Source organism: Martes martes (assembly GCF_963455335.1).
Source record: "Martes martes genome assembly, chromosome: 8".
NCBI classification, from domain to species: Eukaryota; Metazoa; Chordata; class Mammalia; order Carnivora; family Mustelidae; genus Martes; species Martes martes.
This window is the reverse complement of record NC_137895.1, coordinates 67,121,625-67,265,803: the sequence shown is the minus strand read 5'-3', so window position 1 is coordinate 67,265,803 and position 144,179 is coordinate 67,121,625. Positions and strand designations below refer to the sequence as shown.

The following is a 144,179-nucleotide window of genomic DNA, read 5'->3' as shown; positions in this document are numbered from 1 at the left end:
AGAAGAGTGGTGGTGAAGGGGTCAGCTGGGCCTGGGCATGGCTGCAAGGTCACCAGCGGCCAGCGTGTCGGAGGTGCGGTATCCCTGGACCTCCCTCTCCACACAACATGGATGCGCCTTTTGGCAGGAGCTAACAGAGCGAAACACAGCACACTGACCCCTGACACCACAAAGCTCCTTCTTCCTGCGATGTCTGTCCCATACCCTCTACTGGCGTTGTGCTCACCATAATGAGGAAATGCTATAAAGAGCAATTCAGTGCAGCGCCTGGGTGGCACAGCTGGTTAAGCCTCCCACTCTTGATTTTGGCTCAGGTCATGATTTCAGGGTGGTGAGATCAAGCCCCAAGTGGGCTCCGTGCTCGGGGTGGAGCCTGCTTAATTCTCTCGCTCCCTCTCCTTCTGTCCCTCCCCCCTCCCTGTGCTTGTGTGCATGCCTTCTCTCTCTCTCTCCCTCAAAAAAACAAACAAAAAAGAACAAAAAGACCCTCTTCTCAAAAAAAAAAAAAAAAATCAATCCCTCCTCACAGAAAAGAAATAAATTGATAACTGGCACCGTGGATTATTCAACATTTTTAAAAGTGCCTGAATAGGGGCACCTGGGTGGCTCAGTGGGTTAAGGCCGCTGCCTTCGGCTCAGGTCATGGTCCTAGCGTCCTGGGATCGAGCCCCGCATCGGGCTCTCTGCTCAATGGGGAGCCTGCTTCCTCCCTTCTCTCTCTGCCTGCCTCTCTGCCTACTTGTGATCTGTCTGTCAAATAAATAAAATTTAAAAAAAAAAATCTTTAAAAGTGCCTGAATATGACTTAGCTGTTCTGAGCTGGACTGAAGTGCCAAGAGAGGATTGAGAGGGAGTAGGTGGGTGGGGGAGTGGGGTAGGTAGCTGAAGGTTGACATAGCAACCCTGGAGGAAAGTGAGAAATTTTATGTCCCAACATTTTCAGATAAAAATCCCAGAAAACAGGGAAAGACTTTGGTAAGCCAAGCCTGGGTCTCCTACCCAAATCTGGTCTTTCCCGGTGGCAAGAGGCACTAAGTATCATGACTGACCAGGCCTGAGTTATTTGCTCACCTCTTTGGCCAGAGAGATGAGTCAGTGTAATTGGCAGCTACATTAGATCATCAAAGGTAGGAGAGGAAAATTTTCCCGAAGGGAGGGAGTCATGGGCAAAAGTGGGACGGGCATGCTGGTGTCTAATACGTGGACAGATGAAAGTGGAAATAAGGCTGTCTCTGGGGAAGGCTTTCTGTTGTTGTTTTGTAATTTCTTTATGATATTATCACATTCATTCATTCTTTGAAGAGTCCCACCTTAATCTCTAGGTAGAGCTGGATGGAGGTCACAACAGCTAGCAGTACAGAGCGGATACTACGTCACAATGCACCAGTAGTGTCCCTCTCTTACTCCTTTGACAGTCACCACAGAGCAGTCGTGTTTTAAGATAGGAGATTTTTTTTTTTTTTTTTTAGATTTACTTGTTTATTTCAGAGCAAGAGAGAGCACGTGAGAGCAAGTATGGGGTGGTAGGGCAGAGGGAGGGGGAGAGAGAGAATCCCAAGCAGGCTCCCCACCCGGAGTGCAGCCTAAAGTCAGGCTCAGTCTCATGACCCTGAGATCATGACCTGAACCCAAATACAGAATCAGACGCCTAACTGACTGAGCCACCCAGGTGCCCCAGAATTTTTATTTTAATTCTCCATTAATTGATGTGAATGATATATAAAAACAAAAAGATTCTAAACCTTAACTATTGCTCTGTAGATGAAATCTATTTCCCCCTTCCCGGGAAATACTGATTGGCTGAGCTCAAATGTTGCTGCTTTTGTTTTCACTTTGAGGTTCAGTACAGTGATATCCAGTAGCCTAAATGGAGTTAACTATACCGAAGCAGTGGATACCAGTAAGAAATACATGGTAGACAAAACTGGTTCCCCTTTGTTCCTCGGTGGGATCAGAAGAGTTTCACTGATACCAGATCTTGTGCTGGTTCTGACATCTGCGTCCCTGAATATGCTGACTGTGCCTGCTCCCCCCCGAACGTGAGGAGATTTGAGTTCTTTGTGGCATGCCAGGTGTAGACGCTATTATTGGAAAATTATTCTATTATCCAATTTCTCCATATGCCTTCCAAGGGCAAATAAGTCCATTTCAGGTAAGCAGCCAAGTAGTTCTTACCTATCTGTTCAGCATTGCATCCTTATAGATACTAAAAATAAATAGGGTTAAAATTTTCTAGCTTGATCCTGTAATAGTTTATATGTAGGTGTCTCAGAGACACTAAGAAACTAGGAAAATTAAACTATTCTTTTGTTTTTAATTTTTAATTTTTTTATAAACATATAATGTATTATTAGCCCCAAGGGGTACAGGTCTGTGAATCGCCAGGTTTACACACTTCACAGCACTCACCATAGCACATACCCTCCCCAAAATTAAAGTATTCTTAAAGGCTGATAAATAACATCAACTATGAGGAAGCCAGTTTGAAAAGAAAAATAATTCAATATTCAAATTTAATAGAATAGAGCATTTTTAGACAAAAGCCTTAATTGTCAGTCATATTAACTAGTTGCTAGGTTTTGGTAAACCTTTTTTTGGTGAAATACTTAGCCAAGTATTTTAAGGAGTTTAATGACTATATTGTGATTTCTTCTCAAAGTTTGTGTTTTTCATAAGGACTTTATAGGCCTGAGATGAGGGGCACCTGGGTCGCTCAGTCGGTTGAGTGCCTTAGGCTCAGGTCATGACCTCTGGGTCCTGGGTTCAGCACCCTGTTGGACTTCCTGCTCAGCGGGGAGTCTGTTTCTCTCTCTCTCCCTCTGCTCCTCCCCACCACTCATTCTCTCTCTCTCTCCCTCTCTCTCAAATAAATAAATAAAGTCTTTAAAAAAAAAAAAAACGCCTGAGATGAAAGAATATTTATTATTAGGGCTTTTTTTAAAAACTGGATTTATGGTTAAAGTTGACAAAGACTTCAACAGAGATCTTTAACTCTTGTTATCAGTGCTCCACCACAGAGACAAAGCAAGCAATTTTAAAATTCCTTTCTTTTTTTTTTTTAAGATTTTATTTATTTAACAGACAGAGATCACAAGTAGGCAGAGTGGCAGGCAGAGAGAGAGAGAGGAAGGGAAGCAGGTTCCCTGCTGAGCAGAGAGCCCGATGCGGCGCTCGATCCCAGGACCCTGAAATAATGACCTGAGTCGAAGGCAGAGGCTTTAACCCACTGAGCCACCCAGGCGCCCCTTAAAACTCCTTTCTATAGACAATGTCATACTTTGTTTCATGTGAAATTGAGCATTACATTGTTCATAAAATCAAACTGTCAAGAGCTGGAACACAATTCTCCTACCAAGACCTTGCAAGGACTGACCTCTAAGATGAGAGAAGATTATGAAATCTTGGTGCTAATATCTGGAGATTTCTGTTTCAGCAAACACAAACAGCCTCCATCATCTTTACCCTTCACATGCTGGCCTGGAATGGAGTAAGTAAAAAAGCTTAATTGCTTCTCCAAGTGGGTAAGTGTCCTCATTAAAAATACCAAGGCAGCTCTGCGTGATGCTTAGCTTATGGGTTTGGTTGAAAGATCTAAATCTTTGCCTCAGCAGGATTTGACATAAAATTTTATATTGGGGAAAGATTGAGGAACAGAAGATCTTCACAAAAGTAGAGAAGTAGAGACATTTCACTGGGATATTAAAACTTATTGTGGAAATTCATTGAATTGGGAAAAAAACCTCTCCAAATAAGTGACATCTTGAGAACTAAATTTTTTATTTTTCATACCATTTTATTTTACACCCAGGAACCATGCATTAATTGAAAAAACTCCTTTCTCTGTTTCTCTTTCAAAAGGCAGCATCCCATATACGCATGACTTACAAGCATAGTATATGTCGGAATATGATGATAAAGGAAGGAGAGAAACTAGAGATTGGGCAACCAGAATGGGGGTAAAAAAAAAAGTGCCTTGTGAATTTTATATTGTGCTCATGTAGTATCTATGAAAAAAATAGATCAAAAGGCAGTTCTACATATTGAATATTTTTAAAATTTTCTTCAAATAACTTTCCAATATGGAAAAAACCTTGTCATTTGCTCTTCCTCTTAAACTAAAATGTCGGTTTATCTTTGCAAAGTTGCTTTTTATTTCTAAAAGGATTTTTATGCAAAACTATGAAAAGTATAGTTCAGGCCAATAATAACTAACTCCTACATAGCAACTCACAATTTATAAAGTGTTCTTGCATTTACTATTGCAACTTTTTCTCATTGTTTTGTTCACTTATTCATTCATTCATTAGATAAGAATTTTGTGAGTGCCTACTGTTTGCCAGTTTCCTGAGCTAGGAGTAGGAGATAATATAAATAAACTGCCACTAAGGAACTCAGTCTAATAGTCCAGAAGGGTATGCAGAAATGTAAAAAATAATAACTAAAAAATCACAATATAGTGCAATGAATGAAGTAACAGAACCATATGCTAGATACAGAGGTAAAATTAGTAGCTGGGAGCTTGAGTGGCTCAGTCAGTTGGGTGTCTGATTCTTGGTTTCCATTTCAGTCTTGATCTCACGGGTGATGGGCTCGAGCCCCGCCTCAGGCTCCATGGCAGGGAGTCTGCTCCAAGATTCTCTCTCTGCCCCTCCCCAACTTGTACACATGCGTGGTACACCCATGCCTCTCTCTCAAATGAATAAATAAATCGTTTTTAAAAAATTATTAGCTTAACTCAATTTGGGGGGAGGATGTTGGCAAAAACTTTTTGGATGAGTAATGTCCATGACATATTTTTGAAGTTGAAGAAGCTCGCTAGAAAAGGAGGAAAAGTCACTATAGGTGGAAGGAATGACTTGTTTAATGGTTACAAAAACCATTGGTGTGATTTACAAGTACAGACTTGTTTAATAGTTACAAATACCAATGGTTACAACAAACCTGTGTATTTGGGAAGCCACATGAAATTTGGTATTGCTAGGACACAGGGCAAGTTCGGGAGTGGCAGAAAATAAGCCTGGCTCTCGAAAAGCCTTGTGGGTTCCACAAGGAGTTACCACATTTGAAAGCCTTGGAGACAAAGGAAGAAATGCAAGCCTTAAGAATGCATCACAAGGGGCACCTGGGTGGTTCAGATGGTTAAGCATCTGCCTTTGGTTCAGGTCATGATCTCAGGGTCCTGACATCAAATCTTGCATCTGGCTCCCTGCTCAGTGGAGAATCTGCTTCTCCCTCTGCCTCTACCTCCTGCTTGTTCTCTCTCTGTCTCTTTCTCTGAAATGAATAAATAAAATTTAAAAAAGAATGCATCACAAACATAACCCACTCATTTTACCCTAAAAATAAATCATATATTCCTACTCTTAAAAGATCAGAATACTTTTTATAGTTTTATATACTCAATCTTTTGGTTTAGCATGCCTGCTCATTTCAACAGTACACTGGGGCTATTCTACCCTCAAAGTATTTGGGGATCTGTGGGAGTTATTACTTGAGTTTTCATTCAGCACAGCCAAGATCTTCTAGTCATTGGTGTCATGACTCAACTCTGAACTGAAGTCAAACCATGGACACTTTTCCTTCAAAGAGCACATTTGGTAACTTCCAAGCCAGTACTTCCATCTAAGAGGAGATCCATTGTTGTTCTAGATGCCAAAGGTGTGAGATAAAGAAGTATAACATAGCAAAGCAAAATGAAGGGAAGGATGGAAGGAAGAGAAGGATACAGGATAAAAGGAAGTATGTAAGGGGGGAAGAAGACACAAGGTAGGATGAACAGAAGGACACAAGGAGGAAAACAGGGAGGAGAAGGAGAAGAAAGCTCCTAGCAAAGTGGAAAAGGAAAGAACGAAACAGGAAATGTACAGTAGAGTGAAGGACTTATCTGTGTGCCAAGTAGCTGGCACGATGCCTTCTATCAATTAATATTCAAAATATCTCTGCAAGGTAAACATTATTTTACCTATTTTACTTTAAGAAACTAAGGTTCAGGGGCGTCTGGGTGGCTCAGTGGGTTAAAGCCTCTGCCTTCGGCTCAGGTCATGATCTCAGGGTCCTGGGATCGAGCCCCACATTGGGCTCTCTGCTCAGCGGGGAGCCTGCTTCCCCCTCTCTCTCTGCCTGCCTCTCTGTCTACTTGTGATCTCTGCCTGTCAAATAAATAAATGAAATCTTTAAAAAAAAAAAAAAGAAAAATGAAACTAAGGTTCATATCAGTTAAATAACAAAGATCATATAACTAGTCCAAGTGATAAACTGAATTGGTAAACTTTCTAACTCCAAAACCCACAACTTTTCCACTGACATCCCTACCTTCCAGTTTGAAGTCAGAACACCTGAATCAGCATCAGGCACTTACTGTGTGTCTTTGGGCATTTTATTTAGCCATTTTGAATCAGGTTCTCCAACTATAAACTAGGGATTATAATACTTGCCATTCCCTCCCTCCTCATTACTGGAGATAGCAATGAAGACGATGTTATGTGAGAATATTATATATACTCTAAAGAACTACATAAAATTAAAGGAACACTAATAAAGCAATAATCCATGCTGTGTTATTCTTTTAAATCTTCAGTGTCAGGGCTCAAGGAGGCTCAAAGGAGTTTCCATCATTTTAGCTGAAACTACTGTGAAAGCAGCTGCTGAAGTTCTTGGTGTTCAAAAGCATCTCTTTTTGGCAGACTGTTTCCACTTGGATCCTTCTTTAGTGACTATGAACCCATTCAAAAGTAAGATAAGCAAGCACCTGTGGAATCTTCCAGTCTTGGCTGAAGATCCTGGACATGTCGTTCCTTTATGAGGTCACTGTCTACAATTCTACTGGCCTATGGAGTATGAGGTTTCTGCATTACTGCCTGAGCCAGTGCAAGTTTTTCAATATCAAGCTTCTTCTGAGTTTCTTCCACAAATTTTAGGATATAATATTGAAGGTTGGAGATTACTTCAAAAATCTCAAAGAAGACCCAAACAGTTACTAAGCAAGCCTGTCTGTTTCATTACCCACCTTAGTGACTCACTGGATCCCTAAAGATGAGACATCATCAGTTCCTAGCTTATTTGCTGCCTTAAGACAGTTCGCTCCTAACCCTGATCCTGACCTTATGCCAAACATTCTAAGGCATGTGAAGATTAAAAGCCCACTACACACAGTGGTATCGCAAAATTCATTTAAGGAAGTGCCTTGACAACAAACCTAGAATACTCTTTAGCTTTTTTTCCTTTTCTTTTCTTAGATTTTATTTATTTATTTATTTATTTATTTATTTATTTATTTATTTGAAAGAGAGAGAACACAAGCAGAGGGAGTGGGAGAGGCCCGCTCCTTGCTGAGCAGGGAGCCTTACTCAGGGCTCAATCCCAGGACCCCAGGATCATGACCTGAGCCAAAGTCAGATGCTTTAACTGACTGAGCCATCCAAACGTCCCTCTTTTGCTTTCTCTGAGGGCATTCCTTCTATGGTATTAACAGCTACTTCATTCACAAATATTGTCTTCCTTCAGAATAGAACTTCTGCATCATTAATATTATTAGAAAAACCAGACTCTACAGAATGGGAAATACAGGAACACACCCTAATCCACAGAACAAAAATACAAAGACCTCCTGTTTCATCTGACCTTGTCTCAGAATCGATCAGTCAAGCTTGGCATTCACAAGCCCTCCTTGCCTTATCCAAGCACTCTCATTTTCTTGGGTCCCGTATGTCTGATGAAGTCATACAGAATATAGCCACACCTTTAGAAGGACTGTCTTCAATGACATTTCACTCTGGCACTCCAGAGCCACTGGAGTGCCTCTGTTCCAGTCTACCTGGAGAGATTTGCACAGTCATCTTACCGTTTCTTGACACCTTCAGAAGCAACAAGGGAGACATTGGCAGCCTCCCATTTTCCCCCTTGAGTTCAGCCAGTTGCACCTGTCAAGTCAGCTAAACCGAAAGCATCTTCATGAGCATAAGCATATATCTGAGACTCCTACAGTCTCTCAACAGATTCATTTATTCCTCATTTCTACAGAAACAATGTTACTTCTTGGCATGAGCATAAATACAAAATTTCTATGGGATAGGATATCTGACTCAACATGTGGTATGATTATGAAAACTCAATCTTATTCTAAGGAGACCTCATCATTTACTCAGTTAGGTGGTTTATGTGATTCCTTCCTTTCTGAGTTTCCCAAACTTGCAAATTCCTCTAGGCTACAAGGAACTATGGGAAATTCCTTTTTTTTTTTCTGACTAGTTCTGAGTCATAGGACATAAATCTTTCAGCAAATTCTTATGAACTAGCAAACCTTTGCCACACAACACAGTGTTTAATCCAGATTCTTCTGAAATGGTGATAAGTCACCCATGAAACTCCAAAAACACATTGACAAGATATAAGACTATTTATAATGTTAACAGGATATAAGAAAAGATTGTGGTAGTTGCTTACTTTTCTTTTTTAAAATTTAATTAATTAATTTATATATAATGTATTATTTATTTCAGGGGTACAAGTCTGTGATTCATCAGTCTCACACAATACACAGTGCTCATCACAACCCATACCCGCCCCAGTGTCTATCGTCCACCCCCTTCCTCTGCCCCTCTCCCCTCCAGCAAACCTCAGTTTGTTTCCTGAGATTAAGAGTCTCTTATGGTTTGTCTCCCTCTCTGGTTTCATCTTGTTTCACTTTTTTCCTTTCTTCCCCTGAGATCCTCTGCCTTGTTTCTCAAATTCCACACGTCAGTGAGATCATATGATACTTATCTTTCTCTGGTTGACTTATTTGGCTTAGCATAATAAACTCTAGTTCCATCCACATCACTGCAAATGGCAAGATTTCGTTTTTTGATGACTGCATAATATTCCATTGTATATATATACCACCTCTTCTTTATCCATTCATCTGTTGATGGACATCTAGGTTCTTTCCATAGTTTGGCTATCGTGGACATGGCTGCTATAAACACTGGGGTGCACGAGCCTCTTCAGGTTACTACATTTGTATCTTTCAGATAAATACCCAATAGTGCAATTGCTGAGTGATGGGGTAGCTCTATTTTCCTTTTTGAGGCACCGCCATCCTGTTTTCCATTGTGGGTGCCCCAGCTTGTATTCCCACCAACAGTGTAGGAGAGTTTCCTTTTCTCTGCATTTTCACCAACATCTGCTATTTCCTGACTTGTTATTTGTAGCCATTCTTACTGGTGTGAGGTGGTCTCTCATTGAGGTATTGATTTGTATTTCCCTGCTGCTGAGTAATGTTGAGCACTTGTTCATGTTCTGTTGGCCATCTGGATGTCTTCTTTGCAGAAATGTCTGTTCATGTCTTCTGCCCATTTCTTGATTGGATTATTTGTTCCTTGGGTGTTGAGTCTGATAAATTTTTTAAAATTTTGTTTACTAGTCCTTTATCTGATGTCATTTGCAAATATCTTCTTCCATTCTGTCGGTTGTCTTTTGGTTTTGTTGACTATTTCCTTTGCTGCGCAAAACCTTTTTTTTTTTAACTTGATGAAGTCCCGATAGTTCATTTTTGCCCTTTCTTCCCTTGCCCTTAGCAATGTGTCTAGGAAGAAGTTGCTGGGCTAAGGTCGAAGAGATTGCTGCCTGTGTTCTCCTCAAGGATTTTGATGAATTCCTGTCTCACACTTGGGTTTTTCATCTATTTTGAGTCTATTTTTGCGCATGGTGTAAGGAAGTGATCCAGTTTCATTCTTCTACATGTGGCGGTCCAATTTTCCCAACCCTATTTGTTGAAGAAACTGTCTTTTTTCCACTGGATATTCTTTCCTGCTTTGTTGAACATTAGTTGACCATAGAGTTGAGGGTCCATTTCTGAGTTGTCTTTTCTGTTCCACTGATCTATGTGCTTGTTTTTGTGCCAGTACCATACTGTCTTGATGATGACAGCTTTGTAATAGAGCTTGAAGTCCAGAATTGTGATGCCACCAGCTTTGCTTTCTTTTCAACATTCCTCTGGCTATTCGGGGTCTTTTCTGGTTCCATACAAATTTTAGGATTATTTGTCCCATTTCTGTGAAAAAAGTTGATGGTATTTTGATAGAGATTGCATTAAATGTGTAGATTGTTCTAGGTAGCATAGACATCTTAACAATATTTGTTCTTCCAGTCCATGAGCATGGACATTTTTCCATTTCTTTGTGTCTTCCTCAATTTCTTTCATGAGTATTCTATAGTCTTCTGAGTATAGATTCTTTGTTTCTTTGGTTAGATTTATTCTAGGTATAAATCTAGGTATGGTTTTGGGTACAATTGTAAATGGGATCAACTCCTTAATTTCTCTTTCTTCTGTCTTGTTGTTGGTGTTTAGAAATGCAACTGATTTCTGTGCATTGATTTTATACCCTGCCACTTCACTGAATTCCTATATGAGTTCTAGCAGTTTGTCCATAACATGATAAATGGTTTTCCACCCCCCTCACTTTCAATCTGGAGGTGTCTTTGGGTCTAAAATGAGTCTCTTGAAGATAGCATACCAGTGGGTCTTGCTTTTTTATCCAATCTGAGACCCTGTGTCTTGATTGGGGCATTTAGCCCATTTACATTCAGGGTAACTATTGAAAAATATGAATTTAGCGCCATTGTATTGCCTGTAAGGTAGCTGTTACTATATATTGTCTCTGTTCCTTTCTGGTCTGTGTTACTTTAGGGCTCTCTCTTTGTTTCAAGGACCACTTTCAAATATTTCTTGTAGGGATGTTTTGATGATCACAAATTCTTTTTCTCAGCTTCTTTATTCTCCATCATTTAGTCTTCTATACCACTAATTCTCTCTTCTGCCTCATTTATCCTAGCAGTTATAGCCTCCATTTTTCACTGTGCTTCATTAATAGCTTTTTTGATTTCGACTTGGTTAGAATTTATTTCTCCAGAAAGGGATACCCTAGTGCCTTCTATGCCTTTTTCAAGCCCTGCTAGTATCTTTATAATTGTTATTCTGAATTCTAGTTCTGACATCTTACTAATGTTCATATTGATTATGTCCCTGAAAGACAGTACAGCCTCTTGTTCTCTTTTTTTTTTTTTTTTTTGAGGTTAGTTTTTCTGTTTTGTCATTCTGTCCAGAGAAGAATAGATGAATGAGAGAACAAAATGCTAAAAGGGTAACAATGAGCCCAGAGAAATATACACTAAACAAATCAGAAGAGACCTGAAACCAGGGGTAAAAGGAAAATGAGAAAAAAAAAAAAAAAGAAGAAGAAGAAGAAAGAAAGAAAAAAGAATGTGATCAGGCTGGTGAATAGAACAAAGCCATACACTAGATTTCGGGTGTATTTTGGTCTGTTAGAAGAAACCGCATCCCAAGTTTTTAAGGAAAGAGAAACTTACGTATATACAAAAAAGTAAGGTTAAATACATGGGGCAGATGGCTTAGTTGGTTAAGCATCTGCCTGAGGCTCAGGTCATGATCCCAGGATCCTGGGATGGAGTCCTGAATAAGGCTCCCTGCTTAGCAGGGAGCCTGCTTCTCCCTCTGTCTCTGCTGTTCCCCCCTACTTGTGCTCTCTCACTCTCTCTTTGTCAAATAAAAAAAAAAGGTTACCCAGAGTCCAGTCTCTCATGGTTCGTCACCCTCTCCGATTTCCCCCAACTCCATTTTCATCTCCTTCTCCCAATGTCCTCTGTGTTATTTCTTATGCTCGGAGTGGGAGACGAACCATGAGAGACTGCGGACTCTGAGAAACAAACTGATTCCTATGGCGGATGCCTGCGCGATCTCTTGTACCACTCCTCCCACGGGAGGAAGGTGAGTCTCCCTGGATCTGCCGCTTATTGTGTCCCTGCCGGAAGAGCAGTGGCCCAACCGTGCCATGGATCATGGTTTAAGGTAACCTGGAGTCGAGAGCCCCTCCTTGGCTCCATCTATGCAGCAGCTTCTCTGCTCCAATACCTGGGAGCTCTGCTACACGCAGACACCCCCAGTCTTTCTGTGACCCCACGGGTCCTGACACCACATTGTCCCCACAAGGGCTCCACCCCCTGCTTAGCCACCAGAGTGATGTCCCTACCTGGAGCAAACTTCTAGAAGTTCTGATTTTGTGCTCCGCTGCTCTATCACTTGCTGGTTGCTGAATGGAATTTCCCTCCCCCGTAGTCTATCTTCCCATATATCACCTGAGATTCACTTCTCAACATCTCCTACCTGTGGAAAGTGGTCACTTTTCTGTTCATAGAGTTGCTGCTATTCTTTTCTTCAATCTCCTATTGAGTTTGTAAGGGTTCAGAATGGTTTAATACTTATCTAGCTGGATTTCTGGGACCAGATGAAATTTAGGCCTCCTGGGGCGCCTGGGTGGCTCAGTGGGTTAAAGCCTCTGCCTTCGGCTCAGGTCATGATCCCAGGGTCCTGGGATCGAGCCCCACATCGGGCTCTCTGCTCAGCAGGGAGCCTGCTTCCTCCCTCCTCTCTCTCTGCCTGCCTCTCTGCCTACTTGTGATCTCTGTCAAATAAATAAATAAAATCTTAAAGAAAAAAAAAAGAAATTTAGGCCTCCTCCACTGCCACCATCTTGGACCACCCTTGCTCAATTCTCTATTTGCTCTATTTTTCAATGAATCTTTATAGTAACGAGTGGTAACCAGCAAATGTTCATTAAAATATTAAGATTAAAATACTTTAAATGTTCAGTGTGGTGAAATTAGAGTTTTTTTATTGCCTCCTCTATACATTTTCTGTGTTTTTCAATATTTCTACAAGGAACATAGTGATTTTTTTTTAAGATTTTATTTATTTATCTGACAGAGAGAGATCACAAGCAAGCAGAGAGGCAGGCAGAGAGAGGAGGAAGCAGGCTCCCTGCTGAGCAGAGAGCCTGATGCGGGGCTCGATCGGAGAACCCTGGGATCATGACCCGAGCCGAAGGCAGAGGCTTTAACCCACTGAGCCACCCAGGGGCCCCCATAGTGATTTTTAGGAGGAAAAAATTTAAGATATACTACACAAGAAAAGTCAACAAGAAAATACAGTACCATCTTATGCCCTATACACATTAAATGCAATATTCAGATATATCAAGGTTCACAATTCTGCAAGGAACTTCGAGCTATCACTTAGAACATGCTCTGTCTAGTTACTATTATTTCTACATTATCTCAGAAAGACATTAATCATCTTTTGCACCTTTATGCTTGCTAACAAACTCAGTTTCTATTGGTAAAGTTTTTTTTTCATTTAGCTTCTGTCTCATGATAAACGATAAACACCTGCAGTATTGTGATTAAGAATTCAATATCTACAGTCACACAGAAGTTTAAAATATAGCTCTATAATATACTATGTGTGTGACCTTGGATAGTTACTTAATTTTATTATTCCACTTTCATCATGTATACATTGAGGATAACAGCGCAGTATATTTGTTGTGACGATAAAATGAAATATGCACTTAGAAGAACGCCTGGTGTGTGGTGAATGTTTATGAAATACAAGCTGTTATCCCTGCTCATCTTCTCATCTCTGAACTAGATAATTCATATCAGAGTGATTTTCTTTTCTTTTCTTTTCTTTTCTTTTTAAGATTTTATTTATTTATTTGACACAGAGAGAGAGAGATCACAAGCAGGCAGAGAGGCAGGCAGAGAGAGAGGGGGAACCAGGCTCCCCTCTGAGCAGAGAGCCTGATTCGGGGCTTGATCCCACAACCCTGGGATCATGACCTGAGCTGAAGGCAGAGGCTTTAACCCACTGAGCCACCCAGGCGCCCCCAGAGTGATTTTCTTAGAACCTGTTTCATATGGAAACATACTTGTATGGTAACTTTCATGGGAAATTTCACAGACAATTTTAATTCTGGGGGATTTCCTATGTTTGAATTCAATATCTAAATTAAATAATTGCTCACCATTCTATATAGATTCGCTACAGGTTTCTAGAAACATCACTTAGACAAGGTGCAACCAGTTTGTTTTTTAATAAATATGAATTGCTGCAAGCAAGAAAGATTGTGGCATGTGCTCTCCATTCTGAATCTCAGAAACCTGAGGACATGTCACACACAAGTAAGCTTTTCTATCACCAAGGATTGGTAAGATTAATGGAACCTGAGCCTGTCTGAAGCTCTCTCCTTAGGAGTCAGAACATATACTATTAATCAGTCTCATGAAATATGCAGCAGTGCTCAGGTCTCACTTTTAAAAGGTCTTTTTGGAGACACCTGGGTGGCTCGGCTGGTTAAGCATCCAACTCTTGATTTCAGCTCAGGTCATGATTTCAAGGTCATGAGATAAAGCCCCAAGTGGGGCTCCTTGCTGGGCATGGATCCTGCCTAAGATTCTCTCTCTCTGCCTCTCCACCCCCCACCCCCACCAGCTCACATGGACATGCATGTGTACATACACATACTTTCTCTCTCTCCAAAAAGAATTAAATAAAAAGTAAAAATAAATACAAAGGTCTTTTTGTTCATCAAGTGACTGTCCCATTCTGCCTTCTAGATTTATTGTTCTTTTTCTGGTAGTATGACCCTCATCTTGCCAACTTAGTGCTACCCATATTACCTAAAGGCCCTATGCTTGTTATGTTGCAGCATATCCCCATTTTTGTGATAATCGGTCACCTCATCTTCCTTCTCAGACAGCACCACACCATATCTATGCTGAAATTAATTCTTTGAAATTAAATTTCTTAATTGAAATTAGAGCCCCAGCTCATTTCTACATTTTTGTTCAATTATATAACTTAAATATCCTGAGCTTTAAAAACATTTCCCTGTTGAGCTTTTAAACACACACACACACACACACACACACAAACACACACACAATCAGTTTAGGATTTCAGGCCCACAACCTCCACAACTTCAGGTACCAAGTTTATTTGCAGAGCTAATTTCAAGATTTTCTTCATACTTAACTTAAAGTTGAAAAGATTAGGAAATTTGGAAACTAACAAATTCCATGAATATGTCAAAGCAGCATCAAGCCAAAATGCAAACTCTACTAACTGATTACAAGGGAAGTTTAAGAAGGGAACAAGAGGGAAGGGAAGAGGGAGAAAGAACGTGGAAGAGGAAGGGAAGGGCTTGAGATGGATGAAATGGATTCTTGAGTAGATGGAGGTAGTGTCCCAAGTCAAAGGCAAAAACAGTGAAAGAAGTCAGTCCCTTTCACTCCTCTCTGGGGCTACTATGTGGTACACATGTATCTATTGAGTATCAATAGACGTCTTCCCACTTTCCTGTGCAAAGCAGGTCAAAAAGTAAATATGGGGGAAACAAGTCAACCATCAAGACATCTTTCAGCACACAAATGAAGAGTGGAATTTGTTGAAATTTATGTCTTGTTTGCTCCTTCTAGGTCAAACCAGCATTTCCAACAGTTGTTAATCCAATTCAATTGATAACAGCAACTACGGCACAGACTTCGTTTCCCAATCCCTCATGACACATTTTATGATCAGGCAACTCAGCTCAGTTGACCCTTGAAATAAAATCAGCAAATGAATAGCCTTCAGCCCCAGAGAGCTGGCTGCAATTTAATGCAACTCATCAAATACGATATGGCGATCCCCGAGAATTCGATTTTCAGTATTCCCCTCAGGAACTTACTCTTTGTGTCTCAGATTCTGGGGGCCTAGATGTTCAGATGCTTTTGACCATTGCACTGAGGCTGTGCAGAAATACTCCTTGCCACAGTTAAATACTCTGCGCACACACACACACACACACACACACACACACACACACAAACTAGTTTCTACTCATTTGTTAAAAAAAGAGAGAGGATTGGTTCGTTTTTTGCCAAATTCACTATCTAAATTCCACTAACGCTGAACAAATTGTGTTAACTCTGAGACAGGGTCTACTATTATCTCCTGGTATCACGATGCTTTATGTGTAGTCAGTGGTAGTTCTCGAAAACTGTATCCTAACGGGAGAGTCCGGGAAGGAGGCCTGATGGAAATGTCCATCCAAACTTTGCCTATGCTGTGTTATCAGAACACAAAATTGGCACAAGTGAGAACATCACGCAGAGTGTGGCCTGCCTCGGTCTGAAGCCAGACAATGGGTCGTTAATTGAAGACAGCATTCTTGCCCCATCTAGCCTGGAAAATAGCCTCTGGATGAGAAATCTTTTTCTCACTCTGTTGGAAAGTATGTGTATATTGACTATAGTAGCGACAGCAAGTGCGGCGTACCATTTCTGTAAGAAATAGAAGACTTTTCTTAGTCCTCAGGCCCTGGTGTTTCAAGGGAGAAATTTAGTAAGTAATCGCGATTAATAAATGTATTTATTCAGGTCCTGAAACCCACCGATCCTGGAGTGTGAAGCTCTGTCTTCACCTCAGTTTTGGAGAGGGGAACCACTGTCTTCTCAGTATCAACCTTATGGAGAAAAGGGAATCCCTGCTACAGAAACAAGAGCCACCATCCTCCCAACCTCCAAAATACGAGCCCCTGTTCCATTATGAAACGGATCTCATTAACCCAAGGAAAAGTAAGTAATGCTACCAGAAATCCATGTGCATCAGTAACTGCAGAAGAAGCAGGGCTAATTGATCTAGAAATTAGGGAAAATAAACAGCTGATGAATCAAATTGTGAGAAAATAAGCAATACATAATTTATCCTCTCGGTTAATTGTATTAACACACTACCAATCAACTGTAATCACTTATTTCCCTTTGGAAGCTTGGATGGCCAATTATAAATTTCTCTCATCCAGGCCATCACTACCGTAAACAAACCATGTAATGACACATTGGTTATGGACAGAAATTGCCCCACTGGCTGCACCCCTTCCAAATGTGAAAAATGTCATAAACTGCCAAGCCAAGTTAGTCATTACAAGCTTCAGCACAAAGACACAAATAATTTAACATCAAATAATAAATTCTATAATAAGTTAAAATTCTACTATACATGAGCAAAGAATTGTTGACTCTTTACTTTTCCTTTGTATTTTTATCTTTAGATTGCTAGCAAACTCATCATACTGATTTTAAGGCCACCAAAAAAGAGCAAATTTGCCCTCAATTCTGCTCTCTCATCAAGCTACCTTAACAGGCAAGGATGCTTGTGTTACTGTACTTCCGGAACCACTGAACACATTTACATCTTCTACTTCTAACTTCATTCAAGCTGCAATGTAGTTTCTGCTCTCACCATTCCATGGAAAATGTTTTTCGGAAGCATTTATCAGTATCTTGGTTGGCATATCCTTTGGTTGGCCTTCTCTTAGACTTTACTCTTCTGAACATTTCCCCAGGTCCTATGATACTTCTTTATTTTTCTTCTCCAACTTTTCTTTTTCCTTCTCTTCTACCCCTTCATTTTATTTTTTAAAAGATTGATTGATTGATTGTTGGATTGATTGATTTGAGAGAGAGAGAACATGTGCCAGGGCATGCAGAACAAACAAGGGAAAGAATCCCAGACTCCCCACTGAGTGCCCAACTTGGGGCTCCCCTGGGGGCTCAATGTGGTATGCACAGTGAGGCTCCACAACACTTGCTCCTGTGACCCATGAGATCATGACTTGAGCTGAAACCACAAGTCTGGGATTTAACCGACTGAGCCACCAGGTTCCTTTTTTTACCCCTTTAAACGTAATCCCCAATGACTGTCCTTGAAGGTGTTAAGTATATAAAAATAATGTGACATCGTACACCTGGGTGGCTCAGTGGGTTAAAAATGATGTGACATCAGTTTTTAAATGGAACAATATTTTCTCTCTCCTTTTAATATTCTAATCTAAATAGATTTGTTGCTATCCCCATTTTTACTAAGAAAGAAATTACAGGGACATTTTAACTTAATATCACTTTTTCTCCCTTAGAGCTTTTCATTTTCAACTGATTCAGAGCAACCATGGAATTAATATAAAATGTTACAAATGGAACATTTCTCAGCAGATACTAAATTAAGTTCTCACCTTTCATAGGAAGAACTTGTTTTCATATACACAACTTCCTACATTTATAGTTTCTATTGAATATTCAGAATGAATATACTTGTGTCTTTATATTGAACCATATGAAATTGCCAATATTCAATTATGTCTTGCATATGAAGATGGCAATTTCATATGGTTCAATCAAATGTGCTGATTTTAATTATGGAAGTAGAGATCTCAATGTAATCAAAGTTGATAAGTATAAATTCAGATCACAAAGTTTCCAAATCTTTACAATAATATGGAAATTTCTAGATTTGCTTACATTCGTGGCATGTCCATAACAGAATTAGCATCTGGACAGTTTTGTCCACTCCATAGATGTAATTGCACTGGTGAATTTAATTGAAATGTGTCAGTAATATCAAAGCAGATAACTCAGTGCTTCATAAAATTATCTTGAACAAAGAACCATAGACTGTTTTGTCCTCAAATAAAGGTACCTAAGTGTACCATAAAGTCAGGAATACAAGAGCAGTATTCAAGCATTCAAACATTTGGTGATCTTCCTCCAAAATTAAGGTGTGTATTGAGCAGGCTGATTCCTAATACTTAGGAATGTCAGTGTCAATCAATCCACATATTTAAAAAGTCTATGCTACATTAAGTTATAATGATGTTTGCACATGTCCCTATAATGATTCTGAACAAGATTAAAATAAAATGGAACTTTGTGGAGTAAAATCTCACAGCATTTATGACTGTAATTTTTTGTCAAACATATCAGGTGATAAGAGGATTGTGAGTATTTTGTCTTACACTGTGATTACATAAATAAAGGAGATTTAAGTAGGTAGAATCTTTTTTCTACCTTTATTGAAATATAACTGACATACAACATTGGGTGAGTTTGAGGCATACACTTGATTTAATGCACACATCTATTGCAAAATGATTATCACCCTAACATTAGCTCTCACCTCTACCACATCACATAATTATCAATTTACTTTTGTGGTAAGAACATTTAATTTCTACTCTTGTAGCAACTTTCAAGTATATAATACAGCTTTACTAATTAATAATCACAATGCTGTGCATTAGATCCCTAGAACTTACTCCAGTCTTACAATGTGTCTATCCTTTGACCAGCATTTCCCCATTTCCCCCAACCCCCAGCCCTTGGTAACCATTGTTCCACACTCAATGAGTTTGGATATTTTTAGATCTCACATGTAAGACATATCATACAGCATTTATCATTCTCTGCCCTACTTATTTCACTTAGCATAAGGCCCACAAGTTCCATCCATATTATCCCAAATGGCAGGATTTCCTTCATTCCCACGATAATATTCCATTTATATAAATAACATATCTACTTTATCCATTCATCCATTGATGAACACTAGGTTGCTTCCCTATCTTTGCTATTGTGGATAATGCTGTGGTGAACATGGGAGTGCAGATATCTATTCAAGATCATGTTTTTATTTCCTTTGGATATATACCCAGAATTGGGATTGCTGGATGAGATGGTAGTTCTATTTTTATTGTTTTGGAACCTCCATATTGTTTTCTACAGTGGCTACACCGGTTCACATTCTTACCAACAGAGTAAGGGGTTCTGTTTTCTCCACATCCTCCTCAATGTTTATCTTTAATCTCTTTGATGATAGCCATTCTAACAGTTGTGAGGCAGTATCTTATTGAAGTTTTGATATGCATTTCCCTGGTGATTAGTGATGTTGAACACCTTTCCATGTACTGTTGGCCATATATACATCTTTTGTGGAAAAATGTCTGTTCAGTCCCTATTTGCTATTGAGCTTATAAGGTCTTTATATTTTTTCTATGTCAAATCTATGATTTGCAACTATTTTTTTTCCATTCCATAGGTTGCCTTTACATTTTATTAAATGTTTCTTTCGCTGTGTAGGAGCTTCTCAGTTTGATATAATCCCACTTATTTATTTTTATTTTTGGGGCTTGTGCTTTGTGGGAATTTTCCAAAAAACCATTGCTAAGACCAACATCAAGGAATTTTCTCTCCTTTTTTGTGTCTTTCAGGTTTCAGGTTTATGTTTTAAGTCTTTAATCCATTTCAAGTTAGTTTTTGTGAGGTAGAAGGTTAATGTCATTCTTCTGCTTGTGGTTATCCAGTTTTTCTAAACACCATTTATTAGAGACTAGCCTTTCCCCACTGAGTACTCTTGGTTTCTTGTTCCAATATTAGTTGACTGTATCTGTGAGAGTTTATTTCTGAGCTCTCAGTTGTGTTCTGTTGGTCTATGTGTCAATTTCTATGGCAACACTATACTGTTTAAATTAGTTTTGTAGTGTAGTTGTGAGGTCTCCAGTTTTGTTCCTTCTCAAGATTGCTTTGGCTACTCAGGATCTTTTATGGTTCTGTGCAAATTTTAGGATAGTTTTATTTCTGTGAAAAATGCCATTGGAATTTTCATAGGGATTGCTTTGAATCCACAGATGGCTTTAGGTATTATGGACATTTTAACATGTTAATTCTTCCGATCCGTGAACATGAGATATCTTTACTTTTTTGTGTGTCTTTTTCAATGTGTTTCATCAATGTCTTACAGTTTTCAGTGTACAGATCTTTCACCTCCTTGGTTAAATTTATTCCTGAGTATTGTATTCTTTTGATGCTCCTGTAAATTGGGATATTTTATTTCTTTTTCAGACATTTCATTGTTAGTGTACAGAAATGTAACTGAATTCTGTATGTTGATATTCTATCCTGCACTTTATTGAATTCTTGATTGGTTCCAGTAAGTTCTTGTTGTAATCTTTAGGATTTTCTATGTATAAGATAATCTCAACTACAAAGACAATTTCCCTTCTTCCTTTCTGATTTGGATGCAATTTATCTCTTCTTCTCGCTTGATTCCTCTGGCTAGGACTACCACTACCACATGCCAAATGAGTGGTGAGTGTGGGCACCCTTATCTTGGTTCTGATCTTAAAGGAAAAGCTCTTGACCTTTCACCATTGAGTATAATGTTAGTTGATGGGCTTATCATATATAGCATTATGTAGAGATACATTCCTTCTGTACACAATTTTTTGAGCATTTTTATCATGAAAGGATGTTTGATTTTGTCAAATTATTTTTGCATCTATTGAGGTGATTTTTATCTTTTATTCTATTAACGTCACATGTCACATTTACTGATTTACATATATTGGACCATTTTTGCATCCCAGGGATAAATCTGACTTGACCATGGTGTATGAATAATCTTTTTCTGAATGTACTGTTGAATTTGGTTTGCTAGTATTGTGTTAATATTTTGTTGAGAATTTCTATCTGTATTCATCAGATGTAGTTTTTTGGTAATGTTTTTATCTGGCTTTAACATAAGGATAATGGGGTTTCATAGAATGAGTTTTGGAGTATTCTGTCTTCCTCAATTTTTTGGCATTACTTCTTTAAATCTTGGATAGAATTAACCAATGAAACCATCTTGTTCTGGGCTTTTCTTTGTTGGGAGTTTATTTATTATTGATTCAATTTCCTTATTCATTATTGGTCTGCTCAGATTTTCTATTTCTTCATGACTCAGTCTTGGTAAGTTATATGGTTCTAGGAATTTACCCATCTCTTCTAGATCATACAATTTGTTGGCACATAATTGTTTATAGTAATCTCTTTTATTCTTTGTATTTCTGTAGTACCAGCTGTAATATCTTCTCTTTCATTTATAATTTTATTTATCTGAGTCTTCTCATTTTCTTAGTTTAGCTAAAGATTTTTTCTTTTTGCTTTTACTAAACCAGCTTTTAATTTTGTTGATCTATTCAATTTTTTTCTGACCTCTGTTTATCTCTGCTCTGATCTTTCTGCTAACTTTGGGCTACGTTTGTTCTTTTTCTAGTTCCACGAAGTGTAGTTAGATTGTTTATTTGAGATATTTTTTCTTAACGTAGATGTTTATCACTACAAACTTCCTTCTTTTGCAGAATAGTATAGGTTTTGGTATGCTGTGTTTCCATTTTCATTTGTTTCAAGATATTTTTTAAATTTCTCCTCTGACTTCTTCTTTTCAGGGGTGTGTTGTTTAATTTCCACATATTTGTGATTTTTCCAGTATTCCTTTTGTTATTAACTTCAGTTTCATATCATTGTGGTCAGAATGTATGTTGTATGATTTCCATCTTCTTAAATTTATTAAGATTTGTTTTGTGACCTACTGTGTGATCTACCCCAGAGACTGTTCCATGTGTGCTTGAGAAGAATGTATTTTGTGCTGCTTTTGGATGGAATGTTCTATATATGTCTGTTGGTGCATTTGGTTTAAAATATGGTTCCAGCCAAATATTTCCTTTCCATCTGGAGTTTGTCCATTGTTGAAATTGGGTAGTTGAAATCTCCTATTATTGTGTTGTCTATTTCTTCTTTCAGATCACTTAGTATACACAATATATTTAGGTGGTCTGATTTGAGGTGCATGTATATTTATGATTGCTCTATATTCTTATTGAATTGACCCCTTTATCATTATGCAATAAATTTCTCTGTCTCTTGGTACTGTTTTTGGCTTAGTCTATTTTGTCTGATATAAGTATATCTACCCTACTCTTTTTTGGTTTCTATTTGCATGGAATATCTTTTTCCATCCTTTCAACTTGAGCTTATGTGTATCCTTAAAACTGAAGTAAGTCTCTGGTAAGCAACATAGAGCTAGGTCTTGCTTTTTAATTCATCTAGCCACTCCATGTCTTTTAATTGAAGAATTCAATCCATTTACATTTAGAGTACTGATAGGTAAGGAGTTACTAATGTTATCTTACTGTTTGCGGGCTGTTTTGTAGTTCTCTTGTTCCCTTCTTCCTCTCTTGCTCAAGCTTTCCTTTGTGAAATGATGATTTTCTATTGTGATTTGTTTTTATTCCCTTCTCTTCTCTTTTGTGAATGTACTGTAGGTTTTTGCTTTGTGGTTATTATGAGGTTTACAGAAAATATCTTATATCAGTATATTTTACACTGATAACAACTTCAAGCATGTACAAAATCTCTATGCTTTTACTCCTTCCCTTCCCCATTTTTTTTTAAAGATTTTATTTATTTATTTGACAGACAGAGATCACAAGTAGGCAGAGAGGCAGGCAGAGAGAGAGGGGGAAGGAGGCTCCCTGCTGAGCAGAGAGCCGGATGTGGGGCTCCATCCCAGGACTCTGGGATCATGACCTGAGCTGAAGGCAGGGTCTTAATCCACTGAGCCACCCAGGCGCCGCCCCCTTCCCCATTTTTTGATGACACGCTTCACTTTTTTTTATTTTGTGCTCATTAACAAATTATTATAACTGTAGTTTTTAAAAAATATTTGTCCTTTAAATCTTGTCCTAGAGTTAAGTGGATAGCACTTCATCACAGTGTAGTATTAGAGCATTCTGAATTTGACTTTATACTTACTGTTCCAGTGTGTTATATATTTTTATATTTTCATGTTATTATTTAGCGTCCTTTCACTTCAATTTGAAGAACTCCCTTTAGCATTTCTCATAAGGCAAGTCTAGTGGTGATGAATTCCCTCAGCTTTTGTCTGGGAAAATTCTTTACCTCACCTTCATTTCTGAAGGACAGCTTAGTCACAAAGTATTCCTGTTTGGCAAGTTTTGGGGTTTTTTTTTTGTCTTATTTTGTTTTCTTTCAGCACTCCTGCTAGATCTCACTCTCTTCTGGCCTGTAAGGTTTCCGCTGAAAAATCTGCTAATAGCTTTACAGGGATTAACTTGAAAGTTAAAAGCCTTTTTTTCTCTTGCTGCTTCTAAGTTTCCCTGTTTTTTATTTTTTATTTTTTTAGCATTTTAGTATAACGTATCTTGAAGAGGATTTCTTTAAAGTTAATTTTGCTTGATGACTTATGAGCTTCATAAATTTGTATATCCAAATTTTCCACCAGGTTGGAGAAGTTCTCAGTCATTATTTCTTTAAATAAGCTTTCTGCTCCTTTGTGCCCCTTCTCCTACTCTTGTCTTTCTGGAATTCCAGTAATTCACCAATTGGTTCTTTAGATGCCATTCCATAGAACACCTAGGCTTTCTTCACTCTTTCATTCTTTTTCTGTTCTCCTCTGACTGGATAATTTCAAAGTCCCTGTCCTCTATCTCAGAGATTCTTTCTTCTGATTGATCCCTACTGCTGATGCTCTCTGTTGCATTTTCCTTTTCATCCACTGTATTCTTCATCTCCAGAATTTTTCATTATTAATTTTCTGTTCTACTTTTCATTTTGCTCATGTATTGTTTTTCAGATATTGTTGAATTATCTTTCTGTGTTTTCTTATATCTCATGGGAAGTCTCCTAAAACAGCTAATTCCAATTCTTTATTGGGTAGATCATAGGTCTCCATGTCTTTGGGATCAGTTACAGAAAGCCTGTGATCCCTTGGTGAGATCATTACTTCAATTTTTCACGTGCCTTCCTAGGTTTTGCGTAGCTGACTTTGCTCTCCAAGTAGCAGTCAACTCTTCCAATCTTTATTAACTGCCTTTGGGAGTGATAGATATTATTAGCCCTCCTGGATTCTAAGGCTATCTCGGACCATCTCTGGTTATATCTGTTCCACACTTCTTGCTCCCCCTTGTGGCAACATTTTTTACTTTGTACACCTTCTCTGGATCCTGCAGTGCACCAGGCAGGGCAGAACACTGTCAACCTCTCTTATTTCCCCAAATGTGGCACTCAAGTTTGTGATCTCTCTTCAGCCTGCAAATTTGAGCCAGCTTTCTGCATAAGTCCACCAACTATCTATCAGGTTTCTCACCACTGCCAGCAGGAGTGTGCACAGCAAGGTGGCCAGAGTGGTGGGGGTATGACTGAGGCATGCGGAGTGCTGGGGGGTGCCCATGGGCCAGCTGTGGGAAGGTATGGGTGAGACATTCCCAACAGCTTGTGGATGTGTTTCTTTCAAGAGTCTGAATGCAGTCAGTAGGATTCACATACCTTCAATGCCCTCTAAGAGTTCTGTCACTCTCCCAGCCTTTTTCTGCCTCCCAGTCATGTCACTCATGATTCACTACTCTGGATGGGTAAAGGAGACCTGTTGGTAGTGTCCTGTACAGCTGGGAAAACCAGGTGCACGCTCACACATTCTCCCTTTCACCTGTGGGACAGATAACGGGCTGAGGTCTCTCTCAGCCTTAGGCTGTGCTGCCTTGGAGGAAGGGTGATGCAGGTAAAGTCAAGCCATTTCTTGTACCCACTTCAATGTGTCCAGATTTGTATTTTTGTTTGTTTGGTTGTTTTTTTGCTCCAGTGGTGTGTTAAAACTTCTCTAGAAATCTGGACTTCCACAAAGGCTCTTTTCTTCATGGGTAATTGTTTCAGGTAATATATTCTAGGGGCTCCTGGACCATGGCTGAGAGGGACTGGATCCAATTCACAAACTGGTGCACAGTCCATAGCTGGGACCAAGATCTGTCTACCTATTACCTGATACACAGGTAAGTGAGATTCTTCCTAGGTTCTTTGGCATCCGACGCTGGATCCCACAGTTCCCTCAAAGGTACTTTTGTCTTGGGTGAACGCCAAATTTTTGTTTTGGGGGTTGGGAAGAGATAAAAACAAGGCACGTCTTTTGCTACCATAATGCTATTGTCAGAATCTTTTAATTAGAAGTGCACTTGTTCTCTCTAGAGTAACTTTGATTCCTGCAATCATTAAGTCTGGACTTAAGCTTAGATTCCAGTTTTGAATGAGTAACTTTTAAAATTTAAATTCTATTTCTCTTGACCAATAAGTCCTTAATATAGTTCCTGTTTCAAAAGAACCAACAACTAACAGTCATTCTTCTATGTTTGTCCCAAAATGGTCACTTTCATCAAAAGGCTGGAGTATGTATCTCAAGATAAGGCCAAGTATAGCCTGACACTCTGTGGGGGTGGTGAACTGGGAGATGCTCAAAAGACAGTCATGCGGTTGAATGAGTCAGCTGGGTAATGCTGACAACCAACAACGTGGAATAATACAGAAGGCTACTGGCACAGCAGTTCTAAATGCAGCCATAGAAATATCTCCCCTCCCCCTTGGTAGAGTATAACAACAACAGTTCATAAGTAGTACCTAAAAATGGAGACTGCAGTTTAGATAAGACAAGACTTGTCAACAGGTAGCATGGTCCCAGCACATTGGAAAGGGAGAAGCATAAGTCAAGAGTACAAACGGATCCCAGCTTTTGAAGACGCCCTGCAAAGGAAAGATTTCGGACGAAGAAATAAACCAGGGACTCCAAGTGGGCACAAGTTGAAAACTGGGTATCAAGAACAAGACAGAAGATCAGAAGATCAGAACACAAACAGAATTATATATGATGCAATAATTCAAGATGGGATTATAGCTCCTTAAATCTTCAAGGCACTAACCAGGCCTGCTCATTCCTGTGTGTAGGTGTATATTTACACACAGTGGCGAAGATAAAAACGGCTATAGCTTAGAGGAGCGGACAGATGCAAGGGCTGGGACCAAGACAGGAGTTGATAAGAGAGCAATGTAAATTTCACTGGCTTGACAAGGGAGCCCACCAAACCCTTGTTTAAACTGCAGTAGTTTAAATAGAAAATACTGAATCTCTATGTTTAAGCAAAGCTTTGTCTCCTCTACTAAACACTCAAGGAAAAATGACAAGCCTAGAATTAGCTGAAACACTGAAACATGTTTCTTGTAGCATGTTATGAGCCTCTAGAAGAAGCAAAAGAAGTCTCACCAAACATATACCATGTAACCATGACATCTGACAGATAAGGAGACCAAGATTCTATTCTGGGCTAAAAGCAAACAACCTAGTAACTTCCTTTCTTCTAAGTCTATGAAGTAATCTTTATAATTCTTTTTAATATGAGAAGTCAATGGACAGTACATTTTTAGCAGGAAAAAAATGCAACATTATTCAAATGGATAAATATAAATTCTGCTTTTAAATGGCTAACACCTACACCACCTACACAAAATAAAATATAAAATAAACAAAAACAACATTCTTATTTGGAAAAGCACTGTATATATGCTCCAGACTAAGAGAAAATATTTTATATTAAGTATTACAAGGGGCGCCTGGGTGGCTCAGTGGGTTAAAGCCTCTGCCTTCGGCTCAGGTCACGATCTCAGGGTCCTGGGATCGAGCCCCACATCGGGCTCTCTGCTCAGCGGGGAGCCTGCTTCCCTCTCTCTCTGCCTGCCTCTCTGCCTACTTGTGATCTCTCTCTGTTGAATAAATAAATAAAATCTTTAAAAAAAAAAAGTATTACAAATCTCATCTAAATCCTGATAGTTTTTTTAATTTCTAAAAATGACAGTCATCAAATAAATTACCTGTCTTCTAAAAGAATACTCCAATATTTTGCACTTCAGAAATTTTAATAGTTTTTATTTGGCAAAGAGAAGCCTAAGAATTTTTTAAAAAACATTTCCAGAGGGAACATCCTTTTACCATAAAATAAATTTGTGTGATTTGGGAGGACAAATTTCAAATGTATATTTTTTGATATATGTGCCAATTTTACAATTAATACAAAAAAGATAAAGTTAGTTGAAATATTTTAAAAATGTAAAAACCAGTCCAGGCAACATAACTATACAATCTTGCTGTAAAAGTACTTATATCAAATTCTGCCCAAAATATGTATGCAATATAGTAAATTTTAGTTCCTCAAGTCATTCTTCACTGCCGGCTGGCTTTGCCATTTTCTGTCGTCTCCATTCTGAAAAACAGAAGGAAAAAATTAGTGGTAAAACAAAACATTCAGTAACTACCCATATTTTTTCTCCAACTTTCACACGAAATTAAACTTTCTATATATATTCATAGGACAAAAGAACATCTGTCCTTTAGAAAAGGACTACAGTTAGGGTCACTCTGTTTACTCTACCTTCCTTGTTTCACAGATAGAACAAAAACTGAAGCTCAGAGAAATAAAGTCACTTTCCCAAGGTTTCATTTCAAAAGTCACTTTTTTCATGATACCCACTCACGCTTAATACTAAGGAAAAAAACCTCTACCATTTACTCAAAAATTTATTTCCTTTTCTACTAAAGAAACTCCTTTACCAATACATTTTCAAAAGGTCTTCCAAAAAGGATATTAAAATAATCAGACCTGAGATTTATTTAATTAAAATCAACATTCCTAATACTGTAGTACTTAATAGAAATGTATTTCTCTCCCATTTTTTGTAAGAGTCAGTATTGTATATTAAGTGTTCCCCGATTTTTCCCTCTATGATGTTTACTGAGCAATGAAATCCTCTAAGGAGTAAATACTTCCAGAGTTACAATCAATATAATCAAGTCTTTTATAAGTACCAAGAATCAAAGCAGTTAATTTTTTCTCTTTATAGGTGACATGTATCAACTCATTATATTAGCAATAAAAAAATGCTGAACACAACAAATAAGCAGTGTTTATTACTTTAACTTGTAATAAAGCAATTAAGAAAACCAATTTCTACAATAAATAATACAGACCCATTTTCCTCTTTAAGATGCTGATATAATTCAGCTCTGTTATTAACAGAGTTCAAACGTCCAGCAAACTCCTGATGTTTTCTGGAATTGGCAGTATTGATTCTATTACTCCACAGGGATAATAAGGACACTGGCCCTGGTGTTACATATGAAAGAAGAGAAACAAGGTAGAACTCGTTACTTAAAATTTTTCAAATTTAAAAAATTCACCTTTAATTCCATTGTTCATTTTATAAAATTAAAGCAATATCATCTTTCCCATATTCTAAATGTCCAGGGGTCCCCAAAACCAGTTACTAATTTGATGATTTGCTGGAAGGATTAAAGTAACTAAACATAAAGTTACAGTCTGGGCTAAGAACCACTGCAGCAACAGAGTAAGGATACACAGCCAGATCAATAAGAGCAAGAGATACACCAAGCAAAGGACAGAAGAATCCACTTGCAAGCTTTCCATGCTCTCTTCCTACAGTGAGGGTTCGCGCCAAGTGCACAGTCCCTCCAGCAGCAAAAGTGCAGCTGTGTGTGTAGAAAATTTCTGCCCTGAAAGCCCGTGTAAGACTCAGAACCCTGGGTTTTTATTAAGAGCTGGACACAAAAGCATTCTCTGCCAAACTACAATTACCAAAGTCTAGACTCTCAGGTGGAAGGCAAGTGTTCAGTTCAGATGTAAGACAAAATAACTTCAACATTTATGGAATGTGTTAGAAGCCAAGTTCCTAGATGCCAACCAATGGCCAAACTTAATGATAATAGTTTCAAGCTTGCTATGTTATCTCTTTCCTACACAATACAAGAAAAAGGCAAAGCACTAGTACAGCCAAAACAATTTTGAAAAGTAGAAAAAAGTTAGAAGACTCACTACCTGATTTTAAGACTCTGCTTATAGTGATCATAACAGTGTTTTATTAGCAAAAGAATAGACACATGGACCAATGGAACAGAAAAGAAAACCCAGAAGCAGACTTCCACATATAAAATTAATTGATATCTGATAAAGGTACAAAGGCAATTCAATGAAGAAAAAAACAGCCTTTTCAACAAATGGTGCTGCAACAATTGGGACATTACATAAAAAAGAAAAAGAAAAAAGAACACTGACTCATATCTTACACCATATGGAAAAAATTTTTTAAAAAACCTCAAAATGGATCATGGCCTAAATGTAAAATCTAGAAGTATAGAACTTCTAAAAAAGTATGTAGGAATACTCTGTGACTTTGGGCAATGCATAGATTTCTTATTGATAACACCAAAAGAATAACCATAAAATTTTTTTTTGATATACTAGACTTCATCAAAATTAGAAACTTTTGCTCCAAAAAAGTCAGTTAAGGAGAAAGACAAACCAGACTGGGAGAAAATATTTGCAAATCACATATCGAGTGAGGCATTTGTATCCAGAAAAAACAAAAAATTCTCAAAATGCAACAAAAAACTCTCAAACAACCCAATTTAAATGTAACCACAATATCTGAATGAGCCCTTTATTAAAGAAATATATACAGATGGAAAATAAGCAAATGAAAAGAGGCTCACCATCATCAGTTACGAGGGAAACGGAAATGAAAACCACAATGAAATACTACTACATACCGATCAGAGGAGAAACAAAAGAAATCCAGCAATGACTCTGGAGGATGCAGAAGGACCAGAACTCTCACTAACTGCTGGTGGGAACGCACAATGACACACCCAGTTTGAAAAAAAATGAGTTGGCAGATTCTAATAAAACTAGTTATCTATAATGGGTTTAAAAAAACCACTGACAAACACACAACACAGAATCTCAAATGCATTATGCTATATCAAATAAGCCAACCTCAAAAGGGTGCATACTTTATGATTTATATGGCACTCTGAAAAAGGCACAATTATAAGAAAAGAAAATGTGTCAATGATTATGCAGGACTGAGAGTAAGAGGAGTGTAGGATGATTACAAAGGCACAGTCCTAGAGAATCATCTGGGTGATGGAACTGTTTAACTCACAGAAATGCACATCAAAACAAGAGCTAACGAGATTTTCACCAAATCTAGAGGGTCTGTTTGGAATAGCCTAACCTTACATGCAGAGTCTATGTCTGGCACAAAATTTACTTTTGGACAGTCCCGGGAAGTCATTTTTCAAACCAGATGAAACTGAAGTATATAATAAAAGACCCGCAGAAGTTGCTAATCAGAAGAGACATATGACTTAGGTTGTAAAAGAGAACAGAAAAAAACCCCGAATTTCAAGTATCAGCCTTGAAAGGAAAGTTACAAGAGTTGAAGAGAGTGATTTGCAACCAAGTCGCTTCTCATATGGGCCACTCTATTTAGTGCTTCCAGTGTGTGAAGCATCAGGGATCTACTTAATTTAGAGTGACAAGGAAAAAAATAAAGTGACCAGCAGATGTGTGTGTGTATACAAACTTCTTTTTAAAAATAAAATGGAGGGTGCCTGGGTGGCTCAGTGGGTTAAGCCTCTGCCGTCAGCTCAGGTCATGATCTCAGGGTCCTGGGATCGAGGCCCGCATCAGGTTCTCTGCTCAGCAGGGAGCCTGCTTCCCCCCCTCTGTCTACTTGTAACCTCTCTCTCTCTGTCAAATAAATAAATTAAATCTTAAAAATAAATAAATAAATAAAATGGAGGTCATGATATATGTGGTTCTGTAGCCTGCTTTTTTCCCCTCTACCTTATATTTTCATTCACTCACTCATTCAACAAGTAATAGTTTAACTTCTATGCACTAGGAAATTGAGTGGTGTGATATAACAGTAAATTTTATTATTTTTCTTATTTTTTTTTAAAGATTTGATCTATTTATTGTTCAGAGAGAGAGAGACAGAGGGAGCACAAGCAGTAGGAGTGACAGACTGAGGGAGAAGCAGGCTCCCCACTGAGCAGGGAGCTCAATGAGGGACTCGCTCCCAGGACTCTGGGATCATGATCCAAGCGGAAGGCAGATGCTTAACCAGTTAAGCCACACAGGTGTCCCACAACAGTAAATTTTAAAAAGCCCTAGCATTTTGGGCACCTGGCTGGCTCAGTTGGTACAGCGTGAGACTCTGAGTCCCCAGGCCATGAGCGAGCCCCAAATTGGGGATGGAGCCTTCTTAAAAATAAAAAGGCCAATATTTTAAAATGTTTCAGATTAGTAGTAGAGGCAGGATGTCCTTAAGCAATGTCAATGCAAGACTCTAAGTGCTACCTAGTGTAATCCTGGGATGCAATGGAAGCATCTAACTTAATTATAAATGGAGGTCAGGGAAGTTCCTTCTGAAAAAGGATTCGCTTAAGTTGAAATATGAATGATACACATTACCAAAAGGGAACAGTAATCACTATTCTTGGGCTATATAAATTCCACCCTATGGACACACTTTTATTTAGTTATTTTTTACTAATAGGGTTTTGGTTTCTTTTAACTCTGCCACTAATAAATAATTTTTAGAGTTCTATTTTCCAAGGAACATAGAAACATTGTTTATATTAAACCTAAATTTCTCACCCTAATCAACTGGCAAATTTTGGCCTGTGAAAAATCGAGTAATTTATCAGACATTTATTTATTTCCCAAGCACTCTGGCAAATGCCTGAAGGGCAAATATGGTAAGATCACCCTTATCTCTGACTTCAAAGAAATCAGTAAATGAGGAAAGTATTTACACGTATCACATTATATATACACATTGGAAGTATATAAAAAACAAACAAGGCTTCGCCCTAGGATCAGCTGCCAAAAGTCATAACACATCCAGCCCCAAGTCTTACTGCCTTAGGGAAGGCATAGTAGTAAGAAACCAGACAGTCCTTGTTACACCATTTATCATTTATCCTAAAAGGACTAAATCTAATTTATCTTCAAGACAAGTAAAGCCTATAGTTTCAGGAGCTCCCAAGCCCAATTCATATCTCTGACAGCCAGAATTCCTTCAAGAAGAAATTAAGCATTTCAGTCTATAAGTAAGAGATAAAATGAAATTAAAACATTGTGGGTTTGTTTGTTTGTTTTTAACAATGGAAACATTACTTATAATACCTTTACTGAAACTCATTCACACCAAATTGTGGACAGGTAAATTAGATCTTTCCCTAAGTTCGGTACGAGTTTAAGGAAGTGTTTGTGTTCAGTAAACCTAGCATACCTAATACAGAGTCAAGAATATAAATGAATTCAAGTTCACATAATTAAAATTTCTTAAAACACAGACTTTATAACAAAAGTGTTTATTTTCCAAAGGCTTCGATAATGAAGGTATGACACTACTTTTCCTTTAATACCAACAAATTCATTTTCTGCCTTTGTTTTCCAAGACTGTAAGGAGAATTTCCCAAACAACATCCAGGAACAGTTAGTAGCTCTTCCTCATATATGCAACAATATTAAATGACACTGCAGAAAAACTAAATTGGAAAACTTTTTTACAAACACAGTTGTCACCACAGTTCCTACTCTACCTTTTGATTTCTCTACTGGTGGAGTTTCATCCATTTCAACCAGGGGCTTTTTGTTTGGAGGTTCTGGGGAATCAGGTGAATCTTTTATAATCTCAGCTTCAGCCAACTCTTCTTTTCCACGTTCTAAGATTCCTTTTAATCTTTCAGAGGGACAAAAAATAAAATTGAAAGTGTTAAATCTAACTGGTTCAATAATTAAACTAGACTTTGCAAATTGGTTTTAATAAAAGATAGCTGCTCTCACAGAGGAAACCTAGAAACTAATCAAAAGATCAACCTCCTCCTAAAATCAGGTAAGAGAACTTAATGAATTAAACACAAGTCTGCCTTCTCCTTCATCATAATAATGTAACAATTCAGTAATGTAGTTCACTGTAAAATAAGAAAACATGGGAGGAAAATTTAAGAAGTTAAATTTTAAAATGTCAGAAATGTGATCTTTGGAAGAAATGTCACAATTTTAATTTTTACAAATACGGACAAAATACTATTTCAAATTACACTGAAGATTAAGAAATCTACTAACATTTGTGGCCCAGTTTACAAGCTGTGGAAATGTATTTACAGTTCACAAATTAAGAACTAAACTCTCATCTCATTTTGAGTTTCATCAGAGAACAGAAACATCTCAAAATATATAAACATCAGTGGTGTCTGAATGAAAATACCTTTTCCCACTCTTCTTAAAGTGAGCTAATTGTGTTCCAGAAATTCAGTAGCCCTAAGAAAGAAATGAACTTCTACGGTCAAAGAGAAAAAAATGTTCTACTTATTTTTGGATATAATTATATGATTTCTAGAATTAGCTTCAAAATATTCCCATGTGGGAGGAAAAGTGGTGGTGGTGGTGAGGTGAGTGGCTGTGGATATATGTGAAATGAGATCTGCCATGAATTGTTAAAAATAAATGAGTAACTATCTGTTCTGTTGTTACAGATGTTTGAAATTTTCCATAGTAGGTTCTGTTTTGTTTTTAAGGGACTTACTAACATGGCCATTACAATATTTACCTGATTCTTTTTCTGATTTCTGGCAAGGAGGTAGAAGCCAAAGCCAGCTGAAATGTTGATACTTTTATTTAGAAGTATTTACTACTTTTTAGGGTTTTTTTTTTTTAATTTAACCTTGATGTTACTGTCTAAATCACAAACTAAGGAAAAAGAGTGTATTACTGAGGAAGGTTTTCAGAAGTAAGACTATGCTCTTCCTCTATGCTCCCAAGGACATCCTGTGCCTATTTTTACAACTGCATCTTCCACACTTTGCTGTAATCAATGACTTACATGTCTATCTCTACCACAACATTGTACATTTTTCCAGGGCAAGAATCTTACACCAAATTCATGATACAAACAAGGCATTTAGTATTTACTGAACAAAGAAATAAAATCATTTTTTGATATTCATAATACATAAAGCAAAAACTGATATCAAACATGGTATATTATGATTTTTAGAAGTTCATTAGGAAAAAATTGAACACTACTTTGTCCCAACAGTAAAAAAAAAATTACAACTCTTTTTTTTTGAGAGAGAGAGAGCATGCACAAGTATGCATACACACAGGGGTAGCATGGTAGGGGTATAGGGAGAGGGAGAGAATTTTAAGCAGACTCCCCCTTCTAGTGAGGAGCCAGAGTTGGGGCTCTATCTGACAACCCTGAGACCAAGACCTGAAGCGAAACTAAGTCAGATGCTTAAGTAACTGAGCCACCCAGGTGTCCCTACAACTCAACCCCACAAGACATCTTAGATTTTTAAAATTATAAAATCATAGTTATAAAATGAAATAAACACGTATTAAATGAATGTATGAATGTGCTACATGCAGCATGTGATACACCAAAATGCACCATGGTACCATATTGTCAACAAGGCACCTCTTGGGACTCCTGGGTGGCTCAGTTGATTAAGAGTATGCCTTCAGCTCAGGTCATGATCCCAGGATCCTGGGATCAAGCCCCACATCAGGCTCCTTCCTTAGCGGGGAACCTGCTTCTCTCTCTGGCTGCCACTCCCCCCGATTGTGCTCGCTCTTTCTCACTCTCTCTCTCTGACACATAAATAAATAAATAAATAAATAAATGAATGAATGAATGAATGAAATCTTAAAAAAAAAAAAGTCACCTCTCTGAATCTTGCCAAGATTTCTCCTGTTCATAATCTTTCACTGCCTTCTCTGATTTGTCCTCTTTGTCCTCCCTCTTTCGTCCTCGTTTCTTTCGTTCTTCCTCTTCTGGGGGTTTGCTCCTACATGCCATCAGACATTCCAAGACTCTTTGATGTTTTTCTGAGTTGTTGATATGAGCTCTGACAAGGGTTTCTAATTCATTCCACATGATACGGTATTGTTCATCTCTGAAGTAAAGATTTAAAATAAGGTTCTTAAGAAATACTCTTTAAATAATATTGAAGTGTCATTTGCTACTGGTAAAATAAAGTAAAAGGAATCATTAAACACGGACTTTTTCTTCCTAGACAGTTCATGGTGTAACTCTAAGTTATAATATCCAATTCTGATACTCTGTATTTTGTATCATTTCATCTCAATCATACCTCTAACCATATAATTTACATATGAAATAAGTTAGCTTAAAAACAGTAATGTATCAAGTAATGTGATATACAGAGAAAGTAAGAAAAAAACTACCTCTTAGGGCCTTTTCCTCTTGTACCAACTGTGGAAATAGGCAGAGGATCATTTTTCCTTTCCATATCAACTAAGTTGTATATTGTTTTTTGACAGTTTAACACATCTTCTTCTGTCAAAGATTCTTTCACAATAACACTGGCTAATGGAACTACCTGTTAGAATTTTTTTAAGAAATAAAAAGAAAATCTGTCTTGAAAAACAAATACCAAAAGCATCTAGGGAGAACTTCAATTGATTTTAAACATCACCATGGTGAGATAACCTATAACCATTATTTCAATTTTCTATTAGTAATCCTTTATCTACAGCAAACTCATATATTTGATTCTTTGCTTGAGAAATGGTATCTGTAAAGAATACATAACTAATCTAGAAGAAAGATTGAAAACTATTTAATACTTACCGCTTGCATGTTAAAAATGGTGGTTTGTGAAATAATCATAGGCCAGTAACGGGTGTGTTTTTCTAACTGATCTTTTGCTCGTTCCAAAGGGATCTCAAGACTTCCATCGATTTTGTATCTGGGGTCTAGAAAAGGAGTTAATCTGTTTTCCCTCATAAATTCACCAAAATCCTAATGATAACCAAATAAAATAAAATTAGAAACTATTTTCTAATGTTTCAGTATGGATTACATGTAATAGTCTGTTTCCCTGATGTCTTCTGTCCTGTGATATGCAACAAAGTATTTCCTGTAACAGTCCCCTTACTAATTTTTTCCTTTCTTTTTAACATGAAACCTATCAGCCTTTATTACAGTGGAGATGAAGAAAGCCTCAAACATAAATGCATTCATGGTTCTACTTTTTAAAAACCAAGGAACACTCATTTTTCTTCACTTCTATAATTTAACTCTTTTATATCATACACAGATAAAGGGATTAATCATATTAGAATACCAATGCTTACTTAAAAAACTACCTTGACATAATAACAAAATGTTAACAGTGGTTATCTTTGAATGACAGAATTATAGGTAATTTATAGTCTTTGTTTTTTATTTTAAAAAAAGATATCTATATTCCCTAAGTTTTCTACGATGAAAGTTTATTAGTTTTCTCCTTATTAAAGAAGATAAAAAAATAATAAAGAAAAGCCTAATCAAAAATAATTACCTGCAGTATGTAACACTTTTTGATTTACAAAGTATATTTCTATACATTAATCACATTTAATTTTCACCACCACCTCAAAGTAAACAACTCTGAAGTACCAAATGTAAAAGAGGGGAGGGGGATTGAAAAAATTAAAATCAGAACAGAACTTCTACCCAAAATAGACACCTCCTTACATATACCTTTAAATAACAAAAATTTAGTGTTTTTCCAAAGTAGCAGTGGCCAAATATTGAAAGGTTTTTATTTGCCATTAAGTAATAACTTAAAATAAAACAAACTTCCACCTGAAATACTAGTTCAAATCAATTTCCATTCCTTCCTACAATTTCAGGGGTCACTGCTACCCATATACTTCTAGATATACCCTGAATATATAAGAAAGAGTATATAGTGATAAAGAGCTCTTTTGACAGAAAAGTCACCTAATCAGAAGAATAATATATCATCAACTTCTCCAAACCCCATTTGTCACAGATCTTAGCATGTAACAGGCATTCAGTAACTACCTGCTGAATGGTGACAGAGTCAAAACATAAAATTTATAAATACTGGAATCTTACCGTGATCCGGTAGTCTGTAACTCTGCCTCCGCATCCTTCACTAATTGAAGGCGGATCTTCTAGAATGGATCGAGAACTGCTAAGGACATGTAAAAAAATCTCTCCTCCGTGGCTACTAAGCATATGACTAATGACTTTGGAACCTGACTTTCGTGGTTGTTCCAATAAAACAGAACGACCTGTCAAAAGCAAGATTATTCTATCAGTGATGAAGTTCAAAGAGGCTCTTATTTTTTCCCTTAAAATTTATGTCTAGATTTTTCATTTCATTAAGCCTCAAATTTTAAGCAGCATTGGCTAATTCAGTATATCTGCATTTCAAGTCCTAAGAGCCTGAATTCTAGCCTCAGTTTTCTCTTGGTCATGCCAAGCTTACATAGTTATGCAGTTTTCCAAAATAAGTATAGTAGTCTCTGGTATAATATTTGGTTACAAAATTTATACATTACAAGTACATAAGATTTTCCTCCTGGACATCAAGAAGAAAATGGAGACAACTGTTGGATAACTCTTCAATTATCAAAGTTACACAATATTTGGGGGAGAAAGCAAAAAGTCTCCATTCACTTCCACAATACCTCCTATATATCAGCATGGTTATTGTAACTCCTTTTTTATTTCACACAACCAAAGGTTATTTAATCTGGACTTTATAGAGGCTGATAATCAAATTTAGCTTAATTTTGACCCATCACATCAGTGCTTTCAAATCTGAGTTGTGATCACTGGAGAAGCTATTAAGAATTTAAATCCAGTAAACGGACTCTAATAATTTTTTTTCAATTTTCACACAAGGAAACCATGGATTTAAAGTCATGTGTTAAGAATCATATGGTATAATATTGAAAATATAGTGTTTATCTATGGTTAAGGTAAACTGTGCAAAAAAGAAATCCATATATACTTGCAATTTAAAATTCAATAGGCCAAAACAAATAGTCTGTATTATTCTACCAAAAAGATCAACTTAGACTCGAACAACAAAATCTTTAAATTAAAAATACTTTAAAAATATATTAAATTAAAAAATATATATATATTAAATAACACTTTTTTTAGATACAACAATCTGAAAGGCATAAACTCATCTTATTTTTAAACAGTAAAACTGCTAAAAGGGTACTTACAACTACATAACTTTAGAAGAGTTTTGGGAGATAAAATATGTTCAGACTATATTAAAGAGAGCTTTCTAGAATTCAGATTTTCACATTTCTTACTAATAATTTCACTTGTAATATTCTCAGACAAAACAACTATATGTTGAAAATTACCATTTAGAAGAAAATTAGTAAGGCAGGAGGAAGGTCTACTATTTACGTCTACAGGTGAAATTCGGTAAGCGCCAGTGCAATAGTGTAATTCTGAAATGGAAGAAAACACTGATTTGAAAGAATATAAAGGAATATTTCCAAAGTTAAAGGAGAAAAAATGTTCATTGAGCCCCTAACACAATGAAAAACAAAAATTGAAAAAGAAATACATACTTTAAGAACCTTTGATTGGTTCTTTTCTCTCTCGTTTTCTTTAAAATACCTACCAATGTTATTTGTCCTGGGTGTGCACCACTTTAATGTTATTGTTTCTTTAAACGAGCCTTCTCTACTGCTGCCTCCTATGTGGGTATCACCTTTAAGAATAAGCCAGAAAAACAATACGAAATAGATCACAAACTTCAAATTGTTAACCCAAGACTTCCAGGACAGTTTAAACTCTAGGAGAGAAAATACCTCTGGGAGAACATCATTTTTATACAGTCTCCTAGAAAAATACCAAGTACAATTTGGATATTAGCTCTGATTAAAATAAATTATTTAACTATCCTTCATATTTATTATTAATCAATCATTTCAGTCACTGCCCTGAAAGTCAACAGCAAAAAAAAAATTTTTTTTAAAGATTTTATTTAGAAAGACACAGTGAGAGCAGGAACACAAGCAGGGGGAGTGGGAGAGAGAAAAGCAGGCTTCCCAGTGTGGAGCAGGGAGCCCAATGCAGAACTTGATTCTAGGACTCTAGGACCTCATTATGACCTGAAGAGAAGGCAGACACGTAATGACTGAGCCACCCGGGCGCTCTAGGAGCAAAAAAATTTGCTTTTTTAAATTTTAAGAATCTACAACTGCTCCCCTCTGAGACCACTTAATGATAAGACAACAAGGTTAAATACTTAAAGAAAGCTTCAGAAATCTAAAATACACAACTGATCATCCTGAATCCTAATGAATTTATGAGAAAAAACATAAAATGAAGGGTCTACAAAGTAAATATATAAAAAGATATAATGGTGAGCATGTTTTGCCTTAATGGAATCTACGGTACAACATCTAGAGTGACTAGATGCTAATAAAATAATAATGAACAAATGCAAACTATAAAGTTGACAAAGCTTTGAAGAAGATATATACAGTACCATGAGCATCTATAAAAAGAGATCTGACCTAATCTAAGACATCAGGGGACAGTTTCTTTGAGAAAGTGCAACTGGTTTTAGTCTAAAAGGTAAGTAGAGGGGCACCTGGGTGGCTCAGTGGGTTAATGCCTCTGCCTTCAGCTCAGGTCATGATCCTGGGGTCCTGGGATGGAGCCCCGAGTCGGGCCCTCTGCTCAGCGGGGAGCCTGCTTACCCTCCTCTCTCTCTGCCTGTCTCTCTGGCTACTTGTGATCTCTGTCAAATAAATTAAAAAAAAAAATCTTTCAAAAAAAAAAAAAATAAAATAGGGGCACCTGGGTGGCTCAGTGGGTTAAACCTCTGCCTTCGGGCAGGTCATGGTCTCAGGGTCCTGGGATGGAGCCTGGATCGGGCTCTCTGCTCAGCGGGAGCCTGCTTCCCCTGCTCTCTCTCTGCCTGCCTCTCTGCCTACTTGTGATCTCTCTCTCTCTCTGTCAAATAAATAAATAAAATCTTTAAAAAAAGAAAAAAAAAAAAACCACAAGGGGTGCCTGGGTGGCTCACTGGGTTAAAGCCTCTGCCTTGGGCTCAGGTCATGATCTCAGGGTCCTGGGATGGAGCCTGGCATCGGGCTCTCTGCTCAGCGGGGAACCTGCTTCCCCTGCTCTCTCTCTGCCTGCCTCTCTGCCTACTTGTAATCTCTGTCAAATAAATAAATAAAATCTTAAAAAAAAAGATTACTTATTAAAAAAAATAAAATAAAAAGAAATAAAAATAAAAGGTAAGTAGAAATTAACAAAGAAATGAAGGAAATTGAAGGAAACGAAGAGTATTTGAGCAAAAAAGAAAAACAGCAGATGCCATGGTACTGTGACAGGAAAAAGAGAATGAAGAGTTTCAGGCCTACATGGCTGAAACAGAGGAGAGGCGTATGTTGTGAGAAGAGAACGGAAAGGAGGACGAACCAGGCAATGCAGGGCCTGGTAAGACACTTCAACAACTGAGTCTTTATCCTAAGGCTAAAAGAAAAGCAATAAAGGATTGTAAGCTAAGGGAACATGGTCAGGATTAGCATTCTAAAAGCTATTCTAGCTAGCAGATCAAGAGTAAACAGACCATTTAGGGGGTTACTATGGGGTACTAGGTAAGAAAATAATAGGCTGGATCACAGAGATGGTAATGGGAGTAGAGATGCAGTTGTATGGATGTATTTTAGAGAAACTTAGTAAATAAAATCAAGAAAATATGATGATGGACTAGATATGAAGACTGTCAGAGAGATGTCTCAAAGATGACTAAGGTTTCTGCCTTAAGTAGCTGGACAGATAATAGTGTCATTCACTGAAAGAGGGAAAAAGAGAAGACCAGGGGACATCTGGGTGGCTCAATTGGTTAAGCATCTGCCTTCAACTCAGGTCATGATCTCAGGGTCCTGGGACTGTGCTCAGCAGGGAGTCTGCCTCTCCCTCCCCCTCAGTCTATCACCTCCAAACTGTGTGCATGCGCACACGTTCTCTCTCAAATAAATTAATCTTAAGGGAAAAAAATAATAAAAAAGGTGACAATGACCACCAGTTCAGGGGTCAGAGCTCCTCAGTTGTTTTGGGAGTGCTGAGTTTTAGGACTCTGAGGCAGTAAATATAATTAGGCAGTAGAATCTGTAGATCTGGAGCTCAGGTAAGATGTGTGGGCTAAAGTGTAAGCTTACTCACCAAAATCCAGCTCTAATGTCATCTCTGGAAAGCTTGCCTAACCATGGAGGCATAATCACCTGCAATCCCTACATTCTCACAGCACCCTCTTCCTACTGCGAAGCTAGCATTTTACACAGGTTGCCCATGTGTCACACATACAACAGGTCAATCAATAACTATCTTAAAGAAATATTTTGTGTCACAAAGAACACTCTTAATATTTTTGTTTTAAAAATAAACATTTTAAAAGTTGGTATTACCTCACAGATTCTTAGTAATTTCCACATACTATATTTTTTAAAACAAGTTATTTACATTCTTTTGTTAAACATAAATAGAAACATTTATCTTAATAGTTTTTCTCATGTTAGAAATCTGTATTAGGTTAATTTCAACATTCCTTATACATGTAACAAATGTTATGACTGGTTGAAGGTATTAACTTCAGAAAAGTTGTATACAACATGATCAAAGTCAACCATTTAATTCTCTGATAGCATCAGCTTCCACAGAAAATATTCTAAAGGACTTAACACAAATGCCAAAACTTAAAGGCAACATCACTGAACTTTAGGAATGGATGGAATATTACAGTTCATCTAATAATCTTTAATTCAGTAAAGTATGCAAACTGAAGTCTAGAAACATGGGTCTTGCTAGATGGTGGCAAAGATTTAGCTAAAACTCTTGTCTATTATCTCCAGAGTCTTCTCCCCCAAACCATGCTGATACAGTTACAGAAATGATTTTGGCGATGGGATTTACTGACTCAATTAATTTTTAGGGGAAAGAAAACAAATTTAAATTTAAAAACAACTGGTTTTTATGCAGGCAAGCTGGAAGTCTATCACTTTTCAAGTCAGTTCTTGTTCTTTTCGCTTTCCCAAAGCAGTTTGCTTGCAAAAGGAAACTATGACAGGACTGTCATGGCTATCCCTCTCAGTATTTGTTCTAGTCACCTCGTGTTTCCCAGAGGAAAATTCTACAGAATGCTAGTTTCATAGTCATTAATAGATAATACTGTGGAATAAGTGAGGAAGGAAATGACCACTGTCCATCAGGTTTGTTTACTGACAAACTTCTCAAAGTTGTTAGTATGCTTTCATGTTAGATATTACAGAATACTAGCTTCCGACATCTCTTACTTACCACTTTTCAGGAAATCCACGTGTGCGTCTTTGTGATGAAGTAGTTCCACATCGTAATTGGCAGATGTGTTAGCATGTTGTTCTTCCTTAAAGCAAAATTCAAAATAACTTGGTTTTATTTTCAAAATAATTAAGTTACTTATTGTTCATTTTGCTTCTTGCTTCAAGTGAGGTAAAATACACCCAACAATAATTAGCTATAATGGGACAGTTTGCTCAGTGATTAATCTATTTAAAGATGCAATAGTTTTCCAAGGCAATATGAACTCCATTTAAAAACTACTAGCTATATATAAGTAATAAAGTATTTAATGATTTTTCTTATATCAGAATTATCATGAATGATGACTCTTCCAAACCTTTAGATTTTTTACTCCAAATGTACTGTCCTGCCAACACTGCCATAATATTTACACATAAATATTATGTAATTGAAAGAGTTTATACAAATTAAAAGTGAAGTAGTTCTTTACAGGAGGAAATAGCATCTTTAAATACCTACAGGAAATTAGCAAATACCAGTTAGATGAAATAACAAATACAGACTAATAAACAAGTTTAGTAACTTGTTTTCACTAATTAGTATATAAGAACTTCAATATTATCTATTTACAAGAAAAAGATATGAAGAAAGAATCATACCAGTTGCACACAAATATGATCATATTTAAAAAGCAAGGTATCTGTCACCCTCAGAGTATTTTTCTTGTAATTCATGAAATTACATATATTAAAATATATTACGCTAATTTACTTGATAATTGCTTCTGCATCCAAACCATTCCACTGGATAAGGCTACAATCTCTATTAAAGAGCCAGCCATTAGTATAAGGAGGAAATTAATAATGAACTGATCATATTTCTCACAAAATTTAGTGTTCATCATGTGGCAGCAAAACAATGAAACTGGACTTAAAGCCAATTTGAATTTTTAGATATGGTGACCACTTCATATTTGCAAACATAACCAATAAAATTAAATTCAACTCTGCTCAGTAAAAATTCACCTGAAGCTTATTATGGGCCAGGCATTGCGCTGGTCCTAGGTAACTGAATGATAAAATAATGGAAATGAATAGGTACCAACAGATTCCTAAGAAAATCCATTAGTAAAATCATGTGACTTACATCTTCGGTTTTTCAGCTGGAATATAATAAATTTTTTAAAACTACAAGCTATTTTTTCCCTGTCAGACCTATTAGTTACAAACACCTTCATACTAGATGAGTAAGAACAATAATACAGGAAATAAAAGATCCACTAGGATGCACAAAATAAAATCTAGTAACATACTTGCCAGGAAAAGAATCACAGAAAAAGTAATCATTTAAGATACAGATTAGATTATGATGAAAATAATGAGAACACAGTTAAAAACAAAAAAGCTGATATACAGTGCTGTTACTAAAAAGAAAAATACAGGATTTTGTTCTGTGATCCTTTCTTGTTGCTTTTCACTATGTACTGACCTGGTCAAAGACACTGAATGTGGGCTAGCAAAACAGAAAATATGATACGGGGAGAAAAAGTTAAGGTTCAATTAAAATAAACAATACATGTCAAACAAATATTTAAAAAGCAAAGCAGAGCTTTCAAAATAGCAAGAAAAGGAGCTGCCTACCTTCATTGGAATATTTGTAATAGTAGTTGAAGCCAAGTCAAAATGCTGTTGTACTAAAATATTTAATTTGGTAGCAAGATGCCGTCCTGCCCGAACACTATGAACTTCACTGGTTAAAACAGGAGATAACTACAAAAAAAGTATTAAAAAAAAAACCCATAAAACATTAATATAGTGTGACCTAGTGCCAATATGTTTACAGATAGGAATATAAGTATTTTTACTTTTTAGAATTTAGAAAAAATAAAAAGGCCCATAAATTAACTATGATCATTATTTTAGCAAAAAATGTTCACACTCAATCAACAAATAAATACTAAGAACTTACTATATTACATGCCAGAAACTGAACTATTCGAAGATGCAGCAAATAGGCAAAGTCTTTGTTCTCTTGAAACTTAAGAGTGGAATAGTCTTTGATTTAAATATTTATCTTAGTTTATAGTTTTTACTTCTATTTATCTATATGCAAAATGATTTGAAATGGCCCAGAGAAATACTGTAGAAAAACAATTTTGTGGAGAGGAAAAAGCCCTGTAACTAATACTACTTATTATAATAAAGAATGTGGAAGTTGCCATAAATGTCATATTTCGTCACCAATAAATGCAATTAGGCTACCAAAAGTTACTTACAACAAGATTATATAAACCTTCACTCAGTCCAGGGTATAATATTTAGTGTAAATAAATTTTTAGTTATCACAAAATAAAGCCAACATGCAGCCACATTATCAAAAGAGGCAGAAAAAAGTTAAAAAGGGGGGGGGCTTTCACTGGAAACCACCTAAAAACACAATGATAGAGTTAATGACCTAAAAATACCACTTAACTATCGAACACTTGGGTAAGGTAATACTTCCCATGTTTATATAAATTAAGGCTAAATCAAAAACCAGAACATAAGAACATACACGTTTAATATAACTATATAAATCCATACATCTATTTTCTAAACACAACACTGATGGAGAATATTATGTGATACAATCCATTTAAAAATCAGCAGACTCATCTTTTCCCTTTAAAATTGTTCAAATTTATTTAAAAAGTAAAACCAAGATTAAAAATTAGTTTTAGCTTTGTCCTCTGGACAGGTAAAATTAATTTGTTATCGGAGTCTATTTTTGTTAAAAAGTATATTGCCTTTCTAATGATGAAAAATAGATTTTTATACAATAAAAAGTCATTAAAGCAACGGAAATTCATTACAGTAATTGAAATTTTAGGAACAATACAGACTATGTATGGTTTTGCAACACATTTAAACTTTAACAGGCAAGCAAAACAGAAAACATTTTAACATCTATGATTATAACATAAAGAATCAACCTAAGTGTTTTGCCACAGAGATTGCTTTGAAAACTCTAAAGATCTTGGCAGAAAATGTTGGCAATGTGATCATTTTTATGCTAACCCTTCTCAGCGCTTATTATTAATAAATAACAGTGATCTTTCCTTGCATTACTTCCGCACTTACCTCCTTTTTAGGACGATCAGATACAAGGCTGTCTTCACCAACTGCGTAAGTATGGATCAAGACGAGCTCACACTTCTGAATCTGCATGAGACTTAAAGAGAAACTTTTTACTTAGAATATAAGAAAACACAGTATGTAAAGAATCCAGGTTGGTAAACTATTGAAAGTTTAATATATCAAAACAGTATATCTCTATAATCGGATATTGCTGTTAACACAAAAGCTAAATATTTAGAAAAACCATATAATTGCTGTATTAATAGGAATATGAATTTACTACAAATGCAAAAATGATACTTTGTGTGTTTGAAAAATAAAGGAAAATGTCTTATAATCAGGAATAATTTTTAATAGATAACTGCCACAGAGAAAATGAATATATTATATATTTGTTTCTCTTTTACTAATGATTTTTGGGGCGCCTGGGTGGCTCAATGGGTTAAAGCCTTCGGCTCAGGTCATGATCCCAGGGTCCTGGGGTCAAGCCCTGCATTGGGCTCTCTGCTCAGCAGGGAGCCTGCTTCCCTTCCTCTCTGTCTGCCTGCCTGCTTCTCTGCCTACCTGCGATCTTGTGATCTCTAGCTGTCAAATAAATTAAAAAAAAAAAAAAAAAAACCTAATGATTTTTAAGGACAAAATCAGGTGGTAATAATAGAAAATAATCCTACTCATTGACAATAATACCAGTACTCCAATTAAGAAAATTAGTAATACTTCAATCAAATATAAACTCCACATTGCAACTGTCCTAAACATGTCTTTAATAGCTTTATTTACTTAATTTTTTTTTTGTGAGTGGATGGGAGGTAGTGGAAGAGGCAGAGGGAGAGAGAGAGAGAACCCTGAACCCTAAGCAGACCCCACGCTCAGTGCCAAGCCCAATGCAGGCCTTGATCTCATGACCCTGAGATCATGAACTGAGCCAAAACCAAGAACTGGACACTCAACCAACGGAGCCACCCAAGTGCCCCAGCTTTAATCCCTTTAAAAAATTCATACAATGCAATTAGTTACTATGTTTTGATTTGGTACATATTAAATAATGCTACCAACTACAAGTTTGTAACACAAAGTATGACAGCAAGCCATCAAAATAAGTATGTTTTATAAACGTATGTATTATTTTACCCTTCTGGTCACCTTTCCTATAAAAAAAAAGTAAAATTTTAACATGAAAGAGAAAATGGAAAAATTTTCTGATCAAACATACATTTTTTGGCTAATCTGTAGAGCCAGTGGAGAATTCAAGGGAATGCCACCAGTTACTGTTATAATCATTGGAATAATTATTATGAAACGCAGGACTATAAAATGGAGTATTTATTTCACTTATGATCATACTCACTGATCTGAATTTGCAGCAAGCTTGTTATGCTCATGAATTGTTTCCTGGACACAGTCCTCAAGCATTCGCACATGACTATCACTATGGTATAAAAAAGAACAAACTTGAATACACAGTGAAAAAATTAAACACACTATTTAGCTGCAGTATCTTGTTATAAGCACTTAAAATTACTTCAATAAGGACTGTCTTTAGCATGTTCACTTACAATACCAAAAAATCAGCTGAAAAACTAATGAGAAAAAAAGTCAAATTAACCTATCTGATGACAATCTAAGTAGATTTCACTGAAATGAGTATTTTAGAACTGGATAAATACAGCTTCAATATTAGAAAGGCTACTTGAGATATGCTTAAGCACTAACATGCTGTCCCTGTTTTTTAAAATAAAAACTGTACTAAGACATTAAAATTCCCTCAGTGAAAGAATAATTGTGATTAATGTCTCACCTTTTTGCATTAGTAATGCAAATTATTCGTCCTCTATTTCCAACACGTTCTGCATTTTCCATTAGTAGAGTACGAGCCTCATGTTGGTATTCTGTAATTTTACACAGGGTTTCCACTGCTGCAACGAGACCATGCAGAATGCTGCAGCATTCTGGATCTGCTCGTGGATTAGGAGGCCCAACAGCCGCTAACGCTGCCATTAGCTGAAGAAAAAGAGAAAATGATTATGTTGACAAGAGTATGTACAAGTCAGACAAAGACATCACAAGAAAACTACAGCCAGTATATCTTACAAATATGGACACAAATATCCTCAACGAAATACCACCAAACCAAATCCAGCCACATATAAAAAGAATTATACACCATGACAAATTATACACCATGACTTATAGCCCAGGAATGCAAAGTTGATTTAACATCTGAAAATCAATTAACGTAAATACCAATAAAATTTTTCAAAAACCCCATGATCATCTTCATAAACACAGAAAAAGCATTTCACAAAATCCAGGACCTTTCATGATAAAAACAATCAACAAACTAGATATAGACAGGAACTTCCTCAAGCAGAAAATGGCACCAGTGAAAAACCTACAGATGACATCATCCTTAATAGTGAAGATTGGACATATTCCCTCTAAGATCAGGAGTAGAAGAAGGCTGTCTTCTCTCACCACTTCTATTCCACACTATATTGGAGGTCCTAGCCCGGGCAATTAAGAAAAAGAAATAAAAGGAATCCAGATTGGAAAGAAAGAAGTAAAATTATCTCTATGTTGCAGATGACGTGGGTTTTTTTTTAAGATTTTTATTTATTTGGGGTGCCTGGATGGCTCAGTGGGTTAAAGCCTCTGCCTTCGGCCCGGGTCATGGTCTCAGGGTCCTGGGATTGAGCCCCGCGTCGGGCTCTCTGCTCAGTGGGGAGCCTGCTTCTCCCCCTCTCTCTGCCTGCCTCTCTGCCTACTTGTGATCTCTGTCTGTCAAATAAATAGATGGAATCTTAAAAAAAAAAAAAAAAAAAAAAAACCTCTGCCTTCAGCTCAGGTCATGATCCCAGGGTCCTGGGATCGAGCCCCGCATTGGGCTCTCTGCTCAGCGGGGAGCCTGCTTCCCCTTCTCTCTCTGCCTGCCTCTCTGCCTACTTGTGATCCCTGCCTGTCAAATAAATACATAAAATCTTTAAAAAGAAAAAAAAATGTTTTATTTATTTGAAGAAGAGAGAGAGAGAGTGAGCACACAAGCAGGGGGAGCTGGAGAGGGAGATGGAGAAGCAGGCTCCCTGCAGAGCAGGGAGCCAATGCAGGGCTCGATATCAGGACCCTGGGATCATGACCTGAGCCAAAGGCAGATGCTTAACCAACTGAGCCACCCAGGCGCCCCTACCTGATCTTGTATGTAGAAAATCATAAGGAATCCCCTAACAAACTATTAGAAATGATAAGCAAGTTCAGCAATTTGCAGGATACATAATCAATAATAAAAAATAAAATTGTACTGCAACACATTTGCAATGAATAACCCAAAAATGTAGAAAACAATTCCATTTTTAATAGCACAAAAAGAATAAAATCTCTGGAAAAAAAAATCAACAAAAGAAATGCAAATTTTATACCCTGAGAACTACAAAACACTGTTGAAAGATATGAAAGATCTAAATGAATGTAAAACATCCCATGTTCCTGAGTTGAAAGACTTAATATTGTTAAAATAGTAACATTACTCAAACTCAACTACAATTTAAACTTAATCCATGTCAGAATCCCAGCTGATTTCTTTGTAGAAACTGACAAGGTGATTCTAAAATTAATATGGAATTGCAAGAGTCAGAGAACAGCCAAAACAATCTTGAAAGAGAACAAACTGGAAGGACTTTGCTTGTATATGCATAGACACTCTGTAATGAGCCATAAAAAACTAATAGTGGTGGGGATAAACAGTAATTTGCTGGTAAATCAGCTCTCCGAAGTCTGTGGTGCAGGGAAGTCCTAACTTGTTTTTGCCAGTATGTATGGTTAAATAAAATACTCCCACCATGGCAGATTTCAAGCTTTACTGAACACAAAGTTGGTAGGAGTTGAACACATTCACCTCTCCCAAGTTGGTATAACTGGGGTCTAGCACACCACTAATTGGGTCAGGGGATGAACCGGAAAGTTTTCAAGGTTTACCTTTTACTACACATACACGTATGTATATGTGTACATAAGTACATATGTATGTATACATGTAAACTTAATTTCTAAACTATATAAGTATTACCTATTCATGAAAAGTAATCAGAAAAGAAAGAAAAAAAACTGTGTATAAATGACTATACAAAGTCCCTGGTACACAGGAGAAACTCAATTAAAAAGTAGCTTTTTAGGGAAGTTGTGGTCCTAGGGAAAGTAGCAGAAAGCAGGCTTAACTTCTGGAGTCAGAGATGGAATGAAATTCTGGCTATGCCTTTTAATACTATGTAACCCTGGTCAATCTCTCCTAACCTGAAAGTGAAAATAATATAACCTGTCCCATATTAGTGCAATACTTTCAAACTTTATTTAATTGAGCCTACAAAAACCAGACCCAAACGTCTGAACTCCCAACAATTTGAGGGGACAAAATTTAAGATGTATAGGATAGAGTCACGTGCTGTAACAGAAAGAGCCCTGGACCCAGGTATGTAAGTCAAACCACCTCTGGCTCCCGTGGGCCTCTATTCCTTCACCTGCACATCAAAGGAGTCGAAGCAAAGGATGTTTACAACCCTTCCAGCCCCAAAATTCGTCTTCAATCTACTTCACTTGTTACTCATGATTGTTCACAAAAACTAGGGAAAGGTGTGACATGGTTAACCAAAGCTAAACATTAAATGTGTTAACACAAACAAGATTATATATAATTTATACAAAATGTCAATTATTTTATAAAATCTTAAACACCAGCGATCTGCTATATAGTTGCTTTCCTAACTAGTTTCCCCTTCTGTTCACAATTTAAAAGCAATCAGCATGATACAACGTGCCTTCACATTCAGAAAGCAGAGGGAAGGAGCAATTCTCTTATCATTACAATACATACCATTATCAAATGCACAACTTTTATAGCACTGCAGAGGTGAAGTAAAGAAGACCTATACAAATTTGTACTGATTTTTATTCAGACACAACTAGAGAGGCTTCAGGTTTCCTTCATAGTACCTCTTAAAAGAAGTAAAGCAAAAATACATGCCCTTTCAAAAAGAAAATGCAGAGAGAATGTACAGAGTCTTTAACATTTTTTAAAGTAAAGAAAGAATAAAGAATGCTCTGGAGTAATATAAATGCAAAGCCAAAACAATAAAAGCCCACTGTGCGAGTGTGTTACCTCAAAAGAATAAAAAGATTAGATATGTTTACATATTACAACACTAATCACATTTTAAGACCAAACACTATGATAAACACATTTTCTTAAAAAATGTTCCTTTTACGGAACTCTTGGGTGGCTCAGTCAGCTAAGCTGCTGCCTTCAGCCCAGGTCAAGATCCCAGGGTCCTGGGATCAAGTCCTGCATCGGACTCCTGCTTCTCTCTCTGCCTCTGCCTGCCACTCTGCTTGCTTGTACACTTGCGTGCTCTCTCTGACAAATAAATAAATAAAATCTTTTTAAAAAGTTCCATTTACAACACATTTAGATGAAATTATTTCCATTAAAGGATATCCATTAACAAAAAAATTTTAACATGAAATCATTCAAAAAATGTACTCAAATATTTCACTAATGCCTATATCTCATATTCATATTCATCAGTAAAGAACCCAGGAAACTGAAGTCTGTCACCCAACTCAACAACAGCAAAGAACATAATCTATCACAAATCTCAATATACTTAGACAAATAATGTTTAAAAACCATGAGGCCTAGAAAGCAGCTAGTTCAAACTAGAGCAAAAGACTACGCTCCAAGAAGTATTTCAAGCAAAAAACAAGCTGCTAAATTTCTAATACACTTATGATAAAAATACTGACTTTTTAAAAAAAGATTTTATTTATTTATTTATTATTTGACAGACAGAAATGACAAGCAGGTAGAGAGGCAGGCAGAGAGAGAGGGGGAAGCAGGCTCCCCGCTGAGCAGAGAGCCTGATGCGGGGCTCAATCCCAGGACCCTGAGATCATGACCTGAGCTGAAGGCAGAGGCTTTAACCCACTGAGCCCCTATATATTGGGGCGCCCCTATATATTGACAAGTTTTATAGAGACATGAGGAAAAGCAACAAGATACACATAAAATAAAGCAAATTAAGAAAAAAAATGAAATGATAAATTGTAGCAATAAACAAAAAGTTACACAAAGAAGGAAAGAATATGTAAGTCAAATCATTATGTGGTACACCTTAAACTTATACAGAGCTGTATGTCAATGATATCTCAATAAAACCTAAAAAAGAGAAAGGAAATACCCATATATACTACTTAGCTTAGCAGTAAATAACACTTTATATAGATATCATTGCAAATATGCAATTCTAAATTAACAAAAATTCTGATATAACAACACTAAGAAAATGAGGGAAGGTAAGAGGGTAAGCAAGGGTGACAAGAAAGCTAAAAGTTAAATTTTCATTAACAATAATGATAAAAAAATAAAGTTTAAATTGAGAACTCTATCAATATCAGTAAAAACCATTATTTAGAAATAGGGAAGTACATACTAGTATGAGCTAGAGTTGAAAGTTTGCTTCTAGGAAGTGGGAAAAGACTGGAGTGAAGACAGCTTTTTTTCATTTAGTATTGTTTTAAAACTAGTATACTGATAAAATAGTATACTGATAAAAAAAAATCTTTCAAATTGTTTTCCAAGAAACTATTACCACATTCAGATAATTTTCAGAAATGGCTATAGCTCAAAACCTAACCATACCTCCTGCAAATTTTGGTCTTCTTGAGTCCAAGAATTTAAAACATGTGCTCCAGAGTCACTCACAATGAAATTCACCTGACAGAGTTCAAAGACATAATTAGTATTCACATCCAATTCCACTCAATCATATCATATTTAATATGCAGTTTCTAGCACTGGCTTGCTGATTCATTCATTCACTTTATAGTTCTAGAATGCCTAGTATATGCCAGGTGCTATCCTTGGCACTGGGGATTTGGGAATACAGCAACGAATAAAAGTTCTATCACTCACAATGTGGGGTAAGTCAGGGGTTTGGGGGCAGTGGTAAGATAGAGGGCAGTGTAGGAAGAATCCAAACAAGTAAATGCACAAGATAATTTCAGTGAGTGATAAATGCTATGAAAACCAAATTGGTTAGCTGCTTTAGGTGCAGTGGTCAGAGAAGGGCTCTCTACAGAACTGGAAACTGACTGGAATCCAAATGACCAAAAGAAACCAGCCATAAATGGAGCTGGGGATAGAGAATTCCTGGTACAGCAAACAGCAAATGCATAGACCTCTAAATGTGTACCCTCAGAAGAGTGAAAAGGTCCCAGCAGGCAAACAGGTGGGAGATAAGCTCAGAGAAACAGGTAGTAGCCATACCACGAAAGGCACTGAATGTCAAAATAGTCCATCTGGACTTTATTCTAAAGCAAAAAGCAAACAAAAAAATACTACGGAGAAAAATGATAATAGATATATTAGAAGGATATATTAGAAAGTATATAAGATGATGGATGATTACTCCCTTTTGAAGGAGGGTAAGATTATTTCTTTCCCCTGGACTATATGATCTAATCCATGATCTTTTTTCTAACTATCCATGAAATATGAGTTTTGCACCCCTAATATATTTGGTATGTAGTTTTCTCTCTGAAATCTTCTCTAACAGGGACATATTCTACTAGCCATTTTAGTTACATTATCTCACTGAAATCTTACATCACAGAAAGAGGTGTTATGCTTACATGTGAGGAAGCTGAGGTTTGGAAAAATTAAGCAATATGATCAAGGTCACAATGTGGTAGCTAATGATGCCAGAATTTGAACTAAAGCCTCCATCCGAAATTACTACTTATCTTCCCCTCATATCTTCCTTAAGTTCTTTTACCCTACATCATGCACAATTTGCAGAGGGACTAAAAACAATTTACATTTTAATTTGGAATATATCTGAATGTATTAGATTCTCTACGTTCAGCCTTACTGCCACTGTCCTGCCTTTGCTAGTCTAAGAGACTGGCTAGGTCTCAGCCTAGGCTGCTCCAAATGAGACAAAGCAAATCATCCACTTGTGGGTAACCAAATGACTCCCAAAATAAAACAGCTGAGATGATGAAACCTGAAGATAATTTTCATATTTGGAATCTATCAATCCTCAGTCTCTCTTCTTATGGAAAAAAACAATTTCCACTTAGCATTCTTAAGAGCTTTTCTTTTAATAAGGCTAAATCCTGCAGCAATTTAGTGTGCATCCACTAAAACTATAAGCAGCCAGCCTGCTTAGGTTCAAATGCTAGTTCTGTCTCTAACTAGCTGTGTGTCTCAGGACAAGTTTCTTCTATTTACCTCAATTTCTAGATCTCCAACATGGCAATAATAAACAAAGCTGATATTCACATGATATCTACCAACACAATCTGACATTGCTTACAACAAACATCCCTTCTGCTTTGACCGACAACGTTCTCAATGGTTATTCTCAATTCTATTCTGGTTATTATATACTTTGAATATTGTCCCAGTAATTACAGTAGATACCTTACAGGATTGTTGTGAGAATTAAAGAAGTTAATAAATATGAAGCACTTTGGAAATGACTGGCACATGTAAATGCTCCCTGTTAGCTGTTAATATTGTTATTGGCCCTAATTAAATATACATAGCATGTTAATCCCCAAAAAGAGTTCCACATACCACATTTTTTAAAGTAGTAAACAGCTGTAAGTCAAAACTATAGTAAATTCTTATGTAAAAAATATAACACAGTTAAGTCCATCCCCCACCCCCAATGATGATTTTGCTTGTACTTCACACTCACCAGCTTTTTGAAAGGAAATATATCATACATTATTCTACAATATTCCATGGAAGATTCTACTGAACAAGTCCACAATGATTTAGATATGGGTGCCAAAGGGATGATTCCTTGGGTCCTATTCTTCACCAGCATATCAAACTCGACATGCTGTCTGCATGATTCTGCCATGTAAGGGCAGTGATCTACAACAAATACTGTTTTATGAGATTCAGAAAAAATCTTCATTTTTGTTTTAACCTGTAAGGGATAAAATATATTAGCCAAATGTCTCATATATGACATTTAATATCCTTCAATTGTTCCTAATTAATGTCTTTTCCTCAAAAAGATTTGGTAGGGAACATGAATAATCAGTATTCAAAGAAATTTATCCAACAAAGGACAAGATTTAAGGAGGTCATGACCAGAAACTATCAATTGGAGGGATAAGCTACACCATATTAAGCTGTCACTCTATCTATCAGTTACAGGCAAAATTACAGTCCATATATATTTTTTGCTTTTTGAATAAACTTAAAATTGTCAGAAAAAAAATGTTTACAAATAATTGCACTTGATTCCCTTACGTAATACCAAACATAATAAATGACAAATACTCTTAAAATACACTTCTGATTCTTGCTAACTGACATCAATCACATATAAACCCTCAAACTAACCCAAGTCAGCAGTTTGGACTTCCCTCCAAAGTCTCAAGACTTCTGAATAAGGTTGAGGTGGGCCAGAATTAACAGGAAAGAGGAGTGACAGCAAAAGGAAAGCCCCAAATAAACATGTCCTAAGACAACTGCATATCGGGTCTTCGCATTAGGATAAGGACCCCAAATACACAGTCTCCCCCTTAGCTTTTTGTAACACCACAATAATTTATCATGTAGAACAGAAAAACTCAGTTGCTACCATCCACACTGCTGGGGAGGAGAAACTTTTAAACTTTTTCTTATAAAAACTCCCTTGCTTCGCTAATAAAACCTTACACTGAAAAGACAATCCACATTCAAAAAGCACATGGTAAGCAGAGCAAAAGTGTTCATTAAAACGAACTGACTTTCTACGATCTAGCTATTTTCTTCTGCTTTCAAACGCATTTCCCCTTCATGCAAACTCTTTGAGAAACCTAAACACACTCTGCTGGAGGGTGGGGGGTGGAAAGTACAAGGTGAGTGGATAGGGAAGACCTCAGGATCGAGGTTCGCTTACTTTCGTGCCTGGTCCTGCAGTGAAAACGAACAGAGGCTATGGACCACAGCCTCTCTGGAAAAGGCTGCTGGCTGGGTGGGGAGGGTCAGCGCACAGTCAGGAGTGTCTGGTACCAAAGACTGGGGACTATGCTTTCCCCGCTCATCTCCTAGCACACCGGTCCTTCCCAGGCTTCCTAAATGCAGGAGCGCGCGCGCGTGCGCGTGAACACAAACACTCACACACACTCGGACTCGCGCGTGCGCAAAGCCCTCTTCCTCAGCCCCGCCAAGCTGCCCTTCCCCCTCGGTGGGCCAGACGCCCAGCTCTCAGAACAGGAAGAGGGCGGAGCCAAGAAAAAAATGCCTCCGAACCCCAAGATTTTCTACCCGCTAATTTTCCCAATAACCCATTGGGAAGATTGATCCGGGCGAACTCAGAGCCTCCCCAACAGCGAAGTACCAACCACAGCACCGGCTAAACCAGCCACGGCCCCTTAAGCGCACGGCCCTCCCACCCGGCCTCCCCTTCTTCGCCTCTCCACCCAGGTCGGCTTCCCCTGGCAAAACTCGCGACACTTTGCGAGAAGGCAAGCAAAAGCCTGAGTAGATTGATGGGGAGGGACGTAGAAGGGAACCGCCCCCACCTCTCGCGCATGTCTGCGAGAAGCCTCGAATAAATTTCTTGGCTCTGCCCCCCCACGGCAACGTGAGGCAGAAAATCTCGCGAGGCTTGAGGGCTCTGCGAACTCTAGTCGCCGGAGATCAGTGGAGGTGTTCCTCAGGCCAGTGATGGGGCTGAGCTCCGCTGACCCCTGCAGCCGCCCCTCAACTGACAGTCCCTGCTGGGTTCTGCGTCTGCTGGCCGAAGAAGCTGAAGAGGCGAGAGGAGTCTCTTCCCTTGGGTGCGTAGGTTCCTGTTAGCAGAGGCTTTGAGTCGTAACGCCCCAACTGACGGCTGCGAGGGATTGAGACCAGAGTAAGTGGAAATAAATCGAGGGACAAGAGCGGGCATAGGGATTTGAAGTTTCCTTTCCCAGGGTCGCTGTGGTTCTTCGCATCTCTGGAACTACTGGCCGCCCGCCGTTTCCCTGGGCTCCTTTCCCGCTTCTTGGAGCGATACTTCCTTTTCCCGGGCCCCAGCTTTAAAGCTCCTCTTTCCCGGTCTCTGAGGTGCGGAAAGTTTCTTGAAGTCTGGCCCTAACCTTGTCTGGACGCATCTTCCGTTTCTCTCTTCTTCCTGCCTAAACCCACCTGGGAGCTTACCATTGAGAGGAGGGAAGAGGGATCCTTTCGGTTTTCAGTTTTCAGCTTTGCAGCATATTTCATGGATAGAACTATTCCCTCTTTCTTGAAACTGCCTTCCAGGTAATGCTACTGTTCTCCTGGTTTTCTTCCTGCTTTTCTTCCGTATCCCATTTCTGATAATGGTACCAGTATCTATTCACCTGTCCCAGTGGAAACCTTTATCCTGGATTCTGCATTTCCACTCGCTCTGCTCTATATTATTCCTTCTTTCACCAGAATTATTGCAGTTGCCCAACACCCCCCCACACACACACACACTGGTTTCTCCACCATCATCCTTCCATAGAGATATCATCCTAAAATCTGTTTATATCACTCCTTTCCTTAAGGTTTTCCCCTAACTCTATGCCTAATGGAATTCAGTCTTAATTGGTAAGCATGATATGCTTCAGGACCTTTAACTATCTGTTCCAGTTCATTTTATATTTTAGTTTCTTCTTGCTTTTCCTCCAAATACCTTAATATGCAACCATACCAGAACTGGCTGCCGAAACATGCCATGCACTTTCACAGCTCTGTGCCTTTGTATGTGCTGTATCATCTCTCTAGAATGCTTGCTCTCTCTACCCCACTTGTCACCCATCTGGACCCAATTCATAGATTCTTGTCTTCTCAGACTCCCGCAGCTGATATTAATAATACCATTGGTGCTCCCAGAGCACTTGAAATGATTCTTCTGCAGTATCTATTAGGCTGTATTATTTGTTCATGTGTCTGTCTCTTGTGTCAATTTGAGATTAAGTCTGGGAATCCTGGCTTGTTCATCTTTGTAGCAAAAGCTAGTCCAATGCTTAGGGGCATAACAAGCATTATTTGTATCTACATAGTAGGCATCGTTTGTATATACATTTGTAAATATGTATACATATTTATAATGCAATAGTTCTAAATATTCATAATAGGAGTCCTTAGTGCTCTTAAAATCACAGAATTTTAGAGCCAGAAGGAACATTGTGTGTTAGCTAAAGGCCCCTGACCTGTTTTGAAAATGAGAAACTCTGTACCCCTAACACAAGTAATTGTATTTTTAGTATTCGTTAATTGAGATTATGCATAATGGAAAAAAACTGCTTTTAAATGATTTTATATTTTATTATACTAGTATCTGTCTATATTTGAAAAATAGAGAAATATTTATATATGTGAGAAAAATATTTTAGACTAAAGATCATACTTGGTGTGTGTACATCCATGTAACTCTTCCAATGACTCCTTGGCCCATAGGTTATAAATAACTGGTTTAGATTAGGTTAGTTCCTTGACCTGTCATACCTGTTTGAATCTATAAGTATAGGCAACTTATATTTAGCTACAATTCTAAGGTTAAAAAAAAAAATTCTCCTGTGTCCTTTTAAATTCTGTCTTTACAACTTTAAAAATTTAGCTTCTTCATAAAGCTTCTTCATAAAGCTCCAAACGTGTTGTTTCCATCATTTTCAAAGATTGTGAAAATTTTCTGCGCTTTCAAATACAATAATTTGTATAAGATGTTTAATTACATATGTAATTTACATACATTCTTGATTTCTTTAGATTAAAAGTTTCTAAGAAAGCCATAACTATGCCTTTTTATTTTTCTGTTTCCTTATGTATCTTTAAAAAATTTTTTTTTATTTATTTATCTGAGAGAGAGAGAGGTAGAGAAGAAGCAGACTCCCCACTGAGCAGGGAGCCCAATCTAAGCCAAAAGCAAACTTTTAACTGACTGAGCCACCCAGGCCCCCCTCAATATGTATCTGTTAATATTATCGACTAATTAATATTTGCAGCACTGGCCTGAACAGTCCAATAAAATTTTTAAACTAAACTTGGTTGTTAATATTTAAAGACAAATTTATGGTGTATCAGTAGTCACCAGTCATAACCATCAGTCATAATTTCTGTGTATGTCCAGCTATGGGAAAGTAGATTTGTGGGTAAAAGAGAAAGAAGAGTGACTTGAATTTCTTTAAATTTTTCTTGACCAAAATGTAAAACTAAACAGCTGGCAGTTGCTGTCTTGAGTGGGTGGTGTTTTCTCTTTTATAAGCAGCAGAATGTTCTGAATCCTCTGCCAGGAGTCTGCCGATATCTTTGGGTGGCAAAGTGGGCGAGAATATGGCTAGTGCAGGCAGGGGAAAACCTACTTTAGAAAAATTTCACCTATAATTTGGACCTACGTATAGAAAATAATGTGAGTGCACCATGACCAGTTATGACAAGCACTGTAAAAATAGGCGGATAAATGGAAAATACTCCCTTTTTTTACTGGAGTCTATTTTTAAATATTTAACAATTGTTAAAGAGTTTGGAAAGCAGTCTTCTTCCCACTCCACTTACTAGCCAAAAAAGGGGGAGAAAACAATGATTTTCAAAAAAGGTGGCAAAGTAAATGCATGTTATAAAATATTTTAAACTTTTCTGTTGTTTCACATACAGGAAATGAACATGCAGATTCTTAGAAACTCTGTGTCACTAGCTTTCTGAAGTGTTAACAAAATTATGCCTTCAATTACCTGATGTTTAGAACTCCTTTTTCTGAATAGGTTTATTTTTATAGTTATAAAGCAAATCTTAAATATAGTTCATTTTGGCAGTATTTCATTATGCAATCTAGAGAAGATTTTTTAAAGTGGGTGTTAATTTTAACTTCAAAAAACCTGTCAGTAAACATTAATTGATTTTATAATTAACTGTGATACCTATTTAAAGTGGATGGTAGGTTTTTATTAATTATAAAGGAAAATATTTGGAATTTGGTGGGGTTTTTTTTTTATCTTTTCTTCATTTACACCCCCTTTTATTTTCTATTGCTGGCTTGATATACAGTTTTTCTAATATCTCAGAAATCCCATTGGTGAAGTAGGTCAGGGAATTTGCTTTTTCACCCAGAGAGACAGATGGTTTTTATATAGCTACAGGGAAATGGTCCTGAGGATCCACCTAGGCTTCTGAGTATGGTGCTAGACTCAGGATCAGAAATTCTATTTCTGGTACTAGTGTAGTTCCTTCCTTGCTGCATGTACTGTCATTCAGCTCCTTACATTTGGGATCCCTGAGTCTATTTCCTTATTGATGAAACGGGAATAACACTTGTCCTGTTGACCAAAAGAATATAAGGTAGTATTCCTTGGGTTTAAAAATCTACCCACAATTTGAATTAATTAAAATTAATACCTAGCAGTTTGATCTAGAGTGCTCTGGAGGTCCATTTGGTTTGTTTTTGTTTTTGTTGTTGTTGCTGTTGTTTTCCAATTATTTCTTAGAGGAGGAGAAGGGCAGAGGATGAAGGAGAGAAGACTCTTAAGCAGGCTTCACCCCAGCCTGATGCAGGGCTCAATCTCATAACCCTGAGATCATGACCTGAGCCAAAAATCAAGAGTTACCATCCAGGTGCCCTAGAGGGAAATCTGGAGTCCAGCACTTTAACCGACTGAGCCATCCAGGTGCCCCCCAGGCCCCAGAGGTCCATTTGGATTGAGTTAGGTTTAAGAGAAAGCTAAGAATAAGTAAACAATTTTAAAAGAGAAGAGGGTTACTTGCCATGCCAGATAGTAAGGGTGTATTTTACTACTATAACAGTTGAGGCAACATAGTATTGATGTGGAGATAGATAAAAAAGACCCAGAGGTAGAATAGAGCGCTCAAAAACATACCCATCCATTTATTGAAAAAACACATGTGGCATTAAAATGAGTGGGGGTATTCCAACCATAAGAAAGAAATAATGTGACATAATAGAGATGCTAATTATCATTATAATGGCAATCATATTACAGTATATAAATACCAAATCAATATGTTGTACACCTTAAACTTACATAATGTTATATGTCAAATATATTTCAATAGAAAAAAATTCAGTGCTAGAAAAATGTACTGTACAATAAATGAGACCGGGGCAACTAGTTGTCCCCATAAGACAAAGGAAATATAAGTAGATAGCTTCCTTATACCATACATGCAAATAACAACCAGATGAATTAATGACAAAGGCAAAACCTTGGGGACAGGAAGTGCATTATAGTTTTGTCTTTTTGGCAGTGCCAGGTAAATGGAAACAATATGTAACGTTTTGAAACTATCTTCTTTCACTCAGCATTAATGCCCTTGAGATTCATCCATATTGTTGTCTGTATCAGTACCACATTCCATATATTGTTGTACTACAGTTTGCTTTTCCACTCATTTCTCTACAGTAAATGCCCAAAGTAGTATTGCAAGGTCATATAGACCATATCTAGCTCTAGACATTTAACTTGGTAAGAAGCTGCCAAACCATTTTCTGAAATACCCATATCATTTTCCATTGTCACCAGCACTGTATGGCAGTTGCAGTCATACTGTATCCTTGCAGCACTTGAAATGTCAGTACTTTTTTATTTTAGCCATCTTAATAGGGGTATAGTGGATCTCACTGTTCTAACTGCATATCTCTAATAACTAAGGATGTTGACATATTTTCATGTGCTTATTTGCCACCTTTATATCTTTTTAGTTAAGTGTTAAAGTCTTTTGCTCATTTTAAAAATTGGATGATTTTCTTAATGTTAGTTCTGAGAGTTTTTTATGTATTCTAGATAAAGCCCTTTGTCATATATGTGATTTGCAAATTTTGCCTTCCAGTCTGTAGCTTATCTTTTCAGATTATCTTAAAATGCCTTTCCCAGAGCAAAAGTTTCTACTTTTTTTTTTTAAGTTTCTAGTTTTGATGAAGTCTAGTTTGTTTATTTATTTATTTATTTATTTTTATGAATCAAGCTTCTGATATCATGTCTAAAAAAAATCTTTGCCTGATTCCAGGTCACAAAGATTTTCTCCGCTTTTCATTTTACATTTAGATCTATGGTCTACTTTGAGTTAATTTTTATATAAAGTGTAAGAATTATGTTGGGGTTAATTTTTTGGCATGTAGCCATTTGTTGACAAGACTTTCCTTTCCTGGGCATTTGGGTGGCTCAGATGGTTAAGTTTCTGCCTTGGGCTCAGGTCATTATCTACAGGTCCTGGGATTGAGCTCTTAGTCTGGCTCCTGGCTCGGCAGGGAGCCTGCTTCCCCTCCTCCCCCCCCCCCCCACCCTGCCTCTCTACCTACTAAAAAAAATCTTTTTAAAAAAAAAAATAAATTATCCAGTTCATGTGTATGAAAATTACTATTGTATTCACTTATTCTTTTAATGAATTAGGAGTCTGAAGTGATGGCCTTTCTTTCATTCCTGACATCGGTTATTTTACATATTTTCTCTTTTTTATTTTTTTCCCCCTTCATCAGTTTTGCTGGAGGTTTATCCACTTCATTTGCTTTTTCAAAGAATTAGGTTTTGGTGTCATTGGTTCTCTGTTGCTTTCCTGTTCTCAGTTTCATTGATTTCTGCTCTTTTATTATTTCCTTCTTTCTGTTTACTTTGGAGTTTATTTGCTTTTTTCCTGGTTTCATAAGCTTGAGGTTTAGGTAATTGATTGATTTGAGATCTTTTAAATTTTCTAATAAAAGAAGTTAATGCCACAAATTTCCTTTAAAGTACTGCTATATATGCAAGACAGAATTGTGATACCTTGTATTTTCATGTTTATTTAGATGAAAATATTCTCTGATTTCCAAAAAGACTTCTTTTTTGACTTCTGGATTACTTTTGTGTTTTTTAATTTCCAGTTGTTTGGAGATTTTCTTATCTCTTGGTTACCTATTTTAGTTTAACTTCATTATGGTCACAGGACATAATTTGTATGATTGCAATTCTTTTAAATTTGTTAAGGTTTGTTTTATTATCTAGGATAAGATATATCCTAGTGATGACCTATCCGCACTTAAGAATAATGTGTGTTTTGCTTTTGTTGATATTAATCCACCTCATTGTTGTTTGTTCATGTCTTTTGTATCCTTGTTGATTTTCAGTGTGGAAATTCTATCAATTATTGAGAAAGAAATTCTCTACATTCTAACCAATTCTTATTATCTGTCTTGTTATAGCTATCCTGGTGGGTGTGAAGCATCTCATTGTGGTTTTGATAGTTGATCATGTTGAGTATCTTTTCCTGTGCTTATTAACCCTCTAACTTTGGTTAGTGTTTGTAATTCCCCTTTTTTTCCTTGATCAATCTGGCTAAAGGTTTATCAGCTTTGTTGATCTTTTCACAGAGCCAGTGCCTGGTTTCCGGATCTTCTCCTTTTTTTTTTTTTTTAGCTTTTATTTCACTTATTTCTGATCTAATCTTTATTATTTCCTTCTGCTAGCTTTGGACTTTGCTCTTTTTCTAACTCTTAGGTGTAAAGTTAGGTTATTTATTTGAGATTTTTCTTGTTTCTTAAGGTAGGCCTGTATAACTATAAACTTCCCTCTTAGAACTGCTTTTGCTTCATCCCAAATATTTTGAACCATTCTGTTTTCATTTTCATTTGTCTCCATGTATTTTTTTTTAATTTCTTTGATTTCTTGGTTGACCCATTCATTAGTAGTATATTGTTTAACCTGTATGTATTTATGTTCTTTCCAGATTTTTTCTAGTTTCATTCACTGTTGTGCTTGGAAAAGATGCGTGGTATGATTTCAGTCCTTTTAAATTTATTGAGACTTGTTTTACCACTTGATATGTGATCTGTACTGGAGAATGTTGCATGTGCACTTGAACTGAATGTGTATTCTGCTGTTTTGAGATCCAGTGTTCTGTATATTTATTAGGTTCATCTGGCCTAATATGTTGTGCAAAGCTATTGTTTCCTTGTAGACTTTCTGTCTAGATGATCTATCCACTGACATAAGTGTGGTAGTAAAGTCCCCCACTATTACTGTATTACTGTTCATTTCTCCCTTTATGTCTGTTAATAATTGCTTTATGTATTTGGGTGCCGATATGTTGGATGCATAGTTAATCTACATTTGTTATATCCTCTTGATGGAGTGATCCTTTTATTGTTATGAAATGCTTGCTTTTCTTTGTTTCTTGCTACAGTCTGTGCTTTAAAGTCTGTTTTGTCTGGGGCGCCTGCCTAGCTCAGTTGGTAGAGCATGAGACTCTTGATCTCGGGGTTGTAAATTCAAGCCCCACGTTTAGAGATTACTTAAAAATCTTTTAAAAAAAGTAATAACAAAGTCTATTTTATCTGATAAAAGTATTGCCAACCTGGCTTTTTTCTTTTTTTTCCATATGCATGGTATATGTTTTTCCAGCCTTTTCAGTCTGTACAGGCCTTTAAGTCTGTAGTGAGTCTCTTGTAGGCGGTATTTAGATGGGTCTTGTTTTTTTTTTTTTTTAACCTTTGAGTTACCCTATGTTTTTTATTGGAGCAATTTATTTATATTTAAAGTAGTTATTGATAGGTATTTGCTTATTGCCATTTTTTCATTGTTTTCTAGTTATTTTTATAGTTCTTCTCTGTTTCTTTCTTCATCTCTTGCTCTCATCCCTTGTGGTTTGATGGCTTTCTTTAGTGTTAGACTTGGATTCTTTTCTCCTTTTGTGCATGCGTGTGTGTGTGTGTTTGTGTGTGTGTATTAATAGGTTTTGATTTGTGGTTACCATTAGGTTCATATATAATAACTTACATGTATAGCAGTCTATATTATTTAGTTTATGGTTGCTTAAGTTTAAACATATTCTAAAAGCACTAAATTGGTACTTTCCCCTCCACATTTTATGTATATGATATCATATTTTACATCTTTTTATTTTGTGTATCCCCAAATTTTTGTAGACATAATTGATTTTATTATTGTTGTATTTTAAACTCCATACTTGCTTTATAAGTGATTTATCTACTACCTTTATCATAGTTTTGTTTTTACCCATGAATTTTTTTTTCCTAAGGGCCTTTTCTTTCCACTCAAAGAATTCACTTTAGCATACCTTGTAAGACTAGTTTAGTGGTGATGAATTCCTTGAACTTTTTTTGTGTGGGAAACTTTACCTTTCTTTCTAGTCTCAGTGATAACTTTGCTAAATTTCTCCTTTCAGCATTTTGAATATATCATGCCACTGTCTTCTGGTCTGCAAAGTTTCTGCTGAAAAATCAGCTGATAGCCTTATAGGGTTTCTTTTGTATATAATTGCTTTCTTTTCTTTTGCTGCTTTTAAAATTCTCTATCATTACTTTAAGCCATTTTAATCATTATATATCTTCGTGTACACCTCCTTGAGCTAATCTTGTTGGGGCTTCTCAGTGCTTCCTGGATCTAGATGTCTTTTTCCTTCTCCAGATTAGGGAAGTGTTCAGCTATTAGTTCTTCAAATAGGTTTTCTGTCCCTTTTTTTCCCCTCCTTTTAGGATCTCTATATTGCAGAGGTTATTATGCTCAATAGTGTCACTGAGTTCCCTTAATGTAATCTCATTTTTAATTCTTTCTTCTTTTTGATGTTTAGCTTGGTTGTTTTCCATTACCCTGTCTTCCAGATCGCTGAACCCATTCTTCTGCCTCCTCTAATCCTCTGTTGATTTCCTCTAGTGTGTTTTTTGTTTCCATTATTGAATTCTTCATTTCTTGCTTGTTCTGTTTTATATTTTCTCTTTGTTGAAGTTCTCATAAGTTCATTCAGTTTTTTCTCAAGTTGTGTGAGTATCTTCATGACCTTATGAAGAAGAGTTCTGTAGTGCCCTATAGCACAGTGTCCCCTGGTCACCAGGATCAGGTATTCCAGCAGTGTCCCCTGTGTGGGCTATATGTGCCCTCCTGTTGTGGCTGAGCCATGTTTACCTTCAGCCCAGTTGAGGTTCACCTGCTTTGCCTGCTGTGGAGACACTGGGCAGTATTTAGTCCCTGAGTTGTTGGGGAGCCTGTGTGAGATTGTGATTGGCTGAGAGGTGGGCAGAGTCAGCAGTCAGGCTAGCTGTCTGCAATTAGCCTCTCTGTTGGTACATAGAAAGAAAGGGCTTTCTCCCTACAGAGCCCACAGAGGCTTTTGTTGAGGGCCAGAACTGGCAGTCAGAGTAGATGTCTGCAGTCTGCCTCTCGCTGAAGCTGCAGGCATGCCATATGGCAGAGCATTCTTTCTATACAGTCTGCTGAAAGACTTGGCTCCTGGAACTGTGGGCAAGTTAATATATAGGATTATCTGCCTCTTCCTCAAGAGAGGAGTTTCTTTGGAATGGTACCATTCCCTGCCAGAGCCGCCTGCAGGGAGGAGTAGGAGCCTCTTTGAAGGGAGTTGGGTTGGAACGGGAAGGGGGCAGGGGAATGTGGGGACAGGGCATGTAGTGTTAGCAAGTATTAGTGCTATTTCCTGCAGGTGTCCAGCTATCCAGGCTAGGGGAGGGGAAGAGAAGTGGCTCCCACCATCACTTTTCTTTTAGGGAAATCTCCTGAAGATCCCTGCTCCTCCAGCATATGTTCTGAGACTAGGAAATAAATCTCCTTCACATATACCCCAGGCGCTTTTCAAACTGCTGCTTCTGTGCCCGAATTATTTGTTATGCTGGCTGTTTAAGGGCAAGGACTCAGTTTCCTATTGCCTCCTACCTCTTTTGTTAAGCCCACTGATTTTAAAGTCCCCAGAGGTAAGCCCCACTGTTTAAGAGTTTCAGAAGTTAAGCCCCATTAGTTTCCATAGCCAGATGTTAAGGGGATTTGTCTTCTGAGGACCCCAGACCTGAGGTGCTTGGAGTGTCTGAGGTGGGGTCTGATACTCTAGATTCTCCATGCTTATGGTATCTGTCCCATTTGTGGTTTGTCTCACCAGGGGTTTGGTTCCCAATGAGTCTCTACTTCTCCTCCCTTTTCTATTATAGCCTCATCTCTGCCGTTAACTGTGAAGGTGTGTTCTGCCAGTCTTCAGGTCATTTTTACAGTTAGTTGTACAGATGTGACTATTTTCTTGGTGTGTTTGTGGGACAGGGTAAGCTGAAGATCTTCCTACTCTATGATCATAGTCCCTCTCTGGGTCCTGTTTAATTAATTCATCCTGGTAATATATCTTTGAGTTAGTGTGTTTAGAACATTTACATTTAGTGTAATTATTAGTATGTTTGGATTTAGGTCCAACATCTTGTAATTTGTTCCTTCAATATTTTGATCCTTTATTTCCTCCTTTTCATTCTTTTGTGTTATTGAACACTTTTTATTTTAATTCATCTATTGTGGTTTTGGCTATTATCTCTGTACAGGTTCTTTAGGAGTTTGTCTAGGAATTATGTATTTATGTGTGTGTGTGTGTGTGTGTGTGTATGTGTGTACATATATATACACATATATAAAATTGTTTTACTTACAGTTGACATATAAAAGTTTCAGGTGACAAGTTAAAACCTTATCACTGTATAGGTACATTTGTCCTTCTACCTTTATGTCATAGTTATATATTACGTATATGTAAACTGAAAATTCTGTCAGCAGTTATAGTTATTTTCAAACATCAGACATTTTAAAGCATTCAAGAATAGTTTATGATATTTGCCTTTTTGTGTTACTCTTCTTTTATTCCTAATGCTCTAAGTTTCCTTCTGATATCATTTTGCTTCTCTCTGAAGAAATTCCTTTAGAGCAAATCTGTTAGAAATAAATTCTTTTTCTTCTTCTGGGAGTGATATTTATTTCACCTTCATATATAAAGGGTATTTTTGCTGGATATAGAATTCTGGAGGGACATTTCTGTTCTTTTTGCATTTTAACTGTTCTACTTTCAATTTCATTCTAGGGTGACAGTTCTGTTCTTCATTTTAACTGTTCCACTTTCAATTTCAATCAGTTTGGTTTCTGGCTGTCCTTCAAATTGTTTGTTCTTCATAAGTGTTGTTTGTTTCTGTTTTTAAGAATTTTTCTTTGTTTAGTTTTCAGAAATTTGATAATGTTGTGTGTGAGTTAGACCTTGGGTTTATCCTGTTTGAGGACTGGGAATGATGAAGATGGAAGATTTCCAAGGAAGATACGTGTTGCATAATTTAAATTCATAAATAACTGTGCCAGTTAAATACATTTCCATAGTACTTGATTGAGAAGTTAGAATGTCGTTGGTGGGAAATACAAACTATAGTGGTATTTTAATTATTGCAATTATTATGGCTTTTCAATGGGGGACTTTTTCAACCTGTCCATAACATAAATATACTGGTATATTAAAGGATGTTACATATTCCTAGAGCATAGAGAGACAGCTCTACAAAATCCACTGGGAGATGTTCAAAAAATCCTTTAGGAATGGTTCTAGTCCTCACTTCATCTTTTAAATTTTTCCAGATTATTTACAAATAAAGCATGCACTGGCCATATCCCCTGCTGTCCAAAAAATTTTCCCATCAGTGTTCCTAATATTGTGGCCAGTTTTTTTTCCTACTGGAATGAAATGTTTCCTGGAGTTTCTAGTGTCCATTTGAGGTTTCATCTGGTGCTGTCAAGTCACCATTCTGATTGTGGCAGCTCTTATCCTCATGATTTTACAACTTGACCATCCCATGTTTCTTTTTGGAATTTGTCAGGCCAGATTTTGTATGTCTGTGATGGAATCTTTGAACTTCTCCATAGATTTATGATTTTACTGTTATATATGAGGCCCTCACATAAGGACCTTGAGTCAAAGGAGTCTGTTTATAGGGCGCCTGGGTGGCTTAGTCGTTAAGCGTCTGCCTTCAGCTCAGGTCATGATCCCAGGGTCCTGGGATCGAGCCCCATACTGGGTTCCCTGCTCGACAGGTAGCCTTCCTCTCCCTCTTCTATTCCCCCCGCTTGTGTTCCATCTCTCGCTGTCTCTTTCTCTGTCAAATAAATAAATAAAATCTTTTTTAAAAAACCTGTTTATAGCATAAGGCAATTCCATAATTATACTATGTATACTAATACATAGCATCCTAGCTTGTATGGTATTTTTTTTATTGTGTGTCTCTGCTACTTTAGGTAGTATCAAGCCATTAAATAGTTATTGTATTCGTTGTTTATTAAGGGATATCTGAGGAACTTTTTTTTTTTTGCAGTATTTCAAAGAAGTGAATTATCCCAAAAATGATCCAGCTCTTAGTAAATAAATTTACTTTTTTTTTTTTTTTTTTAAGCAAGTTGCTCTATCTTAAACAACCACAGTTAACTTATTGGATCAGTTTGGCTTCCAGTAACAAAATTACTTTTATCAGAGTGACTGCAGTACCTATTGTATATCAACTGTGGTATTGTCACTTTTTGTGCTTACCATGAAACCTATTAACAAGCAGTCAAGTCAAGATTTATTCCTAGAGGATAAAAGTTTTGTTTGGGGGTTGGACAGTTCTTGATTTACGGAATGGAAACACAATCATGAGATTTCGTTCAGTAGGTTGGTTGTTGGAGTAAGAGTGTCACTAGTGGATGGTAATATGAAAAGGAGAAAGTAACAATATCTCATAATTATTCAACTAGTAGAAAATGTAGAGTGGTTTCCTTTAGCAATAGGGCTTTGCAACATGGCAACATTAGGTTTAAGTATAAGTTTTAGTGTAAGTTCGGAAGATGCTTTAACCAATTTAGTTGAAGTCTGTGATTGCTCTGATGGGAAAAAGGATATCTTAGCTACTCAATTAAGGCATAGGATTTAATAAGCAGTGGCTCTTTGGTGTCATGTTGTGAAGTTAATATCCCCAGAACACAGCATAACTTTTTCATATTTTAAAAAGAAAATCATGATTATCTAGGAAGAATCCATCTAGATTCAGGGCTCTTTTCCAAATTAATCTGTCAGTCTCTGGATTCTTTTGCCTGGAGGAATCTAGGAGCTAATTTTTTTATTCCTTCTTTTTTGCGGGTGGGGGATGGAGGATACCGAATTATGCATAATGCTTACCGAATTATGCACAGTATAGTTTTTTAATATCTACATCACCTATAATCTAATCATATGTAGGAGCCTTAATGTATTCCATTTGGAAACAGATCCTGTGTATTATATTTGTAGATGTTGTGTTACAGAGCATAAAGAAGTATTCTTCAGGTAGTGGTCCCAATAATATTATTTACAGGTTGGGACCTGGGATTGTTAGAGGTTCTTAGTACTTGAATTGTTCTGTTAAGCCAAGATAAACTTTATGTCTTTAAAGTCTTCTACAGTTTTCTCTAGACTTTCAAATTTTTTTTATTATTTCATTATTTGTTACAGCCAGTTATCTTTATTGTAAGACAAATGTCTTTATTTTTTATTTTTTATTTTTTATTTTTTTTACTCATTACAAATCAGTTTGCCCCCACTTCCCCCTCCCAGTTTTGTTTTTCTGTTTTTGTTTCTTTTTGGTGAGGGAGCGTTAAATAACTTCAGAATTTTACTCTGAAGGATCTGGTGTGTCATACTAGTGGGGTTAATGGGAGATACGGTGGCTCCCATATGAATAAGAAATCTGTATTGTTATCCATCTATAATTTTAGGTAATTCTCCTTGGAAGTTAAGAGCATTGTTAAGTTAAGGGCATTGTTGGAATCCATTGTCTTCCTTGGAGCAGCATCTTAGACAGATATTGGATAGTTGTCCTTTTGTGTGTTAGCCAGTATGGGACAGCTGTAACTTTAATGACCCCTTTGCTTATGGTTTTTTCAAGTACGTTTTTCTAAATCTCTCAAATCTTAGAAGACAGTTCTTTTGGCTGTTTTATCTGGAGAGCCAGAATTGTATTAATTTCTAGCTTGTTTAATTTTTAAAACTCTCTGGTAATGTCATATATTGAGTTCTAAGTTGGCAGCTTTATATTTTAACTTATTCTAATTAAATCCTCTTATTCAGGTTTGAACTAGTATAGTAGAATGTAACAATCTTACATTTTGTAGCAAATTTCTGTCTTCCTAAAGCTGGTGAAATCCTTAATTATAGCCCTTGGCTTGGATCCATCACAGAGTTTTAATTTAACTTCTGTAGACTTGGCTTCTGGCCTAGTAATTTTACTTTAGTAAAATAATTTACTAGTAATTTGACTTTACTTTTTGAGAAAGCTCTGAAGAAACGATGGCTCATATAGAAGGTAAGATAAAACTTAGTATAAAGAGAAAAATTCAAAGATAGTAAGATTCAGAACGTTAAAGTCTTTGAGAGAGATTATTTTAAAATTACAATTTTATTTTGAGGTCTCTGCATACTAAGTGAAGAAAGAAGCTAACTATTTAGTGTTTCATATTTTGTCTCCTAATTTTTTGAGCTTCTCTTAAATACATTATTTATTGATTTTAATGTATTGAAAATTTCCCATAATGGCTGGTGTTCTAAGTCATATTTTTTTAACCATTTACTAAGGAAGCGCAAGAGTTACGATTATAGTAGTTCATACAAGAAGTAGATCCTCCAAAAGAAGGACACTTTGACACAGCATGACACAGACAGACCACCGTGGATGGTCAGTAAGTATGTGTTGTGAATAGTGTCTCAGGTCACCTGACCAAGCACAGGCTAGGAAGGATCTCATAGTTAGCAACTCACAAACATGGACCTCAGAGTACGAACTAATAAAGTGATCTTTTTGACAAATAACAAGATAAGGGAGTGCTCTCATGAAGAGCACAATTTCTGTATAATATAAAATATATTCACTTGGTTTGTACCTTTTTCCCCCACCATAAATTCAGGGTGTTCTAAATATGCTCTGATTGTGTCTGCAAATCATTTATATGTGCTCTAATTTTTTTAATATTATAAATTCACTTTCAAGCTTGGGCCATCCTAACAGAAGCAAAACCACAGGTGTTCTTGTGTGTTTTTTCTGTGCAGTGAACAATCCTGTAACAAATGTAACTTAAGCATATCTATGTTAACATGAAACTAAAATAGTAAGATGATATGCTGACTTCGTTTTGAATCTTGATTTTAATTTTACAGGTTTTCCTTTCAAAATGAGTTGCACAATCGAGAAGGCACTTGCTGATGCCAAAGCTCTTGTTGAAAGATTGAGAGATCATGACGATGCAGCAGAATCTCTGATTGAGCAAACCACAGCTCTCAATAAGCGAGTAGAAGCGATGAAGCAGGTTTGATTTTTCTTTCTTGTTGATTCCATTTTGAAAAAAGCAGTCAGACATTTATGCATTGCTTGAATCATAAACTTCTGCTTAATTAATATTTCGTTATTTTCTTAATGTTCTATAAAACTTAAAAGTAGCCTGACTTGTAGGTTTTAATTTTACTGTAGATTACCCTATAATTTTTTCAGTGTCCAAGTGATATATATATGTATGTATATTCTAAAAACGGTATATTTGATTATTTGTTTTTTGGACGAAGTTACATCTAGTTTATACATTATGCAGTTGTTGAATTTGTACTTCCTACCTTCATTTTCACTTAATGCTACCAATTAAGAAATGAAAAGGACTTCACTTATTATCCTTATAATCCTTAGAATATATGTAAGAACTTTCTTATATAACTTGTATGTAAGAACTTTCCAGTGGTCCATGGAGTTTAGCTACCATTTTAAAAGGCTCCTTCTGATAAAAATTTTCAACTCAAAGAGAATTATACAATTTCTTGTATTTTGATGGTAATGAGTTGGGGGAAATGTATATTCATAGCCTTTCTTTTGAAACTCATCCATTTTGTAAAAGGAAGCCACCCTGGGATACTGCTTTTAACAAAGCTACTAGAAATAATGGAGCAAGTTTACTTGTTTTGTTGTCCTAAACAGAGTACATATCTCCCTAACTGTCCAGCTTGACTCATGTATTCCAAGGAACATATATCTGAATTGAGTTGTAAAAACAAAGGAATATAACAGTTAAAGAACCAGAAATGTTATAATGAATAAATACATTACTGAGCGGCACATCAAAATGCCTTGAAAATGAAGTAGAACAATATTAAAGTTAGACTCACATTTATTTATAATTTTAATTCTTTTGCACATGTTCTTTTATTATTGTTAATGAGATATAATTCACAATACCCATAAAATTAACCCTTTTGAAGGGCATAGTTCATTGGATTTTAGTACGTTCACAGGTTGTGTAACCATACTCACTAATTCTGGTACAGTGTCATTACCCCAAAAGCTCGCCTCCATTAACAGATGTTCCCTAGCTCTCCCTTCCGTCAGCCCCTGGCACTAATCTATCTCTCTGGATTTGTCTCTTTGGGACATTTCATATAAATGGAATCACAGTATGTGGCTTTTTGTAACTGGTTTTTTAATGTAATCTTTTTGAGGTTCATCCATGTTGCAGCATGTTTTAAGTTTTTTATCCCTCTTTATTGCTGAATAATATTCCATCATGGGATATAGTGCATTGTGTCTATCCATCAGTTGATGGACATTTGGATTGTTCCTCTTGGGGGGCTATTATAAATAATTCTCCTATGAATATTAGTGTATAAGTTTCTGTGTAGACATGTATTTTCAGTTATCTTGGGTATATACCTGGAGGTAGAATGAATGGGTCATATAATAGCTCTGTGTTTAACTTTTTGAAGATCTGCCAGGCTTTTCCAAACAGCTATATCATTTTATATTCCACCGAACAGTACAATTACTCCACATTCTGTCTGACACTTGTTATTTGACTTTTTGATTAAGATCATCCTAGTAGTTGTGAAGTGGTATCCTACTGTTCTATTGAATTGCATTTCCCTAATTACTAGTAATATTGGACATCTTTTTATGTGTTTATTGGCCATTTGTAGACTTTCTCTAAAGAAATGTCTTGTCAGATTCCTTACCCACTTTTTTCCAGCTCTGTTGAGATAGAATTGACATATAACATTGTGTAAGCTTAAGGTGTACAAGATAATTTGATACACATGTATACTGCAGCAAGATGAGTACCACAATAAAGTTAGTTAACACCTGTGTCACCTCACATAATTACCATGTGTGATGAAAACATTTAAGATCTACTCTTACTGATTTCTGAGTGTATAATACAGTATTGTTAACTATAGTCACCATGCTGTACATTAGATTTCCCAGAACTTACTTATCTTGTTTGCCTACTTTTTAATGTTGTTATTATTAAATTAGAATTATTATTTTTATTGTTACTGAGAGTTGTAAGAATTCTTTATATATTCTGGATATTAGACCCTTATCAGATATGTATCTGAGATACATACTTTCAAATATTTTCTCTCCACATGTTCTTTTCTGATCTTTTCATTAGTATCAGGAAGAAATTCAAGAACTTAATGAAGTTGCAAGGCATCGGCCACGGTCCACATTAGTTATGGGAATCCAGCAAGAAAACAGACAAATCAGAGAACTGCAACAAGAAAACAAAGGTAAGATACATAATCTTAAAAAACAAAGGAGTTTGACAACTGAAGTTAAGAACCAGGAATGTTATGACGAATTATGTTGCTAAGGGCTTATCAGAATGCCTTGAGAATAAGGGAGTGGGCTATTCACATTTATTTTAAAAAAATAATTTTTCATTTCTTTTGCACAAGTTCTTTTATTACTATTATTGAGATGTTTCACATACCATAAAGTATACTCTTTTGAAGGGCACAGTTCATTGGATTTTAGTTAAAATTGAATTTAGTTAAAATTAAAAGAGCTGTAGGGGGTGCCTGAGTGGCTCAGTGGGTTAAAGCCTCTGCTTTCAGCTCAGGTCATGATCCCAGGGTCCTGGGATCGAGCCCCGCATTGGGCTCTCTGCTCAGCGGGGAGCCTGCTTCCCCTTCTCTCTCTGACTGCCTCTCTGCCTACTTGTGATCTCTGTCTGTCAAATAAATAAAATCTTTTTAAAAAAATTAAAAGAGCTCTACTATACAACTGGACTCTTAACTTGGGACCAATTCTTATTTTCAAAAATGGGGAAATGGCCAACTAAATTTCCTTTTTGGTATTCTCATTTCTGATCCATATGCCCAAATCATAATGTATTCATCATTATCCTTTACTACATATGAATGTCTACCTTGTGTGGAGTCATCTTAGATTCTTAACCTCAATATCCAGTTTGTGCCATTGTTGTTACCTATGAAGTAACTCCCTTTCCTTCTCTGCAGAGCTACTACTTCAGTCCCTTGCTTTGGTGTTCAAAGTCTCTTTTGCCTGATCTGTCCTAATTGGCCTCTGTGATTTGAATCTCTTTTCCCCCTTCAGTCTATCTACAACACAGGCATCAGATTCATTTTTCAAAGATATATCTGGTTGTTATTTTTTTGCTTTAGAACCTTCATTGTAAACTTATTTCCTTATCCAGAGCTTTCAACATCAACTCGAGGCCTTTTTCTCTGTCTTCTTCCCATACCTCTCTTCTCCATGAGACCTTTGTTCTTGCTGCCCCACACTAGTTCCTGAACACAAAATCCACTTTCATGCCTCCCTGCATAGAATGCCCTTCCCTTTATTTTTCATCTTTAGAAATCCAAGTTCATCTCAATAATATGAAACTCACCAGTTTCTGCTCACAGACTGTTTATATATATTTGGGTAGAGCTCTACTCTGTACTTTACACATTGTATTATAATTATTTATGTATTTGCTTTCTCCACTAGACTCTGAGCTCCATGGTCTTTTGTGTATTCCTAATATAGAGCATTATCTGGTACTTAATTATTATTCAGTAAATATTTGTTGAAATGATTTTTTAAAACTGAGCTTTAAATGGTCATTTAAAAAACTAATAAGGGACTCCCATTTGGTGTGCTTGCTTTATGGCAAGATTTTTACACATTTTCTTTTCAAAACACCTTCTTTGTAAGTTGCTTTTTTGGTAAATACAGTGGAGAAGAGACTATTGTGTACATCTTCAACTCAAGTTTGAGTAAAATATACTCTTGTTCTTGTGATTCTGATAGAATTACGTACATCCCTGGAAGAACATCAGTCTGCCTTGGAACTTATAATGAGCAAGTATCGAGAGCAAATGTTTAGACTGCTAATGGCTAGCAAAAAAGATGATCCGGGTATAATAACGAAGTTAAAAGAACAGCACTCCAAGGTAATCCATTTTATAAATATAATTTGAAATGAAAAAGAAGCATAATTGGTTAATTTGTGTTGAGATTTTTTTTAAATCACAGGTATATAACATAATGAATATTTCATCTTTCTGACATTTTCTGCTTTTCCTTATTTTTGTCATTTCTTGTTACATATTTTGTTTGATTTACTTTCTTAACTCCTATTGTTCCCAGTAGCTTTAACATATTTTCAAAAATAAACTTTATTTGGGAAGTAAAGGTAAGTATATTAAAAAATATTTTTGTAAGGTTATCTGCTTTTAAGAAATATTTCTTCTAATTTGTGTATTGACATTTGTTGCAAAAACAAAAATTGAAATGCTGAAAAACGTTTTCAGAAATCTGAAACCAGCTAAAGGTAGATCTGTTTTTCTTAAGACTGTTTTCTGAATGAGGCTAATCAATCCAGACTGTAAATTATACTGATTATGGTGGAAAAACCATGGTGGGGGTGGTGCAGGGAGGAAAAGAACTAACATATTAAGATTTGACCCCACCCCCAACTCCCCAATCACATATCACTTAACACCATTTTTAGAGATAGAGCTAAACTGGTTAGAAATGGTTTTTTCCTCCTCTGTTCATTTCACTTATTGACATCTCTGTGTCTGTTTCCTTTGTGTATGTCCCTTTGTTTATTAGCAACTGCTATGAAGACAAGTGGAATAATTCTTTCCTATTTACATTTTAAGCTGAATTTTAACTGCTGCTGTGAATAAAAATATTAGAATATTGTGATTTCTAGTTATACCTGTATTGGATAATGATGAGCTAACTATTATTAGTTAAAACTAACATTATGTAAGAAATATTGTTTTAAGACATTTATCTTTCTCAATAACTGAAACACATTTTAGAGTCCTTAAAATAATTCTCCCATATTGGTGCTTGTAGGTATTTTTAAATTATAAATTAATCTATTAAAATTAATACCTAGTAAATAGATCTTTGTGTGACAAGTTTACATATTAAGAGAATTAGTAATAGATACTCTTGTGTCAATTTTATAATAAATTAATAAATATGGGTTTAATGTTATCTAATTAAACTATTCATCTTCTAACCAAAAGGAAGAACCTTGGATGTTTAAGTGGCAATCTTTTGAATATAAATTTATCTATCTTTAATGAGATCATTATAAAAACAAAAATTTAAATGTGTAACTTGAGTGTTTCTTTTAAAGGTACAAAGATGAATTGACTGAAATTGTTGGTAAAATATAATCTTGAGAAATTGCAAAAGGCCCTTATGTTTAAAACCTAAGAAATAAATTTGTTAAGATCTAAAGAGATTGCTCTACCAAAGAATGTTTAGCATGAGATACTGCAGGTTGCTAGTTCCATCTGGTAGCAGCTATTCCAAAAGCAAATATTTTCTAGAACACATTAGATTTTACCATTCACTAGTGTAATGTTATTAATTAGGAAAGTTAAACATTTCTTAAAATAACTGTAGACCATCTTTTATTATGTAGATTGAATTCATCTGAGTGCTGATCCTTCCATAAAAATGACTGTTCAGTTACTTGTATGTTAATTCCAACTAATACATATTAATGTTTGTGATTTTGATTTTTCCCAAAAAGGAGACACTTCAACTCAATTAAACAAACACTTATTAACACTTGTCCTGGCTTAGTTATTATAATAATAAGATGAATAAATAATAAGTTCCATAACTCTGCCATAAGAGCTTAGAGTATAAAGGGAAATACAAACAGAATACATAAAGTAGGATGTGATGAATCCTAGAATAGAGATATGATTTAATACGGGAGTACTAGTGGAAGCAAGATTAGTTCTCATGAAGATAATCTGGGAAGGTGTCAAGAAAGACAAATTCATCCAAATCTAGCCTTGAATTAATTACTGGGGTGGAAGGGTCAACAAACAGAAGTGGGTGAGCAGAGGAACTTGTATGATAAAGGTGCAGAAATAAGAAATTCCAAAACGTGTTTAGGTGTTGATACTCTGATGAGCCTAAACACAAAAAAATTTTATAACACATTTAGGGGTAATAAGCAGAGTTACACATAACAGCATTTTGGCATAAGAGATTATTTTAAGACCAACTGTAGTACAGAATTTTACCCTCACTTAGAAGTTTTTGAGTACAGACTGGAAAATCAATAAAAAGTTTGAGAAGAACTCATTTTTCCAAATACTCATTTTTACATTATTTTTGAACAGATGCCTTTTTGGAAATCTTAAAAAAACAAACATTTCAAACAATTGGCTAACACGCATGAACTAACACTCATTCAGTTTTTAAATTACGGATAATATCCGTATTAACATTATAATGACTCTATACTACAGATTGACATGGTACATCGTAACAGCTCCGAAGGATTCTTCCTTGATGCATCTCGACACATCTTTGAAGCATCTCAACATGGACTGGAGAGGAGGCACTTGGAAGCAAATCAGAATGTACACTAAATAAAACAGTCAACTTTTGGGGTGTGGATGGAAGTGGGGGAGGTCCATTTAAAACATTCTTTGACATTGAATTTTCCTGCCAGTTTAAATCAGCAAATAAATGAAATTGCCTTAAATATATATATACTGTGCTTTTGATAGCCATGCAAAAATGTTCAGTGTAGAAACTTTAAATCTGTCATTAATTTTCTGTGTATTGTATCATACACAGCCTGTTAGATAATTGCAGGCTTTAAAGGTTGTTCAAGCCAGATTTTCGTTTTGTTGCTGCAGAATTTTGTAAACAGCTACCCTCTTTGTGGACATCAAAGTGTTTTCTTGGAAGTCATTTTTATCTGATTTCATAGAAGTTTTGTTCAAACTATTAAAGGAACAGTTTTAATTCAGATTTGTAATAGTTTGTAGTTCTTTAGTTTGAGTTCTCAATAACCTAAAGATGCCTTTGTTTAGGTTTCATACTATATGTACATATTAGTAATATATGCTACATTGTCTTTTTTGTTTTAATTATTGTGGCAGGTCTTTATTGAGCAAATTTGAAATAACCCTAAACAAAAGTTACAAATGAAAGGCATTTCAAGAAAGTTCAAGGATTGTATTACTGACAGTTCAAGGATTATGTTACTGACTCTTCTTGCTTTTCAGACAGTTTTGAAAGCACAGCTCTTAGCCTCTGTGTTCACTAAAAGACCTAGGATACTTCCCTAAAGATTTTATTGTAATAAATGAACCCTCCATGAACTGGGCCTATAAAACTGTTCTGTTTGAAATCTTGGTGTTTCTTTTCCTCATGATTTAATTAGAACAGACTCTGTCCTGAAAAAATTAGTGGAATCTCATTTAAAGGCAAAGAATTATTTGCTTCCTGTACAGCCTTTTACCCTTAAAGGACACTAAATGATAAACTGAAGAAAATGTTGGTATTCAGAATTTTTACTCATCATCCTCAGTCTGTTGCTGCAGTTGTGTGTACTTAAAGCTTGTTTTTAAACATTATGCTCCCTTTCCAGAGGGAGAGATTTTAATCATTTTTTTAAAAAACTATTTCAGAATTTGATAGATGTTTGTCTTGATATTATGGTTGCTACCGTAATCTAATCCAGGACTGTCCAATAGCACTTCCTGAAATGATGGAAATGTTCTTTATCTGTGCTGTTCAACATGGAAGCCACCAGTGCCACATGGCTATTGAGCACTTCAAGTGTCACTAGTGCAACTCAGGGACTGAATTAACTTTTTAAAAAGGTGTTTAATTTTAATTGACATTTACATAGCATCATATTGGGTAGTGCAGATTAGTCCTTTTGTTTTGCCTTTCTGCATACTAGCATTGTATAGGTGTCCCCATTAAAATAATTTAAGGACTTGCATTTTTGTTGGTTAGAATGTACTAAATGTGTGGTTTGCTAAAGATACTATTTGTTCTCCATATTTTTCCACAGTTTACTAGTTTTGTAAGTTTTGGACGTCCTCTCTGAATCCTTTTTACAAATCAGATATATACAATTTAAGAGACAAGGTTATTGGGGGAGATTTTAGCTTTTGAGTTTGACCTTAATATAACAAAAATCACCCTCAGCTGCCAGTGAACAATGGTCTTAGAAGCTATTTGTTGAAAAAATTATTATTCTCAAGTTTCTGTTGATTTTTAAACCTCATGTTTGTCTCTTTCACTTGACTCCAAGCTCCTTGAAATCAGGGAACATGTCTTGATAGGTTTCCTATTCCCATTGCCTAGCACGGTGCCTGGCATATCATAGGTGTGCAAAAAGTAATAATAGCATGAGATTGGAAGAAATTTATACTACCTGCTGCACCAAATAAATGTGGCCATTTTATACCTAAGTGATATTTGAACAGTTTGCAAAGAAGGCCATTTAGTATTTTAATACTCAAAAGCAGACTTATGTTCATTTTATTCAATATTTATTATCCATTATGTGCCAGACACAGGCAAATATAAACAAGATACAGTTCCTGCTCTCAAGGAAGATAATCTGGAAAAGTTTCTGGGTTGATTGAGATCAATTTTTAGACATGGATAATACAGAAAAGATTTGTGAATCATGAAGATGTTAGGGGTAAAGAGATCAAATATGTCAATTTTTGTCTTCCCCATTACTTTAATTAGTACTATAGGTATAAAAAAGGAAAAGTTGTTGATCATTTGTAGGGTGAGAAGAATGTGAAATATGAGTACACTTCTTCTTGCTAGTGTGTTTAGTTATATTGTGGTGTTTATCCTTACTTGTAGCCCTGACAGAACTCTGATTTCAAAAGCACATTCATGGTCAGTCAACTTTCTGGTAAAATGGTTGATAAAGTACCTTCATGTTAAATGGCAATGTAAGAATATTACATCCATATTAAGTGGCAGTGCAGACTTTTTTAAAAAGGAGAGGATCCAAAAATAAAACTAAAGTATTTCACTGATTTGCAACTCCCATCTCTTTTTTTCAGGAATTACAAGCACATGTTGATCAGATAACGGAAATGGCAGCAGTAATGAGGAAAGCTATTGAAATTGATGAGCAACAGGGTTGCAAGGAACAGGAGCGAATATTTCAACTTGAAGTAAGTTTTAAATTACAAATGTGGGTAAAAACTGTCCATACAAAGATTTATGCCAGAAGATACATCCCATTTAAAAATATATGTATACACTTCTCTGGAAAACTGGTAATGTTCTCTTTCTTAACCTGGATACTGGTTATATGGGTATATAATGCAAGACCATTTCCATAGTAATAGAAGAGTCCAGGATCAGTAAAGCAGTACTTGAGAACATTGATGTTTTGATCCAATGTTGCTTCCTGTTATTGGGTGAATATGCTTTTTAATTTAGTAATTTAAAAAATTTCTTCATTCTGTTGGAGATGATGATGATGCAGGATAAGTTTTTTTAAACCACGGATATTCTTAGGGCACTTGTATTTTTCTGAGGAATATAAAAGTTTTTCCGTCCTTTATTTGTGGTAGCAAAAGCATCAGTCATTGTTGAATAATTCAGATCAGTAGAAAAGACTTTTATACTTCATTTATTTTTAAATGATTTTATTTATTTGACAGAGAGAGAGGAAATACAAGCAGGGGGAATGGGAGAGGGAGAAGTAAGCTTCCCGCCAAGCAGGGAGTTCAACTCGGGGCTCGATCCCAGGACCCTGGGATTATGACCTGTGCCAGAGGCAGACGCCCAACAGGTGCCCCGACTTTTATGTTTTAAAAGCTTCATTTTGAAATCATAGTGGAGATACTTTTGGTTATTGAGGGCCCAAAGTGATTTCTGTCTCTAAGCATTCTTTAAACAGGGTTAAGCAAACTTTTTCAGTAAAGGACCAGATGGGAAATATTTTTTTGGCTTTGCAAACCAAACATTCTGTTGCAACTACTCAACTCTGCCATTGTAACACAAAGCAGCAATACACACAAAAAAGACTGAGCTTACTTATGTTCATGTAAAGTTTAATTTAAAAACAACAGACCTTGGGGCACCTGGGTGGCTCAGTGGATTAAGGCCTCTGCCTTCGGCTCAGGTCATGATCCCAGGGTCCTGGGATCGAGCCCCGCATTGGGCTCTCTGCTCAGCGGGGAGCCTGCTTCCTCCTCTCTCTCTGCCTGCCTCTTCATCTGCTTGTGATCTCTCTCTGTCAAATAAATAAATAAAATCCTAAAAAAAAAAAAAAAAAAGACCTCAAGCCAGACTGTATGTAGTTTGCTGATCCCTGCTTTGTACCAGTAAAATTTAGAAAGACTGAAGACAAAGTGGTTGAGAATTACAAATGTTATTTTTAAATGTCTGCTAATTTCTTACAGTAACTAATCCGGGGGGGGGGGGGTAGTTATTAGAGCTAGATCTGGTCACTTGCCTTCTTGAAAAATATCACAATTCACTCAGCCAACCCTGCTGCTTTCAAATTAGAGGGAAGAAAACAAACCACACCAGATGGCTTGTCCTGCATTCCATGCTCTCATGGAAAGGAGTAAAAGGACTAAAGTACTAAGAGGTCCTAGTCCCAGGGTATTATTCACAGGCTTTGTTGAGTTTATAGAAATAAAAACCTAGATGTTATTTTCTTCATCTATACTGTCAGTGTAAAATAAGGCAGTTTCTCAGGTTCCATCTACAATCAGAGCTGCATAAATAAGAAGGCTTTGCACTGGTGGAAGACACTGAGCACAGTTCCTGTATCTTTAAAAAAATGTATTCTTTGGATTCAAGTTGTCAACTTCAACTGCATATATCATTTAGTGTATGTCTACCAATGATAGAACCTTCTGTCACACCTTCATATGTTTGGCTTAAGATATGTTTATATTCTCGGGGCTGTCCTGCTGACTGCATCTTTGTTTTTTTGCCCTCTTTTAGCAAGAAAACAAAGGCTTGAGAGAGATCCTTCAAATAACTCGAGAATCATTTCTGAACCTTAGGAAGGATGATATGTCTGAAAGTTCATCTTTGTCAGCATTAGTGACCAATAGTGACCTGAGTCTGAGGAAGAGCTGAAGAGCCTGTAAGTCTGTGAGCTTCTTACAAGGCTCTAAGTGGTCACCGGGACTGGTCTACTAAAGTGAATGAATTAACAGAAAAATCTGTCTCAAGCTACCCTTTGCTTTATTTTTTTTTTCTATAGTATGTACAGTGCACTGGCAATGATATTCTTGAGATAGCAACAAAAAAATGCATAGTTAATGGTCATAGACTTTATTCCAAAATAAAATTTAAAATAGAAACTTTGTTAATTGATGAACAAACTAAAGGTGTTCTGAGTGCTAAACTCTAAATAGCTTCCAGCAGTGCAGGTGGCATTCTGGATAACACTTGGATAAGCGTGACTATCCCCAGTAAATGTTTGGGAGTTCATGAAATTATTCACATTTTGCCACAGTTTTATGAAGAAAGATTGTCATACTAAATTTTATTTCTCCTCCTTGTATGGCGTCAGAGTTAACAGAGAGCTTTACGTACCATGAGACTTTAGCTTTAATGATTGCCTGCCTACCTTCCCATAAATGTAAATTTTTGTCACAGAAAATTCAGTTAGCAAGGCCGTTAGAATGTTTTATATGCACCATAAACAAGAGGTGATTTAATTTTAGCTAACTTGCCATAGTTAAAATAGCTAACAATTGTTCATAAGTTGCTTAAGTATATGAAATATTTCAGGAATGAAAGAGAAAGAATATTACTTTCTAAGAAAGAAGATCTTAGACATATTAGTAGGTTAAACTACTCCTTTGAAAGATTTAAGTTTTGGTTCTAAATCAATAATGAAGATGAGATTTTTCTCTTCTCCGGTTGATCTTTAAGGATGTTATGTAGCTCTTAGCTAAAAGAGTTGAAATGTTTGATACAGCATAGGTAAGGTAATTTCAGAGTAAATTAAGAATTGTTCTGCCTCACTGAACCCTTTTTTAAAAGTTTTTTTTTTTTTAAGTATTCTTAAGAGATACAGAAAATAAGTTAAAATTTCAAAAAAAATTTTGTTTTCTGGATCTATTCTTAAGCTCTATGTGGTCCTCCTAACCTGTAAGATTTTTCTTATAACCTCTCAGTCAAGGGGGGGGGAGGAAATCTATGGATTTATAAGATTTATTTTTTACAAAATATATATCCAGTATATAAATTTTTAAAAGCCACTAGACATAAATGTACTTTAACATCAGTTGAAATCTAAATTTTTCTTATTTTGTGATTATAGAATAGAAGGCTAAAAGAAAAATGTCACATGATTAAATATACTCATTTCTATTAAAATTAGCACAATAGGAAATTCCACTTTTGGGTATGTAATTTGTTAAAGAAATATTCACATGGTAATTTTTGTGTATAATTTCATATATTGATAAAACTCAAAACTACTTTTCACCTTGGAATTTTCTATCCTAAGTTTGGGGTGAGTAGGGTCGATGGGGCTGACTGAAAAGGGCTAATGGCCCAAACACTGAACAGATTCTCAGAGGCCTTAATTGATATTTTATAAATGACAGTTTTTATTTTAAACTTTTCTATTGGTTTTGGGGGAAGTATCTGTTAATTTGGTGGCACATTCATTCATACAGTTTTTATCCCAAGTCAGAATTAAAGAAAATAAGCTACACAGTTAAGATTAAGTCTGAGGCAATTCATTGAGGCAGCTCTGTTACAAAATGTTACTTGATAGTTATTTTTATAAACAAGTTAATTTATTCTTGTTCTTCTTATTTGGGTATAATTTTAAGATCTTGGTGTTTAAAGACATTTACTTCGCTATATAGGCAACAGTTTTCCATCCATACTTTTTTTTTTTTTTAAGTAAAACCTTAAATTTATGTCTGAGAGTGTGTACTGCATAGGAGCCATTTTATCAATAAAGACAAACGGTTGAAATTGATATGGTCTCCAAGTTAATTTGAGAACAATGCTTACATTTATCCTTACACACAGGTTTTTTTTTATGGCATCTCATCTCTTATCACAAAACTAGGACTTAGCAACAACTTATATCTATATTTCTTAGGAATTGGCCAGCAACTTATTCCTTATCCTGCAAGCCTTTTTATTGAATGTGGTGGGTTTAAGAGTGTCCCCTCAGGGATGACTGGGTGGCTCAGTTGGTTAAGCGGCTGCCTTCGGCTCAGGTCATGATCCCAGCTTCCTGGGATCGAGCCCCACATTGGGCTCCTTGCTCGGCAGGGAGCCTGCTTCTCCCTCTGCCTCTGCCTACCACTCTGTCTGCCTGTGCTCGCGCGCTCTCTCTCTAATAATTTTTTTAAAAAATTTTAAAAAAAAAAGTGTCCCCTCAAAGGTATGTCCAGTCCCGGTTCTAATCTCCTATACCTGTGAATGTGACCATAATTTAAGTTTTTGCAAATTGAAGGATCTTGGGATAAAATCATCCTGGATTTAGGATGGGCCCTATATCCAATGACTGGTGTCCTTATAAGAGACAAGGATATTTCAAACAGATGCATGAGGAGGAAGCCATGTGAAGACAGGAGGAGAGTTATGCAAGCCTTGGGGCCACACCGTGCCACCAGAAGCCAGGAGAAAGGTATGGAATGCATTGTCCCTCAGAGCCTCCAGAAGGGGCTAGCCCTGCTTGATTTCAGACTTCTGGCCTTCTTAATTTTTCAGAACTGTGAGAATAAATTTCTACTAAGCCACCCCATAAGGTGATTTGTTACGGCAACCCTAAAAAACAATATCTATTTATCATCTATCCACTACAATTCTAAAAAAACAATTGTATACAACCTTACAGATGAAGTATTATCTGCTCAAATTGATCTCCTTTATATAAGGGTGACTTGCAAAGTATTTTATTTCTAAACTGCCTCAATGATTGGAAGATCATAGATCATTAACTCAATTTTGGTGATCTCCACCTTTTCTGACGGTCAGAGTAAAATAGGAGTCAATTTTTAGTTAAACAGCAATGAAGAATAATTTCTAATTGGAATTGGAAGGGGCTTTCTTTTTACCTCTGTGGCTGCTTTTGTTCTTTCTTCTGACTTAAAATTAGAGAGCCCCAGGGCTCAGTCCTTATTTCTGCTCTATTCCTACTCACTTCCTTGGTGATCTCATCCAGTCTCATGACTTTAAATACCACCTGTAATGCTGATGACTCCCAGCTTTACAGCTCTCATTAAACCTCTCATTAACTCCAGACTCCTTCAAGTGTAACTATCAAAGAGAGATCTCAGACTCAGCGTGCTCAAAGCAGTCTCACCGTCCAGCCATCTCAGCTTACGATAACTCCATCTTTTCAGCTGAAAACCTTGGTGGCATCTTCGTCTCTACTTCCTGTTATTTTACACCCAATTCATTGACAAATCCTATTGACCCTCCCTTCTAAATATATCAGTATCCTACCATTTCTCACCATCTCCACTGCTTCCCCTGGTTAACACACATTATGATAGGTGCTAGAGTGAACAAATTAGATTCGACCTAAATATCATACAATAGGGAAACTGTTTATGTCAATTATTAATTTACAATCAACATCTACCCAATGCAGTTTATTATATACTACGGCTTAAAGATGCTAACAACAGAAACAAAAACATGTACCTAAATTTGCATAACAGAAACCTTAATACTGAATTGCACATACAACTATGTAAAAATCAAAGGCATAGGGAGAAATGTCCAGAAGCAAATAACATCAGTATACTTCTAACTAATTCCATTGTTTTACATACACTAGACACTTAGCTACAAAAAACTTTGTTGCCTGAAAACCAAACTGTCTTTGTATAGATGTCATAATTTATCCAACTATTTCTCCTAGTGATAGAAATTTAGACTGTTTTCAATTTTTGTTAACATAAAACAATGCTTCCCTAAACATCTATGTACATATTTTATATACTGTACCTATTCCCGGTGTATAAATTCTCAAGAGTTTGTTATGTTCCTTTTTGTTACAATTTATCTTTTACATAAAGGAAAAATAAATGTATACAGTTAAAAATCCAGCATACAGAAAATATTACATTTCAAAGTCAGTCTCTTCCTACAACCCATGTCTTCCCAGAGGTAATTAAAAGTTTCTTGTGAATCAGAAAAACTTAATCTATAAATGCTGTTAAACATACACACACACACCCACACACACAATTGGAATCTCAACTACACCTTGGTTACTCAGGTTTTTTTCAGTTAATGATAACCCTTGCAAGTTTTTTTTGCCATGAGGAATAAAGGATTAAACTCACATGAAAGGCAAAGCATAAACCCATGGCTTTGGAATAGCTAAAGCCGTCAGAAAATTCACTATGTTGAAATCAGTACAGTAAGTAGAACTAGACCCAGAGTAAATACATCCTAATCTTGAAGCACAGGATATACACTTTTTGGGTATCAGACATTGGTAGGAAAGCTACATTTTCAGCTTTCTATAAAACTAACAAAGAGGAAAGCTGGTTAGAATCTAGGTTCCAAGAGCTTGTCACTGCATAATCCCAAGCCTCAGCAAATTGCTTTTGTCCGTCCAGACAGTTCAGGACGAATAGGGCTAGCCCTTGGCTACTTTAAAATGCCAAGGATGTATCAGCCTCATCTTAGATTTCAGCACCACTCAGTGGTCAAATAATCAGTGCTACCAAATCAATGGTTGATGTGAGATCAAGTGAATGAATACCTCAAATGTTAAATAACTTCTAGAATATGTTCATTTTAAGACCTATCTCTAACTAACTGAATTTAAATAAAAATCTTTATAATAATTTTATTCCTGGTCATGCAGACTCTAGACCTATAGAATATAAGAGGTTAAAAACATCATTCAGGAGAAAATTCAGTAGAGAATCACCGGTATATATCATTGAAGGAATTCAAGTGGGAGAGTTGGTTTGGAAGAAGAGTAGTTCTACATGTGAAATGGAAGACTAGCCTGTGTTGAAAAACTTTCAGGCTTTTTTTTTTTTTTTAAGATTTTATTTGAGAGGAAGAGAGAGACAGTATGAGCATGGGGAGGAGCAAAGGGAGAAACCAACTCCCCATTGAGTAGGGAAGCCAGACGTGACTCGGGGCTCCATCCCAGGACCCTGAGATCATGACGTGAGCCAAAGGCAGATGCTTAACTGGCTGAGCCACCCAGGTGCCCCAAAACTGTCAGGCATTAATAAGCAAGATGAGAGATCCCCCCCCCCCAGAGAAAAGCCTTTAATTCTGTCCATGAAAATAGTCCTCTAGAACCCTAGGCCCAACCCTAGCAATACATATATTCAGTGTTAAGCAATTTTGATATATGGATGGTCTCCTGCTCGAAATAAAGCAGCTGGTTTATTTTAAAAAGGTGTTGGAGCTCCTGGATGGCTCAGTTGGTTAAGTGTCTAACTCTTGGTTTTGGCTCAAGTCATCTCAGGGTTGTGAGATAGAGCCCTGCACTCAGCACTCAGTGCAGAGTCTGCTTGGGATTCTCTCCTTCCTCTACCCTTTCCCCCTGCTCATGTGCTTACTCCTGTCATTGTGCGACTCTCTAAAATAAAATTTTTTTAAAAAGGTGATGAGGTCCAGTTCAATTGCTGACTGGACAACTGGGGAGCAAAGGCACACTTAATGTGTCTTGACTACTATGTCCATCTGCATCACTTTCTAATCTTCCACCCCCTTCCTTAAAGCTCCCAGACACAGGTATCCATGTCCTGCCCAGTGCACTCACCACAAGTTCAGGCAAGCCAGATAACACACAAGCCAGTCTGGACAATAGAGAACCCATTAGCAGGAGGAGCCATGAACCTCAGGTGAACAAGCCTTCTAACCCCTAAGAACTACAAAGAAAAAAAGGTTGGTATGGCCATCCTTTAACCTCCTTCCAAAGGAAGGAATTCACCCTGGGGGCAATGGAGTAGGTATATTATACTTATATAGAGGTATGTTAATAGGACTCTGGAACAGAAGGAAAGAATTTGATGACCACAGCTTGCAGATCACTCAAGTGTTCTGACCCCCCTGCCAGGAAACACCTCCTAAATTCTAGGGTCTTGGGAGGAGAAGAAAAAGGTAAACAAAAAGACAAGGTGTGCTCTATGCAGTTTTATAGTATAGATAAAATTTAACAAGGAAGACAGACAATAAAAACAGAACCACCATACGATCTAGTAATCTCACTTCTGGGTATATAGCCAAAGGAAATGAAAAGCAAGATCTTATAAAAATGGCTAATTCCCATGTTTACTGCAGCATTATTCACAATAACCAAAACAGGGAAACATCCTAAGCGTCCATCAGTGGATGAGCAGATAAAGATGTGGGGGTTTGTGTGTGTATTTATAATTAAACATGGTTCAGCTGTGGAAAAAAAAAAGAAATCCTGCCATTTCCAAAAAACATGGATGGACCTTGAGAGAACTATGCCAAGTGAGAGAAGCCAAAGAAAGACAAACACTAGATGATACCACTTCTGTGTGGAATCTCAAAAATCCAAAAATGGTGGTTACCAGCAGCTAGAGGCGGGAGAATTGGGGAAATGTTATTTAAGGGAGGAATGAACTCAGAATTAATAGACAAAATCTGGAGCTCAAATGCACTAGGGATTATGGTCAACACTACTGTATTATAAACTTCAAGGCTGCCAAGAGACTGGATCCTGTTTCCACAAAAAGAATAATTATGTGACATGACAGAGGCATCAGCTCACTCTATGGTGGTAATCCTACCGTAACATCAATATACCAAATCCACATACTATACCTTAAACTTACATAGTGTGGGAGGTCAATTACATCTCCATTTTTAAAAAAACAACACCAACAACATCCTTTCTGGCTCAAAATGTGGAAAGCTGAGAATGGGCTCGCTGACCCCACCAAGCCCAAAGTGAAGGGCTGCAAGGACTGGCAGGGAGAGGGAGAGACGCCCCTGGGGGCTCTCCACAGAGAAGGGAAGGCCTCGAAGCTCCTCCTTATGCTTTCAACCCCACCACATGGAATGCACTCAGCCTCCTGGTGGTTTGGTTACTCCTACTCATCTTCCAATTTCAGCTTCAGTGTCATTTCAAGGAATTCTCCCCTGGCATCCCGGATTCCATCCCCTTGTCCATTTTAAATTTCATTGCATATTGTACCTCCTCTGGGTAACTACTCCAGTACCTGTCTCATCACACTCGAAACGCCATGCTAGCATATTCTGCCATCTTCTTCCTAGTACCCAAGGCATGGCCTGGCACTTAGGAATTCAACACTTATTTATGTAATAAGTAAAAGTGAGATCAAAGTAAAAACTACTATCATTGTATGTGGGGGGGTTTCTTGTTGTTGCTGATATAGCCTGATCCAGACCTGCCAACCTCCCCAGTGTAATGATTATATGGTAGTCCCTGGGTAAGCCCAAGTTTCCACTAGCTTGAGCCCCTCTCTACCTCCACTTCATAGAGTGGTCCTTACGATCACAGTGGCCAGATTGCCCAGAAGTCTTCCAATCAAGAATCAGGGTAAAATGATTTCTAAATTGTATTAGTTTCTAGCTAGGGCTGCCATGAAATACCATACATGGAGTGGCTTAAGCAGAAATTTATTTTCTCACCATTCTGGAGGCTGGAAGTCCAAGGTCGAGGTTGGTTTCCACTGAGGCCTCTCCTCTGCTTGCAGAAGGCTGCCTTCTCACTGTGTTGTCACCAATTCACCAGCAGAAGAAAACTGAAAATAATCAATGATTTATATTTTCATTCTGATACAGTATAAAGCACATTTGGATGGAAGTTAGGTATCCCAAATTTTGATCTGGGCACTATTATTGATAATAGTGACTTAATTGACTCCTTGGTCAAGAATTTCCTCAGTTAGGGGCGCCTGGGTGGCTCATTGGGTTAAGCCTCTGCCTTCGGCTCAGGTCATGATCTCAGGGTCCTGGGATCAAGCCCCACATCAGTCTCTCTGCTCAGCAAGGAGCTGCTTCCCTTCCTCTCTCTCTCTGCCTGCCTCTCTGCCTACTTGTGATCTTTGTCAAATAAATAAATTTAGAAAAAAATGTCTTCAGTTATAAAGTAAAGGGTCAGATCACATATCTCTAAGGTCTGTACCTGGTCTAATAGTCTAGCAGTTTCCTTGGTAGAACCCATTTTCTCTCCCAGCCTTCTACATAGCACTAGTTAACTGCCGTGGTTTGATAACCTGGTAGCTAACCTATAACAGGTTAATCAGAACTAAAACATTTTAGGAATATTATAATGAATTTTCTGATACTACTACTTTTTACTTTTCTTCAGTTGGACAAACCTGAAGTGCTAAGGACACCAACATGAATTAATCCACCAAAGATACCAGCTTTCCTTCTAACAAGCGGTATAAATGTTAACACACTGCCTCAGATTTCCTTCATTTCCTATTGTTTCATTTAGGCTTAAACTGAATTTTTAAGATAAAGATTGAATTCTCCAGATGGAAGTCATTTTATACCTATGAAACTTCTATCCTGTCTTTATTGCTGTCGTACAAATAGAGTTGGTCAAAAAATTTTATAAAAACTTAATGAGGGGCACCTGGGTGGCTCAGTGGGTTAAGCCTCTGCCTTCAGCTCATGTCATGCTCTCAGGGACCTGGGATCGAGCCCCACATTGGGCTCTCTGCTCAGTGGAGAGCCTGCTTCCCCCTGGAGCTCTCTCTGCCTGCCTCTCTGCCTACTTGTGATCTGTCATAAATAAATAAAATCATAAAAAAAAAATTTAATGAGACTTTTTAGCATTATTTTCAAAATAGGCATTTATTATTTTAAAAAATTATACAAAGTGGCTTTTTATTACTCAAATTATGAAAACTTTTAAACAATTTGTTTCAAGCCTCCAAAAAAGTGTGCTCTGTCTTTAGTCTTCAGTGGCAATACATTTTGATGGTATGGAAAATAACTCACAAACATTCCACAGAACTTTGTTAGAATGTGCAAAGATATGACAGAAGTCAGAAGCCCTAAAGGGATTAAAAAAATGTTCAAGTAAGTATTATTGAAGTTAATATAAACAGGATTACAGAATAGTTAACACCTGTGTGTAATTTTGCAAAGCAAAAATGATTAGTTTTGTATGTCTGCACTTTGTTTCAGCCTTTCTTGAAACAATTTTAAATGCAAAAACTGAAAATTTTCCAGTTACCTGAAACTTTGGAAATCTATTGTACTTTAAAAAAAAGCAGCATCATTTAAATAGTGGTTAACTCACAGATGTATATACAACCAACGACAAGCACCGTCACTATGATTCAGGCATGCCAGAGTCCCCAGCTTACAATCCACAGCAGAACCAGATGCAGCCTCTCTGACAGTTAAGACAAAAGGCCATGAGGAGTGAGTATGCAGTGCAGGGCATCCACATGCTTGCTTGTGGAGGAAAAGGGTCAAAACTGAAAGGACTTTGCTACAGAATCCAAGGTCCTAATTCAAAGCAGCTCCTTTAAATTACATGATTCCTTTTTGACTCCCTCATCACTAAAACACAGATGGTACAAAGAATATAAAAGAAAATTTTTGAAACCTGTATTTGACATCAATGCTAATACCCACCAATTTAGCAGAAAGAACTACAAAATGCAAATTTTAAAAGGTTTCCTTACTTATGGGACTACAGATTGGGGTAGGAGCCAACTGGCTTCCTAAGAAACAATTCTAATGCACTTTAAATTGGAAATGAGATGTCAACACTCCTTTAAGGGCCTTTAAAGAAAAAAAAGAGGCCATTATATCCATATCAAAGTTTTATTATCTATATAAGTTGACCTGTTTTCAAATAACTGACATAATTTAGTATTTAAATTAGCATTTTAAGCAATAAGAGGCAAAAACAAAGTGCCTACTGAACTATACACTTTATGATTGATACAGTAAATGTGTAATTTTACCACAATTAAAAATAAAAGAAAGAAGGGTACCTTTTGATAATATATCAATAAGGACACCACAATATGGTACAAAGCACAGATAGATACAAAAGCCTGCTTTCTTCTCAGACTTGCACTGGAGATGGCTGAAGCAGGCTGGGCATACACACCAAAGCTGGGCAACGCTTGACTTGTACTTCAAGATCACAATGACCAAGCCTTTTGGTATCTACAGAAGCAGGGGTGTTCTCTCTCCAGCTGGCTGTTCCTTCCGGAAGAGTTCTTTGATCTGGGTTAGTCGGCAGTAGAGCCTCTCTCTCAATGGAGGGATGTGGTAGCTAGGGTCCAGAACATTCGTTACTCTGCGCTCCCTCTCTCGCTTCCATAACTTGTACGGGTGGGCAGGAAAAAATGGCTGCCCTCTTTCTCTTCGCATCTGTAACGTCACTCCACTTACGGCAAGCATCCCCCATACTGCCAGGATAATAAAGTCTAAAAAAAACAGCAGAAAAGCAGTTTGAACTCTTATATTTCGCAATCTAAAAGAGCTCTAACACTTAACCTTTCAGAGTTTAAATCTGTGTCATTCTTTCTCAGCAATATTAGACTTTCTGGTGAGTTTGGCCAAACGTGTATTTCCTCACTTACAACCGAGGAATGAATAAGGAAGCTAGTCTTAAATTTTAAAATGGGAATTTTCTGTTACAGGCACTTGAAAGTCCGGAGAGGCTGTAAGGAATCCGTTGTTTGGATCCCTGGAATTCCAATACTCTATGACCAGTGCCCACAGGCGTGGTTGTTCATTGTGTTTTCCTGGGGCTGGGGTGGAGAGAAAGCAGTCCAGTCCTCCAGCTATACCCCACAAACACACATCACGAGATGTGTGGAACACATCTGCGGAACACACGTGCAGAACACGAGACGCCACTCTGCTCTCTTTTCTCCCATTACACTCAATGCAGGGGCCACCCTCTTCACGCAGAGCAGGTACAGAAGGTTCAACAGTTCAACAGACTAACTGAGCTGCTGGCAAAGGTTGGACAAAATATTGTTTTGTATGTAAAACTTGCAAGACACCTGGATTTCAAGGTCTCTACCATCAACCTCTTATCCAGTGAGGGTAGGCTCAGGATGGTAGAGGGAAAGATTTGCCCTTAAATATTCACAGCAATCAGGACTATGCTTATAGATCTTCAATTCCAAGACATGCTTTTCCATCTTCCATATTTTAACATTTCTGAAACCAATACATCCTACACATCGTTGTGAACATCTGATTTAGTAATTTAGTAATCTAATTTAGTACTTTTTTTTTCTTCAAAAAGTTAATGGAGAAGCTTTAATGGGTAGAATCTTAAAATTGCAGAAACAATAACACCTACTGATTGAAAATCACTTTTTCTCTTTCAAGTAGCAAATTACATGCTTCTTTAAACGAGGGAAACAAAGGAATAACTTTAAAAATCAGACTGTCATTTTCATCCCACCCCAACTGGAAATTGACCAGGTAACCAGAATAATCCTGGATGAGAAATTTCTTAACAAAGTTCATTTAGAAGATTTTTAGAAGTAGGAACTTCAACCTCCTTACAAATTTGAATTTTTTGCTCCTATGATCATAAGTGAACATTAACAGAAGACTCTAATAGCATTTGTATAGTGTGAGTTTTCTCCTCTTGTCCAGTTAACCTTCTTTCAATCTAGTTACCAAGTGTTCTTGTTAGCACAAGTAGGCTAGTGTTCTCGGATTTAGTCTTACCATTAGTTTGAAAAGGCACATTTGTGAAAGCTCTGTGGAAATCCTCATGGAGTGCTCTCTTGAGTACATTCAAAGTGATGTAAGAAAGGCTTGTGTACAAGTAACTGTCAAAGGCCAAGACCACCGAGTAGGAGCCAACGAATCCACAAGTCAGTATGTTCAGCTGTGGAAGAGTACGAGTGTTTAGGCATCACCACTGGCAGAACAAGGAATAGATTCTAACCCTCCCCACTCACAGGGACTCACTTCTGCTCCCTCAGGGCACAGGAAACGGGGTCAAGTCTCAGAGCTGAATAAAGGTTAGCTGTAAGGTTAAACTGACAACCACCTTTGACACCCACAGTGAGTTCTTAAAACACGGTTTACTTTCATCATAGAAAATGTCTTTCCTAGGGAAGAACCTCATTAATAAAGTCTAACTAGACGAAGAACGCTTCATCTGGAGACACCGCTTGTGCGTTTACACGAGCCCAACCTCTCTGCTCCCACCGTTCAAAGCATACGGACAGCGGTGACCTGCCCCACTTGATGAAAAAAGCACTGTGTGCTAATTTTAATCAGAACTTCCCTTGCTTTCACAGTAACAAGACTATTTAAAATTCATCATCTCCTAAAGATTCTCACGTAGCTCTCCCCAGTAAATAAAACATGCAAAATGATGCAGTAAGTGAACAGCAACTGAAGGCCCGGGACAGTAGCATGAATAAATCTCACTTGATGAAAACACTCACTATTCTCAGGCAGCCCATGAAAACTACAGGAATGATAACAGCTATACAAGAGAAGGTCACCCAGAATACACCATCGTCTTGAAAAATCTTCAGGTTTCCTGCAAAAAGAAAGCAAGAGTTAACAGCAGGTTTACCAAGTTCAATTTCATTTTCTCAACATCTAAACACAGACATACATCAAAGGTTTATTATGACCACCAGGGAACAGATTGGCAATTAGAAATGAATTCTGACTTTTTTCATTTAACTGCCAGTATAATCCCCTTTGAAGGATGTGTCTTAGAAGGTTGAGGAGTGGGAGGAAAATCAAGCAGGTAAATGCTCTGCTTTTATTCCCTAGAAAATTTAGAAGAGGCTGGACTAGTCCAAGCTCTTCCATTCACTAGCCGTGATACTAGGGCCCAGTTTCCTAACCTGTAAAATGAGAAGATTGAACTATTTCGTGTCTAACCTCTGTATCATCCTTCCTTGCTCTATGTTTCTATCACTCTATGATTTTGTACTGCAAAGTAAAAAGTGCAAGTAAATGGCATTCAGAGCTAACTATATGAACTCCTACCCAATATGAGCAGCAAAATCCACTCACTATATTTTTGTCATCAGTGAATTTCCTGCCCAGGCCCTGCATCCTGGAATATCAGGAAAGACAGGGGCTAACCACTTGCCTGAGCTTCCGCTAAACCCTTACATTTAAATAGCGAGAACATAAGCCGGACAGTTTTACTGATACTGGCACCACCATTTAGTCCAACTGGAGGTAGCCCATATGTTGAGACCCAGGAATCCTGGAAGAGGGGGAAGATGTGACCTTGGAACTCCACATTCTCAGAAAGTGAATTTATGGATCATATTCTGTAGTTTAACTGCTTTAACCTCCACAAAATACACATGTAGCTTTAAAAAAAAAAAAAAAAAAAGTCAAGAAATCCAGGGATTAAAAATAGTAGTTGTGATGCAAGCATGTGAAGACTGACCCTTTCAGAGCATAAGCTCTTTGCTATTGACATCATCAGGTGAAAACAGTACTGACTGCATTAGATCTGAGAGTTAGTCAGTATTTCTCAAATTTTAATGCTTAAAAAATACGATTTTGCACCCACTGGAGACAGTCACCCTAACTGCCCTTCATCAGTGAGACAGTTCACAAATAAACACATTAACTATTAAAAATTTGAAACAATCATGCCTCCATTCTCCAAGCACTGGCAAAGAAAGGTAAAGGAGCTCATTAAGTAGTTCATTTAGCACTTAGGGAATAGGGCCCCGAATCTGCATTTTCAACAAATGTCCCTGTGAACCTATCCTTTAGCCAAATCTAAACACTGCTACTTTGTATCAATCTAGATAAAAAGCTACCGGCAAGGGGGCCTGTGAGAATGAACCTGACTGTAGGTTTGGCTAAAATCAGAACAAAGGGACTTGGATGGACAGTAAACACACTGCTTGTCAATTCTTTCTGGTCTTGAAAAAAATATCTTCAGAGAGCCAACCGTACTCTGTAAATTATATCATGTGTGCTCAAGAGATGACAGCCTCAAGAGATAGTTCTTATATCTAATATTTCCATCAACTTTAATCTGATGTTGATATACATAACAGAAGAACTAAACATTATCACAAAAAGGAAATAGTATAGCAGAGTACCTTAGAACATAAATACTTTTTTTTTTTTAATATTTTTGACAACAATCAGGAAACGTTAAGTTCTTATACAACCGCAAAGTGGAAGGGGACAGAATATGCCACTCCAAAATGTACACTTTGGCATGTGGATTATTTTGAGTTGAAGGCAATCAGGACCCAGCAGAGTCAGGAAAAACTTTAACTGCTTCACTAACTGCCTACAAGCATTTACACAGGGAGCCTGATTCAGAAAGAGAGCAACTACGCATGATAACTATTTTATCTGAGATGCTCACCTGCCTGAGAGGGCAAACACCTGATTACCATAAGCCTGCTCTTCTTCTTTCCTTGCGAGTTGCACTCCCCACCTTGCAAACCCCAGGCACCTACCCCATTCCTTAGCTTAGGATGACAATGAAGCCTCAGCTGCTGGACAGCCTTTGGGCCCATATTTTTAAGGGGCTCCTATACATACAAAATTAAATTTGTCCTTTTGTTAGTCTATCTTATGTTAATTTAATGATTAGACCAGCTGAAGAACCTTAGAAGTATAAAGGGAAATTTCTCCAACCTTACAAAAGATAGTTAAATTACAAGTTAACCACATTCTTAAAACTCATAGAAACTGGATTACTTAAAAAAAAAAAAAAAATTCCCAGAACCATCCCGTGCTGCCACCCTTTAGTAGGTATGTGAGAATGCCCGGAGTTTGGCAGGTGGCAGGAGTGACGGTCAGGGTAAAAGACAACCCAGGAACGAAGCACCAGGTTCCCAACCCAGCTGCCAGCACAGCTGTGCCAAGCTCATCTGTGGGATACACCGGGCTTCAGTGCTCATGAGTCACTTTATATTGGCCCTCCCTCAAGTGCCATATCATCCATAGAAATTTCCAGAACTCTACAGGCAAGGCCCCAAGTCCCCGATGGGGCAGTATTTGCACCTAGAGAACCCAAATGAGGTCTTGCAAACAGCAAACTGAACGCAGAAAACATTACACATCTCCTACCCAGCAGGGCAAAGAACGTCACTGAGGAGATGAGGAAGCCCAGCTCTAATCCAACACACAGCATGCAAAACAGGAGGATTCCGAATCGCCACCAAGCAGCTACCAGGAGAATCCCACCAACGCTTCCAGCGACGGCTGTCAGAATCAGACGAACTGCACAGAAGGAGAAGATGAACTGTTTGACCAGAGGCAGCTTTTCCTACCACATGCCTTAGACACACAATACCATTGCCAGAGGCAGCCTTAGCCTTTCTGTGGGTCAGGCACTGAGGCGATGTCAGGACTCCAGCACAGGGAGGCCTTCCCTAAGGACAGGCTGGTCATTGCTGCAGAAACCAGCAGGTGAGCCAAACCTCCCAGGCAAGTGATAGGTGTGGTTTGGCACAACCCATAAATCGGGGCTAAGGAAGAAGGGGCAACAAGCATTCTGCTAAATGTGACAAAGAAGGATGGGTTGTGTTTGTTTGAAGATAAAGAAAATCTTAAAATATTTTGATTGTTGTAAATCTCATATCTTCAATATACCACATAGCTGGACTACAGCAACATAGCCCTTCCCTTCCCTAAGTACCACGGAATTCACCAAGCAAATTAAAAATCCAGAAGAGGGGTGCCTGGGTGGCTCAGTGGGTTAAGCCTATGCCTTCAGCTCGGGTCATGATCCCAAGAGTCCTGGGATCGAGCCCCGCCATCAGGCTCTCTGTGCAGCAGGGAGCCTGCTTCCCCCTCTCTCTCTGCCTGCCTCTTTGCCTACTTGTGATCTCTGTCTGTCAAATAAATAAATAAAATCTTAATACATAAATAAATAAATAAAAATTCCAGAAGAGATGGTCTAAATGAGCAGCCTAGAAAAGCTGTTTCAAGTATAAGTGGCTCATTATTTACACACATAACAAATATCACACACAATACCGTTCAAACTATAGAAAGAAAGAGGGAGTATGAACACAACCTCTTTCTTCCCAATTATTATCTTCACTTACCATCATACGTAAGAAGTGTCAGTCTTGTAATCGGTATGTAGAAGAAGAAACCCATGAAGATAAAGCCTATGAAAAATAATTCTAGTAGCAAACCACCCGAAAAAGAAGAGAAAAAAAATAGAAGCTACGGTTAGGTATTCTTTTCACAGTGCAATTTAAATTTCAAACCTACAAATACATGCTTAAGCATTCAGAATTCACACATATTAGGACATTCTGAGGAAAGATACACCTGAAAGACAGGAAAAATTTAGAAGTGAGTGGGAGTAAATATTAAATGAATACAGTATTAAAGTATTAACTATTAGATACACAGCATAGAGGTCAGTATCAATTGGTAAATTGTTAACTGTTAATTTCATAGCTCATTTTAATATCCCTGTACTTCCCACTGAAAACAAGAATGGTATACTTCTGTCATTGTGTCTGATCTGAAACTACACAATAGATTTAATTTGTTACATGAGCAAAAAATAAAAGGTAAGGAAAAATAACAAAATATTTCAAAGTAAAAAGTGACTTTTGGGAAGCCTGGGTGGCTCAGTCTGTTAAGCATCTGTGTTCAGCTCAGGTCATGATCCCAGGGTCCTGGGATCGAGTCCTGCATCAGGTTCCTTGTTCAACAAGGAACCTGTTTCTCCCTCTGCCTGCTGCTCCCCCTGCTTATGCGTGTACTCACTCTCTCTCCCTCTGACAAATAAATAAATAATTTTTTTTAAAGTAACTTCTATAACTTCCTTTAATTTATCCTTTCCTGTTTAGGCTGAATAATTAATCACTGTCTTCATCCATTAAAATACCTAGTAGTATCTTTGGGACCTTGCCCAGAGCTAAGCAATTAAGTTCTTTGTTATAGAGTCATTCTATACTTTGAGGAATTAAACATTCCTCAGAATATTTTCTATTCAATCAAGGAGAAAATATAATAATGAAGGAGTTGCATATTTCAATTCATAATTTTTTTTTTAAAGTAGGCTCCAGGCCCAGCATGGAGCCCAACACAGAGCTTGAACTCATGATGGTGAGATCAAGATCTGAACTGAGATCAGAGTCAGACACTTAACCAAATGAGCCACCCAGGCGCCCCCACAATTCATAATTTATTAAAGCAAGTTTAAAAAGTTTGAGATCAGTATTATTTTCACTCTTTCCTTGATGCTCTGTTATAGTTCTCGTTAATGAATAAGGATTTTTTTTTTTTAGTGATTGCCAACACTGTTACACAAAGGGCAGCCCCAAAATTCAAATCAATTCAGTGAGCATAATTTATCTAGTAGTCCCCCTCTTCATGGTTTCTCTTCTCATGACTTCAGTTACCCCACAGTCCAGAAGCAGATGATCCTCCTTCTGAGGTTCCAACAGAAGGTCAACAGTAGCCTAACACCATGTCACAATTCCTACCTGCATCATTCACCTCACTTCATCTCATCGTATGGGCATCTTATCATCTCACATCAACAGAGGAAGGATAAGTGCAAGACAATAAGATATTTTGAGAGAGAGGGATCACGCTGACCTTTTATTATAGCATCTTGCCATTATTCTATTTTATTATTAGTTATTGTTAATCTCTTACTGTGCCTAATTTATAAATTAAATTTTATCATAGGTATGTATGGATAGGAAAAAAAATATATATATATATATTTATATATAGGGTTCAAGTACTGCCCACAATTTCAGGCATCCACTAGGACACTTGGAAAGTATGCCCCACGGATAAGAGGGGACTACTGTATCCCACTCCCCAGATGGGTTTCACAGAGAAGATTGTGGAGCTCCTATTTGCAGTCTGAACCTCCCAGGACCAAGCAGACATTTCAATATACATATATCACAGACCTGCTGCTTGATGTATGTGAAACCACGTCAGTCACCACTGTCAAAATCCACACATTCTTATACAAATGTCCTGATTTCCAACCCCAGTTATTTTTAGTCAGCTAGCTGACCTAGCAATTGAAGAAGTTCACTGAGTAAATCCAGTTTTGTTCCCCTCTTAGTAAAAGGAGGTTATACTCCATTGTTCAAAGAAAAAATTAAAATGTACTAAGTAAAATCTTTACTGAACTAAGTAAACTAAGTAAAATATTTACTGAACTAAGTAACTAAGTAAAATCTTTACTCACCTAAGTAAGTAAAGCAACTAAGTAAAATCTTTACTGAAAAGAACCCACACACAAATCTATGAAGACAACTGGAGATAAGCAGTTGCTCCCCCTCCTTAAAATTCAAATTCCCCAGCAGAATTTAAGCAAAAAAACCCATAAGTCACATAAATAGCAACTACATCAGTAATACCTGTTTTCCAGAATCTGTGTCCAAAAAAACAAACGAAGAGACCAAGTAGGGCACAAAGGGTGAAGAACACTTTGGTTGATACTCTTCCTAAAAATAATAAAAATTTAGTAGGTAATATATCCAAGCCTTTTACTCAATTACTAGAACAAAGCTTCATGAAAAAAGCAAAGGGTGCCGACAATAGTATGTACACTTACTTTAATTTATAATGTATTATGTACAAATATAAGCATATAAATTAAAAACCTACTTTAGAAATACCCTTGCCATCCCTAACAAACTGTTTTATGTGGGCAATGACCATCAATGCTACTACTATAACAAAAGAGGAACCAGACAATCTTTGGTTCCTGACAAGATATGCAGCGCTACTTTTGACATATTCTTGGGAAGTTGTGTGTGCATAAAATAGTTTTGTTTCTTCACAAACTGCAAGAAGAAAGGAAGGCAATGGAAAGAAAGGACTAGGGATTAAAAGATTTAAAAGACACATCAACTAAATACAATGTATAGACGTTATCCAAAACCTGATTCAAGTAAAAAAAAAAAAACCCTGAAAAACAATTGGGATGACTGGGAAAATGTAAATACTGGCTATTAATTTAATGGTATTAGGGAATTGTCTTTGGTATTTTTCACTAAAACTTGTATCAGTGATACTGTGCCTATACCACACACACACACACACACACACACACACACAAAGTGTGTGCATACACACTGAAATTTTGTGAACAAAATGATGACCACAGATTTGCTATTAAAAAAAAAAAAAAAACAGTAATAAAGGAAGGCTAGGAAGCCGAGACCCAGGTGGGTATATAGCTGAAATCAAAACCATGAATCAAAATCGTTAATGCTGAAAAATTAGTATATGAAGGTTCTTTGAAGGTCTTTTTTTTTTTTAAGATTTTATTTATTTATTTGACAGACAGAGATCACAAGTAAGCAGAGAGGCAGAAAGAGAGAGAGGGGGAAGCAGGCTCCCTGCTGAGCAGAGAGCCCGATGTGGGGCTCGATCCCAGGACTCTGGGATCATGACCTGAGCTGAAGGCAGAGGCTTTAACCCACTGAGCCACCCAGGCGCCCCATTAAGTTCTTCATAAAAAATCTCAACCGAAACTCACATTAAAATAAAAGAACATGTACTACACCATAAATCACACATGAACAAATTATTGCCCATATTCATTACACATACTGCTTCTGAAAAAAATGTAACATCATAACTAACAATAAAGCACAATATACCTCATAATGCCAACAAATCCCAAATCTCATGGCCCTTAATAGGCACCAACTCAAATATAAATAATGTGAATACAGCTTACCAAGGAGAAAAATACACTAAATACACCGTCATGACTCCTTTGAGATAAACACAAGAAAATAATCCCTGAACTAAAAACAGAAACAAAAGACCTGTACAATCGCATGTGGAAAATGTTACAATGTTACCACAGATCAAAACACATAAAACACCTAACAGTGCTCAGATAGAGATACCATGAAGACCTACATTTAAATAAGAAACACAGGGCAGAAGACCAGAATTTGCAGGACATGATACATACCCACACAGCAGCTCTTCTGAGAACAAAGCACCCAAAAGAAAGACGAAACAAAAGATAAGACGCCACATTCTGCTTATTTCAGACCTGTGGCTGATTGCTATTCTATGATTTAATCTTTATACCACGAGCATGGAGTCTGCTGGGATAGTTTTTTTCCTAATGAAAATCTAGTGGCAGTTTCCAGCAAGTACAATCATCAAGGTTAGCAAGATCTTCCAACCCAATAAAAACAGACACACAGTTAGCTTGCTTCCATGATATCAGACAACAAAGAGGAACTAAATGGAATCCCCAAACACAGAACCAGGAAAGGACAGAAAAAAAGAAAAAAGGAAAAACCAGACGGCAGAAGGTTTCATAAGAAGTTGACTCTAGAGACAACGCTCGAGACAAAAGGGGTACTTTGGGGGGCAATGAAGACAAAGGGGTGAATGGTCTGGGAAGACAGAAGACAGTCTTAGTAGAGTCTTTAATCATCACAGTATCACCTAGGTTATGATACATGGGCCAAGGTTTTAATTAAAAGGCAATGTGGATACCTCCTCCCTACTCCAACCTCAGGAAAAATGTCCTCGTACACATCAAGCTTGAAAATGAAAGCAACAATAGGACCAACATCACCAGGAGTAGTCAACTCTAGGTTGAAGGATCGGATCGGAGCTCCCTTTCTCCTCAGCTAACACACAGAGATGGAAACCCAGGGGAGAGGGGTTTTCAGATTGGGGGAGGCTCTGGTCCAGAAGGGCTCAAGGGAAGGGGTCTAGAGGAACCTAGGTTAAGTCTACCAGTGAAAAATGCAGAACATATAACTGCCTGGGTCTCCTACATTCTAACTCTCCAGGATCCTGAGCGTGGCAATGGAAGACAGATGGGATACAGCTCTACTGGAGAAGAAGGAAGCCTTGTCCCCAAACACAATGGACTTTATTCTTTAGAGCAAAACTCCTGGAAAGTGCTATCTGGACTCTTCTCCAATTTCTTTCCTCTTACTTGTTCTTGAACATACTCCAGTAAGGCTTATACCAGCACTCCCCTGAAACACCCCTAACCAAATATTCAAGGTTATCTCCACGAGTCATGGGACAAATAGATACCTAATGCCTCCTAAGAAGGTTACAACATCGCTTTTTTGTATTCCCACCAAAAATGCATAATGTGAATTTAATCATGAGGAAACATCAGACATACCCAAACTGGAAGACGTTCTAAAAAGTCACTCCTCAAAAGGTCAAGGTCTTAAAAGACAAAACCAGATTGAGGAATTGTTCCAGAATACAGAAGACTAAAGAGACATGTCAGTTAAATGCAACACGTGACCAGATTTTTTTTATAAAGGACATCAGTGGAATAACTAGTGAAAATCAGTGACGTCTATAGGTTAAATAATAGTACTGCATCAAAGTTAATTCTGTGAATGTGATCATTTTTACTATGGTTACATAAGGAAAAAAAATAGAAATATTTAAGGGAAAAATGTCTATGTCTGCAACTTACTCTCAAGTGGCTCAGAGAAAGAGTAGTGTCTGTGCACATACATATGGAGAGCGTGCACGCTAGCTCACTACAAAGAAGAAAAAGCAAATAGAGTAACATGTTCACATTTGAGGAAAATGAGTAAAGATTATGCAGAAATTCTTCGTGTTTTTGCATCATTTCTGTGAAACTATTTCAGAATAAAATGTTAAACACGGAATGATCTGGCCACGCCTTCACTACCACCATCCTATCCAAACCACGGTCCTCTCTCACCGGAAATTACGATAGTCTGATCCATCTCTGTTCCTCTTCTTGCCCCTGACTTTTCTCAGAAAAGCAGCCCAGTGATCCCATCAAAACCGGAGCCAGATCACGGCACCCCCTGTTTCAACCCTCCCTGCCTTTCCATTTCACTCTGAATAAAAGCCTCTGCCCACTCAGTGACCTAGCAGGCTGCACCCCTCCCCCTCCTCCAGCCTCCCTTCTCCCTGCTGTTCTTCAAACACACTAGAAGGCTCCCTGCTGAGGGCCTTTGTTCCCTGGGCCCACACTACTGCCCAGAGCCGGGCAGAGCTCCCTGCTGCGCCTCCCGTCTCCACCCAAAGGTTAGCTTTTCCACCTGGGTCTCCCTGGCCATCGCTCTCAAACTTCCTCCCTCACTGTCACTTGCTATTACCCACCTTTCCTACTTCATGCTTGCTTCTTAGCACTCAGCAGTTTCTCACATGATTAATATTTTACAAATTTATCTTGTCTGTCTCATCGCCCCTGCTAAAACATAAGCTCCGGGAGGACGGATATTTTGTCTGTTTCTTCCACTGCTATATCCCTGTGCCTAAAACAGAGAGTGGAACAACAGAGGGGCTCAAAAGGCCTTTGCTGAATGAATGAAGACCAGACAAAAGCATTTTTTAATCTTCTTAAGTTCTGGACTGGTTGACCTCGATCTGCAAAGCCAAAGAAGAAATTTTCAAAGTTTAAATCTACATACTCACCAAGGGAAGAACAATTACCCTCCTTGGCCTCAAAGTGGCAAGCGTACGTGTGAACAGGAACATACGCGGCAGATGTATTGAGAAGTGGATCCCGAACAATGACATTATAAATGACACCTTGTCCTCGGAGAGAGGAGAAGGAAACACTTGGCTTATCATTAGCTGTTAGGGTAACCACCTGAAGCCAAAAATAATGTGTGATTAGTGTTCAGATTTTTTTTAAAGCTATTCTATTATAATCCCACCTACAGGTGATATTAAATTATATTAAATTATAATTCTTGTTTAAAATATATACCAACCCAGTTAGCTCTCTCCAACAACTGTCCTACACAGTTATAGTTGCATGTGCTAATATAAGCAAGTTCTTATACAAAATGCTTCTAAAGTTTTTGCACAACATCAAATGGTTAACAATTTAAGTAAAATATGATATAAAGTGTAAACACTAATCAGGACAAAATTATAAGAAAATTCCTGTCGTCTACTAGATTGTAAACAACACAACAGCAAGAACTGCATTTATCTTGCTCCGTAGTCCTTCTTTCCTCAGTTCTTAGCACAATGCTTGGCACAGAGTAAGTGTTCAACAAATGTTAGCTATTACTACTAGCTACGGAACTGTGAACAGACAAGTGTTTATTAACATCTTGTGGAGAGGACCCAGCTATCTTTGTCTAACAGACTCTGCAATAAGAAAACATTCCATGCAAGTTGTTATGCAGTGGTTCTTCACTTCAAAACTTCCATTTTAGGGGTGCCTGGGTGGCTCAGTTGGTTAGGCGACTGCCTTCAGCTCAGGTCACCATCCTGGAGTCCCGGGATCGAGTCCCACATCGGGCTCCCAGCTCCGTGGGGAGTCTGCTTCTCCCCTCTGACCTTCTTCCCTCTCATGCTCTCTCTCTCACTCTCTCTCTCAAATAAAAATAAACTCAAAAAAAAAAAAACCTTCCATTTTAAAGGTTGTTTTTAGGAAGGTAATATACATAATAAAAGAAACATGCCCCTACCATGTCTTTCATAGCTTTTTTCCCCCTTAACCAAAATCCAACCATTTCATGCATGCTGTTTACCCCCGACATCTAGGACAGTCCTTCCCATCACTCTCTCCCGCCCACCCAATGATTCTTTTTTTTTCTAAGATTTTATCTATTTATTTGATAGAGATCACAAGTAGGCAGAGAGGCAGGCAGAGAGAGAGGAGGAAGCAGGCTCCCCGCTGAACAGAGAGCCCGATGCGGGGCTCGATCCCAGGACCCTGGGATCATGACCTGAGCCGAAGGCAGAGGTTTTAACTCACTGAGCCACGTAGGCACCCCACCAATGATTCTTTTTTTTTTCTTTTTTAAGATTTTATTTATTTATTTGACAGAGAGAGAGATCACAAGTAGGCAGAGAGGCAGGCAGAGAGAGAGGAGGAAGCAGGCTCCCTGCTGAGCAGAGAGCCCCATGCAGGGCTCGATCTCAGGACCCTGAGATCATGACCTGAGCCGAAGGCAGAGGCTTTAACTCACTGAGCCACCCAAGTGCCCCCCCCAACCAATGATTCTTAAAAGAGATTAAGAGCAGTTGTCTTTTCCTGTTTGCTTGTTATTGTGGGGCCGAGAGGGAGAGAATAATGTTAAGTAGGCTCCATGCCCAGTGCAGAGCCCAATATAGGGCTCAATCTCATGACCCTGAGATCATGACCTGAGTCGAAATCAAGAGTCAGTTGTTTAACCTGCTGAGCCACCTAGGTGCCCCCAGAGCACCTATCTTACAGGGGCACTTAGCTGGCTCAGTTGGTAAAGCCTATGATTCTAGATCTCATGGTTGTAAGTTCAAGCCACAGGTTGGGTACAGAAATTACTTAAAAATAAAATCTTTAGGGGCACCTAGGCGGTGCAGTTAAGCCTTCAACTCGTGGTTTCAGCTGAGGTTGTGATCTCAGGGTCGTGAAATTGAGCACCTCGATGGCCTTCACACTCAGTGCTGGAGCTGCTTAAGATCCTCTCTGGCCTCTCCCTCTGCCCCTTTAGGGGCACCTAGGCGGTGCAGTTAAGCCTTCAACTCGTGGTTTCAGCTGAGGTTGTGATCTCAGGGTCATGAAATTGAGCACCTCGATGGCCTTCACACTCAGTGCTGGAGCTGCTTAAGATCCTCTCTGGCCTCTCCCTCTGCCCCTTTAGGGGCACCTAGGCGGTGCAGTTAAGCCTTCAACTCGTGGTTTCAGCTGAGGTTGTGATCTCAGGGTCGTGAAATTGAGCACCTCGATGGCCTTCACACTCAGTGCTGGAGCTGCTTAAGATCCTCTCTGGCCTCTCCCTCTGCCCCTTACCCCCCACCACCTGCTCAGGCTCTCTCTTAAAATAAAAATAAAATCTTTGGGACGCCTGGGTGGCTCAGTTGGTTAAGCGGCTGCCTTCAGCTCAGGTCATGATCCCAGCGTCCTGGGATCGAGTCCCACATCGGGCTCCTTGCTCGGCGGGGAGCCTGCTTCTCCCTCTGCCTCTGCCTACCACTCTGTCTGCCTGTGCTCGCTCGCTCTCTCTCTCTAACAAATAAATAAATAAATTTAAAAAAAAAATAAAATAAAAAAATAAAAAAAATAAATAAAAAAATAAAAATAAAAATAAAATCTTAAAAAAAAAAAAAAAAAGAGCAGTTGTCTTACAGAACATTCCACGGTCTGGATATGCTCAAGGTGTCCAACTTATTCTTTAACCCTATGTAAATCCTATAAACAGCAACTCCAGTGGACTGAATTCAGGTTAAACATGTTTTGCTAAAACATTTCACAGGTGATCGTGATGATGTCAGATGGAGTCATATGAGCACATAAGGCCAGCTACCCACTATCAGTGAACCCAACAGACCATACAGATAAGAGCAAGACCATCAAATCATTCCACTCCAAAAGTAAGTTTTTCCTTTGCAAATAGAATTAATCTGAGCATGCTGAGACTACCCTGTTCCCCAACAGTCGTTCACCTGCTGATCCTTGCCTGACTTATTTCACTGAGGGTGGAATATGGTGATTTTCTCATCCTGTTATTCCTTCTACATCTACTGGTTGGCACTCTTCCATGAAGAGCCTTCTCTCGTCCAGGAGGATGAATTATAGGGCCTTTTTTTGAAAATGCAGCATAAATTCCTCCCCTGTATCGATTTCCAGAGTAACTTGGTACAGGAGTCTCCTCCAATGTTGGCAACTGAGGAGTTTTCTTTTTCTCTTTTTTTCCCCCTCTCATTAGTATTTGTATGGACTTATTTTTATTTATTCAAAACCTATAACCAATCATTACTCTTTTTGATGACTGAACTGCCCCGAAGTTGGTCAGGGCAAGCCTCTTTAAACAGGCTCTGACTCTTTTCAACATGCCCTCATTAGTCAACGAGGGTTTCCCTCAACTCTGGCACACAAAATTCTAACTCTTCCCTAAAGTTAAAAAGTATGAAGAATTCTTACATTCTTCATGAGAATAAAATAAAATGATCTTCAAAATTTTCTATGTAAAAAGGCAACCGGTAAACTTGTCCAAAAGAGCTTCTAAATTTGTGAATAAGCACAACGAGTTCTCTTGTGTAAGGCTCTTTCTTAGCATATGACCATGACATCCTAGGTGACAAGATGACAAAATGAGATCTTGCTCTGCAATAGACTGAGGGCCTAGGCTAATCACAGAGGCCACGGCTTCCTATAAAATCTGGTAACCTATCAACCTTCTGGAAGAATCAGAGCAGCCTAGAAAAACTCTACCCATAAGCCATTAGACTGAAGGATAAACTTCTATATTATTAGACTGCTATCAAGTACTTTTTAAGACATAAATCCTGCCCTCCACAAAAATCATCTATAGCACGAATCTCAAATTTTAATATGCATAGGAATCACCTGGGGCCCTTAAAATGCAATTTCTGATTCAGTAGGTCAGGGTAGAGCCAAAGAGTCTACAATTCTAACAAACTCCCAGGTGGTGCCAATGCTGCTGGCCCATATCCCACACTTGGTATTCCAAGAATTTACGGGGGTTCCAAAGGTCAGAGAAAACTTCTGCTTCAAGTTAGAGACTTCTGAGTTTGGGTTTAAATATTAATGTCAGGGGCTCCTGGGTGGCTCAGTGGGTTAAGCAGCGGACTCTTGGTTTTGGCTCAGGTCCTGATCTCCAGGTCATGAGATCAAGCCCCATACGGGGCTTTACACTCAGCACAAAGTCTGCCGGTCCCTCTCCCTCCCCTTCTGCCCCTCTACCCATCTCCTCTCTCCACATGCACATCCACACTCTCTCTCCCTAAAATAAATAAAAACAAAAATCTTTTAAATAAATAAATAAGTAAATATTAATGACAATGGGTATATCCTGAAACAGTTTCTCCTTGTTCTTTAAAAGACGCTATAACTTTTATACTTGCCAAAAGTTTTTATCTAATAGTTATGGGCATACAAAGAAAAATCACTTCCATCTGTAGCTGAAGATTACCAGGTCATGTATGCGACAGTAATTAAAACATAACATAATTTATATGCACCTCCTCAAAAGCCAACATTACTTGGGGATATCACTAGCATAGTGATATCGTAACAGATATGATAACAGAATGAAAGAGAATAAAGTGAGAACCCCAGAAAGACCAAGGAAACAGTAAAGAAAGAAGCTCCTGGTAGCTTCTCCCTTTCTCGACTCTGACAATAGTACCACAGCCTTGGCCACACAAACGATAAGAACCAGATTTACCTTGATTGCACTGGCCTTCACCTGAGGCACCTCGGCCATCCTCTGCAGATGCTTTAGCAAACCCTCCTGGCTGAGGTCATTCTCGGGCAGAAAATACTGATAGACATCATACAGCAACCTCCACCTAGAGTCCCGGCCCGTCCCAATGTCACACGGCAGAGGATTTGTGCCTCTAAAGTCAACCAACAAAACTGAACATCAATCTCTTGTGGTGCATGTCCCATCTATAAAAGGAACCAAAAGCTCAAATTTCAAACTTCTGCATCGATTCCAATTTTGGCATTACGAAGAAAAGTAACCTACTGAGGGGCAGTATGGTGAAATAACCGCATGTTAGTGTTAGTCAGGCCCGGAGGGACATGCCAGCTTTGCCATTTGTTAGTTGTGTGGATATGAGTGTGTCACTTAATCTCAATGACCCTTAGGCACCACTCTGTAAAAGAACCACCACCCCTTCTTAAGAAAACTGTCAGGATTCAGTGACCAAGAACACCACGGACGATACACAGACAGCATTCAAGTGTTACTCAATGTTAGCTACCATTACTATTAAAGTAGAAACTAAGGCAGAGTTTTAATTAAAATAACAAAATCCTTACAAAAATATAGGGTGTTTCATGGTTTCAGAATGCTTTCTATATTCAAAACTCTACAGAAACTAAATGTACTTCTAAGCTCACAACAGAAACTCAACATCTAGCTCTTCCTAAGGATGGAGGGAGACAATATTAATTGTAAGGGACAGATCAACTATTACTTACAACACTGAAATTACCTCGTTCCAGAAAAAATTAAACCATTTCCATAAAGAGAACCATGGATTTGGGGAGTTCACTGAATCAACACAGCAGCGACTCATGCATGTCCTATAAGCAGTTTTAGGAGATAGGAAGATAGACATACCTTGCATAGCCTAGGTTTGCTGGGGCAAATTTAATAGTTGTCTCAAAGAAATTATATTCCAAGTAAATGTTGGGATCAATATCTAAATCAAACTCCAAATTACAGCCTCCAGGGACAGGATCTGGATGAAAAATAAGGAAGTTACTCAACACAGAATCCTTCTACATTCAAGTCATACTCAGAAAAACAGAACTCTACTCTTGTAAGAACTTTCCATTTAGAAGTTAAATATAATAGAGCTTCTGGTTTTGTAACTACCTCATGAACTGAGGTTACAGAGGGAAAACTTAAATTAGGTTGAGGGCTCTGGGACAGAGGTCAGCAAGCCTTTCTGTAAAGGATAAGATGGTGAATATTTTAGGCTTCACACACCAGATGGTTTCTGTGGCAACCACTCAGCCTTGCCCTCGAGGCACGAAAGCAGCCACAGGCAAAATGTAAGCAAAGGAACGTGGCTGTTTCTAGTAAAATTTTATGTACAAAACAGGCAGAGGCTGGATTTGGCTTATGGTCTGTGTTTGTCAACCCTGCTCTAGAGTTGAAAAGGTCTGGAGACAGGCATTCTTAAGCTGGTATCTAAAAATGGGCTTTGGAGGTCCCATGAACACCTTGAAATTGTATGCCAAAGGTTGAATGCATGCATTTCTTTTTTTTTTTTTTTTAAGATTTTATTTATTTATTTGACAGAGATCACAAGTAGGCAGAGAGGCAGGCAGAGAGAGAGGAGGAAGCAGGCTCCCCGCTGAGCAGAAAGCCCGATGCAGGGCTCGATCCCAGAACCCTGGGATCATGACCTGAGCCGAAGGCAGAGGCCTTAACCCACTGAGCCACCCAGGCGCCCCGAATGCATGCATTTCTTAAGGTGAGAGGTTTTTATTAGATTTTGGGGGGTCTGTGATCCCATAAAAAGAGCTTAAGAACCCAGGGACAGAAGAGAAAAAAACAGTGTCAAAAAGAAAAGGAACTCCACTGGCAGTAAAGAAATGTGTGTCCACTTTTCACATGCTCCTTTAAACCATTAGAAAGATGGCATCATCCTCAGTGTTGGAGGAGTCTTTGTGCACATTAAAGAGTAAAAATAAAAAAGACCTCAAAAGACTCCCAAGACCATGTACTGGAATAGCATTTGGATATTTAATACAAATTTTAGGTACTTCATCCTCTTAATAATGTGGTTAAAACAGCTCTTCTTTTCTTATTAGGAATCCTATTCATGACCTTAAGCATGACAAAACTTAGAGAAGTCACTTAACATGCGTTCAGTTCTATGCAAACAACTGTCTAGGTAGACCCAAGTGGAAAGGTTAAGACAAGACATCTTATCTGGTAAACCAATTTAAAGATCTTCAAGATCTCAACTTCATACACTCATGCAATCATTCCCACAGTTGGGTCCTGGTTTCCATCAACTGTTGGAATTCTGGTGGTGGACGCCCCCTGGCCAGATCTGGAACGGAGAAACCCAACGTGCATATCTGTCTCAATGCTGCTCTTCTTCCACACTCTCCTTTTCCTGCATTTACAAATCTTTACCACACCCAAGAAAATGATATGGATTGCAATGGAAGCTCTACTCTAATTCTTCTTTGTACACTATCCTTGATGAAAACCCAAAGTCTGTGGTTTCCTACCAGGTCATTACCTTTTGCTATCTAGAACACTGTGTAAGAGTAGTCTAAATATCCTCGGCTCACCTTTACTCCTCAATCACCGTAATCAAGTTTTCATCCCCACTGTGCCACTAAAATGACTCTCCCTAAAGGCCACCCTTCACTGCTCTATCACATGGACACTTTTAGTCACTTCCTTGACCTCTCTACAACATACTATTTACACTCCTTACTTAAAGCAGAACCTCTGGACTCTTCTCTTACCTGCCTGACTCATCCTTAGTCTTATGCTAGCTAATTCCTCAGCAGTTAGCATTTCCCAGAAACAGTGCCTGACATGTGGTAGGCACTATGAAAGTATCCGCTGTTGTTCTTCCCCCTAAATCGCTAAGTACACACCTGGACAATCTTACTCACTGCCATGGCTTTTACTCAGAACCCTGCAGGTGGATATCTAACCTCAGGTCTCTACTCCATGCCCTGAAACTCCCTACTACACATTTCCACCCAGATGTCCTATAGCATCTCAGATTCCTTGTGTCCCAAACCAAAGTCACCCTCTTTCCCATCCGGATCACATAAATTGTCTAGCACCACAACTCTCTCTCAACCCTATTTTGCATTACTATCTCTTTGCAGCCCAAATGGGAAGCCTATGCTCTTCCCTTTTATAATCCATAACCACTGGTCACTGTATCTCATCAGTGCTACCTGTGGAGGCCAAGAAAAACAAGGCTGTACCCACCTTGAGTCTAGCCCTGACATAAGTACAGCCATCTTGACAAAGCAAAAGCTGGCACCTTGCACCCCCTCTCCACCTGCTCCCCTCCCCTTGGTAGTATATGTGAACAAATAGTTAACTTGTAGACATCACAATCCTGCAAGACAGGAGTCTCCCTCGGTTTACAAATGTCCCAGTGCTAAATTTCACTAACAAGGACGCTTTGATAGGAGGAATGTGACATTCCACCAGGAAACTCCCAACTGTCTTCATGTTAGTGCCTCATTAAAGGGAAAACGGCCTTGGCTTGATAATAACCGGGCCTCCAATATTCTGACAGTCTTCTTTACCCTGATAGCCCTTCTGAACACCCCCTTTGTCCTTGCCCACTGCCGAGTCCACCCCTATTCTGCCTTTAAAAACTCTGACTGTAGTCTGGTTCAGGGTCCAAGCCCCTACTCCGCTGTGTCGGGTATACTTGCGCCCAAGCTTAAGCTTGTCAAATAAACCCTCATGTGATTGCATCGGTGTTGGCTCCTTGGTGGTCTCTCAGATGTGAAAACTTGGGCACAACACTACCCTCCATTTTCTCACTCTGAGCCTTCTTAAAGGTGAGCTGAGTCCTGACCCTGCTATGCGTGCTCCACACCACTCCCCACATTGCTTCTAGAGTTAACTTTCTGACAGAGGAAATGCATATCATTCCTCTGCTTCAAAATTCTTTGTGCTCCTTCAGAACAGAATACAAACCTCAAATTACATACATACAAATTCACACTCGAGGCTTCAGCCACACCCCCCATTCTGCCATTCTTCAAATACTCTCAGTTCTTCTACCATGCCTTCTTCTGCCCGCTAAAGTGTTCAGGACTGTGTCTTGCCTTTGTTCCTGCTTCTCCAAGGCCTCCTTAAATTTAGGGGGGGTTAATGACTGCATTGTCCAACACCCCTACCTGGGCTTTCAATCACCATGCAATTCTTTGGCTCCCTTGTTGTTAAAAATCTTTGATTCAATATACTGTACTTGCAATCAATACTTTTACAAGGATTATAGTTTCCCTTAAGTTTTCATGAACAAGTTGCACATTCTGGAGAGTCAATAGGGAGTCAAAGATAGAAAGGTTACCTCTTTCTGAATAGGAGAGTGGGATGGCCATGTTTTGGACAGGCTCAGCATCTAAAGTCTCCAAGTGCCAAGTGCACATACTCTGCTCTGGTCTAAGAATGAAAACCAGTCCTTTGTCAGTGCCTGTTCCTGAGGTATTGAGAAGGAGAGTCTGCAATAAGGTAGAAGAGAGTCATTGTGAATAGGGAGTTGAGCAAAATATTTCAATTCTAGGCTGGATTTTGTCTGCATGTCCTATTCCAAACCTTCTCAAAACAAGAAGGAAGAAACACAGACCTTCCTTATAAAGAATTCATCTCTATACGCAGATGCTCACACATATGCACAAAGAACTATTTAAATACATGATCTTTGATAGGAATAGGAGATGCACAGTTTAATTCCCAAGTTTTCCAATTCCCCAAATTAAGATTCACTATGTCAAGTACTAAGACTACTGTCAAACGACAAAACTGAAACAATTCAGTAAAGAATTTGGTGTCCTTTATTCAAGGAAAAACAACCCACAGATTAGGGTAGTATAGTGCCTTAGAAGCAGTGAAGAAGCACCTGAGGGATCTGGGGCAAAAGTGAGTTGTACAGTGTTAGAAAAAGCGAAACAGAAACAGGACATAATTGGCTAGGAGGTCAGGAATTTCCTTATAAGGAAGGAGAGCAAGTCCTATTCTCTACGGTAAGGTAAAGGAGCTAGAGCAGAGTTGGAGGATGGTGACTGTCATGTTAGGTTTCCTGGACAGGTGTTTCCCGGTAAGTACAAGCTAACTCAGGTTTAGATTTGTGACATGCAGCAGGTCACTGAGGCAAACTCCATCTTGTAGGTCCAATATACAAATTAACTTTATCATTATGAAAACAAAAACATGAGCCCCACCCCTAAAGAATTCACATTCTGGAAAGTTTCTTTAAAAAACTGAGCTATAATTGTCATATTATATATATTTATTATATAAATATATAAATATATATTTATTATATAAATATATAAATATATATTTATTATATAAATATATAAATATATATTTATTATATAATATAAATATATAAATTTATATTTATTATATAATATAAATATATAAATTTATATTTATATATTTAAACTCCATAAATACTATATGGCTGAACAAGGATGGAAACCCACTAAAACATATGCAGAGGTAAAAATCATTAAAGATCCAGAAAAGAAAGTAAAAATGGTGAGAAATCACAAGAAAAGCTTAACTGCGACCAGGAGACATCTGGTAAAGACTGTCCTACTCCCAAACATGGCACTTGCTCACCCCCTCTTTAAGTCAGAGGTCACCACACTCAAGAAAAGCGAGATGCACACCTCTTAGCCAGTCTAAACCACTAACTTGACAGGCTCCAATCTTGATTTTTTTCTTTTAAGGACATAAAGTCACACATAAAGAGGCATCAAATTCTCATGTTTCTACTAAATACAGGCCCCCCAAAATTTGGAAATGGTGTTTAAAGAAATAACTCTCCGTACTTACCTTAGTAAAAGAAATTGTTGTATTCTGATACTGTGAGTGTATCTGGAAAATAAGGAAAGATGCATTGCTGGAAATATGACGCAAAATGGCATCCTCTGGAGAGAGCCTGTTGAGCATGAAGTATCTAAACTTCCCTACGGAAAATTCAAGAAGACCTGCCATGGGAGAAACGTTTCATTTTAACATTTATACCTGTAACGTCAACTTGTAGAAATCACAGACATAAGCATACATGCATTCCTAATTTAATCCTGAGAAGAACCTGGGGAGATAATTATTGCTCCCCCTATTTTACTGATGAGGACAGTTAAGCTTAAGAAGGGGAAGCAGCTACTCAATTGTGGAACTGAGCACTAAAGCGTAGGATAGGTGTTTTGAAAGATTCAAACAAAAGAGTACTCAGGATGCCTTAGATGCCCAGTGCCCAGAGCCAGAACATTCCCCGTTGTATGCAGCCTTAACAATTCCAGTCAAAACTGAGCCCCAGGCAGTGCCTGGCTGGCTCAGTCAGTAAAGCATGTGACTCCTGGTTTCATGGTCATGAGTTCAAGCCCCTCGTGGTATAGACCTTATTTTGAGGCACCTGAGTGGCTCAGTTGTTAAGCATCTGCCTTCAGTTCAGGTATGATCCCAGAGTCCTGGGATTGAGCCCCGCATCAGGCTCCCTGCCCGGCACGAAGCCTGCTTCTCCCTTCTCCCTCTGCCACTACTTGAGTTCCTTCTCTTGCTTTGTATCTCTGTTAAATAAATAAAATCTTAAAAAAAATTTTTTTAATTAAATAAACAAAAAACAAAACAGGGTGCCTGGGTGGCTCAATGGGGTAAGCATCTGCCTTGCTCAGGTCCCGCTGCCCCGCCTCCCCCATGTACCTGCACACGCTTTCTCTCTCTCTCTCTCTCTCTCAAATAAATAAAACCTTTAAAAACAAAAACAGAGCCCATGAATTTAAGGGTTTAACAACCCTAAGAAAGCACTAACAATTATGAATACACTGATATTAAAAACAGAACCTGATCTAGTGAATTCTGAAGTCAGCCCAGCCCAGAGGAATACAGAGGGCTTCAATTTTATCCCACCAGTTATGAGCTGTGTGATCTTAGGCAGGTTACTTAATCCCCTTAAAGCTCAATTTCTTCATCTGTCAAATGGGTCTGTTATTACCTAGCTTGCAAAGGAAGGTGCCATCAACACTGACAAAAAATGTCTGAGTGCCTACACCAGATACTTCACATGCAGTCCTGAACCCTGGGCATGCTGGAAAAAGGAGCTTTTGGTTCAAGAATCAAGTTCAGAGTCCACACAAGTTTTACAACACCTCATCTAAGCCTCTGTCATCTGTCTGCTTGCCTCCTTTTGTGTTTCACTCATCCACGCACTGTGTCTTTCTCCCACTTGCACCCCAGTTCTTTCTTTCATCAACCCAATTCTCAAACAATCCACTAAATAGGTTGCTTTTATGTGTGTGGTCCTGGATGCCCGTCCCATCCTCTACACTGTAGTTGGCATCTTTCTGCAGAAATAACAGAGGAGCTCCCACACATTACATAAGCAGTCCTTGGGGGGGGGGCAGATTTCAAGTCTAAAAATAGAAAAAAAAGATTTAAATTTAATAAAATGAAACAGTTGACAATAGATTGTAAGTCCCACTGTGGAACTATCATTTTATTTTGGAAGGAAATTAGAGTCAGTGGGTGGTAAAAGGAAAATACTCCAGACATTAAACAACTTCAAACTCATTCTTATGTATTATTTCCCAAACAGGCTAATTTCCAACACTTTTTTTTTTTTAAACACAAATACGCCTTCTGGATTATTTAAAAAAGACTATCAACAATGGCTAACCAAGAAGTGGAACAGAATAAATGAATAAAGCTAGGCTGAGATCAAAGTTTACTCTGCCTAAATTCCCCAAACTTCGTGATGCTGTTATATTACCTTCATAATTTTTTTTATAATTGATGATAGAAAAAAAAGTTACTGGTGGCTACAATTTAATTTCTGAAACTCCAGGGAAAACTTTAATTAGTGGCAACAATGACAAATGAAGATGGTATATTTCCTCCCAATTATGTAAGCAGAAACACATTTTACCTTTTATGTAAAACTAAGCTCCAGCCAGAACAGAGGTAAAAATATCAGGAAGAATTTAATAGACTATGGACAGGGAAGTCCCTTTTTATATAGGGAAACAAGAAAAACACTTTTGCATTTTCCAGGCTTTCCCATCATCATGATTATTTTATTAGGGAACCAAATTATACATAAAATTAACTATGTCTCATCAAGTGGCACTAAAAAAATTGCATGTATCATACTTTAATTTTGGTCCCATCTATCCTCAGTTTCCAAGTCTTAAAAATATCCACAAATTCTAGTCTGCCAAACTGAAAGCAGTATGTTTGTTTTCCTAGGAACTAACTGGTCCTTTAACTGTTCATCCTTTAACTGTTCAAAGCACTAAGCTCATTTTTTATTTTGCACTGCCTTTTCTAGTTATATTTTCAGTCTTTTTTTTTTTTTTTTTCAGTTTTCTCCTCTTCTTCCCCATTTTCTCTATTTGACAAACATTTATGAAGTTCTTATGGACCAGCTATTCTGCCTATTGGGTACTGTGATCAAAACTGGTTCAAATGAATTTGTGAAGGCTGTCCAAGATTTCTATAATTCTCACTAATTTGCCTTTAAGTATATCTTAGAAACTGTTCAGATAATCTTGTATGTTTATCCCCCATTACAAAGACCCTGAATAAAAACTCTACCCAGGGCACCTGGGTGGCTCAGTGGGTTAAAGCCTCTGCCTTCGGCTCAGGTCATGACCCCAGGGTCCTGGGATGGAGTCCCAAATCAGGCTCCTTGCTCAGTGGGAAGCCTGCTTCTCCCTCTGCCTGACACTCCCCTTGCTTGTGGGTGCGCTCTCTCTCTCTTTCTCTCTATCTCTGTCTCTCTAATAAATAAAAACTCTTTAAATAAATAAAGCTATCAACTAGTTAAGTTTTGGTGTCAAGGTTTTCTTAATCTTCCTGTAACCTATCACACAGGGGTGAAAGTAAACCACAATTCAGAAATACACAGAGAACCAAAACTTCTAGTGTTTCAAGTGATAGTAAGGAGGAAGAACCATAGAAATTAAAACACAGGGGCGCCTGAGTGGCTCAGTGGGTTAAAGCCTCCGCCTTCGGCTCAGGTCATGATCTCAGAGTCCTGGGATTGAGCCCCGCATCAGGCTCTCTACTCAGCAGGGAGCCTGCTTCCTCCTCTCTCTCTGCCTGCCTCTCTGCATACTTGTGATCTGTCAAATAAATAAATAAATCTTAAAAAAAATTAAAACACATTATTAAACTGGTAACTTTAAGTATGGGTATTGAAAGTAGGTATCACTGCGAGTATATTTTAAGGGATTTTTCTTTTCTTTACACATTTCACAGTTTATCAAATTTCTGTAATGATGGTGAGATGTTCTTACCAGAAACTGAAACTGCACAATTTGGAAAAATCCTTCATTCCTGACAGCACTCAAAACACAGATTCTACCTCAAGTCTTCATCTCAAATTTATAAAAATAAGAACACAGATAAAATAAGAACCTAGACAGAATGATGACACTCTCTCAACACTTCCATCACTTGTTTTCTTTTTCCCTTAAAATTATAGTATTTTTCCAGATAATACATAACCTTTATTACAGAAAGGTAAGAAATGCAGAGAAAATCAATACCCACAGCAAATATACTGTGCAGAAATAATCACTATTAACAGTTTGGCATACATCTTTTAGGACTCTGGCAGATATAATAAGTATTGCTACATACAATGGAAAAATATAAATACATTTGGTATACCCCATTTAATAGATCTTAGATATTTCTGCATATTAACATAGATAACTCTAGCTCTACCATTTTACAAGTTACATAACATTCCATTCTGTATGTAACCATATTTTTTCATCAAATCCCCTACTGATGAACATACAGGCTGTTACCATTCCAGCATAAAATTAAGAAATAGCTCTTTCTGTGAAAGAGTATACTAGAAAGCATACATACATATCAGGCAGTAAAAGCTATCTGAGGCTTTTCCTATGACAGTGTAACAGATCACTTTTCATCCTAAATGGTTAAACTACCTAAGAAGTCCTGCTCTCATTAAGAAAATCAGAAATGAAAACAAGCAGTCCATATGAAAATATATAATGATTAGAATCAAAACATTAAGTTACAGTCTCTGCTTCTAAATTTAAGAAAAACATCTGGCTACAGCTTTCATTTATTACTTCCTGGATTTCCAGAAGCTATGGGAAAGATGACGCCTCACTAACCCTTTTCCCCAATCAAATACCTGTAGCAAGAACCTGGCAGACACAAGATAATAAAAGAAACGGTATCCATGACTTAAAAACCTGATCACTTGACAAGATAAGTAGGGGTATTAAAAGCAGGTGCCGGGGCACCTGGGTGGCTCAGGGGGTTAAGCCTCTGCCTTCAGCTCCGGTCATGATCTCAGGGTCCTGGGATCGAGCCCCGAGTCGGGCTCTCTGCTCGATGGGGAGCCTGCTTCCCCTTCTCTCTCTGCCTGCCTCTCTGCCAACTTGTGATCTCTGTCAAATAAATAAATAAAATCTTAAAAAAAATTAAAAAAATAAAAGCAGTTGCCTCTGGGGATGTATTCCCTTTTCTTTGCACATTTCTTTATTTTTCAAATTTCCTACGGCACTCATAAGGTGGCCTTACTGGAAGAAAATCTAATACAGTGGTTATCCTTTCTGGCTGTGCATTACAACCATCTGGAGGGGCTTCTTAAAAACTACTGCTGCCTGGTCCCTGTCAAGACTGGTTAAATAAAAATCAAAGGGGTTAGAGGACAAGTGTCAGTTAAAAAACATTTATTGAACATACATACAGAGAAGTACATGAAGTTTACATGGTAGGTGAAGAAAGAGCATTCTACCATCTTAGAGGTCTTGTGGTCCCTTTCAATCACTAAGCCTTCCCTTCCATCCAGAAATACCATGATCCTAACTTCAAACACCACAGATGGGCTTTGCCTATTTCTGAACTTTGATTAAGTAGAATCACAAAGGATGAATTCTTTTGTGTCTAGCTTTTTAAAAATCAATAGCATACCTGTGAAATTAATCCAAGCTACTCTAAGCAACTATGACTTACTCATTTTCATTGTTGTATACTTCATAAAAGGAATATACCACAGTTTACTTATCTTTTCTTCTGTTAATCAACATTTGGATTACTTCTAATATGAAGTTATTATGAATAACTCCAAACAATTTTTTGTACGTGTCTTTTGGTGCACATACGTACACATTTCTATTGGGTAGAACCCAAGCGTAGAATCATCGGGTAATAGGGTACACTTACATTCTGCCTTAGTAGCTACTGCCAAACACTTATCCCACATGGTTTTACCAATTTACACCCCTATCAACTTGTGGAAAAGTATTCTGGTTGCCCAACTGTCTCGTCAACACTTGGTATCATCAGTGTCTCTGTTGGATGCATAGTAATATCTCACTGTGATTTCAATTTATATTTCCCTAATCATTAAAGAGGTTAAGAACATCTTGTTTTGTTTATGAGCCATTTGGACACTCTCTTTGTAAAAGGGTCTGTGTTCAAGACTGTTACCCACTTTAAAAACAGACTGTCCTGACTGAATTTTAGTTCTTTATACATCACTGATATGAGCATTCTGTCAGTGTATCTTCTACTATTCCGTTAGCTCATCTTTCCACTCTTACTACCTTTAGATTAACAGAAATTTTAGTTTTAAAGTAGTGCAATTTCTTGAGTTTTTCTTTTATGCTTAGTCCTTTTTGTGTCATTCAAACCCAATCTTTGCCAACATATTCTAAGATTATGAAGACACATTCCCCATTTTAACGTCTAGACCTTTGTTTTACCTTTGATATTTAAGACTAAAATCAATCTAAAGTTGATTTTTACATATGGTGTGAGGCAGAGGGTCAAGGTTCATGTTTCCATATGCAAACTGAGTTGATATAATACCCTTTATTGAAAATATCACCATTTCCCTACTACTCTGCAATTTCAGTTTTCATATAAGTGACCACATGTGTTGGTCTGTTTCTGGGCTCTTAATTGTATTCCAGTGGTCCATCTGTCTATCCTAACACCAATATTGCATTGGTGTCGATTTTGTCCCAAATTTGTTCTTTCTCAAGACCATCATGACTATTTTGGCCATTTTTCATCTCCATATATATTTTCAAAAGCAGCTTGTTGATTTCCACAAAATAAGCTGCCAGCAATCTGATTGGAATGGCAATGAATGTATTAATTGAGGAAGAAATGATATCCTTATAACATAAAATTTTCTAATTTATGAATCTGAGATATCCCTCTGCTTAGTTTCTCAATTTATCTCAAGAATGGTATATGGTTTTTCCTATAAAGATCTTTACATATTCCATTATAATTATCCCTAAATATTCTACGTTCCTTGATGCTAACAGAAATTCATTTTTTCTTTTACATTTCAATTTCTAGTTGTCTCTTCACCAAACTGCCTTTTTAAAAAGTTCTCCAGGACAGGGCGCCTGCGTGGCTCAGTGGGTTGGGCCTCTGCCTTGGGCTCGGGTCATGATCTCGGGGTCCTGGGATGGAGTCCCGCATCAAGCTCTCTGCTCAGCAAGGGGCCTACTTCCCCCTCTCTCTCTGCCTGCCTCTCTCCTACTTATGATCTCTCTCTGTGTGTCAAATAAATAAATAAAATCTTTAAAAAAAAAAAAAAAAGTTCTCCAGGTGATTCTAATGTTCAGCCAGGTCTGAGAACTCCTAACATGATATTTGATGAATTAGGAAAGGATAAATACATTTTTTCCAATTCTTAGTCATCTTTAACCTAACTTCTGCATGAAATCCTTTGGCAGTATTACCTTGGCAGTCTGTTAACCACTTCGCAATTTTAAAGAAGACTGAATATTCGCCAAACCAACTGTAGCTACACACGGCTTTGTTATAGTTGACACCCTGGTATCTAGTACAGTACCAATCACATAGTTGGCACACAGTAAATGTTTAGTGAAGGATGGTTGAATGTCATGACCTCAGGAAAGTAATTTACTTCCTCTGGGCCTGCTTCCCCATGGTGAAGTGGAAGTCATGTACCTCATACATCATTTGGCTGCTGAAAGTATAAAATAGGAGAAACAAATTTTAAACTGTCCAGTGCTACACAATAACGTATCATTATGAACTTCCCTTAGCTTCCCAGCATTTCAGGGACTCATCTCCTTATTTAAAAAAGAAGTCAGGGATTCAATATGGCCTTAAGAATAAACTAGTAGAAAGAAGGAGACTATACATGTCCAGCATGTCCATCATAAACATCAAAATGAGAAAGAGACTTCCACGGAGCAACAGGAAAAAATACTAAAAATCAAGACTTTAACAGTATAATCTGGCAGAAAATGCATTTAATTTCTACTTATAAAAACAGACAACAGGGGCACCTGGGTGGCTCAGTCCGTTAAGCCTCTGCCTTCGGCTCAGGTCATGATCTCAGGGTCCTGGGATCAAGCCCCGCATCAGGCTCTCTCTTCAGTGGGGAGCCTGTTCCCCCCCCCCACCTCTCTGCCTACTTGTAATCTCTCTCTCTGTCAAATAAATAAATAAAATCTTAAAAATAAAACAGATAAAAGCAAAAGAAGACATGTATCCAAACTATACCCTGAAGAAGTTAACAGGAACTTCTCTAAGCCACCTGGAAAAGGATTCACTTTATGAGGCATCATTAGATCTTGTGACTTTGTGAGTGGGAAGGAAAAAGACAGCACATCAAATGATATTGCAGGCAAATGGCTAACATGGAGACAGAGCACTCAGGCTATAGCTCTCCTCTAAAAAAACAACGGCTCTGCTTTTTCTGCCAAAGGTATTTTTTGCCATCTGACCCACAGCCAGGCACTCTCTTCTATTTTTCATACCCTTCCTCCGTTCCCACCCAGAGTTATTTTTCCTTCTAATAATTTCTTTCTAAAAAAGAGCTGACCAGTACTAATCTTTTCCTTTTCTTTCTCAATCAGATCCTAAACTTGAACCTTATAATTATCCAACTCTATTTTTTTTCACTAAAATTTACTTGTTTGTGCTTTGACACAACCAAATTCTAGATCTGTGAAATCTTAGTCTTCATAATTCTCTTCAGATGAACTATTTAAAAAAACAGTTCGGATACTTAAGTTGGTAGGCATTCAACTGCCCCTCCCCATATCTCATTTATATCTTATGAATTCTCATTAGCCCTAAAAGCTGAAAGGAAACACAGAAATGTACACACTACCTTTTACATACTTTTAAAAGAGATCACTTGCAATGAACCACACGAATAGCCTGCTGCCTTAAATCCAGAACCAGCAATAACACAAATACTAGAAGGCCCATATGGCATTCCGCTCAACTCCAATTACTATTGTAATCCCATGTAAACTACTAGATAGGAGTGTAAAACAAGAATGGAAGATAGTATTAAATACAAATGCACAGGCTCAGGTCATGATCACAGGGTCGGGGGATTTAGCCCCACATCAGGCTCTGCAATCAGTGGGGAATCTGCTTGGGATTCTCTCCTTCTCCCTCTGCCCCTCCCCACTTGCACTCAATCGCTCACTCAAAAATAAATCTTTAAAAAATAAAATGGAGATAGCATCACCGTTACCTCTCTCGTAAGGTTATTTTGAGGAATGAGAATTCACAGAATTAAGTGTAAAGCACCATACTAAGTAAAATATCTTTATTGGAGGCCAGTTTTGTCGAAGTGCAAGGACCATGAAAATTAAAACTGCAGCAAGACACACATGAATTCAAGTATCACCTGTGCCCCTCTTAACTGTTGACCTGTGTAATGAACATCATCCTGGCCCCAGTTTCATCCTCTGCCTTACCATCCTCCTCTGAGGAGGGTAATTATCTCATAGGGTTGTGAGGATTAATTAGCAATGCCATGGAAAGCACCTGGCACTTACTGCATACAGTGAAATGTCAGTGTCCTATCATTAACAAGGCTATTTTCTCTGCATAAATATAACTGCCCTTTTCAGCGCTGGCCTTAACTCCTGTGCAATGACTCTATGATTCAGTTTGCACAAGAGCTTTTCTAAGATGAGCAATTAGGAACACAACCACATTATTCAGAAAATATACTGGTTCAGAAGTGCAACTGGTCTCTTAAGCTCAAAATAAAACTAAGAATGTGATTAAGCTCACGGAAAAGCACATGATTATCATCATCCTAGCACAATTACTGCTTTTTTAAGGTTTATATTAACAAACCAGGAGCTATCGCTAAAACGCATTCACCGAGCACATGACCTATACCATCCAAAGTCCCACTCTGGGTTCACTTTTCCTTTCAAACTCCGTAGAGCATACCCAATTTGAAAAGCATCTAGATTCTGGAGCGTAAAAACCCGCAGCAGCTTGGGGGAACATGATTAATAAAGCCCTTAATTCTGCACCAAGCTTCACAGTTGAGTCTCAGATACACCATTTGAGAGCAAAGAGGTGTTTTAATGAGTTAACTTAAACCTACAAACACATGGTTGCTCCCTAAGGGAGATTAAAAACGTGTCTGACCAGGAGAGTTACTTAACCCTTCCCATTCCCTCAGCCTAAAGTAAGTTGACGGTGAGGCCTCCTTGGCAATGGGAATCTCCTTCAGCAGGAAAGGACCCTGATCCACTCCCGCCGGTTCTGAATTCACCACCCACCCTACGAAATGCACAGATCCCGAGGTGGACTGCGAACCTGCAAGAAATGCAAAACCAACTTAAGGCTGCAGAACTGAGGCTCCCCTGCCCTTACCCTCGCTGGAATTCCCGACGGTCTCGGCTCCTCCGGCCACGCCGGGTTCGGACGCCAGCACCGCCAGGACCAGGAGCCGAAGGAGCCCCATGGCTGCCCGGGCGGGGCTCTGTCGCCTCACCCGCGCTATCCCGGGGCGCTGGCGCAGGGTCCCATCACTTGCCAGGCGCCCCCACCGCACACCTGCCGGCCCCCGAGGGCGGGCGTCCAAGGCTGGCCGCACGCCTGCGCTCCACCCGGAGGTTTCCTGTTCCGGCAGAAACCCCGCAACCCCACACCGCGCCTCTCCCCGCCCTCTTTACGTCACCGCCGCGGGTCCCCCCGCGCTGCGGGCGAAGGCGGAGGGGCGGGTCCGGCCGGCGCGCGCCTCCTCTCCGCGCCCAGCCGGCTTGCTGAGCGCCGCGCTCCCCCCGGGTCCTCGCCGCCCTTCGCGCGAGGGTGGGGGCAGAGGAGACCCCGGAAAGTTCTGTGGTGTAACCCGTACTTCTCAGTTTTGTATCTTTCTCGCTTACGAAAACCGCTGGTAGAGTAAAAAATAACTTTCTGTTGCGGCCTAACGTCTCCAGGCTCCTGTTCCCGGGCTTAACTGCCCTTCGCAGGAGGGAAAGACACGAATCCCGGACTCAAAACCTACGAACAGTGGGTGGTTTCCCTTCGCTGCTCAGGCCTATGTTAGTAGAAAAATGCGGGGCGGGTCGTGTTTCTGTTAGTGGTGAGCTCCACTTTTAAAAATAAAGTTTCATTTTCTCTGAGCGAAATATCCTCGAAGACTTTAGACCTTGACCCAGCTTCCTCTCTCCAATTTTAGACCTGAGAGCTGTTTAAAGGACAGCAGTCCATGCGACAGACGGATCGTGAGCGAATTGTGGAATTAGATATGTAGACTCAGTTATCTGGGGGAAGATTGTTCTGTTTTCTTTTGCCTGCTCTTTAAACTTTTCATTTAGGTATTTTAATGAGCAACTATCTTGAAAAATACACATTCGGTTATTCCACTATTAAATTAAAAACCAATAGCAATCACCGTAATCTGAACGGGCACAATTCTTTTCCTGTTTTCCCTCTACTGTCGCACATGTCCTCATACCTATAATTCTCAGTAGATGAAATCCCAGGATGATGGTAAGAGTGGTTATAATAAGGGTAGCATTTGAGTCAATGGGTAGATTTATTTTATCTACCATTCAGTTACCTACCATTGACGATAACTGAATCACCAAATCAGTTAATCTGATGACTGGTTGACTGCACCCTATTGGGGAGGCAGTATTAGAACTCTATCTCACCCTAGCAAAATGAAATTCCAAAGTATTCATTAAAACCATCAGAGAATTAGAAGAAATACATGTTTCTTATTTTTTAGGACTTTATTTGTTAGAGAGAGAGAGAGCAAGCACGTGTAGGGGTAGAGGCAGAGAGAGCAGATCAACCAGATTCCCAGCTGAGCTGGGAGCCAGAGGTGGGGCTAATCCCAGGATGGCAAGACAGGACCTGAGCCAAGTCATGCTTAATAACCGACTGAACCACCCAGGCGACCTGAAATAAATGCTTTTAAACAAAACAAAACAAAACTTGATCCCAAAGTGAAAGGAACCTCCTTTTAAAAGAGTTCATTTAAGCAAAAATCTATTTGAATCTGGAAGCACCAAGCAGGAAGTGGTTAGAAGCATTCAGGGGAGGAAATTTCTCAGCAAAAAGACAAAGGAGGAAACCATAAAGGAAAAGATTGATAGATTTAGCTACTTAAAAATATAAATTGTATGAAAGTCAAAAAACTCCAACAGCAATATGAAAAGTCAAGGGGCACCTGTGTGGCCCAGTCCCCCAGGTGAATGACCATTGGTTTCAGCTCCAGCCGCTATCTCAGGGTGATGAGATCCACCCTGCCTCAGGTTCTGGACTCAGCCCAGAGTCTGCTTAACATTCTCTCTCCTTGTGCACCTCCTGCTCACGCTCCTTCTCTCTAAAATAAATAAATAAATCTAAAAAAAGAAGAAGAAGAAGAAGAAGAAGAAGAAGAAGAAGAAGAAGAAATAAAAGCCAAGTTAATGACCAAAAAAAAAAAAAAAGAAAGAAAGAAAGAAAAGAAATACATACGGCCAATAAATGATAAACATTCAAACTCATTAGTAACAAAAACGACAAAAGTCAAATTAAGACATTGAGGGGGTGCCTGCATGGCTCAGTCAGTTAAGCTTCTGGTTCTTGATTTCAGCTCAGGTCATGATCTCAGAGTCAAGAGATGGAGCCCTGCCTCAGGCTGGTCACTCAGCCTGGAGTCTGTTTGGGAATCTATCTCCCTCTGCCTCTACCCTCCCCCGACTTGCGCATGTGCACTCTCTCTCAAAATAAATAAATTGAAAACAAAAATCTTTATTTTTTTTAAAGATTTTATTTATTTATTTGACAGAGAGAGAAAAAGAGCACAAGCAGTGGGAGTGGCAGGCAGAAGCAGAGGGAGAATCAGGCTCCCCGGTGAGCAGGGAGCCCAATGTGGGGCTGGATCCCAGGACTCTGGGATCATGACCTGAGCCGAAGGCAGATGTTTAACCGACTGAGCCCCCCAGGCACCCCCAAAACAAAAATCTTTAAAAAAAATTAAGACCTAAGTTGTAAATATTTTAGAAGAATATCCAGTGTGGGTGCAAGAGCTGAGAAGCAGACATTCTAGGAACCTTTGGAAATGTAAATTGACAAGTTTTTATAACATAATCTGCACAAGAATCTTACAAATATTCATACCTTTGGTACTATCATTCCACTTTGAGATTTAAGTATGTATATATGTACAAACATTACATATCTGTGTAAAATTAGTGCACAAAACTATCGAGTATTAAAGATTATTTATTTATTTATTTATTTGAAGGAGAGTATAAGCAGTGTGAGGAGCAGAGGGAAAGGGACAAGCAGACTCCACACTGAGCATAGAGCCCCACGTGGGGCCCAGTCCCACAATCCTGAGATCACAACCTGAGCCAAAATCAAGAGTAGGACACTTACTTGACTGAGACACCCAGTTACCCCTTCATCAAGGTGTTAGAGCAACAAAACCCAGTCTAAATGCCCAGCAATAAGGAATAAGGAATTGATTAACCCATGATACATCTGTATAGTAGACTACTGTGTAGCCCTTCTAAAATCATGTTTTAGAAAGCAACTCATTGTGAAGTGTTTATGAAAAGGCAAGTTAAAAAGCGACAAATATACCCAGTATGAGCTTTATCTTGTTTTCATTTTATTCATGTTTATATACATAGAAAAGTTGAAAAAATAAAATGTTTTAAAGAGTTATCTCTGGGTGATTGGATTAAGAATGATTATTTTTGAACCTTTTTAATAATTAACTTCAGTGCAGGGCTTGAACTCATGGCCCTGAGATAAAGACATGAGCTGAGGGCTCCTGAGTGGCTCAGTTGGTTAAGCGACTACCCTCAGGTCAAGTCATGATCCCGGGGTCCTGGGATCCAGTCCCACATCGGGCTCCCTGCTCAGCGGGGAGTCTACTTCTCCCTCTGATCCTTTCCCCTCTCATGTTCTCTCTCACTTATTCTCTCAAATTAAAAAACAAACAAACAAACAAACAAAAACAAACAAACAAAAAAAACCCTGAGATGAGTTTAAGAGTCAGATGCTTAACCAACTGAGCCATCCAGGTGTCCCAAGAATGATTTTCATTCCACGTTTCTGCACTCTGTAAAAATTCAAGATTGAATATTCATTGCTTTTGAATAAAATATTAATTTTTAAAAGATATGTATAATTTAAAAGATTTTCTTATATAAGCATTCAGGATAACAGTCCACCTTCCTGAGTATGACACAATTGTTTTCATAATATAGCCCCTGCCCACCTCTCCAGGTTTGTGTGGCAACTAAACTCAATTCCTCTATGCTAGCCACACTGAATTAATTGCAGTTTCCTGAACTCATCCCACTATCTCGCCTCCATACCTTTGCATCGCAATTCCCTTTGCCTGCAGAGGACAGCTGATGACAGATGTGTCAGCAGTCAGAAGAGGGCTTTAGTACCTTGGCTCTGAAATACTGTGACAGCTCGGGAAGAATACTGGCTGAGATTCCTTGCTCATGTCAGAGTTCCACTGGCAACCTGTGAAACAAATGGGCTCAGCAGCTTTGCAGATGAGTTTGTCACTCCTATGAATTGAAAGGAAATGCAGGGGCGCCTGGGTGGCTCAGTGGGTTCAGTGTCTGCCTTCAACTCAGGTCATGATCCTAGGATCCTGGGATAGAGACGCATGTTGGGCTCTCTGCTCAGCAGGGAGTCTACTTCTTCCTCTCCCTCTGCTGCTCCCCTGGCCTTTGCTCTCTCACACTCTCTCTGTCAAATAAGTAAATAAATTATTTTTTAAAATAGGAAGGAAATGCAAAAACTGAGAAGATTCTTAAACCCAAGATACAGATAACTACTAGTGCCTTAAAGTCTGCTTAACATTTAGAAAAGGAAGGAAGGAAGACAAGTAACCTATCCTAGATATTTTATAAAACCCAAGACCTTGGATAGAGATGGGAACAGGGCTCTAGGGGAAAGGCAGGAAAGGCGTTCTGTGAAACTTGCCCATTCATCCTATCCCACTCTAATCTCACTTTTGCTCTGTATTTTTTTAAAATTCTTGTTTCTATGGGTTACATTATTTTGACTGTGTTTACTAAATTAAATCCAATAAATGTCTACTTAATAGTTATTATATGGAAATCATTATCCTAGAAAATGTATTCATTTGGTCCAGAAATATGCATGCATTGGCTTCTATGTGCCGGCTAAATGCTAGGTGCTAGGTATTGGAAATATGGAGAAAATTAAAATGTTTCTGCCCACAAGCAGTTCATGGTAGCGAGTCAATTATTCATGCATGAATAATTACATTTCAATATGCTAAGTGCAATAACAAAAGTATAAGGAACAATTGTGGTGAAGATTGGGAACAATTACCCTACTGTAGGGTTTCAGGGAGGGTTTTATAAAAAACAAGAAATATTTAAAATAAGGTGAGTGGATCGTCAACAAGGAAACAAAGTATAGCATAAGTATAGCAAATTCTTATATTTTTTTTAAGATTTTATTTATTTATTTATTTGACAGACAGAGATCACAAGTAGGCAGAGAGGCAGGCAGAGAGAGGAGGAAGCAGGCTCCCTGCTAAGCAGAGAGCCCGATGTGATGCAGGGCTGATCCCAGGACTCTGGGATCATGACCTGAGCTGAAGGCAGAGGCTTTAACCCACTGAGCTGCCCAGGTGCCTGCAGATTCTTATTTATAGTATTTCAGCCCAGTGCTTGGAATGTTTTACATATTTAATAAATTGTGATCAAGTAGGTAATAAAGGTAGTTAAGAGTCTAGAATGCTAAGTTGAAGAATTGTTAATTATTTTTTTTCTGAAAAGAATAAGGAGTCACTACAGATTAAAAAAAATGAAAGTACTTACCACAAGATTAGCTATGAGTTGATAATTAAAGCTAGTTGATGAATACATGAGTGTCCACTTTATTATTCTATTTTTTTAAAGATTTTATTTGTTTATTTGACGGAGAGAGACACAGCAAGAGAGGGAACGCAAGCAGGGGGAGTGGGAGCTGGAGAAGCAGGCTTCCCAATGTGGAGCAGGGAGCCCAATGTAGGGCTTGATCCCAGTACACTCATATCATGACCTGAGCCTAAGGGAGATGCTTAACGACTGAGCCACCCAGGTGCCCCTTATTATTCTATTTTTGTATATGTTTGAAACTTCTAATAATAATATGAAGCTTAGGAGTGCTTAGCTGGCTCAGTGGGAAGAGCATGTGATTCTGGGTCTCGGGGTTGTGAGTTTAAGCCCCACATGGGGTGTAAAAATTACCACAAAAATAATATGAAGTTTAAAAGAACATACCAAAATTATATGTTTAAGAGATACATAATACTGGGTTTCTGCTCTTCAAACCATATAATCCAGTTGGATATGCAAGAACAGCAAGTGAAAAAGCACATGAAAAAGTGTCAGAATCATAAAAGGGAAAAAAGGAGAGGTCCATGTGGACTCCAGTAATTTACAAAATTTATATGAAAAAGGTAAAACTGTAAAAGAATAAGGAAATCACAGCAAAGAAATCATTTGGATGAAGGTAAAGAATGAGGAAAGAGCTAGAGAAGTGGTTCCCAATTGGGAGCAATTTTGCCCTGCAGGAGACATTTGGGGATATCTGGAGATATTTTTTATTGTCACCACTGGAAGGGGAGTTTGCCATCGTCACTTCAGGGGTAGAGGACAGTGATCATGCTAAACATTCTACAAGACACACGACAGCACTCCAGGAAAAAAAAAAAAAAGAATACTCCAGCTAAAATGTCAATAGTGTTGCTGTTGAGAAATCCCATGCTAGATACAAGAGACTGTTTTGGGCGGGTGGATTTTTCCCTGAAGTCCACAGCTTCAAGAGATTCATAATCCCGTTAAAGATGTATGCAAAATTTTGAACCTGGTCTGGGGAAAGGGTCCATAGCTTTCATCTGATTCATAAAGGTGTCCATGGCCAAAACGGTCTTAAGAAGCCCAGGGGACCAGGGATAAATAACAGATGAATAATCTTTTTTTTTTTTTAAAGATTTTATTTATTTATTTGTCTCAGAGAGAGAGAGAGAGAACGTGCGCACAAGCAGGGGGAGTGGCAGGCAGAGGGAGAAACAGGCTCCCTGCTCAACAGGGATCCTGATGCTGGGCTTGATCCCAGGACCCTAGGATCATGACCTGAGCCAAAGTCAGATGCTTAACCGACTGAGCCACCCAGATGTCCCCATGGATGAATACTCTGATTTCACTCAAAATATTATTGGGAGAGTTGGCTGGATTTATTCTCTGGAGACAGAGCATAGTGACCCTCGAAAACCAGGCAGAGATGGCTGGACACCAGCCTGAGGGCTCAGTGGAGCTACTGAAAACCTGTAAGAAAATAATGACAGGACAAAAGCTCTGTTATAACATGATTGTCTTCAAGTGGCACCTCTCTGCCAGGTGCCCAAGTTCTCTTCAATCAGGCCTCAAAAGAGTGTTCTTCTTAATGGGCTCTCTTATTCATCCCTCTCTATTTTGTTTGTTTGTTTGTTTGTTTGTTTAAGATTTTATTTATTTAGTTGACAGAGAAAGAGAGAAAGAGAGAGAGCACAAGCAGACAGAACGGCAGGTAGAGGGAGAGGGAGAAGCAGGCTCCCAGCTGAGGAAAGAGCCCAGTGTGGTGTTTGATCCCAGGACCCTGGAATCATGACTTGAGCAGAAGGCAGACGCTTAACTGACTGAGCCACCCAGGTGCCCCCACCATCCCTCTATATCTAACTGGGCCCAACTCCTGCTAACATTTCCTTCAAAACGAGCCTTTCTTCTTCTCTTATCAGAGTCAACCCCCTAGTCTAGGCCCAACCCATTTCATTCTTGGAAGTGCAAAGCCCTCCTCCCAGTGAGGCCCTGGCTTATTCATCTTTGCAAACCCAGCATCTAACATATTTCTTGGTACGTGGCAAGCATTCAATAAGGTATACTCTCAACTGAGGGTGAGAAGAAACAGTCACGAGATTATTCCATATTACAGTTAAAACAAATTAGAGTCATTTCTCATTAATCCCATGATGGTTAGGGGAGGTGCCTCATCTGGAGACGTTTCTAGTTAGGTCCCAGCAGATATGAAGAGGGATTGAGAGGAAGGAATGGTGAAGCAGAAGTACAGTTTACCAGCTAGCATTGGGGGTAAATCTGACAAGCTTTCAGTGGATAATTCTCCCCAATTTCCCCCAACCTCAGTAGGCTGATCAGGGATAATTAGCAAGAGGAGGGTGTAAGAGATGAGTTTGTCCCAAGTCCACAAACCAGTCATTTGCTGATTTCAGGCTCATTTTTTGCCACACTATCCCCAGGCTATATAACTTTTTTTAGATACCAAGTCTCTTTCTTTTCCTTTCTTTTCTTTTCTTTTCTTTTCTTTTCCTTTCTTTTCTTTTCTTTTCTTTCTTTCTTTCTTTCTTTCTTCTCTCTTTCCTTCCTTCCTTCCTTCCTCCCTTCCTTCTTTTCTTTTTTTTTTAACGTAATCTCTATGCCCAACCTGGGACTTGAACTGATGACCAGGGGATCAAGCGTCACATGCTCCAGTCACCGAAATAGCCAGATACCAAGTTTCTACTATCTTCCTTCACACCTAAACCCTCAAGAGGTCTCAAGACTAAAGTCTAAATTGCACATCTTAATCTGTTTAAAAATTGTCGCCATCCTACCTACACATAAGGCTCATTTTCCAGGAACCTTCTTTCTCCCAACTACACACTGCAACCTCCAATCTCCTTTCCACGAACACTCTTGTTCTTCACAGTGAGTTCCTCGCTGTCAAAGGAACGAGATTCTTACTAGTTGCCTACACTCACACCTTACCTCTGAACTCCAAATGGCTCTTCTTCTGCCACTCACCTTTGCCCACAGAAACCTCTCTTTTCTAACCACTCTCTTCTAACACCATCAATATAGCTCGATTTAGTACTTAATTTTTCGATGTTTTCCATCCCATGTGTGTCAGCTTCCCCAGCACACCCACACTCAGAATTAAAATATGCAACCAGTCTCCACTTGGGAGATCCTCCCCCCCCACACCCCCCCGCCCCCCCCGCCCCCCCCCCCCGCCTCCAAAAGCAACAGACGAGGCACCCTAATGCATAGCCAAGACAGCCTGGTGAATTTTAATTTGGATTTGACGTTAAAATCGGTATCGCGACCCCCAAGGATTCTTGAGCTGCCTGCTGTGTATATGTTTTGCGGTCCACCTGGAAACCCAATGCAGCACAAGTATTCAAGGCAATGTTTAAACATGAATACAAGGGAGGGCAGAGAAAATTACTTTTAAAACCGCAGAATCTAACAATCCCTGTAGAATGTTTAACACCCAAAAACCTCGAGAACAGTATGTTGGATCCAAATCACGAATGGCTCCGAACCACCGCCAAGTTACTCAAAACACGTCCAGCAGAGATGCTTCGCTGATGGAGCTAGCCTAAATAAAGCCTCGGAAAAGTCCCACCCTCCCTCTTCTCGCCAGGCGTGGAGTTCTGCTGACTCCACCCCTTCTAAGAACGTTGCTCTGTGATTGGCCAGCACGAGTCCTGAAACTGCCCAATCGCGTACGAGCAGCTGCTTTAGCTTCCTTAGCTTGCAAGGAGGAACATGGCGGACCGGCTCACACAGCTGCAGGACGCGGTGAACTCGGTGAGCAATTTCGCTCTCTTAGTCTCTGTCTTCCCTTTTCTGATGTAAAACGAGAGGAAAGGGGGCCCTAGAAGAACACCGGCAAGTGGGGAGCGGACTGAGGCGGGGTTTCAGCAAGAAGCGCTGGCGGCGGCGGGAGGTGGCGCGGCGTCCTGGGGGGTTTGAGGCCGGCTTCGGGCTTCGCGGAGAGCTGAGTGAGGGAGCAGCCTCGTTCGCCTGAAAAGTAGGGGATCTGTCTTTCAGGACACTTAGGCGTCACGGTCCTGTCTTGTTCTCTGGGAACAGTTTTATTTTATTGTCAGTAGTGCTTATGGGATCTCTTCTCTTCCGGGGGTAAGGGGAGAAGCAGCAGGAGCTGCTCTGTCCCTTATCAATGTTAAACCGCGGAAGACAGACTGGGCTCCTGATCCGGAGCTTTTTCGTTAAATGTCAGCCGAGAGTATTCCTTTCCCTGGACTTTCAGGTTGAGGCTGGAACGATGTGAGGTGAGTTTTGTTTCATCTTAGTTGGTTCCTATAGACAAAGGGTTTCGTTCCGTCTCTTGGCGCTCTCTAGCATCAGTTTGGGGAAAACTGACATGCTTATGAGAGTGAATCTTGTAACGCTTGTGTATGTTCCCACTTATTTAAGTCGTCTTTAATGTGTCTCAGAAAGTCTCCTTCCTCTTAAGGGCCAAATCTTTTAAGTCGACCCCCTTACCTTGATCGTTCTTATTTTTCCAGTTCTGCCTAACTGGAGAGTATATGCAAACCGAAGGATTCATATACTCATTACCATTAACAGTTAAAGGGTTTCCCATTAGTAGTTATATTTGTCATTGTCGTTCTATTTATATTTTGATGTCCCAGGTAAAATGTCTGTATAGAGAGAATATGTTCACTGGAAAATCTGGTCCCTTGCCAATTTTTTCACACTGGAGGCTAAGAAGTTAGGATTCTTATCATTGCATCATCAATCTTTGTTCGAAGGCTGTGAATCTGCCTGTGAAAAACTGATCTACTCTGTAAATAAAATAAGACCTTTTAGGACTGAGAGGGGTAGCCCCTAAATGTTGATGAATTCACTAAGATAAATTCTATTTCTTTTTTTTTAAGATTTTTTATTTATTTGTCAGAGAGAGAGAGTACACACAAGCAGGCAGAGAGGCAGGCAGAGAGAGAGGAGGAAGCAGGCTCCCTGCCGAGCAAGGAGCCCGATGCGGGACTCGATCCCAGGACCCCAGGATCATGACCTGAGCCGAAGGCAGCGGCTTAACCAACTGAGCCACCCAGGTGTCCCGATAAATTCTATTTTATGGTAACTTGCCTGGGCTTCCAGCCAACTTCCCTCTGGGAGATATTCTTTGAGGCTTTTCAAAATCAAATTGTAATGATGCTACTGGGTAGAAATGTTATTTTAGGAGAAATGTTGCATATTCATATATGTCTTGTAACCAGAAAGTTAGTAGGAGAAAGTGAATATGGCCATAACTTCAGGGTTAGCATGCTAATAATTGGATTTTGGGGAGAAACCTCTAGGTTAACAAGTATGAATGCCTACTGTGTATGTAAGCATTATCATGTTTACAGAGAAATACTCCTTAAGGAGTTCACAGTCTAATTAGATGTCATATACTCAAGAGACATTTAAATAACATAAAAGTAGTATTTGGTTAGGTAGTTATAATGAATCAAATGTCTTCAACTGTAAGTGCTGAGGTAAATTGGAATATAGAGTGATATGCATTAAAATAGAGCAGATCTTCTTAGCATTGATCTAAATTATAGTTATTTTTAAAAGTTTTGAAATAACATTTGTTTTTATCCTCTTGAGAACTCCATGAGGGCAGAAACTATGTCTTGTTCACTGTATCACTCTAATGTTTATATACAATGCTTGTCATAGAGTTTTATTTTTGATAAATATTTGTTGAATAAATGGATTTTGAGAGCTTTTGAGGAACACAGCAGATAGCCACCGTGTTGAATTTTGTGCATGTGTGTTTTTCCTTAGAACAGTGGAGTAATATGAAAATGTTTCCAATTTAAAAATGAAAAACCCTATTCAGGTTACCAGAACCAGAACTGGAATCTACATTTCTGCAGTTTCTGAGCACTTACTTTTGCTCCATTTCAAGTAGTAGAACGTGAGCAACACAGTATAGTCAGGAATGAATTTATCACTAGTTAGGTATATATGAAAGATTAGTAGAAAATGAATAAGTAGAGTTGAGTTAGATTATTGAAAGCTTTGAAATAGCCTGAAGAGTTGGAGATTAATCTTAAAGGCCATGTTGGGGTGAGCTCAAAAAAATTTTTAAAGGCTTATTTATTTGAGAGAGAGGGTACACATGAGCAGGAGGGGAAGAGGGAAAGGGAGAGAATCTTCACCAGATTCCACATGGAGCCCAACACAGGGCTTGATCTCACAACCCTGAGATAACTACCTGAGCCAAAACCATGAGTTGGACACTTAACCAACTGTGCCACCCAGGCTCCCCTGAGCCCCAAATTTTTAAGCAGGGTAAAATAACATAGTGAAATGGAAAACAAGAAGGAGGCTATTGTAACAATTCTGTTGTGAGATAATTACAGAGGCAATGATGATAGAATGAAAAGGGAAAAGGGAATAGAAGGATTTGAAGATGAAAGTGAGAGTCTGAAGTTAGACTGCTAATAACTAGGAGATTCTCAATACAAATTAGATATTAAACAAAGGAAACAGTTGATTTTGAGGTCTGTTTAAATAATGGCAGAGAAACTTAGTGGAAATGGTCATGCACTGATTGGAAATTAAAAAAACTGAGGTTCAAGAGGTCAGGACAATTGAGGGAAGCTGTGTGGGAGGATAGGAGTCTTAAGTTTGCTGCTTGTAAGGAAGTGGTATTCTCAGTCTTCAGAACTGCTTAAGGAATACTTTTAAATTTTTTTTTTTTTTTTTTAAAGGATTTTATTTATTTATTTGTCAGAGAGAGAGAGAGAGAGCGCGAGCACAGGCAGACAGAGTGGCAGAGGGAGAAGCAGGCTCCCTGCGGAGCAAGGAGCCCGATGCGGGACTCGATCCCAGGACGCTGGGATCATGACCTGAGCCGAAGGCAGCTGCTTAACCAACTGAGCCACCCAGGCGTCCCAAGGAATACTTTTAGAGCAGTGGGAATTTGCAACTTGAGTCATGGAGAAAAGCATTTCCAAATACTTAAGTTGGAGTCCCTTTTCTCTCTTTTTTTTAAAATTGAGGTATAATTGACATAATATTAGCTTCAGGTGTACAGCATAATGATTCAGTATTTGTGTATATTGTGAAAAGATCACAGTAAGTCTAGTTAACAGGCTTCCATACTGTAGTTACAAAGTTAAAATTTTTATCTTTTGACGAGAACTTCTAAGATTTACTCTCTTAGCAACTTTCAAAAATACAACACAGTATTAACTGTAATCACCATATGTACATTATATCCCCATGACTTATTTATTTTATAACTGAAAGATTGTACTTTTTGACCCCGTTCACTCTTTTTGCTCACTTTAACCTGCACCTCACCTCTGATAACCACTAGTCTGTCCACTGTGTGTGAGCTCAGTTTTTGTTTTGTTTAGATTCCATATATAAGTAACATTATGTAGTATTGGTCTTTCTCTGACTTATTTCATTTAGCGTGATGCCCACAAAGTCCTTTCATGTTGCAAATGTCAAAATCCCCCTCCCCCCTTTTTAAAAGATTTTATTTATTCATTTGAGATAGCGGGAGAGAGCAGGAGCAAGGGAGGAGAGGGAGAAGCAGGCCCTCTACAGAGCCAGGAGCCCAGACACAGGGCTTGATCCCAGGACTCTGGGATCATGACCTGAGCCAAAGGCAGACGCTTAATCAACTGAGCCACCCAGTTGCGTCCCCTTTTTTTAATGGCTGAATAATGTTCCTGTGTGTGTGTATACCAGTTTCTTCATTCATTCATCCATCAATAGCCTTAAGACTTCTTAAGGTGGAGTCTTTTCCATGCTATTTCTTTATACTTGTAACTACTTTAGTCTCAAAAAAAGGGACTATGTACTTTGTATATGAGTTATACATTTTAAAATTTATCCTGGGGCCATACTTTTATTTGCCAGTCAAATTTACTCTTTCCCACCGCTGCCCGCCCCCCCCAAATCCTTACTTATGCTTGTAACAAATATTGGCATATATTTCTCTTATTATTCTGTTACCTTGGGACAAAAACAAAGATTATCTTGTATTTCCTTTTAACTGTTTCGAGTATGTTGATACCAAACCTTGTTTCTTTGTCTGATTAACACATTTAATTGTTGTTAATAATAACTGGCTAATTTTATCCAAAATTATTCCTGTTCTCTTCCCTTGCTCAGAGATCATTATGATAGAAACTTTTGTTGCTATTACCGATAAAATCCTGAAAACTGATAAATCCTTTCTAACTCTGACACATTTTCTTTGGCCTCAAGCTTGCAGATCAGTTTTGTAATGCCATTGGAGTGTTGCAGCAGTGTGGTCCTCCTGCTTCTTTTAGTAATATTCAGACAGCAATTAACAAAGATCAGCCAGCTAATCCTACGGAAGGTAAATTTTCTTGGTTTGTCTTAATTTGCCCATCATATACATTACTTGTAACCCTTTAAGATTAAGTTTATTGAGAAATGTAACTTACTTATGGCTTTCTTACAGTCTTGTTGTTTGAGAATATTACTGAAAGTTTTGTTATAAAAGAAATGAATTTGTTACGGTCAATTTACATAACATTTCATAATTCCATTCATGTCAAATAACAGATTGTTACTCCTTTAGAGATGAATTTGTATGAATTTAGCTGAATTTCACTTGAGGGACCTTAATAAGGAAGACATGCCATTAACAGATTCCTTTATTCAATTGACTGGCATATTGTCCTAAAAAATGAAATAATTATGTTTAATTCCCAATTTGAGTTAATAGTAAGGCTAATTCTCAAACATGTAATAGGATTGGTATGTTAAAATTACATTTTAATCATTCAAAGGCTAGTACAGAAGAAGTTTATGAACTTTTCTGGTTTCATTAGCTTCAAATTTAATTTCTTTTTCTGAAAACTTGACATTCCCTAATACCCTGAATGAGTGATATCTTTCTTTAGAATATGCCCAGCTTTTTGCAGCACTGATTGCACGAACAGCAAAAGACATCGATGTTTTGATAGATTCATTACCCAGTGAAGAATCTACAGCTGCTTTACAGGTAAAAATCTTTTTTCCTTTGAGAAATTTGCTAGTAGAGAATTTTGATTAAAGGAGATATATTTTTTAAAAAGATTTATTGTTGTTTTTTTTTAAGTAATCTCTACTCCAGTGTGGGCCTTGAACTCATGATCCCAAGATTAAGAGTCACATGTTCCTGTGACTGAGCCAGCTAGGTGCCCCAAAAGAGATTTAATACCTTTTGTTATAGTATTTGAAGTTTCATTAAGATTGTTTTATTTATTTATTATTTTTTAAAAGATTTTATTTTTAAGTAATCTCTATACCTAGCATGGGGCTTGAACTCACAACCCTGAGATCAAGAGTCGCATGCTCCATAGACTGAGCCAGCCAGGTGCTCCATGATTAAATTTTAAAATTGAGGTTTTGTTAATTGTAACATACTGTAGTTTATTAAAGACCATGCTGAGTATATTGGTTGTCCAATTTTGAGCTATAAGGAAACTTCTATTTTTCTCATTTTGGCTCTTTTCCACTCTTTTGGGTAGTATTCTGGGTGTGGAGTAGAATGTAGTGTCCACAAGCAGTGTGGAAGAGATTCATATTCGGAGATCTCCGACTGAAAATTCATTCTTTTAAATAATTCATACAGGGGATAACTCTTAAAAATCATGTGATTTTAGAATTCCTGACACTGAAAAACTTACCATAATGGTTTCAGAGTCCTCCAGATTTAAAAGTAAATACTTCTCTAGTTTTTTATTTCCTTTTCAACTCTTACTAACCTCCAAGTTTTTCATTTCTCAGAAGATTTTTTAATTTGTGTCTTACAAAGGCTGCTAGCTTGTATAAGCTGGAAGAAGAAAACCATGAAGCTGCTACATGTCTGGAGGATGTTGTTTATCGAGGGGACATGCTTCTGGAAAAGATACAAAGTGCACTTGCTGATATTGCGCAGTCACAACTGAAGACAAGGAGTGGTACCCATAGTCAGTCTCTTCCAGACTCCTAGAACCGGTATATACCTTGTGGCTGAGAAAAGAACTGTTTCAGTGCCATTAAGAATTCTGCATCAAACTTAGATGTAAGCCTTACCAACAGTTACAGAAACATTAAGCACTATGACACGTTACCTTTTTAGCTATTTTTTAATAGTCTTCTATTTTCACTCTTGATAAGTAAGCCTCTAAAATTGCAATTGAACCAGCTTTAAACCATCATTATACCATCATTTTTTATTATTGAAATTATTGAGGTAGATATTGCATTAATGGTTATAATATAATTAAACAGATGTACTTTAAAATTCTATTGTGATGTTTCTATCTTTATTTTATCAAATTTCTACAGTCTTTTTTGCAAATCAAAACATCCCTCAAGCTGGAGAGATGGTAAGTGTAGAGATATGGGGCATTTCAATTTAGGCTAGTGTCCTTCTGCCTCTTCAGAGGTTTCATTATATAAATTTGGAGCTTGAGCAAGGAAAGTTTCTGAAACCATGTTGCTTTGGAGAAACAGAATGTTATAGGGTACCTGGGAGGCTCAGTCAGTTAGGCGCCTGCCTTTGGCTCAGGTCATGATCCTGGAGTTCTGGAATCAAGCCTGGAATCAGGCTCTCTGCTCAGCTGGGAACCTGCCTCTCTCCCTCTGCCTGTCGCTGCGCCTGGTTGTGCTTTCTCTCTGTCTCTCTTTTTCTTTCCCTCCCTCTGTGTCAAACAAATAAAATCTTAAAAAAAAGAAAGAAAGAGAAGGCTAGTGTAGCTGAATGAGAGACTAGATCACTTTTCTGGAAACATTCTTCTTTTTCTAGAACTTCGTACTCAGGCTACTTCATCTCCACATGTGTTTCTACTAAGAAATTATCTTCTCTATGTGTAGAATTCCTGTGCTATTGTGAGAGGATTTTTCTTCATCCTGAACTATCCTTTCCCATATCTTTTGATCTGCTTTTTCCATTCTTCTTAATTTGCATTGTGAAGTATGTTTCCAGAGTCATTGATTCCTTCTTATCCTTTTTATTTATCTGAAGGTTCTGCTGATCTTACTAACCTCTCAATTTTTATTCCTGCATTCTAATCTGACCAGAACCTAATTCTACTACATAAATTACTTTAATTCATTTTCTGCATTCCACCTTATTTTGTTACTGCTAACATTTGTGTTAGTGTTATCAAGTATGATTGTGCACCAACTCTTCCTTCTCCTTGAAGCCTTTGATTATTTCCACAAGAATGCTGGAGTTGAAATGTATTCTACATTGTAACTGATTCTGTCTCCTGAGGCTACATTTTTCAGAATATCCTGAGCTACATTTCCTGCAATCTGTTACTATCCGGAGTTTAAGAAAGTTTAAGAACAATAGTCTGAGATTCTGCCTATTATTCCCATCATAATCAAGCTCTTCCACAGTTCTCGGAAAATACTGCTTAAAGGCACATTATAACTCCAAAATACAATTTAGAGTCATTAATTTTTAAAGTTATGTTAAATATTATCTATACTAGTAGATACTTAAAATGTTGGCTTATTCTCTCTGGCATCACTTAAAGTGCATTTTATTTATTTATTTATTTATTTTAATTTTTAAGTAATCTTTTGGGTTGGAGCTCACAACCCTGAAATCAAGAGTCACATGCTCTACCAACTGAGCCAGTCAGGCAACCCCATGAGTAATCATGCTTGCTTTCTTTTTTAAGTTTTATTTATTTAAGTAATCTCTCTACACCTAACAGGGGGCTTGAACTCACAACCCCAAAGTCAAGAGGCACACACTCCCCTGACTGAGACAGCCAGATGCCCATTTAAAATGAATTTTATTTTTATTTATTTATTTATTTGAGAGTAAGAGAGTACACAAGCTAGGGGTGGGGAGGTGGGGAGAGGCAGAGGGAGAAGCAGACTCCCCGCTGAGCAGGGAGCCCAGAAATGCAGGGCTTCATCCTGGGACCCTGGGATCATGACCTGAGCCGAAGGCAGACACTTAACTGACAGCGAAACAGGTGCCCTGTAAAATGAATTTTATTTTTAAATACTAGCATGAGGTAGAAGATAACTCACAAAACAAAGTAATATTCAAAGTACTGAACAACACAATTAGCCCCAAGAGAGAAGTACAAAAAGTTATAGCCTTAAACTGTTAGACTACTGTTATCCTTACCTGAGATTTTTTTATATTTGAAATTGCCTGTTTTTTCTGGTTTAAGGTGTTACAGAAAAAGAACAATACACATTCTGAAATATTCATAAAGATTGTATGACATAATTCATAAAGACTGTATATAATAGCTTCTCTTAGCTGTCATTTTGTGGACATGGCTGTTGGGTGAGGAAGTCCTGAATATGGGCAGTGATATGGGCAGTGATAGTTTTGCAGCCTGGTACATGGCTTTGGGAGGACAGAAAACAGTAGGTGTCTGTGTCTTTCATCCCCTAATTCTTCCCTCCCCTTCTACCCAGATTTAAGTTGTTTTAAGGAGAAAACTCCTTAAAAATGGGGCTATGGTCTCTTTCTTCCCAAAGGACCGTAGACCCAATAGCCCTGTTGGAATTTTCTGGAAAATTCAGGAAAGGAGGGACACAACCCTTCATGGCTTTTTTGGATATGGGTGCTATCATACTTGGTCTAGTGGGGAGAAGGGACCTGCAAATTCAACTTTGGGTCTAGGTAAAGTGACCAGTGAGGATGTTAAATATAACTTTATTGCTAAATATAACTTTGAGCTTGATCTGATAACACTGTGGTCATGGCTTCTACTATGACATATTATTGGAATAGACATCCCCTACCCTTGTAATTCCTCACGCAAATGCCAGAGAAGATACACCCATTCAGGACATGCTAAAGGGAGAGAAGTAGTCGTGTGACATGTAAAACAATCCCCAACCCATCTCCTTGTCCTTTGTCTATGAAGCACCTGGCCATTGACAATTGAATACTGTGCTCCTGGAAAACAGTTATGTTTCTCCATCTTATTGTATTCCTGGCAGTGGCTTACTACAAAGAACCACCTTTCCGTGTATGGCTTTGTTCACGTGTGACAAAGCTGGACCCAGACCTCCAAATTCCCATTGTTTGTCTCATAAATGGTTAGTTGAACTGTTTGTCCCCACAGACCAATCTAGACAAGATGCCCTAAAAGGACCTAATCAAACTTTAGGCTTCTCTCCTCACAGACCCCTGAACTTTAATCCACCCTCAGTCTGAACCTGCACTGGAATTGTATGTCCTCAAACACTTCCTGAAAATTAACCACTAAAAAAGACTTTCACTTCTCAACCATCCCCTTATGTCCATCTGATCTTTGAGACAATTGGAGATCTTATGGTCAGAGCATTCTCATTGCCACAATATTTTCCAATAAAGTTTTTCTGTAGCTAAGTCTGGATTTGTTTTTACTTGATAACACTTGTGTAGGAAAAAAACCTCATCTTCTCTCATCACATACCCCCAGGGGCTAAGGCTGGGGCAAAGTGGGCTGAGGCACTCATTCACTGTGAAGTAATGAATTTCTCAGAACAACTTATGTATACGTTTAGGATAAGATTCATAAAGAACGGGCACCTGGGTGGCTCAGTGGGTTAAAGCCGCTGCCTTCGGCTCAGGTCATGATCCCAGGGTCCTGGGATCGAGTCCCACATCTGGCTCTCTGCTCAGCAGGGAGCCTGCTTCCCCCTCTCTCTTCCTGCCTCTCTGCCTACTTGTGATCT

General features: G+C 38.0%; 4 protein-coding genes across 9 annotated transcripts; 2 read left to right on the top strand and 2 right to left on the bottom strand.

The window, feature by feature from the left end:
* Window positions 1-27,219: 27,219 nt before the first annotated feature.
* On the bottom strand, window positions 27,220-55,940 carry INTS13 (integrator complex subunit 13). The gene is made up of 17 exons (XM_080811376.1): window positions 55,391-55,940; window positions 54,191-54,427; window positions 52,126-52,200; window positions 47,239-47,441; window positions 46,789-46,869; window positions 45,444-45,534; window positions 43,965-44,093; window positions 42,343-42,427; window positions 38,648-38,737; window positions 38,382-38,471; window positions 37,108-37,286; window positions 35,833-36,003; window positions 35,427-35,581; window positions 34,904-35,134; window positions 32,777-32,916; window positions 28,334-28,469; window positions 27,220-27,569 (listed from the first exon to the last, which is right to left on the bottom strand). Exons 2-17 carry the CDS (start codon window positions 54,413-54,415, stop codon window positions 27,530-27,532), a joined length of 2,121 nt encoding a protein of 706 aa, XP_080667502.1. The 5' UTR covers window positions 54,416-54,427; window positions 55,391-55,940; the 3' UTR covers window positions 27,220-27,529.
* Window positions 55,941-56,009: 69 nt separating this feature from the next.
* FGFR1OP2 (FGFR1 oncogene partner 2) lies at window positions 56,010-84,296 on the top strand. 6 transcript variants are annotated; one of them, XM_080811432.1, is made up of 8 exons: window positions 56,107-56,347; window positions 63,151-63,195; window positions 71,401-71,549; window positions 73,674-73,791; window positions 75,320-75,462; window positions 77,803-77,916; window positions 80,386-80,499; window positions 82,292-84,296. In XM_080811432.1, the coding sequence occupies exons 2-8, from the start codon at window positions 63,189-63,191 to the stop codon at window positions 82,427-82,429; spliced, it is 783 nt and encodes a 260-aa protein (XP_080667558.1). In that variant the 5' UTR covers window positions 56,107-56,347; window positions 63,151-63,188; the 3' UTR covers window positions 82,430-84,296. The 6 variants fall into 6 exon arrangements, with proteins under 6 accessions (XP_080667559.1, XP_080667562.1, XP_080667560.1 ...); XM_080811433.1 differs by lacking the exon at window positions 63,151-63,195 and having other exon boundaries at window positions 56,010-56,347; XM_080811434.1 differs by lacking the exon at window positions 63,151-63,195 and having other exon boundaries at window positions 56,104-56,273.
* Window positions 84,297-91,088: 6,792 nt separating this feature from the next.
* Window positions 91,089-125,341, bottom strand: TM7SF3 (transmembrane 7 superfamily member 3). Its single transcript, XM_080811431.1, has 12 exons — window positions 125,074-125,341; window positions 115,234-115,388; window positions 113,741-113,891; window positions 110,284-110,404; window positions 109,381-109,552; window positions 104,666-104,843; window positions 100,621-100,707; window positions 98,320-98,400; window positions 97,337-97,489; window positions 94,708-94,805; window positions 93,977-94,139; window positions 91,089-92,709 (listed from the first exon to the last, which is right to left on the bottom strand). Exons 1-12 carry the CDS (start codon window positions 125,162-125,164, stop codon window positions 92,447-92,449), a joined length of 1,713 nt encoding a protein of 570 aa, XP_080667557.1. The 5' UTR covers window positions 125,165-125,341; the 3' UTR covers window positions 91,089-92,446.
* An 8,895-nt stretch (window positions 125,342-134,236) lies between these two features.
* On the top strand, window positions 134,237-141,185 carry MED21 (mediator complex subunit 21). Its single transcript, XM_080811599.1, has 4 exons — window positions 134,237-134,309; window positions 138,747-138,861; window positions 139,412-139,512; window positions 140,308-141,185. The coding sequence occupies exons 1-4, from the start codon at window positions 134,268-134,270 to the stop codon at window positions 140,482-140,484; spliced, it is 435 nt and encodes a 144-aa protein (XP_080667725.1). The 5' UTR covers window positions 134,237-134,267; the 3' UTR covers window positions 140,485-141,185.
* Window positions 141,186-144,179: the final 2,994 nt, after the last annotated feature.

Coding starts and splice junctions, on each gene's coding strand:
- INTS13 (XM_080811376.1), bottom strand. CDS start 54,415: ATGAAGATTTTTTCTGAATCTCATAAAACAGTATTTGTTGTAGATCAC. Junction 36,004..37,107: donor TTACAGACTACCGGATCACG/GTAAGATTCCAG, acceptor GGTTATCATTAG/GATTTTGGTGAATTTATGAG. Junction 28,470..32,776: donor ACCAGTAGAGAAATCAAAAG/GTAGAGTAGGAA, acceptor ATGTAACACCAG/GGCCAGTGTCCTTATTATCC.
- FGFR1OP2 (XM_080811432.1), top strand. Junction 71,550..73,673: donor GAGTAGAAGCGATGAAGCAG/GTTTGATTTTTC, acceptor TCTTTTCATTAG/TATCAGGAAGAAATTCAAGA. Junction 77,917..80,385: donor ACTTGGAAGCAAATCAGAAT/GTACACTAAATA, acceptor TCTTTTTTTCAG/GAATTACAAGCACATGTTGA.
- MED21 (XM_080811599.1), top strand. CDS start 134,268: ATGGCGGACCGGCTCACACAGCTGCAGGACGCGGTGAACTCG. Junction 134,310..138,746: donor TGCAGGACGCGGTGAACTCG/GTGAGCAATTTC, acceptor TTTGGCCTCAAG/CTTGCAGATCAGTTTTGTAA. Junction 139,513..140,307: donor AATCTACAGCTGCTTTACAG/GTAAAAATCTTT, acceptor TGTCTTACAAAG/GCTGCTAGCTTGTATAAGCT.
- TM7SF3 (XM_080811431.1), bottom strand. CDS start 125,164: ATGGGGCTCCTTCGGCTCCTGGTCCTGGCGGTGCTGGCGTCCGAACCC. Junction 109,553..110,283: donor GCAAACCTAGGCTATGCAAG/GTATGTCTATCT, acceptor GGTTGACTTTAG/AGGCACAAATCCTCTGCCGT. Junction 104,844..109,380: donor TGAAGGCCAGTGCAATCAAG/GTAAATCTGGTT, acceptor TTTTGGCTTCAG/GTGGTTACCCTAACAGCTAA.